Source organism: Festucalex cinctus, chromosome 11, assembly GCF_051991245.1.
Source record: "Festucalex cinctus isolate MCC-2025b chromosome 11, RoL_Fcin_1.0, whole genome shotgun sequence".
In the NCBI taxonomy this organism is placed as follows: Eukaryota; Metazoa; Chordata; class Actinopteri; order Syngnathiformes; family Syngnathidae; genus Festucalex; species Festucalex cinctus.
In genome coordinates, this window is record NC_135421.1 from 12,793,449 (window position 1) to 12,937,627 (window position 144,179).

General features: G+C 42.2%; 3 protein-coding genes across 9 annotated transcripts in view; all 3 read left to right on the forward strand.

The window, feature by feature from the left end:
- Positions 1-3,197: 3,197 nt before the first annotated feature.
- Positions 3,198-5,080, forward strand: mid1ip1a (MID1 interacting protein 1a). The gene is made up of 2 exons (XM_077537509.1): positions 3,198-3,351; positions 3,465-5,080. The coding sequence occupies exon 2, from the start codon at positions 3,784-3,786 to the stop codon at positions 4,309-4,311; it is 528 nt and encodes a 175-aa protein (XP_077393635.1). The 5' UTR covers positions 3,198-3,351; positions 3,465-3,783; the 3' UTR covers positions 4,312-5,080.
- A 4,375-nt stretch (positions 5,081-9,455) lies between these two features.
- LOC144030056 (cyclic AMP receptor 4) lies at positions 9,456-111,374 on the forward strand. 5 transcript variants are annotated; one of them, XM_077535968.1, is made up of 13 exons: positions 9,456-9,619; positions 14,227-14,279; positions 15,318-15,372; positions 18,937-18,993; positions 19,099-19,159; positions 26,558-26,645; positions 41,940-42,029; positions 42,451-42,489; positions 54,472-54,550; positions 62,629-62,676; positions 73,236-73,318; positions 98,272-98,419; positions 108,941-111,374. In XM_077535968.1, the coding sequence occupies exons 1-13, from the start codon at positions 9,539-9,541 to the stop codon at positions 109,094-109,096; spliced, it is 1,038 nt and encodes a 345-aa protein (XP_077392094.1). In that variant the 5' UTR covers positions 9,456-9,538; the 3' UTR covers positions 109,097-111,374. The 5 variants fall into 5 exon arrangements, with proteins under 5 accessions (XP_077392094.1, XP_077392099.1, XP_077392098.1 ...); XM_077535971.1 differs by lacking the exon at positions 9,456-9,619 and adding an exon at positions 10,164-10,229; XM_077535970.1 differs by lacking the exon at positions 9,456-9,619 and adding an exon at positions 11,355-11,406.
- Positions 111,375-134,001: 22,627 nt separating this feature from the next.
- The window catches only part of bcor (BCL6 corepressor), a 43,830-nt gene continuing 33,652 nt past the window's right edge, over positions 134,002-144,179 (forward strand). For 2 of the 3 annotated variants that reach the window (XM_077536873.1, XM_077536874.1), the window contains exon 1: positions 134,003-134,810. The gene's annotated coding sequence lies outside the window, so the exon portion shown is untranslated. Of the gene's footprint in view, positions 134,811-144,179 lie in introns of all 3 variants that reach the window. The other variant, XM_077536875.1, reaches the window with a different exon arrangement.

Below are 144,179 nucleotides of genomic sequence, written 5' to 3' on the forward strand. Positions count from 1 at the left end.
AGCGATTTTAATCTCTCTTTGAGCCATTAGAGCATCCTTCGGCCGCACACAAGTTCACCATAGCATTGGTCGCTCATTTATCAACCGTTTGACCTGTTTTCTAGGTCACACTGATTGTTTTCTAATTCACTCGCATTGACGCCCTGCCCTCCACCACAAGGGCTGCACTTAAACGTGACGTCACACTAGAAGGGTCTATGGCTAGCCAAAAAGTATCCAACCGATGCATCTTTAGTATACGCTAGCTGCCAAGAGCAACATCCGTGTATTCTGTGTATTCCTGGTTTATTCGTTCATTGTTCATTTGAAGCAGTACTTGGGTTGCGACTGATAACTTTTCAGGAGATCATAAGGGCATTAGAATGGGGAAAAATTGATTTGATTGGTTGGTCAGAGCAACACTTGTTACAGCTTATTTCGACTGTAAAACACACCTGTAGCGGTCTGCAATCATTAAGACATTTAATAATGAGCATCTCTGGTGAGTATGATGTATTTTGTCATGTTATTCAATAAATATTGATTCTAAACTGGCATGCTGTTACATTGTGTTTCTGTATCGTATTGATGGTTTCTATAATTACAATGTGGCAATGTCGGTATTAAGAGGTGGATTAAGTTGGATAAGTCACCACTGAAGGGCATCAAATGCACAACTTGAGCACACTCATACCGTTAATTAGATCTAGTGACTATCATGGTGTGGGGTCTATAAGAGTGTTTTTTTTTTTTTTTTATGGCCTAAACTTGCTCTGAAAACAGTTTTGGAAAACGTCACAAAGATCGTTAATGTTACACATGTTCTCTTTTCTGACCAAAAATCCATGTGTGGTCCAAAAAATTATTAAACTATTGTCAAAAAATGTTTTGCAACCGGATTTTTTTTAAATACAATGTCGGAATCTCATGATTTTTTTTTTCCTTCCAAATGTTGCTTTGCTTTCCCAGCTGACAAGAGGCCGCATCAGGGTAACAGCGGGGAATTTTTGGCAACAGGATAAATGATGTACATGTGAGATGTTTTCATTATAATTTTCTCTGATGTCTTTTTTTTTTTTTTTTTTTTTTTTTTTTTTTTTTTTTTTTTTTTAACAGAGCGCACGAGAGAGGTTGCCTACGCGTGGGTAAAAACCTAAATTTTGGTCATTTATTTTATACACCAACAACAAGTTCAAGCATGAAAACATTTGAAAATGAGGCTCAAAGTACATGTTTGTTTGTTTGTTTGTTTGTTTGTATTGTACCTACGTGTGTCTGGACATTTCCATTGCTCAACATAATGACTTGAAAAATGCACCTCCAGTAAAGTGGTTTGTACCATTAATATTACCAGCCTAAAGCACCTTATGTTAACTATATGACGATATGTATTTTACTTTTTTATTTATTTTATTTATTTTTTTAGGAATTTGTTTAAACGCTTACAACTTAGATTTGTTGTACAAAGTTAATACTGTCATTTGTTTCACTTTCACAAATACAGAAGCCCCCATTACAGTTTGCACAATACCAAAAAGTCAACAAGCAGATACAACTATTATTGGCTTGGCACGCACATTATAGTGGTTTCGCAGGCTTATATGAGCTGCGGAATTTTTTTTGCTTTGGGGTATATGCCACGGAAGAGGTGTTTTTGCACATCAGCTTTGGTTCCGGTTCAGTTTGCGACGTGTGGGCTGCGTCAAAATACTTGTGCTTCCGACTTTGTGCCCCTCGTTTGCGCGTTCGCAACCCAGACCGGAACCAAACTCGTGCAAAATCGCGGAAGTCCCGCGTCTTCCGTGGCATATACCCCATTGTCTGTATGCAAATAAAATATTTTTTTATGTGTTTTATTTGTATTTATTTATTTTTTAAAACAAGGCTGTTGCTGTGTAAACGTATGATTAGTCACAGTACACCGGTGCATAAATGCTGTTATCAACGTGGCTAAGGTATGCGACTCATTCATCACTCAAAATATGAGATGATGTTCCTGCCAATTAGTCGACAGTATTGGCAATATTCATTAGGAGTGCTAGGTAAGTGATTTGTACACGTGACAGTGTAAAGCATGGGAACCTTTTTCCCATTTGGGGTCGTTTCAAAAGCTCTCGAGGGTCTTGCACGGGGCCACTTCCAAGTGATCCACAACTTTCATGTGGTAAGATGGGCTGCTTGTTGCTAAAACCGCCCTACAGTAATTCCTACAGATGCATACAGTAGGCCTATTATAAATGACCTCAAATGGCTCTGAGTAGTGCACAAACCACCAAGCCTGGCAATAATGTTCGGGATCCAAGGTGGGACCATTTATTGAGACATCAGGTATTTGTTTATTCGTTGTTTCTCACAGTAGACCGTTGGAGATGACGTCGATTGATCCATTCTTTATTAACAACAGTCCATAACATGAACAGTTACATTTATCAGAATGTGAAACTTTTTGACCCACCCAGACACTTAGTCACTTCAAAATAAGGTTTCTCGAAAGAAGTCATTAGTCTGAGATATGGTAGTCCATAAGTGATTTAAAAACTAACAAACAAGCAAAAAAAACAAACAAACAAAACAGGACAATACATGGGGGTCATATTAACATTAAACTTTGATGTCAAGTAGGGGGCTGCAATATTTTGTCCTGCCTGCTGCAAATGCCTCCCAAGTTTGAGAAGTTTGCAAGTTTGAGACCCTTGAATTAGATACTATCCATCCATTCATACATGTCTATATTTCTGTTCGAGACGCATAAAATGGTGGATATCACAACTGACTTTGGGTAAGGCCTTCTCACTAAACTAGTCATGTTACCACTGTAGAATTCATAGTTGTTTACAAATAAGGTTTATTTGATCGGTTCTGTAAAGCACTTTGTGACCTGCGGCTGCTTAAAAGCGCTGAATAAGTATGACTTTATTTGACGTGAAATAATTTTGAAAATGCAAAAACCGGAAACTGCACCCTCATCAAAATGGTAGCTTTTTTTTTCTTTTTTTCTTTTTTTTTGCATCAGGCCGCACCCTTTGAGGTGAGTTTTAATGAAATCAACTGCAAATTACGCCATAAGCTCTTTGGGAAGTGATTACAGCACATGAATCAGCATCTTGTTTTAGAAACTTTTTTTTAGTTATTATTTTAGCATTACAAAAAGACGCTTATACACGCCTTCGCCGAACTTCCAACACGTGCTACTTGTTTTGCATACGTGCCGTCTGATTGGCCCAGAGGCGTCCCGGCGCAGGTGGCCTGATGGCTCATGAATATTCATATAGCTTGCTCGTTCTCCCACGCACGCGTGTGTCATGTTTGGAGAATGCAGGCTGAGTTGCCGCAATTAATGACTTACCGCAAACAGAGTCGGAACATTTCAAGGTAAGATAACTGAACATAAAAAGAAATAAGCGACGTGAGCGTATGTTGTTGCTTTTTGTCTTATTATTGGATATCCACAGACCTTTTTGTTTTTGTTTGTGATTTTTTTGCAGCTCGCTGTCACTTTGGAGCCCCTCCCCGCTTCGTTCTCCTCTGCCGGGTGCTATTCACGGTCACCCCAGCTCTTGTTACAGTTGACTGAAGTCGAAGAACCGGACAAACGGGTCGAGCAGTTTAACCCTTACTATATTTAAGCCGTTGAGCATTCTCTACTTAAAACGGGGACGGAAAGTTAAACGTCAAACAACGACAAGGCGTGAAACTAAGCAACCGAGTTCGGCCACCAGCTGTGCCTTCCCCGGAGTCACAACCCGGAAATTATCCGCCACTTCATCTCTTGTTGGAAATACAAGAGAAAACTCCGCAGGCAAAATGATGCGACTCCTTCCCGAGACTCCCGCTCAGAAAAACTCCCTCTTCAACGCCATGAACCGCTTCCTCGGGGCGGTGAACAACATGGACCAGACGGTGATGGTGCCCAGCCTGCTGCGGGACGTGCCTCTGGGCGACGACTCTGAGCTTTGCGGCCACAAGTCGGACGTGGACGAGGGCGACGTGGACATGTACAGCTACTACCAGCTGCTCAAGTCCATCCGGCGAGACATCGAGTGGGGCTTGAGGGTCTCCCCGGTCGTCAAGGAGACGCCGCCACGGCTCACCCGCATGAACTCCATCGCCTCCACGACCTCGTCGTCCTCCTTCGCCTCCACGACCTCGTCGTCCTCCTTCGCCTCCTCGCTGTCATCCGCTTCGTCAGAATACGACGAGGATGAGGAGGAGGAGGAGGACCTGCAGAAGCAGTTCCAGTACCACCTCGCCGGGCTCCAAGGGGTTCTGAGTAAGCTCACCACGCAGGCCGACTCCCTCACCAAGCGCTACAAGCAGTCGATTGGACTCTAAAAAGCAAGCAAGACTGTTTCTGTTATCAGAGGCCATTTCAAGTCCTTTGAGGGCCACTAAAGTTATGATGGAAATGGTTACTTTATATCATGAGCATTTGTGGGTTATATGTTTTGTGGGGGTTTCCTCTAAGGGTTTTAAACTTGCAACACCTAAAGGCCCATCCGTATTGTTACATTTTAACTTTGAAAATGGTTGAAGTGAAGTTGAAAATGACTAACCCACGAATGTATGATGAAGATGGCAGCCTCCCAACTTTTACAAGTACTAAGGGTGTTAGCCTACTGGATTGAGGATGTGTTGAAAGTGAATGCAACTCAAGGCTTTAACAATTCTTTTTGCACTCATGGGCGTTGAGTTTTTACTTTGATTCGCAGGTAAAATATATTTAAAACTGTTATTTAACGTGTAATTTATTACCTCAGGGCATGTGAATGTTGAGTTAAAGACAGGATACGTATGTGTGGTATGAATCGCCAATTTGAAAATGTTAATGTGTGCGTATGACCATGCAACTTCTACACTGATGTCTGAGAATGGGGAAAAATAAGGAAGGAGGTATCTGCTTAAAAAAAATGCCTGTGATTTCCTCATTTCCAACTTTGGTCAATGTAATGGAATCAACTGATAGTTCTGCTTTAAGAACAATGACGAATTCCATGAGATCACTTTGTATGTCAAACTGACTGGATATGTGCCTAAAAGATGCGTTCTTTGCACCGTTTTTCTACTGATTTGTCAAAATAAAGTTTTGTATTAACTAATTCAATTTTATATGATTCTGACTATTCATTTCATGCAGGATGTTACGATCCTAAATGCAAAGTATTCAGATTCAATATGAGTACTAGCAATCGGTTATTTCGCAAAAGTATGCAGAAAATTGGACATACTTTCATTCAGCTAATGGCACAAAGTATACGGAATATTGGATTTTAGAATGGTGACAGTTTGAACCAGGAACTGATTATTTCTTGGTGCCATTTATTTCCTGTGGGAGGGGAAAACACTCAGAATAAATGAGAGCAGATGAGAAGTCGTTTTGGGATGTCACATTCTAGTTACGCACGAGACTAAACAGAGAAAATAAAAACATGTTTTTGTTTTTGGGAGCGCTGCGTCAGTTACGTCCCAACTGCCTTAAATTATTAATCACTTGAAACGACAGCCATTCAGCGACGTCTTATCCGCATCGTTAGCCACTTTGTCGTTCCATTTCTGTCGTCTTTCTAGTGGCACAGTATGTTTTTATCGCGCTCATTGTTAACACGACAGCCTGAAACGACTCTGGATCATTACCTCACTCATTTTGATGTCATAATTATACCAATGAAAAGCGTGCCCGACCGGACAAGTACGTTCTAAAACGTCTGCACAATATGGAATGTTAACAGTCATGTTCCACCTCATACGACAACTCAAACCACCTGAAGTCCATTTTGCTGTGATCTATGTGTATAGTCTACTATATCCCAGAAATGTTGCTCTGTTAGCTCTGTTGCCTTTACCTAAAGAGTAAAAAATTTACAAATATGGTCTATGCGCCCCCATTAGTCTGAACATGGCATTCTGATTAATATTACGTTTGTGGAATATGAATTAAGCAGAAAAATCCACCCTTTTTTAACCATCTCAGGAGGCGGCCATTTTGCCAATTCACTGCGCCATAAAATGACATCACTGATGTTCACAAGCTGAGCCTTTATGCTGCATTTGAGGGAAGGTGGTGATTTATCCCACTTGAATTGTCTCAGTTCCTAACTCAAAGCGTTCCAGGTGAATGTAAACAACAAAGATGGCTGAATATCTTGTCTTCAAAGCATTTCATGCATTTCACCGAATAACTTGCAGGGAGAAGATGCAGGGAGATAACAAATCTTCGCAGTCAGTGCAAATTACGTTGTTATTTTGAATAACAAAAAAAAACAAAACAAAAAATTTAATAATAAAGGAAGAGTATGTTTTTATTTTTGTAAATTATGTTCTACCATTCACATTCTTTGTCTCCACAGGGGGCGCCACTGTCGAGTGACGTCAGATTGAAGCTGAATTTGAGTGAAGTTGAGGTTTCACCCCACCCCCACAGCTATTCAATTCAGACTTCCCACTTCAAAGGGGCGTTCCAGTGCACTTTTCCTGGTCGAAGGTTAGAAAAGTCTGACATACCAACTTCCTTGAATGCGGCATTAGGCTCTGTGATGTCATTTTCAGTCGACAGCAATTGGCAAAATGGCCGCCCCATGAAATAGATAAAAACGGGTGGATTTTGCTGCTTTGTACAAAGACAATTTGTTGTGGCTAAATTGGCCTTAATTTATATTATTATTATTTTTTTTTTAAGTAAGACATGTTTTAAAGTGCTATTGTTTGACAATATTTAAATTTGCACATTTCTATTATCAAACTAAATCAGAAGTTGCTCAGTACTTGAGTCCCCCCCCAGATGAATGCTTACTTTCTCAAGTCATTACTTGGAGGACTGCTTATTTTTATTTGAGTCGTACTATTTTAAAGTAACAGAAGTCTTACTTGAGTACAATTTTGGATACTTTCCCCAGCCCTGATCAATCCCCCCAGTGTACGTCCGCATTTTACCTCATTACTCATCAATTTAATCAGCCCTGTTGGCCTTCTTGTCTCCCTTCCAATCGACTCCCTGCCATCCCTTGTGTTCTCCCAACCTGCGTCTTTGTTGTGTGCCATTAGTCTTGTTGTACCTAGTTAATTGGTTTCTTTCAATATGTGTCAGATCCTTTTGTTCATCCTGTGAGTTTTGTTGTGCAGATCGCCATTGTCTAACGCTAATCTCTGGAAGCTTTTTATCTGAGGCAGCTTTATTATACATATCTTGTTTGTAGAGGTGTTTTTTTTTTTTCTCATTTAAATAAGATTTGTCAGCCCTTTAGCTTTGCTTGTAAATTGGAATGACCAAGGTCCCAGGTTGTACAATTTCTACTCCGACCCAAAATTCTCGAAAGAGTGCCATTTTCAGCTCAGCGAGCACCTCAACTATTAACGCCACAATGTGTTTGGACAACAGTAATGAAACCCCAAGAACAGGAAATGGAATTTATTGCACCCTGCACTCTCAAACAGTTGACTGATCAACTACTTTGGTCAATTCGGCCGAACTTTCTCGGTTGTTTTGCACAAAACAAAAATCGGGTCATTTTGTATAAAACAACCTCAAATATTGGATCGTTTTGTACCCAACAACCCAAAACATTGTCCCTTTTTTATCCAAATTGATTATTTTTGACCCCACAGTTTTCAGAGCGCAGGGGGAAAATGGTACACACATTTTGTCCTGTATACTCAGTACCATATGGCGGAGCACAAGTCAACATTAAGGTTAGAGAAAGCATGGCACACCACTAAGTCAGTTTAGCATTAATAATGAAGACTCAACTCCCAGGTACTTTACGCCATCATTTAACTAGGGCAGGGGTGTCAAACATACGGCCCGCGGGCCGGATCAGGCCCGCAAATGAGTTTAATCCGGCCCGCGAGATGATTTTGTAAAGTAAAAAAAAAAAAAAAAAAAAAAAAAAAATTGTGATGTCGGACTAATTAATCAGCTGGCCACAATCAAAACAAATAAATTTATAATTTCACAAGCAGTCCTAAAATGAGCAATGCAACTTTGTAGGGGAATCGTCGTCCTGGACGTCATTATTTTACACACAACTTAAACTACGGGTTGTTTAATTATTATTATTTTTTTGGACTCATACACCGACATAAACGTGTTAAATACGTCACAAATTCAATTACTGGTAACACAGATATGACAAGGATTAACATCCTTATAACATCATTAACTGCACCATGCAATGCATTCTGGGAACAGTATACAGTATATGCAAAACAGCTCGATTTAACACGTCCGGAAAGTGCTACATACCATTTGCATTTGTGTTATTTTTCGGAACAATATGATTACAGTTGAGCTCCGTAATTTAGGGCTGGTCCACGAAAATCTGCTTATAATTGACGGCAATCGTTTTTAAGTTATATACCGTTATTTTCCCGATGCGGCCCACTTGATAATATATTTTCCTCCATGTGGCCCCTGAGCTAACATGAGTTTGACACCCCTGAACTAGGGTGAGTCCACAATTTATAGTTTTGGTTTTGTTTTATCTACTCTGAATAACATAGACAAATGTTGAGTTATTTATTCAAAATTACTTTAGAGTTTTATCAGAGCACACAGGACCAGGACAGGACCACTTATATCATCATCATCAAAAAAATAAAATAAAATAAAAAATAGTATGGCATGTAGAGTCGAGTCAGTCGACTGCCTTTAAAGGGTGAATAATATTGGTTTTAGACACCGGGTATTTTTATTGTTATGTTTTTAATTGTATGATTGTAAATGTTACTTTAAAAGACTGCAGTTCATGAAAGTGTTAGGATGGGAACTATGTTATGCTGAAACACAATATTTTCATTACTTCCCATGGAAGAATATGTGTTCAACTGCATATGTTTTTTTTTGGTCTATTTCTTGAGATATAATCACCACATCCATTGTGTTGCTATTTCACCTGACTTTAGGGGGGGAAAGGTGCAGCTGAACCTGCAACACTCACATTGTCATTCTAGCGCAACACATCAAATTGCATAGCATGCATGCAAACACACAAAAAACATCAGTAGTTGTTTATTCCTCCCACCCAAAAGAGGGCAAATAGCCCTCAGACATTTTCAGCAGACACACCCTGTGTGTGACATTTCATTCTATTCTCTGATTCTCAATGTTTTGCACTCACAGATGCCAACGTTTTGGACAAAGGTCACGCGGTTTGCTACATTTGACTGTAAATGAGCTGGCTTGTTTTTGAATCATCGGCATGTGGGCATGTGGAGATAGCGCCATCGTGACTGGAAGGGGAATTGCCAGGGAGAGGTTGCTGGGGCAGGCCAACTTGTCACGACCTGGAACTTGAAAACATTATGCCATTAGTGGAATTACTTCTATTTATAGACAGGTTCTGCGTGTTTCTCATCTCCACTTGATACAATAAAGCTCAAACACGTGCTGGTTAAACGACAACACTGTAATATCGTGCAAAGTAATGTAAAGAACGGCAAAATTGTTTGCATTATTAGTGTTTTTGTCCTCCGCGCGTGCCGTAGACCAGGAAATGGTGTGCGTTGCACAGCCCAAAACCCCAAACAAATCGAAGCTGATTTTGTCAATAAACGTAAGCGAGGTGAAATGGACAATCCGAAAATAAAGTCAGCCATTAACGACTCACGCTGTGTAATATTTAACACGGATTCTGAGGACTATCGATGCGTAAGTACTAGCGCACGTTTGGTGCAGTTCTGACAATTGGCTCGTTAGCAACATGCCTCTACATCGGTGGTTTCTCTAACTATGGCAACACTAACACCGGTTTATTAACAGCGGAATGATTAATTTGGAGGTTGTTTTAGTAGGTTGACCATTACAGTTCACACATAAAAGAGCATTACTATGCGGTACGGCCATGAAAGTAACCTAGATGTTGCAAACACCTGCACAGTATCATTAGCTCCTGGTTGACAAATCAAACCAAAACACTTTGCCTTCGGATATTTACAGCAGATTTCTAGCGAATTATCTGCTCTGCTTTCACGGGGACAACACGTTTTCGCTCAATTGGCGTGAACTCCAGCCATGCCTGCTGGACGCACCTTATTTGTTTTGGCAAGATTGTGGAAAGAGCAAATAACTCATTATCTGCTCGAAAAGATAAAGTGAATTCAGTCAGGGAGGGGACTGGGAGGGCTACGTGAGTGCACGTTGACCGTAAATTACCAAGAAGTGCTCATTACAGTTGGTTTAAAGTGCAGATATTCACTAATGAACTCTTTGGTCTTCCAAAGTTATACAAATCATTTACTAGCAAGCCCTCTCGAAGACGGTAAGCAAATCATTCAATCACTATCGCCCCATGCTGTCAGTTAATTCCAGATGAATGCATTGGTAAAGCTGGTTTCTACTTCAAATCACCGAATGCATTTTTATTAATTTAAATGTTTTCGATAGACGATTGTTTTGCTATTCAAAAATATGCAAAACTGCAGTTACTTGGTTGACTCACGAGCTGAGTATCTTAGACATCTTTATAATGATAATTAACGTTCCATTGGCAGTAACAGTGTGGACTCCTTTGTTACAGTTTGGTACCTCTTGCCCAGTCAGTTGGGATTGGTTCTAGTTACCTGTAATGGAATATTCTAATGGCATCACGGTGCACTAGTGGTTAGCACATCCACCTCACAGTTCTGAGGTCAGGGGTTCAAATTTGTGTTCTGGCCTTCCTGTTTGGAGTTTGCATTTTCACCCTGTGCTTGTATGGGTTTTCTCCTGGTACCCCACTAATGTCCCACATTCCAAAAAATATGCCTGTTAGGTTAATTTAAGACTCATATTGTCTGTAAGTGTGAATGTAAGAATAGTAGGAGGTGCCCCTGTGATTGGCTGGTGACCATTTCAGGGTGTACTTCTCCACTTGCACAAATAAGCTGGGATTGGCTCCAGATACCAGCAATCGTATTGATTACAAAAGGTAGAGAAAATTGATATTTTGTAAACAGTGGCAAATGGGAGGAGGCTTTTATTTGTTACAGCTTGTGGAAATTATAAAATTTAAGACACAATGTTGTTTTGTTAGAATATATTTGAGGTGAAATTAGGGTTTACAACAAAATAAAAATGACTACTGTGAAAAAAAAGTAATTAAATGGCAACAACTATGGAAAATTGGGAAAAATAAATGATACCACAAAAATGAAACGCCACATAGACCTGTCAGTTTTCTTGAATCTGCATTAAAGACGCTTTGATCTCACAAGGTCTTTGATTGTGCACACTGCACGTTTGCAACATGCAGTTTAATCAATCGACGAGATTGTTTACATGGTTTAGTTGCTCCTGTTTTGGTTTTCAACAGAATTCAAATAGGCTCAGCAGTTAACTCTTGTTCGGTCATTTTAGGCCAATGGCTGTCTTATTTCCTCCTTTGCCAGCCATGGTGGTGTTAGATCGAATGATAGCGGCTGTGGGGAAAAGGCCAAAGCAGCAGCAACGTAGCACAGGTGATCATGCAGATATTTGCGCTTTTAAAATGCAAGACGGCCGCCGGCGCCTTTCATTTCCTGCCAGGCGAGCACGTTTTTCATTCTCGTCATTCCTGCTTTTGCATGTTGAACATGCTTGTCTGTCTCTGGCGGTAGTTATCAGATCAGTTTCAGGCTGCTTCTAATGACCTGTCAAAATAAGCTACATAAGCATGTAAAGGTTACACTCAGTTTGTGTTTAATGTCTGTTGTAACCACGTTTGCCTGAATGGAAGAAATTATTTTATCGTGCATTCTCAAGATGTCATGCCCTTCTTAATTGGTCAGATCAATTGCAGGCTGATAGCGTGTCACAGCCCTCTTCACTTTTATGACCTGTTGAAATAGGTCACGTAAGCATGTAAATGTGGTTCAAACATGCTCTGCTTGAATGTTATGACATTTATTATGGAATCTCTACTTGTTATGGACAAACAACCTTATCAGTTGACAATATCAGTTTCATGCGGGTATTGTTAGAGCCTTCTTGGGTTTTATGATGTAAAAAATTGGCAGCTGGGCTCATAGATACAATTTTTGTTAAGCGTTTGTTGTAAATGTGTGTGAACCCAATGATTCATTTTATTGTGCGCTTTTTAGTTCTTATGCACACTCTTCTTAATTGGTCCACTCAGTTGCAGGTTGCTAGCATGTCACGGCGGTCTTGAGTTTTATAACATTCTGAAATAAGTCACATAAGCCTGTAAATGATGATGTTAAATGCTCTGCTTGAATTGAATGACATTTATTTTATTGCGTATACTTTAGTTGTTATGAACAAGGAACCTTGTCAATCACTTTCGGTTGCAATATGGAAAAAAGTTCTATTACGAAATAGGCCATTTTATATCACAATAGCAATATGCCACAATGTGGATCTTTTCAGTTATTTATACAAAAAAAATAAAAAATACAATGCACAAGACTGCTTACTGAGATAAATTGATTGAAAAAGATCTACTCTAATTTTGAGAACATTTTTAGAATTTATTGTGTAGACCTCAAAATCAAAACTTTTGAGGTGTGAAAATAAATCACATTAGTGATATTGTATATATTCATTATGTACTGTAATGTACCTTTAATCTTCCAGGCCGCTTCTGCTGGTTGAAGCACAGTACGCTGTCACATAAAATTTCACATCCAGTTTAGCTACGTGTGTAGCATTATTTTATGTAATTTTCTCGACACACTTATTATAAATAGCCTGCTATATTGCTGTTCAAAGGTGAATACGCTCCACTTTAACATGGTTTTAGCCAGACTTCTCTGAAAAGTATACTCATTAACCCAAGTACTTAATTCCGGTGTTTCACGATAATATCAGATTAGCTTAGCAATTAGCATGGCTTCTTCATCATTCCCTCTGTTCATTACTCCTCATAATCCCTTCATGAGATGTGACCGTACTTGTCACAAGTGTAGCTTACTCGCCTCCATGGACGTTCTCGTTTCTGATTTAGGAGTGAAACCGCAACGTGTTTAGCCACTATAAAAACCCGCCAAAGCTCATTGCTTGCTACCTAGCTGCTAACTAAGTAGCACCGGTCTTAACTACCTCCGCGTTGGAGACGTAATTGCGTCTGTGCGTACACGTCCTGTCCAGCAAAGCTTTTTGGGAATGTCTCCGCCATTCTATGGGGAAAACGTACAAATCTGTGAGTGTCAGCTTTTCATTGTGTTTTGGTGAAGCGCAAAATGTAAATTTAGACTTGCAAACTGCTATGCTGCTTTTTTCAAGCCTTGTGTAGTTTGAAGAAGTTGGAATACTCCGAATCTTGAGGTCCTCCTTTTTTGTATAGATTCATTAATAATTAATGTTATGTGTTTGCTGTTGTTAATTATTTTCCAAAAAAGTAGTATTCGTTAATATTTCGTTCACTCACTTTGTTATTTATGTTAGATTTAGTTTTGCACCTTAACTTTGTCATGTATGATGACTATGTATCATGATTATCACGTTCCTAGTTTATTGTTCAGTCTGCCACCTGGTGGCAGCTGTGTGGAACATGCATGTTAAGTAAAAGATTTTATTGATCAAATAAGATGCTTAATCTGTCATTATTATTCACTATTTGCTGTAATCCACCATATAAAAATGTAATTATTCACCTAAACTATGTATCGTCAAATCGCTCTAGTGTTGTCGTAAACATGCTTATGGAAGGAAATTCACTGTTTGTATTTTGTAGTTATGGACAAAAAATCTTAATCGGTCAGGTCATTTGCAGGCTGGTTGCATGTCACAGTGTTGCGTGTTATGTAGAAATAGGTCACATAAGCATGTAAGTGTGGCACAAACAAGCATTGCTTGAACGGAATGACATTTGTCTATTGTGCATCTTCTTCTTTTCTACCTTATCAATTGATCCTAATCCTATCAGTTTCAGGTGATTAGTATCACCCTCTTGAGCTGTATGATATGCAAAAATCACAAGGTTAACAGAAAGACTTTGCCTGTAGCGTACTGTTTATTGTAAACATGCTGTGTTTGCTTGAAAAGCAATTTGATTGTGCAAGCTATTATGAACAACATTCTTAAAAGATTAGATTGGTTTCAACAGGGAGTGTCACAGCATTCTTGACATGATGTAGGACTATGACATAAAGAAATAAGCTCATGGACACAGTTTTTACTTGTAAACACATTTTGTTTGCTTAAAATCATTCTTTAGTTACGGCTATGGACAAACAACCTTCTCATTTGCAACCTCTGAGGTTACGATCACTTACAGCGCAAGCTTGCACACTTTATTTATAGTAAGAGCCTCATAATAACTAATTGCTTCTCATTTCCAGGCGGTGATATTAACAGTGAAAAGAGCCACGGGAACGTTCTCATTGGTGGGATGGTGAATATTACTTTAAATTACCTCTCAATGATTCCTCTCAGTGACCTTTATTTAGTTTGGTAGTTACAGCGGAACTCTTCATAACTGAGCATGGTTAACAGATAAAATCTTTGCTCATCATTAAAAAAAAAAAAAAAAAAAAAAAAAAAATCCACTTTCTTTTACAGTCTTGAATTCACAGGCCACAACATTAGGTACACCTCCACATTGCGATCCAATACATATTGACTTTACAAAAACTTCTAACGCTCGGTTTATTAGGTTGTCTTTTACTATTTTAACGATGTTTATTTTTGTGGTGTACGAACATCATATGGTTAACTATTTCTCCATTTGTCTACTGAGAAGTAACTTTGCTTGTGTTCCGTCACTATAATGCGGTTCACTATTCGCAGTCTCGCTGTTTCATGGATTTTTTTGTTGAAATTTTGTATGCATTTGTTTTTTTCACAGTAAATGTACCTATTCAAAAATTGAGAAATGTTTAAACGAGAGAAATTTGAGAAAATGTAAATGCCTCGATGAGAAAAGTGTATAAACTGTGTGGTGAGGGATTTTTTAGCCTTAAAACATTTATAATAAATGTAAAACATAAAGCTAACTACAATACATGCTTTATTTTATCCGAATTGTAAAAAAAAAATAAAAAAATAAAAAATAAAAAATTCAAAGATGAAGAAACACAGTGTGGATGTACTTTCCTGTTGGCTTTTTCTATACTCATTTTTCTTTGATTTATTATCCACATATTTTGCAATAATTATCAGAATAAAAAAAATCTGTTAAATTTGATGATAATGCACGATTTTCTTTGGCATCCCAAACTGTAGTAGCAGTTAATCCATAAAATTTGTTCTCCATCACCTTATATTGTGCAAGTGTACCTTATATTGTGCCCCTGGGGAGTGTCTCAGCTTACCAATGTGTTACATAAAGCATTCTTTTAACATGTTACCATAGTGCTTCTGTCTCACACATTTTGTTTACTACTGCGATGTATTAACTGTTCCTTTGCCCCCCCCTCCCCTTTCTCCACAGCATGTTCATGCTCTTTGTGATCTGGCTGCTCCGCCGCTACCACTCCTTGGCGCAGGTGAAGTGGCCTGTCTTCTTATTTACGTTTGTGTTTGGCGTCGTAGCCACAGCAGATGTGCTCAATTAGCCCTAACAAATCCTTGGGCGTGATTGAGCCCAGTTAAATGAGGAGATTAATCACACGCGTGGGGTTAATTGACTGGTGGTTGTTCTGCGATAACGACCTGTAGCCCTTCAGCCCCCCCCCACCCCTTCTACTCTCTCTTCGATGCAATGCTTTCCATTTGTTCCGTGTGCTTGAGTATTAAATTTTATTGATTTTTGCATCCTAATACAGCGCGCTGTTATCCCAGAACAACAAAAAAAAAAAAGCCAAAAAGCAATTATCAATAAGAAAGTAGTACTGTACGTTATTGTGCTTTCAAAATATATTTTATAACAACAATTAAATAGGTTTTAAGGAATTAAGCAGTTCATGCTTCAATGCTCATTGACCTGGTGTGTGCGTCTAGGCCACTGGAGGGCAGTATAACACAGTCATACATAATAATACATGAAGAAGAGTTTCACACGTCGTAACATTGGACTCTGTAAACAGCAGTAATATTACTAGTTTTTCGCAGAGGATAATAATATAAACCTGTTAGTGTTGTTAGATTGTCTTTCTACATTTGTTTTCAAACAGCCATTGTTTACTTTAGGGTACTGCTGCAACATAGATGCTAATTTCATTGGTCCATATTCTTCCACCCTTTGCATTCAGCTAGCATTTTGGTAAGATACACAACATGTAACTTTCTATGTATAACGTTTAAACTACAACTGGGAATGTCAATAAACAGCTTAGATCATTTGTTATTTTTGGATACCACTCTAAATATTTAGGGGGCAATTACTTGAAGAATGCTTTTGTCTGTTACAATGTAGCCGCATCACTTAAGCAGTTTCTGTTTGAGTTTTTTTTTTTCTTGGTTTCGATTATGCATTATTTGAGGTTAAGTGTTCCCTGCATATGTTTTCACATTCAATTGAAGTATGATTGCTGAAACAACAGCGCAGCTGAATTTATCCTTTTGAGTTTGCACTTGCTACTCGACTGTTAAGAACATACTGTTGTGCATTTTATTTTATTCTTTATCCAGCTGTGAAAACACAAATTAACTTAACATGGCTTACAGTCGCTCAATGCAGGAAATTGAATTTCTAATAGCTGCTGCCTCGTGTGGCCAAAAAATGAAACTGCACACTTCCTTCTTTATGTGCATGTTGCGCGCATGACGTTGAACCCGGAGAGGGTGGGAAATTCGAACCCGAATCTCGTCTGAAAACTATTGGCCAGAGGCATGCAGGAGGACCTGTTGTGAACAGATATGGCGTTAATCTGCTAATTAGAAAATGTTCAAATCGTGACTAGTCAAATAAAAAGGCAATTGTAAAGATATTTTTGGGCGAAATCCTACATAGAGCAGCTTTAACGTTACTTCTTCGACTTGTGAATCGTGCTGTTATGTTTTATTAACATGTCTGTCACATTTGTTCAAGCTATATTTAATTGAGTACATTGCAAAGATAAGACAGTCGTGTGCTAATGATATAACGTTTTGCTTGCGTTCGTTTTTTTTTTTTTTTTTTTTTTTTTTTTTTAAATTGCCAACAGTAGTAACCTAAAGCAACACTAAGGAACTTTCAGTTTGTTAACTATGGCACAGCCAATTGGACAAAAGTGGTAATGTTATGCCTGAAAGATGACCACATTTCCCATGAGGACAAGTGCATTGTGTCGTTTTTTAGCTCATGCCAGCAAGTGAAAGCCGGGCCAGTCTTGATCCTTGACTTTCCTTTTTATCTGAGTAGCTTCCCTTTTTCTTTTTTGTCTCCGACAAAACTTTTCAGTTGTTTTGCTGCGTCTGCCAGGAAAGCAGTTATCGCGCGTCAACTTTCAAATTGACTTCCGTCTTTGTAACGAATTAAGAAAGGGGGAAGTAATGTATGCCAAAAATCAGTCACATTTGTATTTTTTTGTGTGGCAGTGTTCCCACCATCCTTCTCAAAGTTGCTTAGTGCCAGTAAAAATGATAGACCCCCTCAGGCCTTGGCAAAGGTCCTAGTTTTAAGTTTAAATTAGTTTTAAGTCGATATTTTATCAGAAGAGTTGTGAAAATATTTTATTAAGGTTGAAAAGATCCTTAGTGCTACTTTAAATGAAAATTTAACTCAATGTGAATTTCATCACCTAATTACTGTATCCTAATTACTACTCATGTTAATTTATGTTAAACTAAATAGGATTGTGACGATGTATCAATATCGCGATAAATCGTGATACTTTGTCTCCTGATAGATTATCGATATGCCTACCCCAAGTATCAATATTTGTAGTTAATATACAACCGCTATAATGGCTCCATTTTTCATTACTTATTGAGCAATTGGCGGGCCGCTAGGGGGAGCACCACATAAGCGTGGTGGGGAAATGTACGGAAGTTTTCAGGCGAAGAAGACTCATGACCTTACTTTTACCTGTGTAAGACATTTATCTGTCCAGCAACTGACTCAGTTTTGCATACGTTCTAGGAAAACTGTGTATTATATCGTCAATTTTAAAGTTTGAAAAAACATTTTATGTTTTGACTTTTTGAAGCACACAATTTCTGAAGCATATTAGTATTGATTTAATTGGATTTAATATTTAAGTAATTTTATTTATTTACTTTTGCAATGTTACACAAAAAATTCTCACAGTTTATAAAATGAAATAATTGAGTACTACACATCCACAATTGAATTGACAGAAAACAGGAGGCTTCTGTCAAGGGAGGTGTTTATTTGTATCAAAGATTACATAAGACCTGTATTTATAGAAATCTGGTCAGTTTTATCCACCATAGGTGTGCTGTTGCCATGTTTTGATGTGCAGCAACTTTTGTCAGGTTGAGCCGCTCTCCAAAGTCATCCTGGTAATCTGAGGTAAAATGACAGCTTAACACGACGCTCAGGATGGATCCTCTTACCTCCGGACTAGGTCGCCACGTCGCCTCCTCCTCCTCCACTTCCTCCCCCACCTCCATCTCCTTGCAAAGGTTATCCGTCAGTCAATAGTCTTTAGTGCTCTCTGGCCCTGCTGAGCTTGTTTCCTCCCCCCGTCTCCATCCGGCAGCCTTGGCGAAGGTCGCCGTTGGACGCGTATTGATGAAAGATCGTGTTTATTTGCGTGCCTCACTCTCCGCTGGGCCCCTGCCAGCCGTGCGTGCGCAGCCTGCTTAAAGCTGTCGATTATTGTAATCACGCAACCAAATGAGTTCAGCGTGCGGCGGAGGGGGAAACGAGGAGACTCTCCTCCAACGTGGCTCGCTCGGAATGACCGCATATCCTGTTTTGCTTTTGTCTGCCATCATTTCCCGCGTCGCCGTTTTGTCCGTTGCCAAGTTCTCGGGGACTGAAGGCCCTTTCTACCTCTGCCAATTGGTGCATCTATTTCGAGGGCCAGATAACTCACGCGGCTCCCCGAGCATTGTGTTGTAATTAGCTTCACTCTGATTGGTCTTTGGAAAGCCGTGTTGACAGCGATTCTCACGACCGACGTGCACATGAGACTCATTTTGTCGTTTTTGTTTTCTCACAGAAGATGATTCTCAGCCTGACTGTCGCCGCCTTTTTTGACAGCCTAGCATATGTCATGGTCAGTCTCTCTTTGCTTTTTAAAATAAACACGCAATTGTTTACGAGTCCTCCCATCATCCACCCGCACTTTAATGTTTTTTCCCCCCCCCCACACTCTTTATAGGGTGAATCCCACCCCGAGGGATCCGTCTGTAACTTCCAGGCCTGGTGGCTAACATACTTTGGTAAGATAAAGCTCCAGGAAACTGGTAGACTTCCATTTTGTTTTTCCCACAGGAAGTAACCGAAATAGAGATATGTTCCAGAGTCAGATTGATGGCTTATTGGCCTTGATGGCAGACTACTGCATTATACTAACACAAATAAGAATCCAGGCTTGCCAGAAAATACTGAATTTTATATACCAGGAATTCCTTATGATTTGGAATAATCAAGCAGAAATTCTGTTCTTGAGTGGATACTTCTCAATTTAACAACATGTCAATGAGCAAAAGTATTATCGCAATGTTCATCTTTTGCAACCTGGCTGTTTCGTGTTTTTTTTTTAAAGCTTGCTATTTTTTTCACAGTGTGCTTATTGGTATGTTTATTTTTTTTTGTCTTTGCGCAGCCGTATTTCTCGAGCCCTACATCTGACTGGGGTGATACGCGCATCCGCGGATTCGTCTCAATGAGACCTTTCCAACGGTGTCTGTCCCGTCACTCGATAGAAAATATATACTGTTCTCTATAATAAGTAAATGTCAAAAGAAAGATACTTTTAATGGGAAAAAATTACTGTAAAGGAGGAAAAACATAAATGACGAATGAAAAAGTGTTCATAATAACATAATAAACCAAAAAAATAATACCAAAATGAAAAAATATATATAATAAATGAAAAAAAAAAATGCTGTGCTGTATAAAAAGTAAAACCTTTAATGGAAAAATTAATGTAAGTGAAAAAAGAAAAGTATAATTCATACCAAAATGAAAAAAAAACATAATAAACAAAAAAATAGATATAATTATTGGGATTTATTTTATTTTATTTTTTTTAATTAACATGGATTTCCATTATTGCGGGCAGTTTTTGGAACATAACACCCACGATAAACGAGGGAACACGGTAATGGGACACATGCACGACCTGAGACAGCTCTTAACTATTTTGAGGAAACTTTTGGCATGCGTGTGTGGGAATTCCTGTAGTGTTTATGCTACGCCACAGCCATGCTGGAACAGAAAAGGGCCTTCCCCAAACTGTTCCTGCACAAAGTTGGAAGCATTAATGTCAATGTAGTGTATTCCTCACACTAATCACACTTTAAGCGACGCGGAAAAAATTGCCATGAATGAGGGACTTGCCACCACATGTGTTGACATCATTCTGGCAAGTCCACAGGCTTTTGGGTTTTATAAATCTAATTGCCGGTGCACTTTTTGAGCGCAAACCTCAACTTGGCTCAGTTGAGCACAATCTGATGCTGGTTGAGTATTTGAATGGCAAAAAAAAGCACACATTGTCCCATCTGTATTTTTTTAACCATTGAAAATATGTCTGTGTTGTTTTGGATATGCTTTTGTCAAACTACACCTGCGATTAAGAATTATATAGATAGATAGCACATTTTCCACACCCAGTCAAGCATACGTGGGAAAAGCAAGCGCCTGTAAAGACACTTGTGGAGGCAGAAGTTCATACACTTCGCCTGCTTGGATGTGGCGCTTGGACACATCACCACACAACACAATTGCCGCCGCCAATAATGCATCAGCAATTTTACACCACTTATAAGATAACTGTAAAAAGGCACTAATCTGCGCATCTAACGAAACTCAATGCAGCTTTGCTTACCTTTTGGCAACCTGTGGGGGCTGTGGATAATCCTACATGATAATGCCTCTGTATGATGAATTCAGAATTGCTCGCTCAGACATTTTTATAGAAATAGTCAGATTACAAAAGATTTACTGGGTTGTGTAATTTGATGGGTGGGCAGGCACTCCAGAGACACTATTTTTATACAAGCAATTTAAAAGTTAGCTTTCCATAACATGGCCTTTATGGCCATTATTCGCTGTACAAGCAATGTTTTAACATTGCATACAAGTGTAAGGTTAACTATTCACATCACGTATTCAGTAGTCGCGTATTTAGGCAGATTTTTTTTCACAACAATGTGGATGAACTCTAAATTGCTCAATTTTGGAGGTTCCACTGTATAAAAAGGATATCTGCTCCTGCTTACTCCCATTTTGTTCCTTTCCCACACAAGTGGTGCATTATATCCCGACGTTCTCAAGCTAAAGGAGCACATATGTGCTCCACATTTGCATAGAAAGCCTATAAAGCAGCCATTAGGGTGGTGATGCGGCACTCGACTATTCAGCAGTTTTCACACACCCTCGCCAGGAATGCCACGCCCGTGGGGATGGTGTAACACATGGGAGTGAACGATGGGCACTTCTTTATGGAGAGATCATTTTCCTCCAATCACAAAAGAAGACACCCGGGGCTGTATCATACCATGCACAAAAATTTTAAATGCTACAACATGTAACAAGCCTATATCAAGTGACTTTTCACACCATTACAGAATAAGAGTGGGCCAAAAATATTGATATGATCACAGGGGTATTCCCTAAAGATCCAATGAGATGATTTAGCCCAACAAAGTCATTATTTGTTGGGATTAATATGTTCATCTCTGTGATTTAAGTGTGTCAAGGATTTATTACATTTATGTTTTTTTGTACGTTTCAGATTTCAGATGTCCACTAAATGTGACTTGTTAGCATTTCCCATTTACTTGTTGCTCCAGAATGCGTAATCAGAGTGTTTTACGTGATGTTAATTGGTAAAAGTTACTGCATATCGATTGCTAAATCGGCTACTTCTGGTACCGGAAGTTGTGCAATTTGTCTTAAAGCTAACACTAATTTAGCACTGTTAGTGATGGCTATCATTCAGAAGTGTGCTTATTTGATTATTATTGTGTTTGGGTTCAATTACCAGTCTGTATTTGGTTACTCTTTTTCTCGGAACAGAATTGACATTTGATTTTAATTTGTGTTGTTGTTTTGAATGAAGAATGTATTTTGTTGTGAATCTTCCAGTTTTATCACGCATGGCCTGGCTAACTTCAGTAAATGGACTCATTAAAACCATATTTGTGGTCCTTTAAGATTTGAGCAACTCTTGTATATCGTATTATATGTCAAGTTACTGTATTTATACATCAATATCAGATCTACTATCGCTCGTAGATTTGCTACTCGCTGCTCTGGTCATAGAGTTTAATGCTCCAGATTTTTCTGAGAGGACAAAATACAGCATAACTCATGATATGATGAACTAAAGCGGCATACACATACAGGTAACCGGGCTGAATTAGAACATTTAGCCTCCCTTTCAAAGTCGGCAAAAGCCTCATTGTGGGGTGTCTCAAAAAAACAATTCTTGAGTGTGTGGGAGTGAACGTACTTGATTGCCATAATTTTGTAAATATAGATTTAAAAATGGCACTCTACCCAAATAACAATATCTCCACTGACTATCTGGCATCTCCTTCTCCTAACTGGATTTGTTTCATTATTTCAGTAAATTCTGTAGAGTAAATTTTACTCCTTTAGAGAGAGTGGGACCAAATAGACTCAGTTTAGAGTAAAATTTACACTTGAGAGTAAAAAAAAAAAAAAAAAAAAAGTCACTTAAGGTTTGGGCAAATGAACTCACAACCTTCAGGTTGACAGACTGCCACTCTACCACCTGAGCTGTGCCACTCCTATTATTTACTTTTATCTTTTTGGTGTATTGGAGTTAGGAATATTCCAGCTGACGAGCGACATACTAATACACAGCAAGGAGCTGCTTGGTTCAGGGATAGATTGGCTGTCTCCCAACCTGAAGTTGTGGGCTTGTTCTTCAACTCTTGAGGGACATTTTATTTTATTTTATTTTATTTTATTTTATTTTATTTTATTTTATTTTATTTTATTTTATTTTATTTTATTTTATTTTATTTTATTTTATTTTATTCCAAGTGTCAATTTTACTCTATTTAGAGTGGGACTAAATTGACTCAATTTAGAGTAAAATTTATTCTACAAAATTTACTATGTAGTAACATACATGACCTGTGAGAGGCAGCAAGGTGCCACAGTGCATCCAGGCTGCTGGAATATGCAAAGAAGAACACTTTAGCCTGACTGTTACTTTATCTGGCAACTGTATATGCCACCTTGTCATTTTAATTGTGTTGAATGACTTGACAGACACGTTTATGTATATATATATATATATATATATATATATATATATACACATATATATACACATATATATATACACATATATATATATATATATATATTCAACATAACCACTTGCTCCTCTTTTTATGATCAAGGAGGACATTTGTTTTTAGGACAGACCCCACAACAGCATAATTAGTCAGGTTAATCTCTCACATTTAAATTTTGTAAAAAAAAATAAAAAAATAAAAAAAAATAATAAAAAAATAAAATAAACAAAAAGTAATAATACAGTTTTGATGCCATATTGCTGCAGTGGCATTCCAGTTGCATTATTCAGGCACCTATTGCAATTTAGATGTGTGAGCGCCTTGTTTTTACACTAAAGCCGGCCATTTTGATGGCAATTATACGGCCACTTTAGCCCTGCCGATTAGCATTCGGATTCTTAGTTAGGGCTCGGTGCTAATACGCCTCTTCGACGCTGCTCTTTTTTATTGCTCTCACAGGCAAACACACACACTGAGGCGGCCGCGGCGTAATGGGCAGTGAGTTAGTGCTGCAGGGTTGCCGCGTGTCAGCTCGCTTTATCACGAGCATCCTCACGCTGGGGACAAACGGCTGTACATAAACCTGAACAGGCACTTTGTTCTGTGTGGCGTCGGGCCTGGTGGGAGCTGCACGGCGTAGCGCTGCTTTTAAATTCACACCAATAAAATGTTATGAAATGTGTTGGGAGACGGGGCAGGTGTGCTTTAAAACGAGTGGGGGAACCTTTTTCCTATCAGGGGCTATTTCAGTTTTCATAAAGTCGTCTGAGGGCCATACGAAATGTATGGGGGGGGGGAGATTTATATATTATGAGTATTTGTGGGTTAAATGTTTGTTGGACTTTTTCATAACATTCCTCTGTGGTTTTACTACCACCAATCATGAGAATGGAAAGGCTTTGTTTTTTTTTCCTCTTTTCTTGAAGCAAATTGAAAAACTCACCCAATTTTGCATAATCATATCTTGGTGAAAACATTCTTTTTTTTACGCTTTTAACCCCCCAGAATTGACTAGCTAGTGAATTGGAAAAGGGAAATAAAATTGGTTCCAAAGACTAGTTTTACAGGATAAAAATGCAATCAATGTGTATTATTACTCTAAACATTGTTAATTATGGTGAGAAAAATTCAATTTTCCAAGTTTACAACTGTCGTATTAGAGAGAGGTTCTAATTTTATGATAACAAAATTACAGGTTATGAATGTTAGGTTCTGAGGTTGGATCGCAATAGCGCAGACACGAATAAGAGTTTGAACACTTTATTCGCATAACATCAAAAGGCTTGGAACTAACTTGACTTGACCAGAAACAAGAAGGCATCGAGGAAGAGAGAAGCAGGTAGCCAGCTGGACAGAGGAATAATCCAACAAACACACACTTTTCGGTTTGGCTTAAATAGACAGTGAATCGATCGGATTGGCTGTGGCTAGACATGTGGGTAACAAGGACTGACATGGAATTATCTGATTGGCTGTTGACCAGGTAAACAGATTAAAGATTCTTGACATCGCATAGCTCCTGACATCACATAGCTTAAAACCAGTTGAAACCAGATGCCAGTTACATCAGTTCAAAACAGACACTTGACCTCACGGTCATGAACCAAACATAACCCTTGCATGACCCAAACTTAACCTGTCATGACAATGAAAATTTTAAAAATATTCAAAAAAGGTTTTATTCCTATAAAATAATACTATTACCTTAAAGAAGCTCTAATTTTCCAAAATATTTAAATAGTATGATATAAAAAAAAAATTGAAAAGAACTATGTGAAGAAAAATGACAATTTAATGAGAAAAACGTCATTAAATTAGGAGAAAAAGGTTGTGTAATATTGAATTATTTTTTTTTAGTAATACATTTGTAATGTTACAAACATAACCGTGTACCTTCATCAAGACGACTACAGAATTTTGTTGATGTTTTGTTTTGAATCCCCACCAGTTTTGGGAGATTTTCTGTCATTTCCAAGGGATGTACTTGAACAAACGCCTCTGATCTTTACCAAATATGAACCAGGTATACTTTATGCTATGTATTATAGGGGGTCATCAGTTCACAATGGAGTTCTGTTCTGACGGTGGCGACATAACCCAAATTAATACGCAAGTTGGAAGCTGTGTTGTCCAGTGTTTTCTGGCCTTCATTGAGCCAAGGCACATATTTTACGGTACATTAGAGAAAATCTCAATGCTCAACCCCAGGACAAGAATATCACAAAAAGAGGATACACATGTTAATTATTGTACATTTTGCAATCTAATGGAAGAGCATTAAAACATAAGTGAAATAAGATAATTTTACGTGGCACACCTGATGGTCTTTCGCTCATGGGACAGTAATGTGCTGCGACACACTGGTTGAAAATTACTGCTGTAGTCTGTCCCCAAACAACACTGTGATTACAGAAAATATTTTTATGAAAAACAGTTCCTAGGCATAAATTTAAAAGAATAAATTGGAGTGAAGATAGGCTTGTACAGAAACTGGATGGGTTAAAAACAGTAAGTATGGCGCTAAATTTCATGTGCCGCATAATGATGTACTGTATTCGTACGCTAGTGCTCCAACTTGATGACTGCGCGCAGTTTGTCACCTTGAAATGTCGGCAGCATCATAAACTGACGGCCTCCAGTATATATCGAACAGTTGTTTACGGCCCACGGGCCGTAGGTTGCCCACCCCTGAATTAACGCACCGATCCGGTCGCGTTCCGGTTGCGTAAAATGCATTTGGCTTGTCCCGGAGACGGTGATTTATTGCGAAAGATGACAGAGACAGCCGGCCGGCCTACTTTCTGAGTCACCGCACGCTGCTCCCGCTTCGTTTTCGTGCGCGTGGTTGTGTTGTGTGAAAGCGAGTAAGCTGAGCACGCAGCTCCGGGAATTCATCATTGTGACGAGCGGCCTTGCCTGTCCTGTCAAGAAAAACACACGCACACACACAAGGACACGCACGCACACAAAAAAAAAAGCAAGGCTGAAAACCGAAGTACAACAAAAGACGCGAGCGCTTTGTTTCACGTTCTCCCTTTTGTGTCAGCCTCTTTACATCCACCATATTGGAATCCCACCATAGTCTCTGCACCCCAGGGCCCCCACCACCTTCCCGCGCACCCACGCCGCCGTTATCTCGCTCCGCTTTTTCATAGTTCATCATTATCTCTCTCCGAGCTCCCCCCTCTCATACATCACCATAAGCCACAGGTTTCCCTCATATTACTGCAGAATGGGCTTCCATTCATCAAAAAATGTCACATATACATATGAGTGTGTGCGCGTGGTCGGGAGCTGTGTTGCTTTCTGACCTTGTTGTTTTCCCCCCCTCTGCAGACTGGAGTGCTTTAGCCTGGGTTTGCCTCATCACACTGAACCTGTACTTCAACCTGGTCAGGGAGATGAGCACGAACACATACGAAACGTGAGTAAGAGTCAAATTGTCACGCGCATCTCCTGTACTCCCCCCAACTTGCTCTACTTTTTTGAAGAGTGATGTTTTGAGCATTTGTTAGCATGAATATGCCAAACTCAACCGCAATCGATTTCCACGAAGCCCTCAAAATGCATATTAAAGAAAATTTATTTCCTCTTTGAGTTGGGAATTATTTCCCCCGCTTTAGAATGCTAATGGTAGAGTCCCGTCCGCCTAATCCGAAAGCCTTACATCATTTTCTAAGCCGCTTTCACGCTGGCTTCCCCGTAAATTGGCATAACGGTAGAGCCGGGATTCATTTTCCGTCCCTTTCAGGCTGAACCGACCTGTTTCAATGTAGAATGCGGGAGGTACATATAAATTATGTTGAAACAGGTCTGTTATTAACATTTTTAGTGCATTCTGACTTTTGGAACTACCTTCATGTCTGAAGACAGCAAATTTGCAGGTCTACTTCAACCACTCATCTTCCATGCAGAAAAAAACTTGGCTTAGGGGCGCATAACCTTCAAACTAGTATGTGCATGGAAATACTAACAAAATATCGGTGTTAATTCTTTTCCTCCACTTTACTAAATGAGTTATTCTTTATTTAAACTCGGGTAGTCATTATGTTTAGATCCCATTTGACCAAGAGAACATTTTGTTAGCCTTCGTTGCTCTGAATCCCGCTCTGCCCCATGGTTGTATGGTGCTCCACAGGGTTCAATTTTAGGCACCCTGCTGTTTTCATTGGATTTGGTGCACTTGGGTTCAATCTTTAAAAAACAAAAGAAAAAACAAAAAAAAAACATGTTATTTCCTTCCGCTACTCTGCGATGACTGTCAGATCTGTTATTTATGACTATTTTTTACAGCACTGTATACAGAAATGGTTGCTCTAAATAAAGTTTAGTTGAGTAGGGATAGGCGAATTGGTATATCATGGCAGCACGGTTGACTGGACTAAAGTTTATCACATCTGTCTCACAGTCGAGACGTTCTGGGTTTGAACCTCGGCTGTGGGCGTCCTGTGTGATGTTTGCATGTTCTCCTTATGGGTGTGTGGGTTTTCTCTGGTTACTCGGGCTTCCTCACACATTCCACACACATGCACGTTAAACTCATCAAAGACTATATTGGCAATGGATGTGAAAATGAGTTTGTTTTTCTATATATGCCCTGTGGTTCACTGTCAAGGGATCAACCCCCCTCCCACCCAAAAGTTAGCTGCGATAGGCTCCAGCTTACTCGCGACCGCAATGAGGACTTTTTGTGTGGCTTCGACATAAAGGCCATTCATTGTTGTGGCTCAGAGCACATGCCGCTATGTGCAGAAACGGTACTTTGTCACAATGTGGTCGGCCAAACAAACACAAATATGGAGCTCCACCGCCTTTTCATTTTTGGTCAATGAATAAATAAATACATTAAATGTAATATTTTTTTCTGATGTTAAGTTTGTGTTTACTTGAGGCTTGTTGTTGGCCTCTTTTGCATTGCAATTCGAAGATTAGTTGATAGTCTGTTCTTTGCCATGTACTGCCAAGTTCTTTTTAGAGCGCACATCGCTGATTGCAGAAACAACCGTCATCATTTAACATAATCTGTACACCACAGGCTTGTTGGTCCTGTGTTGACTTGCAGTGTGTTGCATTTTAACTCATTCAAACCCAAAAACGTGTAAATGTGTTTTTTAATATTTTGTCCTCAACTCCCAAAAACGCATTTCGACATTTTTTTATGCTAGAGCATACAGAAGGCTTTGATACAGCTTCTGACATGAAGAGGTAGCTTAAAGCAATGGTAGTTATTACAAAAAATGTCCAGCAGGTGGCAGCAGAGTATAAGAGATCAGCTAGGGCCTTTTGCCAGTGTTTTCAACAGGTTTATGAATAATGATGAAACTTAGCCGTATTCTAATGCTTAATTGCTTAATTGCCAGTGTTTTCAACAGGTTTGTGAATAATGATGAAACTTAGCCGTATTCTAATGCTTAATTTCTGCTAAATGGAAACAGACAGAAATACACTTGATGAAAGAAGAGAGTCATCTTTCCTTTGGTAGGTTCCATGTTTTTATAGCAGTAAAACAGAATATTCTGTGGGCCTTGCAAGATAAGTCAAAATCCAGGGAGCGAAGGAGGTTGCTTCAATGAAAATGACTGGGAGTGAATTAAGGACTTTTTTTTTTTTTTTTTTTTTAACGTTGTTGCATTTTTTGTTATTTTTATTGTCGTGTACAGTACGACCTTGGAGGAGATCTGCTCTCCACCCGGTGCTTTTATATTTTTCCGATTGAGGCCAGAATCGCCGCGTTGCTTTTTTTCCGCCTCACAGCTCCGTACAGAGACGCGAAGTGGGGCTGCCGATGTAAGAACGGCGGCGGCACTGATGTCTGTGTAATTGGGACAGCCTTGAACGGCGTAGCAGCTCATTAAAAACGCTGATGCGAAGGCGCTATTCAAATTCACCCGCTGGGGCGCCATATTGCTGGCGTTGATAAGTTCCGCATAAACAAGCGAGGCGGAATCGCGGTTGGACTCGCTTTCCGCCGTAAAAGAAGAGACTTATGTGTCTTATTTTGTGATGGCCGCTTCCCCAGGAGTGCGCGCGTGTGCGTGCGTTCGGCCTGCCAGAGCATGTGTTTCCCTGCAGCGCCCTGACAGCCATCTCCCGTCCGCCCCCCCATCCCTCCCTCCTTTTCCGTTCCAGCCAGCCGCCACTCTAATTGAAAAGGGAGTGAGTGTCAGCCGCTAAGTGCGAGCTTGTGTGGCAGCGTGTGTGTGCGCGCCCATCTTCACGCTTTGTGGCTCGGCGTCCCTGTCGCTCAAATTCCCCTGAGCGCTTTCCGCGGAGCAAGTGTGAATTTATTTGCGCGTGTATGTGTGTGTAGGACGTTTTAAAAAATGAATGCGCACCGTGGGTGGAAGAACAAGCAGCTTTAACAAATTAGCAGCCACTCTCTTCGCCCAGCCAAGTCGATTGTTCCTGCTCCTATTCTGTAGATGTGCTTAGGTGTGCACACTTGTTCGACACTCCTGTGTTTGTGTGCGTGCAAGGGGCGGTGGGGGTGTTGGGTTGGACCCGCCAGCCCTCCCCTTGGGAGTTCCCCTGCATTGATTAGCAATAAGCCGGAGGATATAATGGCGGTATAACTCAGAAAGAGACGGGTTTATGAGCGCAGGGATGATGCCTGCTTGGGGGTCCAGAATGGGCTCACTACCGATGCTTATCAAGAGCCCCTTTCACACTGCCTGTAATTGCTGGCGTTTTCTTTCCCGCGTTGCTGTTCTGTATAAACGAGCACTCGCATAATTGCATCAATATTCTTCTTTGCTTGGTTCTGTCGAAAAAAACACGGGCAGAAAAATCTTCTATTAAGCCTGTGATGCGCTAATTTTGTTGGTGGTTTTTGTGAAAGTGGATTTTGCCTGTTAACGCACAACATTTGAGTCTTTTTTTTTTTTTTTTTTTTTTTTTTTTTTTTTTTTTTTTTTTTCTCGTGTCGCTTTTCTGTGAAAATGTCACCAACAAGGAATGTTTGGGGGGGTGGGGCAATGATGACTTGACAACTTCCCACCCTCTGAGGTAATGTCAAATGTGCTGTTCCGCAATGCCGTTAGGCCATGTGATGTTTCACAACCGAATTTCACTTCTCTCGTGTTGAAAGCAATTGTCACTCTAAGGAAGAGTTTGTCACACTGAACGTAGCTCAGAAAATGGCTCACCAGTGATGGGATATCGTGACTTTCTAGGAATGTGAGAAGTGATCATTTAAAAATGTAAACAATGGCAGTGATTTATAGGGATAAGTGTTGAATAGTATTCTCTCGTTTATTGCTTGGGTTACGTTCCAAAATACCCCTAATCGGCAAAATCCGCGAAGTAGTCAGCTAATTTGTTACACTTATTGTGTATGTTTTAAGGCTGTAAATCTGTAAATCATACACTTTTTCACTTTTCTGTCATTTAAGCACTCACTTATCAAACATTCTTAGATTTTAAAAGATAAGTACACCACTTAAAGGCCCAGTATGCCGGTTTCACTCAGGGAAATGCACTTTTTAAATACAGGATGTACACACTTTAACTTTCTCTCAGTCTACACATCTGGGTTTATGTTAATCTTTGGTGGTGATTTTGTCCTACCAACACCCCCCCACCCTCCAGCCTGTATTTTGTCATTTTGTGTTTGTTTTGTAAACAGCGGGACATTTCCATGGAAAGACAGTGTTTACACCCCTCAAGCCAATCGCAGAGCGGGGGGTGGCGTGTTGCAAACAGGGCCAGGCGAACGTGTCGGATGCGTGACGTCAGTCCCGCGGCAATTTGAAAGCATGCACGGGTTATTATTATTTTTTTCACTCACTCACGTCACGTAGCCGACACGCCAGCCCCCCCCCCCCCCCCCACCCCCCCAGCTCTGCGATTGGCTGGAGGGGTGTAAACACTGTCTTTCCACAGAAACGTCCCGCTGTTTACAAAACAAACACAAAATGGCAAAATACAGGCTGGGGGTGTGGGGGTTTAGGACAAAATCACCCCCACACGTTAAGAAAAGCCCAGATCTGTAAATTGAGAAGTAGTTTGATTAAATCCTGTATTTAAAAAGTGCATATTCCTGAGTGAAACCGGCAGACTGTGCCTTTAAGAAAGCATTAAAAATTGCACTAAAAAAAACGTGAAACAAGGCCACGAAAGATAAACCACATTATAGCGAGGGAATACTGTATATTTACATTATTCAGTTTCCTTGTTATTGTGAGAAACCATTAACATGATCAGTGTCTCATAAGCTACATTACAAACCCCAAAATGAAGTTGTGATGTGTAAACAGTAAATAAGAACAGAACACAAAAATCCTCGTTATAATATCATGACACAGCAAAAAGCCCAGTGATGAACTGACTCTCAGAGATGATTTCACCACTTTTTCAGAGTTTATATAGCGCCACACTTTGCAGTGTAAAACTACTATTAAATAGTAAAAATATTTCACACTGGGAGAGAGTACTTTTTTAACTAAATGTGCTTGCCTTGTCGGATCAGGGTTGACTGTTCCCCTCTTAGGTGGAGGTTCTCATGCATGCCAGATCCACCACACCAGCATCTCCTGATATTTAAATAGAATTTGTTTCTCCCACTGGTCGCTGAATTGGTGGAAACTGGTGTTTATGGATCTCACTCTCTTTCATCTATCCTTCCTTCATTTCTTTAGTTTTTCCTCTGGTCTCTTGAGATCTCCCTAATCTGTTTGAATTTAGAGGTTTCTGGAGTTGGTGAAAGATTCTGGTTTTGTAACCCTGTGGGTGGCAAGTGGTGTCTGGTTGGTGCTGGATTTCACTTTGCTTAATCTTTCTTTCCTTTGATCCTTCCTCTTGTCTTTTGACAACTTCACGACTCTGGTGGGACTCTGAAATATGCAGTTAAGGTGAATGGTATGGGATTCTTATTAGGTTTTAGTTGAATTAAAGAGCACAAACTCTCACACGCGCACACATACACATGATGATGACACGTTGAATTGGTAAGTCTGCCTAATGTACAATACTGAGCTCTAAAAAAAAAAAGCATAAAAATTAATTCATGGCCTCCAAACTCCTTTTGTCTGTCAAGACTGTCAGTATTTCCCAGTGATAAGCATAGAAGAAAGGGGGACAAGCAGGTGAAAGGCGGCTAAACTCTGTGAAATCACACCGTCTACACTCACCATTTAATTCTAAAAAGATTCAAATTACACTGCGCGAGATAAAATGCACTCTCACTCTCCAATTTATGCTGTGTAGTATGTGAGTTTTTAATATTATTAATTATTAATAACAAATAATAGCACATTTATTTCACTGTGGGGGGTGGTAGCGTGCACTTCACTTCCACAAATATGGCACTTTACTGTACGGTGTAATAACCTTATTTATTGATTATTATTATTATTATTATTATTATTATTATTAATTCAATCTCTGGTGTAATAACATTATTTATTGATTGATTGAATTTTTATTTTTTATTTTATTATTATTATTATTATTATTATTATTAATTCAATCTCTGGTGTGATAACTATTTATTGATTGATTGAATTTGTATTTTTTATTTTATTTTTGTTATTATTATTATTATTATTATTATTATTATTATTATTATTTCAATCTCTGGTGTAATAACCTTATTTATTGATTGATTGAATTATTTTTTTATTTTATTATCTGTTCTTATTGCTGCTGGACATGTAAATTTCACAGAGGGAGCCATCCCAAAGGGATCAATAAAGTCAAATCTAAGTCTAAGTGTTTGTCAAACTGGTAGGCGTACGCATTAATCAGTACCCAAGTAGTTTCATTTTCAAAAAGGTTGGTGAACTCGGTGCTGGCACAATTGTGACGGCATCCTGCTTCAGTTTAAAAGTTGTTCTGTTAAGGCTGTACTGCACTAATTTTGCTGGGCCCTCTTTGTGAAGGGGCTATTGTTGATAAATGCTGAATTTTTTCTACCATTGTCCGTGACGTTGATAGTTTAACAGTTGATACACACCCCTCCTGCTCTCTTGTGTCAAGTAGTTGTCAATGTCTGTCACACCAGAAGCTGGTAGTGACATCAACTACCGGTAATTACGTGATAGCACCTGATGTGAAAGTTCACACAGTCACTTGATTTTGTATAAAAGGCACAGGCGGATAAATGCCAGAGCGTCTATTAAGGCTGGGATGCGCTAATTGTGATGGGTCTGGCTGTGAAGGCGGCTTCTGCTTGTAAATGCCAAAACCCTAACTCATTGACATGGAATGGGGGGACAAAGTTGACCTGGCAATTTCCTTCTTCTGAGGCAGTGTCAGACCCTAAACAGAGGCACTCAGTAACATATTTGATGTGATTGTTGCCTCGTGCAGCAATATCCCACTTCACTATGTTCTGTATGAAAGGTACCAGCAGATACTGTAAACGCTCTGTAGTGCGATCGTTTTGCTGGATCTTTTAGTGAAAGGGACTGCAGCACAAAATTTTTTACCTTTTGACCTCGCATGTCCCGCTCTCTTTTGTTGTAAACAATTTTCAGTGTTTGTCACACCAGACAGTGGCACTAACGTCATCTAATTATCGATTGCAAGACGCCGTGTCGCTGTATGAAAGCCTGCACGCTTGCGGCAGTATCCCGCTTCACAGGGTATAAAAAGCACAGACAGATCAATGCTAGAGTTGATGCTGTGATGTGCTAATTTTTCTGTGCGAAAGAGACGACTGCCAGTAAAAGCAGACAACTTGCTGTTCCGTATAAACGGCACTGATGCAGAATGGGGGGGACAAAGTCAATAATGCAATTCTCTCTTTCTGCAAAACAGGCGGGACACTCCTGTGTCTCAGTTCTGGTACACGTTATTCAAATATGGAAAGATTTTATTTTTTTTTGTCTGTGAACGACCCCACACATAAAGATAGAAAATAGGTTTTGGTCATATTTGTGTGCAGTGTGCTCCAGTAGTCTAAGCACAGAGCACCACACACATTAACATTCTGTCCCACTATTAATCTCAAAGCGAAGTCCTCAGAGGCATAAATCTCGCATAATCACACGAGCTCGACAAAACGAAGAAGAACAGAAACTCCCGAATAGCTCCCAAATATGCGCCGATCAGCGTTTTAAGTGGAAAAAAAGAAGTGCCGGTACTTCCCTAATTTCATCCATCCATCCATCCATCCATCCATCCTTACTCCTCACAAGGGTCGCGGGGGTGTTGGAGCCTATCCCAGCTGGCTTCAGGAAGTAGGCAGGGTACATCCAGAACGGGTTGCCAGCCATTTACAGGGCACACAGAGACAAACAACCACTCATACTCACACTCACAAGTACACCTAGGGACAATTCAGAGCGCCCAATTAACCTGCCATGCATGTGTTTGGAATGTGGGATGAGACCGGAGTACTCGGAGAAGACCCACGCAGGCACGGGGAGAACATGCAAACTCCACGCAGGAAGGCCAAAGCCTGGACTCGATCTTGCGTTTCCCTAATTCCACTAATATGTATAAACAGAAGAGCTAGGAACTATGCCGCATGACTCATTTTGCGCTGCACGTGAGCGGAAATAACCGGTGTTGTTGAACGGCCGCGGTTATTTGAGCCTGATGTTTAAAAACCACGGTTACCGGTAATGGTAAAACTGTTATGCCGTTGGTACGACCGTCAAAGATGGTGAATTTGCAGGTTGACTCAACCCCCATTTTGTGTGTGTGACATAGGAAAAATAAATTCCCAGCTCTAATCAAGTGTTCGCGACTAATGTTAGGGTATGTCACACAAGTAGCATCCAAGATTATTGTTGTGAAAGACCAGAAGGCTTGACGTCAGTGTCATTTGCAGCGTATTAGCAGACATCCTGAATTGGTCGACGTGACAGTGAAAATGAAACCAATATGCTTTCTTTATGCTTTAGACATTCTACAGTTGGAGAGCCTCTGGTTACTGCCAACTGATAGCATGGAGGGGTATTACTTCTCACAAATGCGCACAACAATATATGGAGATAGTACGAATTCTTGGTATTATCTCCAAAGGCGCTAAATTTGTGGGTTGACAGTCGAAAAAGTCATGACATTTGTAGCTTTCATTGACAGTGCTGAAGTGGCTGTCAATGGTGTTAAATTACGTACCCCTTACGCACAGGCACCATACCGCCTCTGATGTGACCTCTGAAGGTGGGACGATGTTCAGGTTGCCCCAATTACCTGCATCCCCATTCCGTCTGAGCAACATGAAAAACTGTGGAGAATTCCAGGCTTTGATAGATATTGACTACGTTGACATGCAGACAATATTCGGGTTAAAGTCAATTCCGGTTTCTGAAACATTCGAGATAACCACCTGTTTACATGCGTCATTACGTAAATAGGCACCATTTCCGCTTATAACTTTCTAAGGCCAATAAAAGACATTATATTGATGTCAGTACGCTAAACAAAATAGTTGGTTTCGTCCTCGCTCCAAAAGTGTGGTTCTTTGCTGTGCCAGAAGCACGGACATATATATACGTACATGTGTGTAGAGATACAATCTGGCATTGTCGGAGTTGAGATAATGTGAAAACACCGCAGAGAAAACAATATATTCAATCGAGGCTCAGTGGGACTGCACTGCGCATAGAAGTCGTTTCTGTACTATAAAGACCAAGACTGCGAATAGAAATAAGCGCATAAGAAAAAAAGACGCAAAGAGAGAGCATGCGCACAATGCAAACCAATGCACCGTTCAAACCAGGTATTCCAATTGCCATTATATGAACAAGAATTTGGCTTGTGAAAAGGATAAGCTTGGAGCCTTATTCCGGTTTTTAAAAACCTGAATACGAGCATATTTGGGTCTTGGCATTATTACATGGCCTTTCAAAACACAAATATTGCCAATATTCGGGTTTTAAAAAGGTTATTCCCTGCATGTAAACAAATTCTTTGTGAAAGACGCTCGTGTCAGGGTGTTAAACTTCACATGTAAACTTACGGCTCTGACACTATCTCAGATTGCAACAAATTTGCAGCTTGAATTGTCTGGCTTGAATAGACACTTTGAAATAGGCTGTAGTCAGGGTGTTAAACCTCACACCCCTTACGCAAAGGCAGTGCCACATCTCAGATGCTACCACCAGAGGTGGCAAATATGTGAGTCATGTCAGCAACAGAGGAAAAGGGTTGACAATAACTAGTACTCCAAAATGGACTATAATCACTGGGTTAGACTTCACACCCATTCCATGCAGGCAGCATCCCATCTCGGTTATGACTCTTCAACTACCTGAGAAGGTGGCAAATTTGCAGGTCGGCTCCACCCTCCCAGGCTTTAATTTATAGTAGAATCAGAGTGTTAAACTTCACACCCGTTATACACGGGCAGTATCCCACTTCTGATACTACCTCTGAATGCAGAAAATTTGCAGGTCTACTCTAATTTCATTCCACATTAACGACACTAAGGAAAGGTAGACAATTGACTGTTTTAATAGGGTCCAGACCAGGGTAAAGGTGATTCTACCTCTGAAAACTGGCAAATTTGGACACCAAATCTGACCCTCCCATTCCGCTTCTGTTATTTATACACACCACCACACAGGAAAATGTTGGAAAATTCACGGCTTTTCCAGGCAGTGTAAAATGGGCTAAGGACAAAAGTGAGAGGCGGGGGAGGATGCGCCTTTGTTTTTGTGCGTGCTGTGAAGAAGAATGGAAAAAAAAAGAACGGCGCTCCGCTAATCGGTTCGTGTGTTAGCGGCAAGCGTCGAGGGGCTTTTTCGTGAATTGACTGCACATACGTAAGCTGTGTGTGTTTAGTCGGGCGGGGATGTGCCTTTGCACGCATGCACAATTACCCTTCAGCCCCCAAACCCAAAGCCACCCCCCCACTCCCCACCACACACACGCACACACTGATGGCTCATTGTGATGGTTTATGAATGAACAAATTGCCAGAGGAGAGGGGGAGCCGAGGCGGGATGAGCCAAGACTGATTGAAGTGCATGCAAGAGAGTGAGGGATGGAGAGAGAGAGGGAGAGAAAACACGTATGCTAATGTGCGTTTGAAGGGCGGATTCAGGCTGAGGGCAGAGAGATGTCAGCAGGAGGAGGTGGAGGGTGCCGGGTGGGTGGGGTTTGGGGGGTGTGGGGGACATGGGATGAAGCTGGGGGATATCCAGGCAAGCCATACATGTGTGTGCGCGCACATGCGGCAGTGCATGCGCGCGGGTGTGTGCGTAATACGGAACGCGTCGTGGCCCTGCTGTGCCTCATTAAGCCCATGTTGCGTCGCGCTCTGGACCTCGTCAGCTCCCTCTCGCTGTGCTGCGAGCGAGCGAGCGGCGTGTGTGTGCGCGCCGCAGCCGGTGTGTCTGCGAGCTCTCGACATTGATTTCCTGACAAGGCGCCCTCCCTCCCCTCTCCCTCCACTCACCTCCCCTTCCTCCGGCAGGCATCACACCAGGGAACGGCAGCGCTGATTTCACCATTTGTATCTCTCCTGCTGCTGGCGAGCGCCTTCTCACCGTACTTTCTCGTCCCTTTCCCGTTGGAATTAAAGTCTTTTGTTCGCCGCCAACATCCTTTGAGCGCAAAACATGGGTTTTACTTGGAATAGGTTGAAATTATTCAGTTACTTTCCAAATTTCCCACTAGGTAGAGCTACCACGCAATTGTGTGTCAGCCACTTGCTCTTTTTCCCTTTCCAGTGTTCCCAGCTGCATCGCACAGTTTTGGTGGAACGTATCTACAAGGTTACTTTGATTTACATCGGTGGTGTCCAAAATATGGCCCGGGGGCTATTTGCGGCCCACCGTCCATTTTTCATTTTTTCATTTTTTTTTGTATAAATTATTTGTACAATTTTTAGGACTAAACACAATTTCTCATCATAACATTATGTGGCCCTTGCGTCCTTCTGATTTTCTGTATGTGGCCCTCAAATGAAAAAGTTTGGACACCCCTGATTTACATGATTAATTCATATCATAACAAGCTCATTACATATTTTCATCATATCAAATCAATTTTCCCCATTGGAATGAATTGAAATGCCATTAATTCGATCCAGGCCCTAAAGAAAACACTGCTGTTTTTTTTTTTTTAAATGAATAAAATGGTAAATTGACTGCTTTTTGTATAGCGCTTTTACTACACCATATGGTGCCCAAAGTGCTTTACAATTGAAGCCTCACATTCACCCATTCACACACACACACTCAAACATCAGTGGTCGGCTCCTGTCAGGTGCACTGTGAGCAAATCGGGGTTCAGTGTCTTGCTCAAGGCCACTTCAACATGGTCACCAGGAGTGAGGATCGAACCCACAACCTCATGGATGGGAGACGACCACTCTACCACTGAGCCATGCCGCACCATGTGAATGTGAATTTATAAGCAATTTAAATAATGCTTATTTGATATAATGCATTTTGAATTAGTAAGTAACCAATGTTACTCTACCACTGAGCCATGCCGCCCCATAAATTAAAAATAGCACTGCATTGTAAAACATACATTTTGAAAACATAATTGAACCTAATAACTGATTTAAAGAAATAAACTGGTTTTATAAAGTGTAATTAAGTTGACTATCATACTCAGAGTTCCACGATGTACCAGTACTAAAAAAGTACCACAATGCCTAGCGTCAAAAACACATCTTTTTACTACCGGGGGGTATAAGATTGACCTCCTTGAAGATGTTCTGTGCAGTTGGACAATCCTTCAAATGAGAGGCAAAACCTGCTTGCTTCAAACTATTCGTCACTTTAGCTTGAAGTTTACTGTGCAACGAATGAAACAAAATACAAAGACAAAAAATAAACCACAAACGTCTGCTAGCTTAGCACTAACACAATATGGAACACCATAAGCAGGCTAACGGAAATTAACTTAAATGTCACGGTAATTATCCTATAAGACTTTATATAACACAAATTGAGTAGCCCTGATGCCATCTTCTTCATGCTCTTTGTGAGTCTTTTCATTTCCAGTATAACGTGTGCTTGACTGTTTGACCCATTCAGTACATAGCTTAAAAGTGCATCAGCAACTGTTGCTGTCCTTTATTTGATGTAATCCTCCCTCATAATTAATATTTTCACTTGCAACTTACACACACAGGGAAAATTTGGTCAGTTGTTCTGTTAATTAGTGGATCGCAGTGATTGAGTTTACTCCTCTTTTGTATTGGACCAAGTGGTTCAGTACACCTTTTTTACATTCAAAAGGGATTACAATTTAATTGGAACGTGCACATTTTCTATATTCATAAAAATATGTGATCTCAACATAGGTCAAAATCCCCTTCTTCATTTTTCATGAGTTTCAAGTTGAATGAGATTTTAAAAGACAAAAGTTGTCACATTCCCGATCCTCTGCCACAGCTCTGATGCCGCTTTGCAGGCTGTCTGTGTGATCGAGGCTATTGACAATTCAATCCTAGTTTCCGTAAACTTTCAACAAAGCAAGAACAAACAAAAACAAAGCGCTTGTTAGAAAACCGTCTTTGTTGTTTCCCCTCCCTTTTGTCTGATTTTTAGCTTTCTCTCATGCTCCTTTGCTGGATCCCAATCTGTGAGTCCCTCTCCCACACTCACCGCCCGATTCTATTTAAACCACCAACCGGCACTTTTTTTTTTTTTTTTTTTTAACGCCATCACCTCCCACATATTCACACTGGTGTCCATCAGACGACTGCAGAGGCGGGAATTGCAGCAAAATAGAAAAAGGGAGCTTCTCTGTGTGTGTGTGCGTGTGTGCGTGCATGTGCGTGCGCTCCTCCCAATCAACACACACACACACACACGCATGTGTGTTGATTGGGAGTAGCGGAAGCGCACACATACCAAATCGGATTGAGTGTGTGTCAGCCCTGTCACATCTGCTCGATTGACCACGCTCGGAAGATGTCAGGGTAAGACTTCCACTCTATTGACCGGCTGATGCTGTTCGCAGTATAAAGTATTGATGGACAACTCCAAAAGACACACAATCTTCACATCTAACACACGCACATATGGCGCTTGAGGTTTTTTTCTTTAATAGCAGTCAATGATTTTTTTTTCTACCCCTTAAGCAGTTTTAGCTCTTTCAGCTTTCTTCAAATGTTTCCATGAAGGTAAGCTGATTAATGCCGGGAAAAAAAAGAGAAAAATAGAGTAGATTCTTTCCTTGCCTTGCCTACATTCTTCACTCATCATTTACCCAGCTGAGCCCTTAGATTTAATTAAGGCAACACCTGCTCAGGGAGATCGGAATTCCTGTTTGTGGTTTTGGTGAAGCCCTCCCATCTTAGAAATCAGCCTTTGCACTGCAATGGAGGTTATTGTGGGAATGCTGAAGCATTCCCACATATGTTAGTGATTTTTATTCTCCACACTTTTTTTTTTGCCGCGTAACAACTCTGACATAATACTTCCAATTTATTCTGTTCAAGTTTCAACGTGCTTATAAAATTTACGCCTCCCGGAGTATTTATCATCTGATTCCACATTACTGACAGTATTTGCAAAATTTAACATTTAATATAAACTTTTCCCCATTCATTTTCAATGGGACAGACATTGAACTTTTTCTATCACTTTCCACGCCCACTTCCATACATATAACTTATCATCATTACCAGGTGTCTGATACTGCTCGGTGGCACAGTTGGTGAAGCGTATTGTCAAGTAACCAGGAGGTTATAATTTCATAATTTATCTCTCAATTTACTTCGTAAGCATTCCACATGCATTCAAATCTTAGCATTCAGCTTTCAGCATTCCCACGCAATTTCTCCAAGAAATTGCACTTAGTCTAGTTACAGATGATATTTCCTTGTTCTGGCCTTTCACATCCATGCACAAGAAAGAAGGAACAATCACTATTTGGATTGAATTTTCTCCCATTTTATATTCTCATCTCCTACATTTTTTTTATGATAGTAGTATTGTTAGAAATAATGATGCCCCAGCACCCTTTCCACATGAAAACGCATTTCATTGTTTCCATAAAGTTTATTTATTTATTTTTTATATACAGAAACGGAGTTTTGAGGTGCCAAAAGTGATCATTTTTTAAATAGTCTCGCAAAGTCAATAGAACTCACAATGCAAACACTTGAAGTTATGAACTTGTGATGCCAAGTTTCCTTGGAATTGTTTACAAAAATTTAACATAACCCTTCTTTAAAAACAAAAAAAAACAAAAACATAACCCTTCTTTAAAAACAAAAACAAAAAACAAAAAAACTTTAATCTGCAAAGACAACATTAAAACTATTTGACCTGATCTTGCTGACAAGCGAACACCAGTGAAAACATAACTCTTGTAAGTGGATTTGATGAGCTGAGTGTCATAGATGTTGGTTCATGTTTTCTTGTGTACAACTTTTAAAAACCCAACAGCAATGAAAATATAATGTAATAAGCGGGATATAATGGTAGTCAGTTTCTTGGAGGCAGGTTCAAAAATTTGTGCCAATCCTGCTTTGAAGCAGGCAATAAAAAGATAAGGAGCAGAAATAATTTCATTTTAGTAGAAATTGTTTACAAAATAGTTCCAAAATAAAAATAACCAAACCACAATGAAAACATTTCCTCTTAATTGGAAGTAAATATGCCCAGTTCTTGTTTTTATTATTATTATTTTTAATATTATGTAATCTTCCTCACAAGAAAATATCAATGAAAAGAAAACGTAATTGAAGGAAGAGATAATGCTCAGCCGTGTGGAAATTGGTTTGCAAAATGTTGTTAATAAAGTTCCTTGACGTCAGAAACTAAGTTTTTTTTTTTTTTTTTTTTTTTTTTATCAGGTTCTACCATCTGATAGCGTGGGGGGTGCCGCTGGTCATGTCATCCTTGCCGTTGTTCAAAGGTTACTACGGCCCAGCGGGAGCCTGGTGGTGAGTCCCAAACCGTCGTCGCACCGGTGCCGTTGTTTTTGTGGCGGCTTTGGCCTCCTTCCAGCTCCCGGCGGGCTCCTTTTTCCCTCATAAGACCCAGCGTTGTAAAAACGGGCAATTATCAGCTCATCTTTAAACATTTGGAAACGCCTGCTCCGTCGGCGAGCAGGAGAGGCATCATTGTTTGTTTGGAGAGTCGTTAAGGGGCTGGGGGAAAAGACGACGTGGGGCCCGAGGAGAGCCGGACGTGGAATGAAAATTGGGACGGAGCCTTAATCTCCAGGCTCGGCGCTCTCTTTTTCCACTCTTGGCTTATTAATAGCTACAGCTGTGCAGCGTTTTCCTCCCCATTCGCTGTCACAAGCCTCCCTTCCCCTCTCCCTCTCCTCTAACCCCGCTCTCTCCTTCTCTCTTCCTCCAGCTGGATCACAGACGATCACGTAGCCTGGAGATTTGGGATGTAAGTAGACCCTTTCAGCCCCGCCATCAAAGCCTGCTGTAGGGGTGGATGGTCTCTGTGGGGAAATGTGAAGGGTTGCGTATCGAGGGGAGCCTGCGGGTTATTTTTCCCTCCCCTCAGCATGAGGCTAAAAAGCGTTTTTTTTGTTTTTTTTTGTGGTTGCACTTTTTGTTTTTCTTTTTCATCCTGCTCCACTCCTACATTCCATTTTAGCACGGAAGTGGAAATTTACAGTTTAGCGTATCCAACTTCACCCAACACAAGTCAAATGGTTTGAATATTTAAGGACCTTTTTACAATGTAAACATTGCCATACTAAAATGAAACATTCCTGTTATCCGTTCAGTAATAAGAGGGTGTTAAAATGTGGGGTAGTTTAGGAGTTTGGGACCTTTTAGAGTTGAAATGCTCAATTGATCTGAACTGTATAGTAGGGCTTGGCAATATGGCCCAAAATTCATATCACGGTATAAACTGCATCCCTTCACGGTAACGGTATATCAAGCTGCCCGCCTGCGAGCCGTGCGCCATGCCGGACGCAGATACTATGATGTCATCAACTGTCATGCGCTACCGTGGTAAGACGGTAGAGTCAAAATCTCTACCTTCGGCAAATTTTATACCTTATATTGAACATACCGTTTATACCGCCCAACCCTACCGTATAGCTTGGTGGAAACGGGGCTGAACAAATAATTCAAATGATGCAATTTTCTTTCGATCTTTGGACAACTGCGTATGTGGCTTCACCTTACACCAGCAACCAATACAATACTACAACTGAAAATCTGAATGTTTCAGCTGGAAACACTCTAAAATGTGCATTGTACCAAATTGAACTGCTTCATGCAAGAGGGGCGGAACAAATAATTCAAATAATGCAGTTTTCTGTCGACCAGGCATTGGACAGTAGCGAATTTCGCTTCACCCTACACTAGCAACCAGACCATAGTCAGGGTTTCCCCCAGGATTTTAAAGGCCTTTCTTGCCGGCCACCATGCGCACACCATTTCCCCGTCAACAAACGGCGAATACTAATACTAAGCGCTGGAAATCAACTGAGTGGATGGAATATTTTGGGACCCTTTTTTTTTTCTTCTTCTTTTTTAAGAGATAAGATTAGCACACATTAATGTACATTACAGTTCTACATTTCATTGTTATTTTGCCTCATCCAGAAATTCCTTTCGTCAGGCTTCTGATTGGGTGAAATGGATTACATGGCTTGGTCATGAGTTTGGCAGCCTATAACTGCGAGAAGATGTGTGGTTCCTGTTTAGTCTGTCGAGTTATTGACTGTATCCTACTGACTACCAGCAATTCAAATTTGTCCTCTGTAGTGGACCTTTTTAAACCTGAATATCTCCCACCCAGTGCATACGATTGAATTAACTCCGTTTGTGCTCTATAGAGGACATTCAGAGCTTTCCAATGATACCAAATGTGTAGGGGTGGGGCTTTGCTACTTTTGATTGCATCATAAAAGAAAATGGCTTCCCTCAGTGCAAGCGCTTTTTAGGGAAGAAGAAAAGTAAATGTATAACACTTTTTATTGAACAAATTTAGATTTTAAATGTTGTTAGCGTGTTTTCTATAAGACTCTTGAGAACACATTAAAGTATTGTTTGAATTATTTTAATTGTATTTGAGCCTAGCATTTAAGTTTAAAAAAATGTCCTCTGTAGTGGACACATCATAGCTTATAAATAAAAACTTGTTTTTCCCAAACATTTCTTTTGCAGTATTCCAGTTACTTCACAAAGATTGGTGAATATCAAAATAAACATGATTGGGCAATATTTTTTTTCTGGTAGTCAGGTGAATAATTAGACCTACTGTTATAGAAAAACTAGAAAATGTTTAGAAAGCGAATGGTAGTTCTCGGGAGACGGGTGCTAAACAAATTATTTTAGTAAATACATTCCATTGTCTACAGTAGGGGTGGGCAAACTCGGTTCTTGAGGGACGAAGTCCTGCAGGTTTTGGAGGGTTCCCTCTTCCAACACAAGCCGATTCCAATCAACAGGACCCTTTTCAGGCTTATACAGCGCTTGCTGATGAGCTGATCATATACCAGCTGTGTTGGAGACGGGAAACACCCAAAACCTGCAGGAGTCTGACCCTCGAGGACCGAGTTTTCCCACCCCTGGTCTGCAATGTTCCCAAACTATATCGCGGTTCATAGGTTTTTATCAGCGATTGTTTTTTATTGGGTTTTCCAGTATACTGCATTGCCCTGGCATGTGGGAAAGGAGAGCAGTCGCTGCATGAGGTTCTTTGGATCTGGAGCATCTCACCCATGATAAACGGTGGTTCACGGTGCCATTCTATTTTATGTTTCTTATCGTTTCTGATTGACTGAATTAGTATGAGAACATCGGGGAGCCTGCGGGTTATTCCAGGATTGGCTAAAAAGTGTTCCCCCCCCTCACCACCAATCCCCGTCAGACCAGAAGAGTCGTTGCTTGTGTATTTACCGCTCAGGGCGACTATGAAGGATTATTCCTGCTTGACGCTTTCCGCAGCCGGTCCTAGTCTGCGAGCGCGCCGCCAATCAACCCCCGACACTTAAGCACACACACACACACACAAACGACAACGCTTCGCTACGAGGCAAGGTAATTGCGTTGCTGCTCGCGGCATCAGCAGGGAATCAATCTTTCTAAACAAATAAGCACACACGAGGCAGGCGCATACACACGGCACACACATACACACAACATGCTATCAGCTGTGCTAAACGAGCCTGTGTCTCTTTTATCAGCCCTCCTCTGCTCCCCGGCTCTTTCTAGTTTTCCTCGCTGTTGTGGCCCAGGGGGACGAGCCGCTCAGAGGATCAGGGAATCATCATTAGCTCTAATTACATCAAACCAGATGAGAGATTAGAGGCCAAGGCAGCGCCCGTCAAGGAGGAAGCGCACACGTTAAAGCAGGCGCGCCGCTCTTGGCAGCCGGGCGAAAGGTTGCCGCATTAAAGGTGAAAATTAGAAAGATGGAAGGCGTGAGAGGGAGAGAGCGGGCATAACTCAGCGGGAGAGGGAGGGAAAAGGGAGGGAGGGAAGCTGGCGGCACCGCCGCAGCGGGAATGGAGATGAGCCTAAGAGAAATGGATGGCCCCTCGTCTCTGGCCACGCCGCGCCGTGTGTCTTCATCAGCGCTCATCCGAGCACGCCGACGCGACAGGCTGCGCTCGGCGGGAGCGAGGCGCAGAGGACGGGGCCTCGTGAGACGGAGGTGCTGAATTTCGAGGGGTTGACTCAGCGCGTCGGAGTTGTGCTTAGTCAGCGCTCCGGTGTCCCCGTCGACGGCGTTTCGTTGACCCCGTGCGATACAAATGAATGATAATGACCACGTTGGGGGATTTTAGCCACGTTAGTTATTGGACCAATTGACATGAAGCATTCATGGGTCCTGGAATTTTAAGTATGATGACACCAATGATAAATGGATTCTCACAGAATCAGACCTTGAATTCCTCCATCGACTGTCATTGTGACTGGCATGGTTGTCAACTGAGCTCCGTTTTCCACACAAGTTTGGTATTGTAGGCTATTTGTGCTTATCCAATAACTCTTTTGTTGTGGAAAGCTGGTTGGGTGCAGCTTGACAAATTCCAGGGGTGTCCAAACTTTTTCCTCTGAGGGCCACATCCAGAAAAATGGAAGGACACAAGGGCCGCTTTAAAAATTTTCAACTTTAGTTCATTAAATTGCGCCATAATCAGTCAAGCAATTGTCTATTATTTATGTATTAGTTAGTTTGAAAACATATTGTAAAATGAGATGAGATAAATATTTTAAACATTTTTAAAGCAGTTAATTAATCTAATAGATTCACAATTCGGAGAACCAATTTTTGCGTCTAAAAATGAATTACCAACTATTCCCCTCAGTGTTAGGAAGATAAATATTCCCATTTTTCTTGTAACTCGTTGAATTGTATCTTTTCATAGAAAATCTAAAATGAATTGAATACTATTAGTGGTAGTCTCCACCAACTGTACAAATGTACAAGTTTTTTATCATATGCTGCGGGCCACTGATAAATTTTTGGTGGGCCACAAATGGCCCCCGGGCCATAGTTTGGACACCTGAACGATTATGGCCCACTCCATTCTGACCAATTTGGCATTTAAATTTTCAAAATTTTCATTAATTTTGCCATTGTATTCCTCAAATTGGTTGATTAATATGTATTTCTTCATTTTGTTTATTTCTCATGTGTCTGATTTAAAAAAATATTGAATTTCATATTTCATATATGCCTATGATTTAAAAAAAAAAAAAAAAAAAAAACTGTTGGAGAAGTGGAGTTTTAGGAACACACCTTAGACAAGTTTGTCATCTTGTTGGGAAGTCCCTGGTTTACCCAAATGTTGTATCTAAGTCTGAACACTAGGGGCATCATGTAAAGTGTGTATGCATGTTGATCCATGAGAAAGAAATGAGAGATGAAAAAGTAGTGTCAAGTGGCGACTTGCTATACAAATAGATATATGGATGTTGGCTCTGTGCGCTGAGGTGTAAATAAAAGGAATAAAAAAGAAATAGAAGACAGCTTCTTGACAATACCACACAGACCGAACACGAACAAGTGGCCCAGCCAAACGACAGCTGCCCTCACCCAAGCAAAACTGACAACCCTAGGCGGTATATTATAAGTATATTAATATAATATTTTTAATGTAAGATAAAACAAATTTTATTCGTTTCACAATGGGGAACATTTGTCCAAGAAGTGCATTGCACTTGTAGTCCAAACTATCAGTGTTGTTTCATTAAAAATAGAGTACTGCGTTTTAATTTTGAGTTGGAGGTCTGATTAATCTGACCTGAATTCTTTACTATGGTTGAAAACAGAATTGGTAAAGGCTAATTAATCAATAGAGACAGTTTATTTTGTCTGACACGTTGAAATGTTTAATTCGGGCTGAGACGACTTTCGCCATTACGAGTTTGATGCAATAAATATGGTGCAATAACTAATACTGAATAGCCATAATTAATAAATGATTATGGTTATAGACTAATGATTAGGCAGTTGAACAGTATGCATAATTCTTTTTATCCTGTGACATATTATACTGCAATAACTATGCCACCGTAATTTATTGACAAAATGTAGAAAATAGGCAAACAGACAAATTGTTATGCAAATGAATTTCTATTGGTTAGCAGGTCTGGTTAAATTATACGGTAGACATTTTATATTATACTACGATATATATTGTTCTACTATATTGCCCATATTTCATCACTCATTTATGCCATAGGACGAATCAATAAGCGATTCTATTTTAAGTTGAATTGCTGGGAATCAGTTCACATCAATAGTTATGATTTTGCGTTTCCATTGTGGGGTTTATAGGATTTCACTGACCAATGATTCATAATCCAGGGCATTTTTATGTGTTGTTTTAAGGCGAAAATATTAGTAAGTATCACTGGACAGGAGTGTGTTCTAGCCAGAGAGCGGCATTTTACAAAATGTTGCTGGTCTGTCATCGTCAGCACCCTCCCGTCATTTTTTTGAAACTGAACCAGACTGTAATTGTCAGTCGGTCATTTTATTTTAACCATGCTTCAGTGAACTTTGCCTGCATATGTAACGACTTCCTCCTTAGACGGTGGAGGGATATCACTAGTTTTCACGTGGTCAATGGTGAACAGTTACAACAACAAAGGCTATGTTCACTGCAGACAAATGCAACCGAAACAGATTTTATTTTTTGCCCATATGTGACCTGTATCTGTTTTGTTTATGACAATCTGAAAGTGTATATTACGATTTTGTTCAAATCTGATCTGAGTCACTTTCATATGTGGTCGTGGCTCGGATTGGATCGGAATTTTTTGCAATGCGTGTCCACCCGTAGATCTTTTGAAGAATAGTGGTGATTTTATATTCTACTTTTAATTTAATCCCACTTTAAACATGAAGCATAAAGTGGACTTTTGTGGTGATAGTAGGAATGCAGCCCATACAACGGGGTCATTTATTACGCGTGAATAACGTTCCGTCAGAGTAGATATCGCCATGAAATGAGGAGCTCAAAAAGCATTGCATTATTTCCCAAAAATGTTTGTATGTCCTCCCACATCACTCCTCTGTAGATATGAGATGATTAAAAAGATGCTTCCTATATTACTTCCGTAAACCCTACGTTGTGATACCAGCTCTTCTTCTGCACACTTGGATCACTTTGGGGATGCATTTGGTTCACACACCAGACAGACTGAGGTCGCAATTAAAATGTAAAGTGAACGATAGCACAAAAAAATAAATTTTGAGCATAAAGACCTGCAGTATGAACATAGCCTTAGATTCATCCACTCGTCCATGCCAAGACCGTTCGTATATCAAAAATAGTATGTAAATAGGTAATTTTTCTGCAAAAATATTGTGCGTAACTCGAATTGTATGTTAAAAAAAAAAGAAAAAAAAAAAGGGCCCTTTGACTCGAGGTTACACTGTAAAATGGTCAGTTAAGATGGAAAGGGGATTTAACAATTCAACACTGTACGGCTCTACGGGGATCAGATTAGCCAAAATAGCTTTACGGTTAGAGATTGGCATGCATTTAGCAGTCTTCGTGTGCTGAAATATTATATGGTTTGGGACGGGTTCAGCATTTAGGAATAACAACACTAGCACCAAAACGTGTTGTGGAAGAAGTGTTAAACACATACTTCTTAAAGGCAGGGTCTGTCATTTTCACTCAGAAAAATGCACTTTTTCAATACAGGATGTACACACTTTAACTCTTTCTCAGTCTACACATCTGGGCTTATGTTAATGTTTGGTGGTGATTTTTTTCTCTCTCTCTCTCTCTCTCTCTCTCTCTCTCTATCTCTATCTCTATCTCTCTCTATCTCTCTATCTATCTATCTATCTATCTATCTATCTATCGATCTCTCTTGATCTCTCTCTTGATCTCCCCCCCCCCCCCTCCAGCCAGAAAGGGACGTGCACCCTGCCACATGCACTGCTGTCATGATCCCAGGATCGAGGTTGCGGCAGGTTAATACTTGCTTTCCATAAACGTTATTTGCGTCATGCAAACTCCGTGTGGCTATTTGCGCTGCATATCAATGAGTCTCATTTGCATTGGGGTAGGCATATTTTGCGTCAAATGTATTCAAATGACCTCATTTACATAGACGCAAATAACAACGGCACATCGTGGCGCAATCTGGTTGGCAGCGCACATAGTGACGGATTTCGCCATCTGCGCGTGTTTTGTGAATTAGGCGCTCCCGGATTGCTCCATTTTTACCGGTTAGCACCGTGCAAAGGGCGACGCAAACCTCTAGTGAAAAGGCCCCTTTGTGTAAAGAAAACATGTATTTTACAAAGGTATACTTGTACATGTGATTCTGGTGAGACGCAACCTTTGGACTATACTTTTTTTTTTTTTTTTTTTTTTTTTGTCTCTCAGTTTGTCCCAGCCCTTGTGAAAGTGGTTGAACAGGTAGATTGTGATCTCTGGCGGTGCAGTGGGTCAAAGTTGAGTCGCCGCAGTCGAGCGCTAACCAGGAACGACGGGTCCCTGCTGCACTCTCATCTTCCGCTGAGCGCTTCCATTAAGGCTCCTTTCATCCGCGCTGCGTCCTTCACTTCACAGGGAGGATGGAGGGATGGGGGGGGAGAAACGGTAGGCTGAGGCGGAGGGATTCAATCTACGCGCGTGGCTCTGAAGATCTTTCTCCAAGTTTCAAGCTCCCTCACTCATTCTAGCTCTCTCTCTCTCAACCGCTTGCTCGCCGCAGTCCTTCCCGCCAACTCTCCGCCGCTGTTATCCGTCTTTTTTTAGACATTCATCTCCCGTCAGCCCCTTTGCTCTATTTTTAATCACCCCGTGCCTCTTTCTAATTTCTCTTCTTTCTGCTGGCGACCTACTATCCTCTTGTCGCCCCAATCCCCCCCACCATCTTCACCTTTATTCCTGTCCTCATCTTTGTCATCCCCGACCCACTCGGAATCTCCTTTCTCCCTGCCTCTATTTGCCTCTCTGCTTCTTTTCCTTCCCGTCTCGCTCCGGCTCCGGGTAGCGCACAGCTGTAGAGCAGGGCTCTAATGGCAGATCATTATCATGCTAATTAGAGCACTTTGTAGCTGCCGCCCGTCATTCTCTCACCCCCTCGCCGCCAAGCCCCCCGCCACCCCTCGCTCGCTATCGTTAAAAATGCCAGCCCCTCCCATTCCGCTCCCCGCCATCCGCCCACCCCGTCCCTCAGTCATTAATGGGACGCGCGCCGCCGTAATTGGACGCTGTTTATTCCGGAGAGCGGGTTATTAAATCACACGAGGTGACGCTCGCATCGGTCCCCTAACACCCCCCTCCCTTGAAATGCTTTCATCATTGTCCCATGCCATTATTGAACCCGCGTGCGCACACACGAGCGCGTGTTCAAAGAGGCTCTTCTTTGTTTATTGATGTTTCCTACCAGACTTGAGGGAACGCATATAAAACAGCGTGGCTTCTCCGCGGCGCGTTTCCCGCTGCGAAAATAGCGCCGCCGACCATCCCGGATTCCCGCCACCAATGAAAAGTTTTGTTTGAATTTTATTTTTCCGTTTTAATGCCAAGGGAGTGATATTTACCTTTTGTAGATGTTGCTTTAAAAGCTGGTTTTAGTTTTATTCGGACAGTGAAATCTCTGAGTTGAATTCCCCTAAAATTGACCAGTTTACAATTCAAGTAAATTTACAGGAAAATGCTGCCATTGATATTGTACAAAATCAGATCTTTGTTTTAAATGACATTAGTGTTTCACACCAAACTTCAGATCTGTCTCACATTTCTGAGCTTGGGGGTTCAAATCCAGGTTCCGCCCTTCTGGATTTTCTCCAGATCCTCGATGTCCTAGTTGACAGGCGACCAGACGATGACGTAGTTCACCTTTCGCCTGAAGTCAGCAGGCATAGGCTGTAAGCTTACCGTGACTCTGAACAGGATAAGTAGTAGGGTATGAAAAATGGATGAATGATGGATCAGGTTTGATGCATGCGACAGAGATGTTTGGCATAGCAAGCGCAGTCTTGCCAAGTCGGCAACCTGCGACTAACTGACTAACAATGCACGTCTGTGCCTGAAAGTCACACGAGTATGATTTGTTTTATTTGAAAAATGTCTCTCTATTAGTTACTTTGTGTAATTGTGACATGTTGTTAGCCAGCGAGCTGTGGACCAGGCCTTTGTGCTAGCATGGCTGCTTTAGCGCACCATGTCATTGCTGTGTAGAAAAGCCCCGCGACAAACTGGTATGATATGTTCCAGACAACTGAGGTTTTATTTCAGTGGATATGTTTTTTTTTGCGGCTCAAACATTCAGTTTTATGTAGGCAAAGTAGCAGTGGTATTTGATTGACAGTTGAACGGGGCGTGGTTTCTATGCATCCAGTAGACACTCCCCAGTGTTTGAGAGCGAAGAGAATTGCTTGAGTTTCCACAATTTTGAAGCCTCATTCATTTTACATACTCCCAGATTTTATTTTATTTTTTTAATCAGTCAAATTTGACAAGGTTGTGAACAATCTTTTCTGTGGTGTGTCAAATGTAGATGATATATTTATTATAACATGATAGGGAGTTAACACGGTATTTCTTGTTTTTTTTTTCCGTTTTTTTTCTTTTTTCTTTTTTTTTTTTTCTAGTGGTTAATATTTTATACTCAGGTACCAATTAAGAATGCTGAAATGAGAAATACCTCAGGCAACTTTTGCACTTATGACAATTTTTTATTTTTTTTTTTTACGTTTTAATATTGTGGTGAACTTCTTTTTACACCTGCACAATATTTAAGAATGTGAAAATGTTACAGTAAACCTTGGCCATGCAGTTAATACATGTTTTTTGATGGCAACTGATTTGTTTTCAATTGGAAAAATTCTTTTGAAACTGGAAGTTAGCGAGCGTCCTTCAACAAATTGCTTTCTGAGGTTCCACTGTATTGAACTTCATCTACAAATTTACCCTAAGATTTTATATTTATGGTGTAATTCATTACCTACTAAAAATGTTTGCCCCTTTAGCTTCGTTTAGCTCGTGCTGGATGTTCACACTGGTTCGGGCAAGCCTGTATTTTTTGGCACGGCACTTGTGCACAACAGACGAGCGGCGTCCGCGAACCTGCCTATCAAAGCGAGACAAAGGCCCCGTTTTGTGATTACAGGGAGAGGTTGAAACACCTCCGAGCTTACATCACCTCCCGAGAGGTTGCATAACACAAAGTTGCCATTCCAACAAAGCCATCACCACCCCACCTCCTTTCCCTCGCCTCGCTTCTCTCGCCTGCCTCGCTTTCTTTCATCCGGTCAGAAATACCTGACATGTTTTTCTCTACGCAGCGCCGCCCCTTGATTGTCAGCGCTTCATCCCCCAGGAACGCTGTGTATTTCCGGTGACTTTGCTGCCTTTGTCTCTCGGCGCCTCGCGGGTCGCCTCACTGAAGCGGCGTCACACAGCGTAGCTTCTGCGACCCTAATTAACCAGCTGGATAAGTACGACGCAAGTGGTCAGTTAGAAGAAGAGGTTTACAGGGTTCCCAGGGTGCTTGAAATTTTTCAAAACGCTTCAATTGTAATAATACGTTTTTTGGTTTGAGAAGTGCTTCAAAATGTTTGTCAAAAACTTTAGTTTATAACATATTGTCAGAAATAGCTGAGTGAATAGTTCACTAGAGATTTCAAAATGAAATCAAACAGGGAGTAGGATATAAAATGCACTATAATCTTTAAAGGTAACCTGCTCTAAACTTTAGAATGCACATCCAACTGTTGGAACTTTCAGCACTTTTTTCTTGCTCTAACAATGGACTAAATGTAAAAATTCACAGCAGGTGCTTGATCAATGACCGGACCAAAAACAAAAACAAAATTCCAACCACCTCCACTTGCTATTCTCTGTCCTTCATAGTCTGCCTGTTGCAATCTGTTGATGACACTAAGACCAGTGGCCATTTCCCTCTGAGAAGTGTTGATCAATTGTAAGGTCATTGGGGTCATTGTTATATTGGTCTCAAGATGTTAAATTATAAACAGTGTAATGAATACTGTTTTAATGATTCACTCCGACTGAACAAGGAAACGGGTCCATTTTTGGCTCAAAAACCTGTGGTGAATTTTGCCTTTCAGTTACTTGTTAGAACAGAATAAGTGCAAAACGAAATACTGAAACATTGAACAAAATTTTGAGAGCTCAAATTGTGTTATACTACATTTTAGGTTAAATCTAAAGTTTTTTGTGGGTATAGTGAGGAAAAGCGGTTCGAGCTGGCGGGGGGCAGGCTGCCAGGCTTAAAAAGCACTGGGGGAAACACTGGCAACTTTTCGGAGTTTTTTGCCATTTCCACAAGATGGCTGATTTTAACCTGAACTTAAGCCAAGTTTCTGATTACCTTTATGCTTAAGAATTTAGGATTCATCTCTTTGTCCAAGCATGTGATTTACTTCCGATTTATGGAGCTAAGAACATTCTTGAAAAGTGTTTGATTTGACCTTGTGTGAGGCACTGGGACACGGTGAACCGCAGTGAACGATTAGAGGATGGAAAGCACGGACCAGGAAAGCATTTTGCACCGATACAGCTGAGAAGACACAGTTCAGGGTGCTGGAAAAGCCAGGAAAACAGACAGAAAACGCATGCATTCATGAGCTTAAAGGGTCATGTGATGGTGCATGTGCTTCGAACTTTGGTCATTTATATATTAGTTTACCACTAGATGTCAAAACATTCTATACACTGTCCCTTACATTTAAGTGTGGCTCAATGGCTCAGAGGCACAGTTGATGAAATAAAAAAATTATCCAAAAATCCAACAAATTTTAAATGAAGTTTTATTTGTGTTAAGAATTGCAATGCGAGTTATCAAGTGCTCTCACGGGTTGCCCACCTCTTGTTTACTGGATATGTTTAACAATTCAAAGCCTTGCATTGGCCCTTCCTGGTTCATGTTTTTCCTCTCTGCTGTCACATCGCAGATGGTACGTGCCTCTGTTCACTCTCATCCTGTTGATGGTCTGCTGCTACGCCAGGATCATCTGTGTGGCCAATAACCGGGTGAGTGTGCGCGGTCATTAGGCCGCATACGTGTGCTTTGTGACCTTTTGAAGATGCCTCAAATCAACGGTGAAGATGAGACCACGTGGCTGGAAGTATGTCTGACTGAATGGAGGCAAACGCGAGTGCTCGGCCGCGTCGGCGTCCGGAAGTGCGCCTATAAATAACTGACATTTTGGATAATTTGCCTTTGTTGCCTCCTCCGCCAGGTTTGTCTGACCTGCCCGGAGGCTTTCAACACCCGAGTCTGTCCAGGCTTGCAGCCTTCGTAGAACTTGGCAATGAACCTTTCCCCACAGTCTTATTTTTAAATTCCACTTTTTTTTCCCGTGACCTTGGTTTTTGCGCTTCTATGCAAGCTCGAATGGAAATGAGCCAATTTTCTTTGCATTTCATTTTAGTCTAAGAGGTCTATTTACTCCAAGATACCTCCAAAACCTGGTTTGGACAGGAAAAGCAATTACAATCCTATTTTTCCCATAGGAAATAATCTAAATAGTAAATTTGTTCCAGGGCATCATACAACCTGTAATAGCTATATGAGCTGTTTTTAAATAATATTTTAATATTATTAACTGCTAGTCTAAAAGAAGTTAACTAATAGAATCAGCGCTATTAATATTACAGATAATCCATACTTTGTTCCAGAAATCACTGAATGCCTAACTTGTTACATCTGTAACACTGATTATTCTGGATATTTAAAAAAAAAAAACATTCATCACATTGCTCAAACAGGTTGAAAACGATCAAAAATAGTAGATAAGTGCGATTTGGGGCGTTGTTCCCCGGCTTTGCACTGTCAACCATCAGCAATGGTGACTTGAAACGGGGTGTGGCGATATGAATATTTCCCACGTTTGCCCTGCTGGCGAAGTGCCAATTTGACTGATCAAAATCACCAGCATCAAAAGCCCTGCCCGCTCATTGTGGCATGTGGGTACACCGTTCGATTTTGATCATAGGAGTTTAGTTTTCTCTGCGCTTCATAAAATGTTTCAATTCGGCACCGAGCTGGGGACTCGGGAGGAGACACAGCCCAGCCGCTCCTGGCGGAGCAGACAGGCTCACGAGCTTTCCCAGATGTGGGTCCCTCAAAACTGATCGTGAAAATAAGAACCCAGATCCTGAGTGAGCCTGTATCTGCACTATATCACCCCCCGCTTTGTGCCGATTTAAGGCATGGTACTGCAACGTATGTATGTCGTACGTATTGTCGGTGCACAACGTGTCCTACCATTCACACTAGTTCTCACAGCTACACTCTGCCTTGGCATCAGTGCAGTGAATACATACTTTGGCTGTGTGATGTTGCAGGCTCAGCCCAGGCCCGTAGTTAGTCACTTGTGCCCAAGGCAAACACAGTCACTTCCCCACCCTCCCCTATTTTCAATTTTGATGGGACCTTCCACCATTTTGAATATTCATGTTTACCATCAGCTAAAAAGTGTGACTTTGATTTTTACAATGTTTTGAGCTAGGTTAGGCCTTAAAATGTTTCTTGAGGATTATTATTAAACAAGTGAATCCTCCATAACTTTTTTTTTAACTGTAATTGATAATAACATTAATTAGTATTTACTGTGGTTTATTTGAACTGCTTTTATAATCACATTGCCCCTCATCTCACGCTCCACTTTATCATTTTTTGTTTTTTAATATATTCAAATCATCATTTATTAATTACGATTATAAGGTAATGATTGTGCAATTGTGTATGTAGAATTGTTCTTATATTATTACAAAGTATACTACCTTAATGTTGTTGACATAATTTATATAATTAATTTAATAAGGACATCCAGACAAATTGTTCCAAAACTGAGAATATCTTTGAAACTCCTGACAAAAATATTGTTCGTAGAGTGACGCTGGCCCCAAGTGGTGTTTTATAGGTATTGCTGGATGAATTATTAAGTGTATATTTTTATTAAGTATTGTATTGCTCATATTTTACTGAGCAGCCAATCCCTTTTGCAGTATTGGTTCAAGGTTTTAGTTGGCGACATCAATCTGCAGTTTGTGATTTTTGTACAGTAAGCGACTAGGTGACGTTGGCTCACCATGTTATTTTGGAGTGGTTTACAACTTCGTGTCTGCAATATTAAATACATTGTTTCAAGACATTAGTAGACGGCATTAGTTAATCCTTTAATGTTGAGTCAAAATCTCAAGTTTTGCAGAAATGTCATCTGGCAGTGGTTTGACCTTCAAATTTGTTTGACTTTTGAGGTATATTTTCACACAGCAAATTGTACAGCTTCTGGCATTTGACTGAACTTTAATCTGTGAAACACACGTGTGAACACATATACAACTGCAGATGTAGATGATTGGCAGCATGAATGCACACTGAAAGTCTTTCAGATTGCTTTTGATTTTCCTTATTCCTTGATGCACAGTAGACAGTGAATAATCCAAATCCCCTTTATTCCAGCCTATTGTTCACTCACGCACTCCTCTAATGTGACATCTTGCCAATTGTCTTTACTCGATAAATAGTATTGCTCTTTGGGCGAAGTAGGCTGTTTGATTGGATCGATCTCCCCTCTGGCTCACATAGAGGCTGTGTTCTTTTCCATTGTGAGGGCGCAGTCGAAAAGCCCGGAGGCGGCATTCCACAAGGTCCGCATAGTTGACATTCTCGCAATATGACAGCACTGTGCACAAAGCCCAGTGGCGCACTTGAGTTTCGAATATGTTTTGGATTTCTTTTATGGAAAATTGAAAGCGCCGTTCAAGCGACAACAGAAAGCCGGCTTTAATGTTGCGCATTCAGTTAGCACTTGCCACTCACTGTGAGTGTGAATCATGTTTTTTTTGCCCATTTAGATATTTTTTAACCTGTATTGATTTCAATTCTCTAATGTCGCTAGTTGTGTAGTCAAGTTGTGTCTTACAAATGTATACTGAGATGCAGGGTATGCTCTGTACAATAAAGCCCCATACTAACATTATCTATTTACATTGTATACTTATATTGCGTTCTACTCATCGCAGAGGTTGCAACTCCAGGTCCAGAAAGTAAAAACCCTGCCACAGTTTGGCTTTAGTGCCAGGTGCTAGCTAGCTCCCCGGGTACTCGATTACCTGCTAGGGAGCTAGCTAGCTAGCACAAGGGGCTAAAGCCAAACTGTGGCAGAGTTTTTACTTTCTGGACCCACATATGCCAAACTATTGCTTTACTAATCCTGAGCGAACACTGTGAGCTAACCTTGTGAGCTAACATCGTATGCTAATGTCGTCGACTAAGTGATCTCTATATGCATGTTTTGTAGGACGCTAGCGCCCTCTTTGTGAAAGAGAATTCCTCAATAACTCCATAAAAAAAATGCCACCATTTCACACTTTTCACCTGTCTTGCCCTCCCATTTCTCTACCCCGTCTTCCCCCTCTCCCCCCGCGCTTTCCCGTCTCGCTCCACCTGTCTCGCCCTTCACTCTGCCGTTTTGCATCCTCTATCACATTTATGAAGAGCTGCGCCTTTATCTCCCCCTCCGCTGCAGGCTGTCTCACTTGAAAGAATCTCAAAAAGCTTTGAAAGCGGGGAGGTAGGTGGCGCCTCGCTCGACGGAGAGACAAGGAGCGAGCGGAGGAAGGAAGGAGGGAGGGAGGAGAGGCGGCGACGGCGCAGGCTGGACGAGACGTTTTCGCATAGCGAGGGAGCGAGATTGCGGGAGATAATTACCGCGTAGCTCATTAGTCTTCCAAGCCTGTGTCGACGGCGTGGCTTTCAAGAAATAAACACTGAAGGGATGTGTGCAGCTTGAGAACTAAATTGAATGGAATTTATGATTCCTCCGTATGTGTGTTCCTCGGCCATGTCCAACTAAAAGCCTTTGAGATTTGTTTTTTGGGTGTTAATTTATCTCGTTTGACCTCCATTTTGCGTAACCATTCGTCTGAGTCACACAGCCATTCAACCAATCATTCTTCTAGACGGCTTATCCCACTCAGGCGCATGGTTGGTATATCCAATCTCATGTAAGATAAGCACACACTGTTCTAATGATCCGTGCTAACACCGAGCAACATCAAGCAATTGAACCAATGGCGTGAACCAATCTCGTAAACTGACTTCAACGGACGCACTGTCGTGGGTGCAATGCGGTCTCCAATTGCCCACGCCAGATGCAGACTACATCATCCGCAAAGAGAGATTTTGTAGTCAATCATAGACCTGATGTATGTACAGTATACAGTCAGGCCCTTAACATCTTATTGAAACACAAATAAAGCATTGTAACGTCTTAGCTTTACTTTTTTGAACACGTCTCTCCTCAGTTTGTGCCACAGACCTTTCTGACTCACACTCCGTGGAAGAGTTTGTCCGGTTACATTTGAAATTAAGTTTTTATCAGGCCGTTACGGTGGCTGAGCCTCTGTCACTATTAAGAGTGGCCCGACTCCAGTCGCTCATCCCCTTCCTTCCTATTTTCTTCTGTATTTTTACAATCAAAATAAAGCCAACATGGCAAAAAAAAAAAAAAAAGTAAAATGTCTCTGTACATTGTGCCGATTAGGTTATTTTGGTCTTTTTTTTTTTTTATTGGTTAGAGAGTTTTAAGATTAAGCATTTTTTTAAATTAGTCTTTGGTACTGATGTTTGAGGCACTGTGGCTTGAATATTTTTTTTGTAACTGATGAAAAAACTAAAAAAAAAAATTTTTTTGCCATTTACATGACAATGTTTTTGGCTGAAAAACAACATTTGAAAAGAGTGATAAGGTTATTCAACCTTTTCTTTTTAAGTATTTAGAATCTTTCACATGAAGTAACTTGTGAAATTCTGCACCTTTTTAAAAATGTAAAATACAACTTGACCCCAGTTTCCACAAATATATGCATTCTTATTAAATTTATTACTGCTAAACTTTGACTTGGATGTGTCTGCTGCGTTGCAACTAGAATTCCCTCTGTCCAGGCTAGTAAGTAAGAGGCGGTCATTAATCGTGTGTGGAAAAAAAATTAGTGGCGTTAAGGTAACTTTAACTAAAAATTAACGCACTAATTTTAACACCCCTAATATTAACTTTGTGTACTACACTGCAGTGAAGTCCTGTTTTAACATTTTGTGTACTTTTGATGGATTTCAATCAAGCTAACTTTATTAAGTGCGTCTCATACAAAAAAGCATAACCCAAAGTTTACATAGCAAAAAATCAGCTTATGTGCCATACTAACACTATGTAAATGTTGTTTACTAACGTGTTAATGCTGAGACGCTTACTGCAGCAACTCCTGGCCAGGTATACATACATTATTGCAAAATGTTCAAACCTTTTTTATAGCTTCTTGTGCAGGCATTCTACTATGTGCAATCTAAAAAATAAAAAAAAAGAATGTCTTGTAAAAGTAGCACCTTAGTTTGCCTTGCATTTTCAAAGCTGCAAAAAAAACGTGGAGGGAAATCAGCAAGGGAGCCATTATCAGGCCCGACAGGGTGGTCCTATAGCGCGCTTGAAGTGTTTACGGATGTGATTTGTCCGTGCCCGTTCCTTCCCTCCATCACATCTCGACACTTAATCTGCTGATGTGCTCGCCTCGCCGTGGCGTGGCTTAAGAGAAATTGCGGCAAAGGTCAGGCAGGCGCGTTGGAGACTTGGCGGCGGCGTTTGTTGATTCTGATGGATAGCGGCGGCCGGCGGAGGGGGCCGGCGCGCAAACACCGCCGTGGTCGCACTCGCATCTGCAATGACGGTCAGGGCGCCCTGAAACCATGGCAACGTGAAGTTAATAAATAGCTGAACGGAGGAGCCGCGCGCATCGTTCCTGCTTTCTTTTGTGCGGGTGTGTGCGTTTGTGCACGTGTCACACTGCCCCCCCACCCTCAAAGATTTGCCTCTGATGTCTTGCGTTACATAAAACTTCTGACTTCCTCCCCCACCACCGCCTCCATCCTACCAGTGCAAATCCCACTCATGTGTTTGGGCGTGCACGAGCGTGTGTTGACATTTCCTTGCATTCCCCCAAGAGAGGAGACAAAAGGAAAAGTATTCCCATATTCTCTCCGGAGGAAGCCGTCTGCCGTGTTTGCTCCAATTTTTTCCCCCCTCCTCTCTCCCTTTAATACGTCTTCAAAGATTCCCTTTTTCCTGGTGTCACGTCGTGAGCGCGGATGCTGATCATTTCCCACTTCATGTCTGGATGCTAACAGGGTGGGAAGTGCTCCCATCCGTCCTTTTCATCACTGGCTTCACGAGTAAAGGATTTTGCATTGATACCAATTTCAGGCCCAGTTTTATTGCTGGTCTGTGCGAAATAACGCAACACAAAGTCGACCTGAGAATTTTTTTTTCCATCATGGAAGCCCCTTCCACACTGTGCGGACACATAATTGCAGGGCAGCCTTTTTGAAATGTCCAAATCAAACCTCCATTTTGTGTCCTCCCTGCTCGGATGCAGTTTTCACACTGCCATCATTTTTCGGGCACCGGCAGGGAATTGGTTTGGTAAAGGTGACCTGCAAATGCTCTGCCTTAATATCAGAGCCATAATAGATGCCCCTTTCATACGGCCTGTAAAAGCAATGATCTTCGGTTCTGTATAAAAACAGCAGCACATGGAATCGGGGGACTGCATTTGGAATGTCCAAGTCAAACCTCCATTTTGTGTGGAACTTTCCGCCTTTCGAAATAGTGGCTAACGGAAGCCCTTTTCAGACTGGCTGTCGACCGTGTTTAGTGTCACTTCTTTGTCGAAACGGCACCAAGGGAAAATATTTTTGGAATGTCCAAATCAAACTGCTAATTTGTGTCCTTGATGTACAGATGCAGTCACACTTTCAGTAAAAGTCACCACTTTGCACATTTATTTTTTCAACGTTGCTGTTCTGCATTGATGGGGGGGTTGTGAATGTGTCCTGCGAAATTATTTGTTTTGTGTTGCTGCTGCTATGTAAATGGCACCAGTACTGTAAAAGCAACGATTTTCTGATGCCTTCTTCACCACTAACACAGAATAACAAAGTGTTTTTTGGAAGGTCCAATTGAAATCTGTCCTCAATTATGTGTCCTTCCCTGTGTGGATGCAGGAAGGACACACTTGCCAATACCAGTAAAAGCCACCATTTTCTGCCTTTTTCCAATGTTGCTTTTTTCAATATTGCACCAACACAGAATGGAGGGACAAAATCAACCCTTCAATTTTTGGAGTTTTTGGAGAGCCCCTTTACACACTATTTTCCACTGTCAAATTTGTGTATCAATGGCACATCATGGATCTGTGGGACTGTTTTGGAATGTCCAAAAAGAGCCATAATGGAGGTCCCTTTCACACTACTTTTAAAAGCAATCATTTGTTGCTGTTGTGTAGAAATGGCACCGACATGGAATTGGGGTGGGAGGTGTTTTTAGAGTGGCCAAATGAAATCTCTCCTCCATTTTGTGTGGATTTTTTCCATCTTGTGAGCTCGTGTCAGAGCCGTAACATAAAGTTGAGCTGTGATTTATTTATTTATTTATTTATTTATTTATTTATTTATTTTTGGGCATCTAAATCGGGGGTGTCCAAACTTTCTTCAAAGGGCCACATACAGAAAAATAGAAAGATGCAAGGGCCGCGTTGAATGTATTTTATTTTTTTCATTATTTATTAAACAAAGTAAAATCATTGAACCAGTTATACATTGTTGATATAATGTAGTAAGGATATAATGTAAAAACTGCAAATAGTCATGTAGCAAAGAGTTCAGGATTTTTTTTTTTATGTTTTGGGGTGATCCCTGTGTGCCAACTCAGCATTCTGAACCACAACTAGAACATTTCATTAAGAACCGTTAAGGTGATGTTTTCACAAATCGGACCTTGACACTAAACAGCAAGTGAATGAAACCATTTTTGTTTCTGAAACTGAATTATCTTGATCTTTATAGTGTTGCAAACAGGAATATAGTTACTATTTTAGTTGTAAATGTATATGTCTTTTAATAGCTCGAGAAGTTTAAAAGTTTTTTTTTAAATTGCGTTGTGAAAGACTGCCAAAAAATGTATGTCATGCTGCAAATGGCCCCCGGGCCATAGTTTGGACACCACTGGTCTAAATGAAACCATCCTCCATTTTGTGTCCTCCCTACACAGATGCAGTCGTGGCTGGGAACGTTCAACCCGGAGCGAGAGAGACGAAAGGTAATGAATGACCCGTCTGACCGCCACTTCCCCCCGACACACACACGCTCGCTGACATTGCGCACACACCACACGCACACAGTGAACGTGAGGATCAGAGCGTGTGCGGAATTAGTTCCTGCAGTCACGCTGAGCTGGTTTCAAAAAACAGCAGGGAGTGATTTGACCTCTTGACTCGCCTACTGCGCGAGTGCTTTTGCATGTATTTGAATGTGGATGTGCACATAAACGTGCGTTTAAATCGGAGGTTGCCCGGGCCTCGTTTTGACCTCATTGAAATAGCGAGGGGGCGCTAGGGAGCATGGCATGCAACATGTAAAGGATTCATTCAGTACAGCATTTTACTCTGCCTGTAAAAGCCAGCATTTGCCTGTCAATTTTCCGTACCGCTATTATGTATAATCGGTACCGATACGGAATGAGGGGACAAAGTCAACCCTGCAGTTTTTCAGCTGCTTAGGTAGTGTAAGAGCGGTAACGGAGCCACATTTCACGAAATTCACACTGCATGTGGAAGACGACATTTTACCTCATTTCTTTTCATTTCAGTTTCATTATTCTGTATAAAATGCACTAATACAGAAAAACGGGGACCAATTGACCCCACATTTTTTTTATTCCGGCTGAGATGTCAGTCATTCTATACATTCAGGCCTGTTCCCCAATGGTACCAACACAAAAGGGGGGATGAGCTCAAACGGGCAGATTTCCACTTCAGCGTTTGTAACAGAAGCTTCTTTATCACGTTTTTGCACGTGGCTTTTCCGTATGATTCAAACCGAAACGGAACGGGAGGACGACATCAGCCTGGCCATTTTCCAGCATGGCAGGTGGTTGTCTGCGGCATCTCTTTGACCTGATGGAAATAGCAACGGGGCTGAGAAGCATGATGAGTTACATGCAAAGGATTCATTCTGGACTACCTTTTATGGTGCCTCGAAAAGTCACACCAGCATTTTCAGCTTCTGAGGTAATATAAGTTGTAACCAAAACACGTTACACTGCCAAGTCGGCATTTTCCTTATTCCTGTTTTGGCTGATCTCATTAACTGCACCAACACGTAATGGGGGAACGAAATCGACCCTTTTTTTGCTGTGCAGCCAGCATTTTTCAGTTTTTTTTTTGTGTGTCTGTACTGCCATTGTGTCTAAACTACACGTACACGGAATAGATGGGAGGAAGTCTTGTTAAAATGTATAAAAGAAGTAGGGATCACCTGATCGGAAATCGGGCCCGATCGGAATCACACGCTGTCTGCCGATCAGGACTCGGATAAATATATGAGGTTATTTTTATAACTTTTTATTAAATCTAGAGCTGCGCGGTGGCACAGAGTGAGACTTCATTTTTTTCACAGTGTGCGGCATGGCGTCACTTTGCTACAGTGACACTATTGACACAAAAATTAAAAGTTGGAAAGTTTTAATCCTTTTTTTTTTTTTTTTAAGATACTGCAACTTCATTTGTTGTGATCCTCCGAAACGTAAGCAGTTTTTGCCATTAAAATTAATACAAATAATTTTTAATCTATCCATCTTAGAGGCAAGGGCCCTCCGTCACAGTGGCTACATTCCAAAAATACATTTCACCACACTGCAATGCTTGTCCGTGCACCAGCAGTGACTGATTAGCGCCACTGCATTTCTGCTGTCATAGGAATAGAATAGAATCCCCCCACCCCCCACCCCCACCCCTGCACTACAAAGCAGAGCGTTTCCAGCCCTTCTGAAGAAACAACTCGGTAAAAACAATATGCGGCACCACGCATCCAGCCCTATCAGCGGGAGCTCACCGGATGCCGACAGAACCGTGACAACCTTCCAGGGCTGCTTAACAGCACAATCAATTGCACTTTTCGCGTTCTTGGGAATACATGAAGGCTAATTTAGAGCAAAAAAAAAACAAAAAGATACAAATATTGCTTTTGATATTGAGGCATTGATTGGCTTTTTTTTTTTTTTTGCATTGTCTTGGTGACCCTAAAATGGAGACAGCAACACTGTATGATGTCAATATTTAAAACCGCATAGACTCAGCTTTCTGAATGCTAACATACAATGGGAAACTGCATTTGCTAACAATTAGCATGTGGCAGTGTTGTTGCCCTATAAGCAATGGTTATCTGAACACAAATGGTGCAGCAACACAACAGACAGGCAATATCACAGGCAGATGTTCTTTATCCTCTACAAAGAATGACTGACTGCTGTGCCAAGGTTCCGCATAAGGAGCTGAGACTCAAGTACGCTATATCCATATGAATGAGTGAATGTGCAGCACATTGAGGGAGAAAGTGTGACAAAATGTTTTCATTATTGTTTCATTCAAACCCAAAAACGTATAAATATGTTTTTTAATACTTTTGTCCTTCACTCCCATAAACGTATTTATACGCTTTTTTGTTGTTGTTTTTAATGCAAAAGCATACAGAAAGCTTTGATGCAGCTTCTTATAAGAGGTGGCTTAAAGCAATGTTAGTTATGACAAAAAACGGCCAGCAGGTGGCAGCAGAGTATGAGATCAGCTCGGCCCATGTTGCAATCAACTCTTTTTGTGAATGTGAATGAATATTGATGAAACTTAACTGTGTTCTAATGCCAATTGCTGCAAAATCGAAACATATATATATTTCCCTAAATCCTTCATCTTTAATTTGATAGGTTCAATGTTTTTATAGTAGTAAAACACAATATTCTGTGCGCCTTGCAAAATCAGTCCAAATCCAGTAAAACAGCCGAGACCGAACGGGGTTGCTTCAGTGAAAATGGCTGGGAGTGAATAAGTTAATATAATTTATGTTTTTTTAAAAGAAAGAGTGCTGTGTTTAATCAGTGAAAAAAAATGTTTTCAGGACAATGCTGGAACGAATTAATGGTGTTTCCATATATTTCAAGTCATAAGAGAGAGAGCGTGGTCAAGCAACAAATTAAATTTATCGCAAGGCATCACTGTATGTCAGATATGAGCAAACGACGTTCCCACTGTGAACGTGAACAGATCGTGTTTACGAACTGAATCAATATTTCCCTTTTGTTCCTCAACCAATGTTCTTCAACAGGGGAGTTTGTGAACTAATGTTCCACTGTATTTCCATTATTTCCTTTGGGGAAAAAAAATCTTGTTTGGAAAAGTCAACAAATGATCCTGCAGTGGATTGTGTTGTGACCGTAGAGCCTCCACTGTTTGCTAATTATGGTGGCATCACCTCTAGCCTCTCATCGTAATCAGGCAGGCCCCATTGTTAAGATGTTAACTCCAAAGCGGCCTCGCTTGGTTGGCGCAACACAAAAGCGTATCGCACACGCTGGCTGGCTCAGCCTCCTCCCTCATTTCTCTTCAATGGCTTCAGCCTGCCTGCGTGTGGGGTTAAGGTGTGGAGGGCAGGTTAGGGTTAAGGTTATGTAAATGCTGCCCCTAAGTGGCAGTTGTAATTACTGCATGCTGCACTGGGGTAACCCTGCTGTGTGTGTGTGTCAACAACAACACACGCCTGGGCAGAGTGCAAATAAGTCGGTGGTGGTTTTTGTCTCTTAAGCCGCCGCCCCCTCCTCTTCACGCACACACATAACCGAACCGAACCCCCCCCATCCGCTCTCTCCCTCCGCCTCTGTCACTCTTGTACGCGCAACCCGGCATGAATAAACCAGCGCGCCAGGTTCATGCGCATGAATATTGATGAGAATTTATGCACGCGCTGCGACGCTTTAAAACAACAACAACAGCCTCGCCGGTTGCGCTTGCCAAGACGGCAGGCCTCTCGTGTGCGTGGGGGTGTGCGCGCGCGCGCGCGCGCGTGTGTGTGTGTGTATACCAGCAAGTGTAAACGACAGAAAGCGATTCCGGCTGGGCGCACCTCTCTGTCTCTGGCGATTTCCGTTCACGTCAACACATCTTCCTCCGTCTTTCTGTTTTTCTGAGTCAGCCTGGCTGCCGTCTCCCTCCCTCTCTTTGTGTGTGCGTGCGTGTCGGGAGAGCGATGACGTACATAACAAGTGTCGGCAGTTATCTGGGCCGTCAGTCACGCGTCCGCGACACATCTGTGTGTGTCTTGACTGATTTGTTGGAGGTCACGCTTGAACGCACTGGAACTCATACACGCACGCGCGCACGCAGCAGAACAGGTCAGCGACGGGGTATCCGGAATTGAGTATTTAAGTCACACACACACCAGCGTAGTCCCGTCGGGTTGCGGAAAAGGCTGGCTGAGCAAACAGACGTCCTTGCTGGTGTTTGTTGTGCTCGTTATTGTCCCCAAGAGTTTGCTCCGTGATCCGCGCCGACTTTGCCTGGAGCGCCAACGCAAATGTAACCATGTCACTGCGCCCGTGCGCGGTGCTCTTCAGACCTCCAAATGCCTTCTTTTAAAGAAAGACAAACCATTAAGACTCATATTTTGAAAACGTATGTTTTTCTGTGCCATGCGGCCTCTTGTCCAGAAATTTCGGCTCACTGGAAATTCACCCCAATATGAATATTTTTTTTTTTAATGTTTACGTACAACTGACAAAATCAAACTAAAAATGCTTTATTTTTTATTCATTGCTTAGCAATGTTTCTTTGCATTGGGGATAGACCGATTATCAGCCACTCCCCAGGCCGATTATCTGCGCCAATTTTCAGCATTTTGACGAATAAAATCAGACGGCCAATGCAAACTCTCTGCACCTTTTGTTTTTGTTTAAAATAAAAAAATTAAAAAAGTACAAGTCTAATACTTCAATTTTTTTTAATTTCGGAAAACTTTTTTTTTTTACTGTAGAAAGTAGTCAGAAACCATTTACATATTTTCATTTAACTTTTTAAGAGGCCAATGACCCCAGGAGCTTCCTGAACTTTTTGTTAGAATTCTAAAACAAAGATGCCTATTTTATAACATTAAAAACATGAACTCAAGCCATTTTAGAACCTTTTAAAATTGTCGATACCCACATGATATTATGTTCAATGATTGTGTAGATATACCAAAACTACCAAATGACAGAATAGACTCTCTACTTTGGGTTAAAGCGTTTTTCTGTCGATATGGGCACTCTGTGTTTGGCAGAGTTCAGCACAATTCACTCTGTGATTGCCTCCCTTTCAGTTCTCATACGTTATGCAGACAAGAATGTGGAATTGCATCTTATTGTCTGTTACTTAACAGATATTAAACTTGGTATTCACTTTTTTTTTTTTTTTTTAAGTAATCGCTAGAGGGGTCGGAAAATTTGTTATGGCAACTAATCGCTAAGTTTGTAAAACTGATTTTGTTTTGTAATCTAGCTCCTTTCATCCTATTTTCACAGCCCTGTTGTTAGTGTAAACTGTCTAAAAGGGGAAAAAAATATCCTGACAAAAATCCTGACTGAAATTATTCTATACAATTAATTAATTACCCATCCTTAGTTCAATGATTTTTAGTATCGCAAAGAGCTCAACGCCAATGTCAATATTTCAGCGTTGCCGTGCTTGTGAAGAGCTCCTCGGTGAAGCGCGTTCGCGTTCAGACTGAACAGGTCCGTTTAAAAATCTGACCCGCTTTGTCTCTGCGGGCCGCTTGCACAGGATGAGTGCTTTTGACAACACACATCTTTTATGGGCATCAGCCCTGCAGCTAGTATATAATCAGCATTAGTGCTCGCTCAGCTGTGTCGTTTTATTGTTTCCGCGCTTGCGCTTGGCCAATTTCCATTTTCTCGCCGTTGTTGTTGTTTTCCCCGCCAGAGTCCCTTTTGTCCCTGTTGTCGGACATGTTTGACATTGAAAGTCGACCTTGGAGAGTGCAGCTGCGAAAACAGTCTGAGAGTAGAAAAATTAGAGCGTCTGCAAAAGATTCGGCCAGATTGCAAGGAGGTGGAATATATTTTTGAACTAAATAAGAACATAGGCAGATTATTAGAATTACTAATAAGGAGAAATAAGAGCTACAAAAAAAAAAGTTCCTTACTGTATGTGTCCAGATGTATGTGGGGAGCAATTTACTATTATTAACCTTTGGCCATGATTTTCACGAAAATCAGATTTCGGATTTTATACCATTTGTATCATCTACGCTTAAAGAAAACACAAATAGCAATGACATTGTTCAAAAAAAGTTTTGTTTTCCCTCCCTTTCTCAACATTAACTTGCCTCTCATGGCTGTGTATGTGTGTCTAATAATAAAATTGTAATCAAATGTGCACAATATTAGTAGTGCAACTAATGCAAGGCTGACACTTGCATGATTTTGTGGCACGAATTGTCACGACTCGAGTCGTGCCAGTGCGCGAACTAGTCGTAAAGTGGTGTGAAGTGTGCGTAAACCCGTCGTGACTGCGTGCCATGTTCAAAATTTTTGTCACGACAAAATTTCGCAACCAGGTCGTGAACGATGCGCAAACTGTTCGTGAACTCGTCGGGACAATCGGGGAAGGATGTGCGCCAGTGCGTGGTAGTGTGCGCCATGCCACGACTGTCACGAAGTGCCACGAATAGTTCACGAACTGCTCACGTCGAGTTATATCCCAGTTCGTGCCCCAAATGGCACGACTTGCCACGACAATATCGTGGCCAAAAGTCGTGCATTTGTCAGCCTTGCATAATTGCATGAATGATCAATTACAAACACAATTTAACTGCACAGATGCTAACGTAAATAGCATGTAGCTGATAGAACAGTGGCTAATGAAACGTGAGGCTTATCTCTGTCATGTATCCATCAAGCTTCTTTAAATGTTAAGTCTTGTTATTTTAGTTTTATCAATTGCAAAAAAAAAAAAAAAAAAAAAAAAAAAAAGAGTATAATGTACTTCAGTTCAAAACATAAATTACCCACATATTAGTAAGTGTACCGACCTCATACTGTAGCTACACGTTAACTCTGTAAACAAATACAGTGCAGCTCTGCCTCTGGCGAGTGGACGTCTTGGCTAGCGTTATGCTTCTGGCAGTATTTCAGATGTGTTGACTTTTAAAAAAAAAAAAAAAAAAAAAAGACATCACAAATACCAGTGGTGTTTTTTTAAGCGTAATAATTCTCACTGTTCTGTTACAGTTGCACTTCATTGTTCACATTCTAAAACGGAGACAAACGTATTGTTGTGCTTTCCCTAAAACATAAATATTTCAGTTGTATATTATTTCTATTTGTGAATCTTCCTAGAAAATACTTTCTCCAGCTTTTTGATTGGCTTACAGCTTTGATTGGTTATAGCGCCCCCTATTGTCTTGGTATGTAGTTGATGGCCGGCAACTGCATTATAATATATTTCAAAAAGAATCCGACAGTTCGTATTTGAGTGTGTACATTTAGTTTAAAAATGTTTTTCAAAATGTCCGACCTAGCCTGATGTGGCGTCCCTGACACGGGAGGTTGGCGAAACAGATGGGCCGGCCCTGTTTCCCGTCTGCAGTCTAGCATGTGTCATTAATGTCGGGACCGCTGCGCCCGCCTCGCATAATTGCTCTTCCGTTCCCCTCCGCTTCTTCAGACGTGCGGGGGTCCACGCTACGCAGGGACTTTGATTAAAAACACGCGGCTCTTTAGCCGCACTCCCTCTTACCCCTCCTGCCCCCTCCCCCATTTCGCTGTTCCACATCCTGTCTGTAAGCGCAACGGAATTCCTCAAATGCTTGTAACTACATCTCACCTAAAATTTTATAACACCCTTCTGGCTGCGCTGTGTCTTTTTAAGAGCCGTTTCTGGAACACTACCCCCTCCCTCCCCCCTCCCCGTCCTGTGGAGGCTCACTGGTGCTGACATTCCCGCAATGTCCTCTATCACGTCGGATCCGTCAGCCTCGTGGTTTGCCCTTTCAGTCGGACGATGAGACATTCCTGCCGGAGCGAGCGCGCGCCAGCGTGCACGCATGCCTGGCTATGATGTCAAATCTCAACGCTAATAGGCCTAAGCTTCGCGTTGGCCCCCAGTGGGGGGTGGGGGGGGCCTGGCTTGCAGTCACCGTTGAAAACACGCATACGTTGCTCCGTGGAAACTTAGCTTTAAAGACTTGCCGCCAAGCAAAGATAAAACGCCACTGTGGGGATCTTGTGATTTTCATTTGGATTGTTTGGAAGGCCTGCGTCGGCGCTCGTACGCCCCCCAGGGTCTTTCTGGTGACTAATTAATTTCCAGCATGCAGGGGTAGAGGCCAGAGCTCATGGGCCTGCCTCCTGCCACTGGCTGCGTGTTTGCGTGGAGAAGGAAGACGAAGAAGGAAGGGAGGGAGGGAAGGGAGGCTTTGCTCCAGCTTGACTGCTGCGCCTCAGCCTGCGGGGAAGAGGAGGAGGGAAGGGAGGCAGCGCGGTTTGGGGGGGGTGGGGGTGAGGTTTTGACGAGCAGAGCGCAGAAAATCGATCCGGGGGCCTCGCTTCTCAGCCTCTTTCCGGACGCACGAGTCCTCGTCTCCCGGGAATTAGATAACAGCTTGTAAAAGCCCTCCACCGCCAGGCGCTGCGCTCGCCTCCTCGATTCCGCCGCCGTCGCACCTCCCCCACCCCTGCCCGCCTTTCCCAGCCCGCCTGCCCGCTTGTCCACCAGATATTGAATTCATCCCTTTCCAATTGCCTTTAATTGGACGCGCCGCTTCTGCCCATAACTGTGTGGATATTGCATATTATCAGCACGTTAATATTTTATTAGATTTTAATTGGCCTTTGTTGTTTGCCTCAGCGCACCACTGCGCCCGTGAACGCGCCGCCGCCGCTGACGCTTGTGTGCCTTTGTGTGTTTGTGTGTGGAAAATACCAAACAATGGCTTTCCTTCTCTGCCTCTGTTGGTCAGTATCCTCTTTCACAGAGGTTCTGCAAAACTGGCATATCGGGGACGTAATAGAAGCCCAGAGAACATTTCTCATCTTGTGCCTTTCCAACAGCATCCACCAAAGCGGGGCCTTACTTCTGTGTGTGCATTCACTCATCAATGTGGCATCCCATATCAGATAATTAGATGGCGTACACATCAGCGTTGGAAATACTTTGTACTGCTACAGACAGAAAGCTGGGAAGTGACTTCAATCCCCCATTCTTTGTCAGTACCTTACACACAGAACAGAAAAAAGAAAAACGAGCAACAGAACAGGTGGTAGACGTAAGCTTTGGATGTTGAACTTCATACATCAATCCCAGTTTTCTGCAAAGACCCCAATTCCACTGACACGTGCTCCAATGTGGACTCTGAGGTAGGCTGTCCTTAGCGCCTCGGCGGCAGGGTTTTGGAGTAGATGAGATCTGCCAGGATTTCCTAACGGCTCTAGATGATGTGGGGGTGTCTTGGTATCTTTGCAGAATCGCATAAACATAAGGGACAGTGCCTCTGGTTTGATGGTTTGGGGGAGTATGTTCCAATTTAAGGGGTTCACACGCATGACATTTTGGGGAATGAGATCCTGCCCCTTCATGAGGGAGGGAAGAAATGAGTGGGAGATTGACATGATTGGTGCAGCATTTCCAGTGGTGCAGACTCTGCATTGGTTTTTTCGTGGTGAAGAAGTTGAACAGAAAGGAAAAGCTCTTGATTTCGATCTACTCTACCATCCTCACCTGGAGATACTGAGTGAAAGAACAAGATCACAGTCACAAGCATCCAAAATGCTTTTCCTCCGCATGGCGTCCATTGCGCAGTTATCCAACTGGAGTTCCTCTGCATCGAGAGGAACCCAATGAGGTAGGTCGAGCATCTGGTTAAAATGCCTCTCTGACACCTCCCTGGTGAGCTGTTCCGGGCGCATGGTCTTGGGAACACCATGCGAAGAGCTGGACGAAGTGACCCACGGAGGGCGAAGTTTCAGGTTTTCTGCTCAGGCTGCGGCCCCTGCAATCCAAACCCAGATAATCGGATGGCTGGATGGATGGATGGATGGATGGATGGACTTCAGTCCCCTATTTCATGTTGATACCTTTCACACACAATTGCAACACTGGAAAGAGTTGTGAAAGTGATGCCACAGGTGTTTAATTTTGCACCCCACTCCAAGATTTCCGTTACCATTCACATAGCTGTTGTCCCACCTTTGACCTCTGAAGCCGGCACATTTGCAGGTTACCTTCAGGTCTCCGTTCCACATTGGTACCTTTCACACAGAACAGTGTCAAAGAAAAATATGCTCAACAACAAGGGGCGAGAGAAGACCTTCACACGCCTGTGACATTACCTCAGAAGCAGGCAATTTTACGAGTCGACTTGAACTCCCCATTCCGGTTCAGTACCTTTCACACAGAGCATAAAAAAGCACCAAAAGCTAAGTGAATCTCAGTCCTGACTTTTCGCTAGTGCCTTTCATACAGCCATTGTCTCAACTTTTATTCTATTTCTAAAGCCAGAAAAATTGACTTCACAATTCACACACAAGAGACAAACTGTAGGGTAAACACTAGATAAAAGTTGCAAAAGCTAAGTGTGAGGTGTTAAACTCAACACCCCAATTCTGGCTTCCCACTTTTGACTTTCACTCAGCCATCGTCCCACTTTTGATACTATCTCTGAAGCCGTCAAATTTGCTGGTCGACTGCAGTCGCCCATTCCGCGTCGGCACCTTTTACACAGAACAAGCCGGGAAAAAAATGTTTCAGGGGAGCTAAATATGATTCTCTTCTGCAGGTTTCCCTGGCCGAGGAGATCAAGCCGCTAAAGTGGTATCCGTCTGTTTACCTGCTGGTGTCTATCTTCCCACTCATCAACAGGTAAGGCACGCACGCACGCACACTCACGCACACGCCAACAAGCACGCATGTGTAGACCTTCACTCGCAAGTCTTGTTGTATTTGCATATTGGCGTCACTCGTATCTTTTCGCCGCCTCCTCTCTCGCTCTCGCTTATCAGCAGCTCTTAGAAGCCCCGCTCTCCGTGTAGCAGCCAAGCAAGATTGTGTGCGTGCATATTTGTGTGTGTGTGTGTCTGTGCGAGTGTGTGTTGGCCGTATGGAGCGTTTTATTGGCTTTTTTAAAGTCGGGGCTTTGTCAGGCGAGGGTTGGTGTGAGGGGGCGGGTGGTCCAGTAAATGATAACCCCGGCCCTGTTATTACTTCTTTGCCCACCCCCCCTCACGTCCGCCATGTCTTCCGTCAGCAACCCACCCCCCACCCTCTTCCCACCCACCCTCTTTCCACGTAGAGCCGCTGGCGTGATTGACAGGTCAGGGTTACTAAGTGATTAGCTGCGGCGGCTCTGCTTGTCGCCACGGCGATGTCGGCAGAGACGCAGGTCAATTACAGGGTCAACGTCTCTCAAAGGCTTTCTTCCGACGCCGCTCGCCCCCCCAAAAAAGCCCCACCCCGTCCATCCCCCTCCCCCTGCTTAACCTCTCTGTCCATTCCTCCGTCCTCACCCCTCCTCCCGCTGTCATGCCCCGGCTGTCAACTGACGGAGACGATCCCGCCCCTCCTTTCCCTCGGTAAATGTCACTTTCCCTTCCGCTCTCCCTCGTTTCCAAGCGTCTTTTGTCGCCGCTCCTTCCCCTAATTTGCGATTTTCCATCTCCTCTTTTCCCTCTCCTCCATCACACAAAGCCGCTCACCCCCCTCCCCTCCCACTCTCCCTCCCTCCCCCCTCGTTCTCTTTCCGCCTGTCTTGAGCAAACACGCGCCGCTCTCTGCCTTTCTCCCGAGAGCGCACGGGGGGATAAAACGGGAATGAATTGCTCTCTCGTTGTCGTCTTCCGCCTCCTCCCGCCGCTCGGCTGCGCCGGCTGTATATATCCCCAGCTCCTATTAATTTGTTAGCCTCCCCTCCTGCTCCCCCCCCTCCTCCCCCTCCTATTTACTCGCCTCCCCTTGGCTCATATCCTCCCTCCATCCTCCTTCCTGCCTTCAGCTGAGGGGCTGGAGTGTGTAAAGTGTTTGTCACGGTGCCGTGCCGATGCTGCCGCGTGGAAGCGAACGCACGGGAGACAGCCTCGGTGCGTGCGTGCGTGCGTGTGTGTTTTTTGTTCCTCCCCGCTGGCGTGCGTAGGCGGCCGCTTGGTTTCGTGTCAAGGCAAATGTGCTGTCGCCGCTTGTTGCCATGTGTGCGCACTTGTTTGTCTGGCTTGACGCGAGTGCGTGCGTGCGTGCGTGCTCGCCAACGCGCGCGGCTTTTCTATCCCGTGTGCGTGTGTGTGCGTGTGTGTCTGAGTGGGGGATTATTTCTATCTGAGCTCCAAAGCCTCCTAAACAGGGCTTAGAGAGACGGCCCAGGGCAGCAGCTAAAGCTGTCGGCTAGAGCGCTCCCTCTCTCCCCCCTCTCTCTGCCATTTCTCCCGGCCTGATCCGTCCTGTTAATACGCAGGCACTCCCACACACAAACACACTCTTGTTTTGGCCCTCATCTGCTGCCACACACACATAAAAATGCGCAGACAGTCACACGCCACACAAGCAATTTTAATCTGTTCCAAATGCACACTGGTAAATGTGTTAATTCGACACCAGCTGTTGCGAATTGAAATGGGAAAGCGCTCCTAGTTTTCCTGCTCGCCGTGCTCTGCCTTCCTCTCTCGCCCTCTCTCTCTCTCTCTCTCGCCGTGTTTGTGTGTGCGCTGCCCGGGCACGCCGACTCCAGTTTTCACAGTCTGCTTCTCACATCGCCTCCCCTGTGTGCTTTTTAGTGTGGGTGTGTGTTTGTTTACAAGGCTTGTCTAGATTCCTACTGTGCGCGCCTGTACGCCTGTTTGCATAAATAAGCCCTCTCCTCGGAAACCTCGCCGCCGATTCCGGTGGCACGTCGCCGCTTGACGAGTGAGTGCTCCTCCCGGACGAGCGGGCGCGTGTTATTTCACCGCATTTCACAAAAGCCCCTTTTTCCACCAAGCTTCACACTTTGGTTTAGTTTGACAGGGTACACTTTTTATATTTGGTTTCCATTGTCAAACGTTGTGAAAGGTACACAAACAACAAGAGCCGCTTTCACCAACTATCGAAGGCGGCTTTTTCCAGGCTCGCTGTCCTGTGCGAGGGTTTGTAGACGACTAGTGAATTTGCCGATCTGTTGTGGTAACGTAGGCAGAACATCGCCAGCCACATTGTGAAGTTCAGGACCTGAGAGTCACTATGTGTTGAAAGCAACTGACTGCGTTTATTTGTGGTCAATATTTGGACTAGGGTAGAAATTCAGATTCCCGATGTAAACTGTGATGCGCAGATGTCATTGCACACATAGACATCATTTCCATTTTCTACGGTTAATAAGACATTGTATTCATGTCACTCACCACACTAATTGGTTTCCGCCTCGCTCCAAAAGTGTAGTTCTGCCTTGCTTTGCCATGTTTGGCCATTTTTGTTTACCTCTGTTTGTACACTTCAAGTGACGTGCGCACTAGATGTACACCCATTTTTCAGTATGTGTGTATATCCTCCTGACTACCAGGAAAAAAATATTGTCCAATCATGTTTATTTTGATATTCCCCAGTCGTTGTGAAGTAACTGGAATACTGCAAAAGACATTTTTGAAAAAAAAAGAAGTTATTTTTAAGCTATTATGTGTCCACTACAGAGGACACTTTTTAAAACTTAAATGCGAGGCTCAAATACAGTTAAAATAATCCAAACAATACTTTAATGTGTTCTTCAGAGTCTTATAGAAAACATGCTACCAACATTTAAAGCCTAAATTTGTTCAATAAAAAGTGTTATACACTTCCCTAAAAAGTGCTTGCACTGAGGGAAGCCATTTTCTTTTATCAAAGGTAGCAAAGCCCCACCCCTACACATTTGGTATCACTGGAAATCTCTGAATGTCCTCTATAGAGCACAAAAGGAGTTAATTCAGTCGTACACTGGGTGGGAGATATTCAGGTTTAAAAAGGTCCACAACAGAGGACAAATTTGAATTGCTGGTAGTCAGGAGGATACAGACACTGTGGCATTTTCGCTATAGAGACAGAAAATAATGTGAAAACGCCACAGAGAAAAATGTGTTCACGTTAGGCTCGTTTAGCCGCCGCGTACACAAGTAGTTCAGACCAACATTCCTTGCAAATAGCGCATGCTCAGAACTGAAGTTTCATTCACAAGAGGTACCCCTATCATGTTTACGTGACCAAATATTCAGGTTAGAAAAGGGGTACCCCAAAGGTCATATTCAGTTTGTTTTTTTTGTATTTTCAAAACCTGAATATTATCAATATTTGGGGTTTGAAATACTGTAAGCAAACATGTTCACTGTCATTGTCTGAGGCACAGGCGTCATCACATGCCTAATTATTGTAATGTGTGAAACCACAACCACTTTGTCAATGCACAGCAATGTCCTGTTACATTACACATCTGATGCACTAATTTAACCAGGAGAAAATTTAAGAAAAGTCTGGGGCTCAGGTGATCGAGCACCTTGTCAGTAGGTGAATATGAAGACAGCGCTTTCAGTATCGTGTAGGTAGAAAAGTGCGATACAAAAATACAACAAAAATGTGCAGCGCAAAATGGACCCTGAGTGACAGTGAATGTCCTCGACCACTTTCCAAGCAGATCGGGGAGAAAGAATCACACTTGTGCATTTCAGTGAGGGACACAGCTTTGTTCAGACTCAGGGGGTGGGCAAGTTTGTCAAGTGAGTGAATTTTTTACAGAACACACCTTCCTGTGTATTTCTAAGCAGGTGAGCTTGCATAGTCACGCACCTGAGTTCGTTTGCCCGAAGGTCCACAGAATATTGTGTTCTATTGCTATAAAAACATGGAACCTACCAATAGAAAGATGAACGTCTCCTCTTTCATCAGGAAAACGTATATTTCTATCTGTTTCCGTTTTGCAGCAATTAGCATGAGAATATAAGTTACATCCTTATTCACAAATCTATTTAGAATTTTGAGTATTTGAGCTTTTTTCAACATGGTCCTCGTTGATCTCCTTTACTCTACTGCCACCTGCTAGCCGTTTGTGTAATAACTACCATTTATATTCAGCCGTTGTTTGTAGTTGAGAGGCTTCAACAAAGCCTTCTGTATGTTCTAGCATTAAAAAAAAAAAAAAGCTTAAACTTATAAATACATCTCTGGGAAACGTAAAACATTTACAATAGAACGTATTTATACGTTTTTGTGAGCAAATGAGTTAACTTACTTTTCAACTGTGTGAAAACAGTGTTTTCCGGATGGACTGGTTTGGGATTGTTGAGCCGTGGCGGCAGTCTGCTATGCGCCATTGTAGTTGTTATCTGTTCACGGTTCCTTTTTTGACGAGTTCAGCGTCGGGTTACGCTCCTTTAATGTCAGGCTATCCGCATACCTTATCAACATCCCCGCAATCGAAACTCGCGCTGATCAGGGTTTATTGTTCAAAATCATACTGCGGTGAGCTAGGACAAGCGCTTCTGGCAGAAAGGCAGCTAAAAAGCATGCGCTCAGAAAGCAAAAGCTTCACCAATTTTGTTGATTTTTTTTTCTCCCCTTCCCCCTCCGTTTACTTTTCTGCAAAAGGCGAGGCACGAGGCAGGCGCTCTAGTTGCCTGTGAGCGATTGAGGTTACGCTCCTTTCCGCGGGGCGCCTCCGAGCCGACGGATTGGTCCTGGCGGCGGGGGCTTGAACTGCCGATGTGTCTGCATAACCTTGAGTTCACCCTGTCGCCGCGGGACGCAGCCGCCGTCCTCCTCGTTGTCCCTCGATGTTATGTGTTTTTCCCTTTGTGTGTCAGCACACGTGCGAGCAGGGGAGTTTTGTATGGGCTCCCTGCAAGGCCTGAACCCCCCTTTCATCCCCTCACCACCCCGCCGCTCTTTGGAGGAGATCTGATTTCCCTGCTCCAGGCGAGCAGAGAGAACAAGACAGCGCGTACGTGCGTCTGTGCTTTGCGGCGTGTGTGTGTGTGTGTGCGTGTGCTTGCCTTGTGTGTGTGTGTGCGCACGCCAGGGCCAGGCAGACCTTCCCCATCTCCGCTCGGCGCTTTGAAAAACGAGGAAGGAAATCTCAGAGCAGCAGTTATTATTCATCCCTCAAAGAGAACGCGGCGGCGGCGGAGGAGGAGGAGGAGGAGGAGGGGAAGGATGGAGGGAGGAAGAAAAGGAAGAGAGAGCCGAACAGGAGGGAAGGTGGAGGACGAGTGGTGGTGGTGGTCGGGATACATTAACGCTTATCGCGCTGTATTTTGCATCCCAGGATGTGTTCTTCCTCTCTTTCCTCCCCGCTGCTCCCTCTTTCCGACGCTCCCTTCCTTCCGCCTCTCAGAATAACTTGTGCGGCTTGGCGTGCGTTTCATATTTTACACCCTGTAACGTCGGCAGTGAAACGAGCGAGTGTCTCAGATGCAAAAATGTCCCCACTTATCTTTCTCTCTTTGTTTACTTTCATTTAACTGTGTATGATATGATGACAAAAACATATTTAACCGTTAAATATTTTACAGATTTTCTCCGGACACGTAACGTTTTTTTTTTCCCTTCTTATTTTTTCTTTCTTATTTTTTCTTTTAGTGTGAGAGATCCCACATGACTAGGGGTGAATCACTATTTTTATAGCTATTTGCACGCACACACAAAAATTGCAGGACTTTTGAAGTTTTCAAGACTAATGTGAAGGGGATTGTTGTCACATGTTGGACATAACCAGCAGGGATGTAACGATATTCAAACATCACGATACGACATTATCACGATATGAAGGTCACGATACGATAATTATCACGATACTGTGGGGAGGTTGGCGATACAAAAGTTCACAATATTGTAAAAAAAATAAAAAATAAAAGAAAATAAAAAATAAATAAATAAATAAATAAAAGACCTCAGACTAAAAACAGAAAGGCACATTATTGTGCTTTTGTACATTACTGCAATGAAAAAAATTATAAAAATATTACAAATATATATATATATATATATATATATATATATATATATATATATATATATATATATATATATATATATATATATTAGTGCTGTCAAACGATTAAAATGTTTAATCTGATTAATCACACTTTTTAGTTTTCATTAATCGCGATTAATCAGCTAAATTACTTGCATATTCGCGTAATATAAAATAAATACAAAATACCGTAATATTTGGACATTAACGCATTTGATTATCTGAATGTCATTTGCAAACATTGATTAAATGCATGTACGCAATTGCATGCATGCGTGTATTGCTCAAAACGTAACAGCATCATATCAATTGGATGCAATTCAGCAATTATTAATTCATTAAACGCAAATTACTTTTGTTTTATCTAAAGTCCCGTCGGTCTGTTTTTTAAAGCGAAATTTACCACCGAGCACACCAACTGGAGTCACCCCGCTCATTTTGGAACGACAGGCGTAGGAAATGCCGTGCATTGACCTCATCACTGACCTGCGCAGCCTTCAATGTAACCATCCATGGTTGCGTTCAAGGCTCAAGTGCGGTAAAAAAAAAATAGTGCGATTAATATGCATTAATACGTGATTAATGCGACATTTTTCTGTGATTAATTACTCTATTAACGCTTTAACTTTGACAGCCCTAATATATATAAATATATATATATATATATATATATATATATATATATATATTTATATTGAGGCACTTACTTGCTAATGCACACACACATTGAGTTCCTCCACATCTTGACTCGGTCACGAGCAAATTACGTTCCCCTTCATCTGACCGTTAGTGTGGATTTAAACACAAAAGGGCCAAAACATGACTTGTGAAAATAAAACTGCACAAAAAAAACTAGCCACCAGAGAGTGCTAGAACGGCACAGAAAATGAAACTGCACAAAAAAAAAACTAGCCACCAGAGAGTGCTAGAACGGCACAAATGGAAATTAATCTGACTTTTTTTTTTATTTTTTTTTTTTTAACAGATGTGCTGCTCGATAATGACGACGACATATTGTGGCAGTTTTAATATCGCGATATCACGATATTGCTGATATCGTTACATCCCTAATAACCAGTACTTGCCAGAAATTCCTGCAGCTTCCCTTAGGCTGGAGGCTTCTTTGCTGCCTTGCTCACAAAATATCTTATCTTTTGGCACTGTCATACTTGTTTTTGTGTTTTGTCTTTATGGCCTGCAATGGCCTGTCTTTATGACTTGAGTGCTGCGTTAGCGATTTTAGTTAGCTGTTAGCGAGGCTACAGTATGTTCTGACCATTGGATCAGAACTCCTCAGAAACCTATTAGTGTGTATGAGTGAATCAAAAAGTACATTTCAAACTGTCAGAGGGATACTTGACTCATTGAACAATTTTCAGCAGTGAAAAGTTTGTATTTTATCCAGAATTTGACATTATTTTTTATGTGCAATTAATACCTTTAAATCTATTTTTCCCTCTTGCTGTCAACTGATTATATCACCTGTGCTAAGGAACTAGGTAACAACCAATCATGGTTCACCTGTTTCCTGGGATTGGTCAGCAAACGGAGCTATGATTGGTTGTTACCTACTTCCTCAGCACAGGTGATGTCATCATCAGTCGACAGTAAGTAGAAAAAAAAACACTTTTTAAAGGTATTAATTGTAGATAAAAAAATAATAATTAAGTTACCGCATTAGTGGGCTCTGGGTGGAGGTGTGGAACCGTCACTTTCCTTCGGTGCCGGTTGGCGTGGGTTCGCTTCCCCACCTGGGAGACCATGTTGGTTTGTGTGCGTGTTTGTGTGAGTGAGTGAAGAAATGTTACCACACTAATTATTAGAGATAGACCGATAATCGGTCGGGCCGATAATCGGGGCCGATATTTGACATATTGGTACAAATCGGTATCGGTCTGTTTTATTAATCTGACGGCCGATATGAGCGATCCATTTAAAACTCCGTCTTTTCGCTTCGAATGCAGCCCAGAGCGTCTCTGTCTGTTATGGAGTCCAACTCCAGCAATGTAACGCCCATAGCAGCATTTGATTGGTTAGCCGTGCAAGAGCCAGAACCAATCAGTAGTGTATGCCATATATCACAGTAGCCGGTCACACACGCACCCACGGACACAACGCGACAGACACATGCTTCGAAGGTAAGTTAAAAGAGAAGAGACTCCGCCGATCGTTTCACCATGATAAGCTAAACACATTGAATTATGTTGTGTATTAAATGCACTATATGAATGGAGCTGCATTGCCTTGCATTGAATCCCCACTAGCTAACAGTGGTGTGTTCAGCTTAGCATGTAGGCTAACACCCAGTAGCTAATTCGCTACTTGAACTACTCGGGGAGGGAATCACACAAATCAAATAATGTTTGTTAGAAAGGTTCCAAATATTAACAGTTGTCATTATTATATTGTCTAGTTCCATGTTAAGAGTAGAGTAATGTCATTATATTTACCTCTCGTGACGCACACATTGCATTCTGGGTCACGTCCACTACTTGTTGCATAGCGGTTATTATGCAGTGAGATGCCACAGTGACACTAAATAGCGTTTAGTTACTTTATATTGTGTTTATTTGTCGCACTGGTTTGCCATTGTGTGCCTTAAGCTTCGACGTCGATTTGATTGACAGCTCGTTGTGCACCTCGTTAAAGTCCGCTCCGTAACAAATTAAGTGTCTCAAACACCGTTTAACTACACGAACGCGTTCTCTTCCGTATGTTTGGCATTAGTAGAGAAGTGCACTAAAGTATAGTGTGCTTATTTGCTCGTTTTGTCTCTCTTTTCACGTCATGTCTGCCGTCATTTGGGACATTATCCTCTCAATGGATGCCACTAATATGTAACATCTACGGCCGTACACGGCTGCAATTAATGTTCAGTGATGTAATTTCGTTACGTGCATCATACTTTGAATAATGAGCTCATGTTTGGTGTGTTGTATAACTTTCTCGTGTGTTAGTAACTATTCATATGGACAGCTAAGATAGTGCTTGTTAATGTGAATTAGCAATGTTGCAGCCCAGTTATTATTTAGACAAGTACATCTGTGCCATTAAGTGATACAGTACAGTAGTGAGAGAATAGTGTGCCCATATACACACACGTGTCTATAAGTTTAAAACACATTAAACAGCAGAAAGTGGCAGCGGTCCACCGCAACAATGTCTGTTTAACCAAGTTATTCTTACTATTATTATAACCAAGTTATTTTACTCGACCTTTTTCTGCGTTGATTGGGGCATCCTAAGTGGCACTAAACTACATGATGAAGTGTCTTTTGACAGTTCTCTTGTAGAGAGGAGTAGCATGATATTGCTGTTCTCGATTTAAGATCCTCAGCTTATCAAAACTGTCTATATGGTAACAATAACAATAATCATAATAAGGTCTACAAGAACTGTATGGTGTTCAGGGATGAATAGTTTTTCTCATTTGAATTTTTTTATTTTTTTTTGCTGTAGTAATAAGTAATGCCACAGCTGATGCACATTTTGAATGACAGGGTTCCTCCTATTACTTCAAAATATAAAAATATAACATTTATAGAATAAAACTACAAGTATCCCAAATGCTATAAAAGGTAATGTCACATTGGCCCCCACATTTAACTCCCCCCGCCACAAACGTCTTATTGCAGATAGAAGGATGTAAAATGAAAAGTGCAGTGTGAGAATCCATTGTAAAGAACGGTTAGGGTTTGCATTATTCAAAAATTTGGTGCCAACATTTTAACTTTTACTGCAAATGAATATCGGCTTCAAATATCGGTTATCTGCCTCCTTGACTACCGATAATCGGAATCGGTATCGGCCCTGAAAAAAGCATATCGGTCTATCTCTACTAATTATAGACAAAATATTAACTTTTTACTGCTGAAAATGGCTCAATGAGTCAAGTATCTCTTTAACTATTATGAGTCATTATCATTGTTTTGTAAAATCTGTCATCATATGTCACTTTCTTGTGCCACTTTGATCATATGCTGCATTCGAGGATGGTCGGAAGTCGAATATTTCCGAGTTGGTTTTTTCCCAGTTCATACCTGAAAGCATTCGAGGTGAAAGTAAACAACCAAAATGGCGGATAGCGGTAAATTTGTTTTTTATTTTGGTTCTAAAAACTCATTTTGACCTCCAGCAAACGTTACCTTCATTTATTGTTATTTATCTTATTTCATAAACATTCCATACAGTTCAGTAGAATAATTTCAGGGAGATAGCGGCATACTATCACGTACGTTGTGTTACATGAAGTTATGTCAAATATTTATGAATGAAAAATGCTATCTAGTTTTATATTCAAGTAAATTGTGTTTTACCATTCACGGTCTGTGTTTCCAAAGGGTTCGCCATTGTAGAGTGACGTCACTTGTAGTCCGTTGGTGAATTCGGGGTCCTATTTTTCCGACTTTGCAGGCAGAATTTCCGAGTTCAAGGGGGTGTTCCCGTACACACTTCCTGGTTTGAACTCGGAAAAGTTCGACTTCCGACCATCCTCGAATGCAGCAATAATTCCCAAGTTGTAGTTTTAAATGATGTGGCTGTGGAGGGCGCCAGTAAAGTCCAAATGTTCTTCATGTTTTGCAACAATTAGTCGGGCTTTGTTGTTTGCCTTACTAAGAAAACGCTTCCTTTTGGCCACCATGTTTCGACAATACGTGGGATTGTTGTCACATGCCAAATACGTGCCAGGAATTCTGTTGCTTCAGGCTCTCTTTTCAGTCCCACTGAATGACTTTTCTTGTTTTTCTGTGTCTGTTTTTAATAGTTTTACTGTGTCTGAATGAACTAAAAATACTGTGCATTAAAAACTATAAAGAAAAGACAAAAAATGCTGTCTTCTCTCGTTTGGTCCTTTGATCCACAATCAGTATTCCCAAATTGTAATTATAAATGATTTACTGTGTGTCAATTGAGCGGCTGACAGTTGTTTACTAAAAACTGTATTGTTTGGGCTGTTCATTTATACCTCAAAGATGTTTTGTCGGGAATGTTTAAAAATGGGTCAACAATCTACTTCGACTTTACAATTTGACCAAATGGTATCCTATACAGATGGTCTAAATTGCGACCCCCCCCCCCCCCCAAACTATCAAATGAAATGGGAGTAGAACATGTAACAATATAAATATAACAATGTAAATAAAGGTGATTTGGCTTGACTTGACTAAACACGTCATTAATTAAAGGCCCGATCTTCCGTTTCCACACAGGAAAAGGCACTTTTTAAATACAGGATTTAAACAAACAAACTTCTTCTCAATTTACAGCTCTGGGCTTCTCTTAATGTGTGGTGGTGATTTTTTTCCTAAACCAACAAAGCTTGTATTTTGCCATTTTGTGTTTGTTTTGTAAACAGCGGGATGTTGCTGTGGAAAGACAGTGTTTATAAACCTCCAGCCAATCGCAGAGCGGGAGGTGGCGTGTGCCAAACGGGCCGGGTGAATTTGTCGGCTGCATGACGTCACTTGACAGCACGCACGGATTTTTTTTTTTTTTCAGTCACTCATTCACACATGTAAGTTTCTGTGAGCGAGTGATTGAAAAAAAATAATAATCTGTGCTTGCTGTCAAGTTGCCGCGGGAGTGACGTCACGCAGCCGACAAATTCGCCCGGCCCCATTTGCGACACGCCACCCCCTGCTCTACGATTGGCTGGAGGGAGATCAACATTGCTGAAGCATTCCCACAATAATAGTATAAACAAAATACTAATGCATTTCTATCAAACTTCCTGACAAAGCTAAGAATATACAAAAAAAAAAAGTTCAGAAATTGACACCATATTTCCTAGATAATGACAGTAATTTCCTTTTATTGGCAGCCTGCGTGGAGTGCGTGCGTTTGTTGTATGTCGCGTGTCGGATAGTGGTCGGTGTGTTGCCAGAGACGAGAGCCCTGTAGCCATTCGTCTCCCGTCGCGCGGCGGCAACGCTCCGCTATTCATCCCCATTTAGCGAGACCGAGCTTGGCCTGCAGGGCTGAGCGAAGAACACGCAAGGGACCGGGGGGCTGAGAGGTGGGGTGGCGGGGGGGTTGTTTGCGCCCAGTCTGAACGCACTAACACACGCTTTGCAAAAAAAGCGGAAATTAATAAGAATTTGGCGACACGTGGTGATAATTAATACGTCGCAAATCCAGCATATATTGTGAGGTTGTAAAGATTCTATACGTACGCTCTATACATGGTGTATGCATGCAGAAGCGGAGACGAGATAGCCTCTGTCACATGCTCATGGCCACTTTATTTTTGTGTGAGATGCAAGCACACACGCGCACACACCGTCCGCTATATACCCCCCGCCACCACCACCTCCCCACCGCGCTTTCAGGCACGTCTTTAAATATTCATCACTCTGGCTGCTCTGAGAGTGCCGTAAACGCTGCCTCACACTCCGGGGAATCGCTAAAGCCTACTCTATCATCTGCTCTACCTCCCTCCCTCCCTCTCTCTCTTTTTTCGCCCTTTCTCTCTCGCTCGCACACAAATTGAGGCACGACGCGCACAAGGCGACGCTCACTCAAATGCCCGGCCCGTGCTGTCCACTGGACACACGTCGGAGTCGTTACGTGAACTCGCTTGGCCGGACGATTGGCGTTGTGTTCAAGCAACCGGGATGTCTCTTTGTTGAGTGCTCGCTATCTGACGTTGGCATTCCTTAACCCGGACTTAATCCCACCATTTAAAGTGTCCCACTTCTGAAGGTGGCCACACGTTTTTAACATTCCAATCATTTTCGTGTCTCACCCATTTCAGAGGTCATTTATGCTTTTGAAGTGTTTTCAGTGCAAATATTGACTGAAGTTAATGACATTACGTCTTCATGCTTTCGGTACATTCGGACTTACGTGCAAATTCTTACATAGGAAATGTTCTCCATCGTGGACCAAGGAGCCAAAAAATAAACGACAAAAATGACGCTGAACTGATGATGTTTTTCTAAATATTTTTGAAAAATCCGTCTGTCGTCTTTTGTTGTTACGCTTTCATGATTGCGAAACGAAAAGAATCTAGTGTGCTCGACTCAAGTCTAAATTTCATATTTTTGCAACAGTTCAGCAGGCTTTGATGTTTATCTCGGTAAGAAAAGTCTTCCGTCATTTCCGCCATACCCAGACAATCCAGAGAATTGTTGTTACATGTATAACACAACCGGTATTAGCTTGCTTGAGGCCTCTTTCCGGCTGTCTGGCCAGTTTTCTTATCTTTATTTGTTTTTTGTTTGTGTCTGTTAATTCCGCTGCGCATGATTGAACAGAAAAGATAATGCATCATTCAAAATCTTTTTTTAAAAATTGTTATGAAAGGACCTGAATCCCACACTGTCGTTACTAACGATTAAGTCAAGAATTCAGAGTACACAATTGTAGTCACGGCATGGTCCACTCTCATTCAGACCACACCCAGTTTTTCCAGTCATCGGTTGCCCCATTTTGGTGTGCCTGTGCTAATTGTAACATACATTTCCTGGTCAAGTCAAGCAATGGCACATTGCGTGATCTTCTTTAAAGCTGCTTTTTTTTTTTTTTTTTTTTTTTACCGGAAAATATCTTTACAATAGCCTTTTTATTTGACCATTTATGATTGAAACATGTTCTAATTAGTAGATTAAAAGCAGCTGTTCATAATGGGGATACCCCTACAAGCCTGGATTCGGGTTTGAATTGACCTTACCAATGGCATGCCCCTCCCCACCCACATTGTGCGCCAGGTACCTAACTCCGACTTTGTTAAGACAAGATTAGTAAAATGAACGGCGCTCTAATGGAAAAGTTGTCAGATCCTCCTTGTGATTTCTCGGTCAGGTATTTTCAGGACGCCGATATTTCTTTTCGAAGCAAGCAAAGTGGGCTTTACATTTTTTAGTGAAGGGTATGTTCACTCCCTCACCGTGCAATTTTGCCCAAAAACAAAAGGAAATACGCATCGTTGTCTGCTGCTGCAGTTGTAAGGAAAAGTCCGACTCGCCTCACTCACTTCGACCTATTGTCGGCAAAACCGAAGTTTTTGGACATTATTCCCGTCAAGCAAGGTAAGGATGAATTGATATGACCTCATAGTTTCAATGTTCTGTTGGCATTTATATGAATAGTAAGTCAACAAACGTGTGGACGGTTAGCTACCCGGAGCTATCGTTAGACTTTGCCTAAAAACAACAAGTGAGAACAATACCTTTGTGCAGCTGCAGACGTCGTAGTTTCTGGTCATTTTGGAGGGAATCGACTGGTCGCATGTGTGGTCCTCGACAAAGTTAGTTCTAGCGCAGACGTTTTTCGTAGTTGTTTGAGGGTTTAGTTAGGGATGGGAATAATCCGGACAGTGTCTCTCTTGTGTCTCCCTTACACAAGCCAAGACTACAGCAGCACGGCAGGACGCCCGTTCGTCGATCGGGATAACTGATATCACTCTTACACAAACCGTGACTACAGCGTTTAACTATTTTATTGATTTTTTTATTTATTGGTTTTGAGCCAACAAGCAATGCGCTACCGGGGTCCTGATTGCTTTTGTTTGTCCCCAGCAAAACACACGTGTCGCCGCAGACATGACGTCTTGCGTCTTGATTGGTTTACTAGGTCATGCGGGCGTGGTTTACGGTAAGGTCAATTTCCCGCCCTCTGTCTGTGGATGTGACGTCATATGTGCATTGTGTATGTGAAGAATGATGTGTGCAGTTTCATTTTTTGGCCACAGGTGGCAGTAGCAATGCGAAATTGAATTTTCTGCATTCAGCAGCAATGAGGTTCCATTTGTTGGACATTTTGACCCTATATCCTTTTACGCTTTGTTTAGGAAAACCAGCAAGTCAATCCAAAGACAGTTTTATCCCCGGAAACATTCCAACATTTTGGTGCAGTTCAGTAAATGGCCCTAAATGCGGTCATGTTTCGAGGGAGCTACGGAAGTCTGGAAAGCACACACACTCACTTCACCCAGGAGTCAAGAGTTGTCATGTGTTACAGCAGAAAAGTCCCTTTCATTTAATGGCTTTGGATGGTCTCGTAAAAGCAGCATTGTGGCCAGCACAAGGACCTTGTTTTGGCATTTTGGACCATATGATTCGTCTGGATTGAAAGAGGGGTGGAAAAAAGAGAAGCGAGTCAGCCGAGGAGAAGAGGAAGTGCAATCAGGGTCAGGATGACTGTTTTGGCCGCCTTCAACTCTCCGGAAGGAGGCTCTCAGGCGAGCGGGCTCTCATTGGCGGCTCAGCGGATGTTTGACGCCACAAGCACGTTCGGCTCGCTACGGTACGATTTGTAACACTAAACCCTCATCTTGACTGATCTGTATCTAGCAAGCCGACCAAGAACCACTCAAATGTTTTGAATTCTCCTTTTTCCGAATGGTGCATCGCTGCTGACTGCAAATGTGTCTTTTTCAATCTTTGATAACCATATACCTCATGGAAAGGTGTCCAAAAGTGCTACAGAGTGGTTATGCTATAGGATTCATTGTTCTTTTTTTTGTACACAGCACAGGTGCAGGTCTTATTTGAAATGCACGAGATTTCATTTTGGTCAGAAAATGAGTGAAGAAACACTTTTAATCACTCTGCATTGAATCCACTGGCATGGTTTTTTGCCATTTCTGCGCAGAAGTGACAATTCTCTGTCAAAAACTGCTGAAAAGTGCTAGGTATCGGTTTTAGTGGTTATCTTACAAAACTCAATGGGCCCAGCTTCAAATTTTGTTTGAGGGGCCCACTCCTTCCAAACGGTGTCAGAAATGGCATGTGTTAGAGATGCGTGTTTCCGGGAATGCAGAATAATCTAAAGCAAATTGCACTGCTTGGTGGAAATGATGCATTAGATGCAGCCACAACACGATAACAGAAAAAAATGCTCTGCCTGGAAAGGGATTGCGGAGAGGGGTGTGATTTTGCTAGGATGAAATGATTAAAGCGCTTGAATAAGTGAGCGTAGCCCTCAAAATGTTGTGGCGATCTCATCGGCTTGACTTCCTATGACCTAGTGTGCAATTAAAAGCCAGCGACCGCTCTCAAGTCTCAAATGACCTCTAGAATGTGCGGCAGCGTCCTCCTTGTCTGACACCTACCAGCCAAGTGTGAGGCTCGCAATTGACGCCTGACTTGATTTTGTGTCGCATTCTTCCCATTTTGTTTCCAAACAACAGTGACAATTCTGTCTTAACGAATAGAGTGCTACCAGATGCATTTGTTTGCTTTATAACCGCATAGACCAGGTTTCAAATTCTGCTTAAATTCACACTCAGGCACTCAGAGCCTCCTCAGAAAGTCAAATCTCAAAACCTTTATACCACCTTCCTTTAACTTTTGTGGAAAACATCTTCAGGTCAGAATACAGGATGCTTCCTTACACTCTAAAAACAACCCTATTATGGGTTAAAAAAAAAAAAAAAAAAAAAAAAGCAGCAGACTCATTACTTTGGTCATTTTGACACAACTTTGGGTAAAAAATGGGTCATATTTTGGAAGAACAACCCAGAAAGTTGGGTCAGATCCTCTACTTGGGTCAATTTGACCCAACCTTGGGTCAAATATTGGGTCTTTTTTTTTTTTTTTTTTTTTTAATAAAACAACCAATAAAGTTGGGTCATATCTTCTACTTGGATCAATTTGATCCAAGAAAATTGAGTCATTTTGTATATAATGACCCATAAAGTTGAATCAGATGCTCTACTTGGGTTAATTTGACGCAACTTTGAGTCTAAAATTGGGTCATTATGTATAAAACAACCCGGAGAGTGGGTTTAAATTGAACCATAAAGTGGATCAGTTCATTTTTGGTCCATGATTGGGTTACTTTAGACCCAACTGTTTTTAGAGTGTACGAACATAGGACAAGACACCACTGTTTAAAATGAATTTGACTACATTTTTCTTAACAGACGTTTGAAAGTCGAGCATCTTTGCATGAAGTCAGGAAACTTTGTTGGCGGCTTGTTGCTTTGAATATTGTTGCAGTAAAGGATTATGGGTAACATATCTCTGTTCGGAATGTTTCGTCAAAGTAACCTGTCCAAAAGGTGAATCATGGCAAAGTGTACTTTGAAAAAAATGGTATCAGAAGTGCAGTTGTTCAAATGCAGAATAAAATGAAGCAGATAGCTCACAAAGAAATTTGTTTTGGAATGTCCTATCGATCGTCAATTACTCAGAGAAGCGCACGCCGGACCACTAGCTCAAGGTCACGCATTTATGTGCCTGCGTTCCTGTTCCCAAGCGACCGCAGCAACAAACGTCCGTGCAGAAACATGGGAACATTGGTTCCAGACTGGAAAGACTTGGTCTGTCAGGGTGGGATTTTGGAAGAGATAAACGACCTGGAGGGATTTTGTACGCAATCTAATGGGAAGGCAAGACAAGATGTCTGACACCTTTTGGCTAAGTGTGAGATTTGCTGTTGGCACTGTACTCAATTTTGGGGGAAATTACATGTTTTTGTGTTCTTTCTATTCCATTGTCGAACAGAAGTGGTATAGATTCCATTTTTTGAGGAGCTTGTACAACTTTTGCACCCAATAGTGGGATGGTTTAGTAATAAGGGTTACACTTTAGACAATTGTATGTTAACGTTTGTTGTATGGATATTTTTTTTTGTATGCTTTACAAGTTTTGAAAACCCAATGGACCAGGGTTGAAATTCATTTTACTACTCCGACACAAATGGCGTCAGAAGTGAATTGTCTTAGTTGTGATGCATTTTGCAGCTTTCATTTGAGGAAAACTGCTCTGCTTGGCAAAAATAGGGCATTAGAAGCCGCAAAGTGATGACTGAAACGCTGTTCGGACTGGCAGAGCAAGATGGGAAAAGCCAACGGGAGGTTGGGATTTTGTAAGGAATCTGACATGCAGGTGAGATGCTGACATGATTGATGAACCGCTTCTTGAATCAGTAACTTTGTGTGAGCATGTTTCTACCCCATGAAAACTGGTGTCACAAATTGGGATGCTTTAGTCAAAGGCATAACTTTGCCATTCTGTTGTAGTGTTGACCAATGATTAAAAGTGGTAAAGACATATATTAGGGCTGCACGATATTGGAAAAACATGCAATATGCGATAGTTGCTGTATATAGCAATAGATATTATTGCGATATTTAACATGTACCTAAAAAAAATGACATTTCTATTATGTAATGAAAATTATATTTTTTTTTCATGCGGCAAAATAATCAAACTCAATATATTCTTAATTAATAGTAATTACCTCTCTATAATGTTCAACTATTGGATGGTAGTGCACATTTTCGTTAAGTACACTGTTCCAACTATGTTTTGCATTTGCGTTAATAGGGTTGGAACACATCATGGAACTAGGGGCGTGGAAACCAAATAAAAAGAGAGAGTGAGGAGGGGATTTTTTTCAGAGTGCGGTAGTGACTTGTATCAGTCAGTTCCTCTCCTCTCTCCTCACGAGCTTTGAACCGAGTGTCTTCGCTCCTTTTTTGTCATGTTGAATAAATGTCAAACAGGTAAACCTGACAGTCTGACTGGTCAAATTCAGATTGAAAAACACAAAATTCCATATCAAACGTATTGTATGTCTTTGCGATATGCATATTGCATAGGCCAATATCACAATAACGATATTTTTTCGATACACTGTGAAGCCTTAATATATACATATATATATATATATATATATATATATATATATATATATATATATATATATATTTATATACATATATTTATATATCATATTGTACGAGAAGCGGCCCTGTGAGTGGGATTTTGTGGGTGGCTGACATGATCGATGAAGCGCTTCTTCAATAAGCGAGCGGGAGTGGCCTCCGACACGCCGTCCATTTGACTTCCCGCAAGCCGTCGTGCGGTTAAAAGGCGGCGAACGCTTTCAGACCAGTGACCTAAAATTAGTCAATTGTGTATGTTGGAAATGTGCAGTCGGCACATAAGCATAGCTGAGTGTGCAAATGATGGCAGAGTGACTGGAAAGATTGTCAGATTGGCATATTGGGCTGGAAGCGGAGATGCCAACGGGAGGGCGGGATTTCGCACGAAATTTGACGGGCAGGCGACAGACTGACATGATCGATGAGGCGTTTCTTGAGCGGCCTTCGAGGCACCGTAGCTTCTTTTGACTTCCGACACCGACGCTTGCCACGCCATCCTCGTTGTCCGGCACCCGTCAGTCAAGTGTGAGGCACACTTGATGACACGCACACTCAAACACACACGCTTCTTTTTTTAACCTCCCTCTTAGCCTGTACAAAGCTTGAAAACCCAAAGACGGGTTCAAATTTGCTTTGAGGGGATTACAAAATGAAAATAGTATCAGGAGTGGGTTGTCGCAAGCCTTAGGTTAGTTTGCTGTCGACCAATGCTTAAAAGTCATAGAAATCAATTCTTTTTGGTTCTTTTGACTAATTTTGAAACTCCAAAAGCTCCAAGTTCAAATTTGGTCTGATGGTACTCAAGCATGGAAAATTGTATCAGATAATTGATGTCTTAGTTGCAAGGTCACATTCAAAGGTTATTATACTTAACGAATGCTCGTGCTTTGTAGAATTTGTCACTTTTTTACTCGTGACTGCCACCTCTGTCCTAAAGCGTAACTGCAACCTCTGTCAAGCTCGTGCATGGTGCACATGCCAGTTCGTACGCTTGAATGAACTTTGGTTTTTCCATTTTCCTGAAATCTGAGTTGAAGTTTGGGCTGTGCTCAAAGCGGCCCCTTGTTTTGTTTTTTTCAATTTCCATCCCAATCGTGTCATACGCTAGCAATAAATATCCGCAGTAATTAGCATGTAACCACCCCCCAGTAACTGTGGAGTGATTGCCCCGAACTCCACTGAAGAGGAGATACAAGCTGATTGCTTCAGTCGCATTTAAACCGTCAGCGCTCTTTGTACTCATCTGAGCATTTGATGTAGCATGTCGTTGAAAAACGAAAAACGCCACAATGCACCTTTAACTAAATATTTTTTTTAAAGCGATTAAAAAAAAAAAAAAAAAAAAAACTAAATGTGTACATTTTACATTTATAAAAACAAAAACTACCTAAAATAATAATGAAAATGTTTTTGCGAATTTCATATTTCAATTTCATTTATTTTAGTATTACTGTTCAATACTGTATTGTTGACCTTTCTTGTTAAAATAATAAATACAAGAAAATCCAAAAACTAAAAATGAAGCATTTTCTTGAAAGTACAAACTAAAAAAACTATTGATTTAAACTAATTGAATTGAAAAGAACAAAAGCCCAAACAGATACTACAATAAAAAACACAAAATGATAACCAATTTCCAATCTGTAGTTATAGTTTTCCCGTATTTTGCCCGGAATCTGGCTGGCGTGCTGTCGAGCGACATAATCGATGAAGCGCTTCTCAAGCGGCCTTGGAGACGCCGTTAATGTGAGACTTCCTGTACGCCGGCATGCGATTAAAACGCGGCGATGGCGTCTCGTCAGACGGAGCGACCTCGGGCGCGCGTGCGTGCGACGCCGTCCTCGTCGTCCGACACCTGCCAGCCGAGTGTGAGGCACGCCTGACTGCGCGCGCGCGCACACTTTTGACACACATTTCCGCGCACATCAGCCTGGGCTGGCATCGCCTGCAGACACGCTTTCCCACCACTGCCTCCCTCATTCATCTTTCATTAGCGCGGCGCTCGCGGGAGAAAGCGGCGCTCGCGCTCTCACACATACACGCGCCTCCCTCCCTTCCCTCTATCGCCCGTAATCTCCCGGTTTGTCTCGCTCGTGTCTCGCAATCTGTCTTTTTTTTTTTTTTTTTATCGCTCCTCCCTTGCTGCCTCCTTCTTCTTCTTGTCGCCTCGGCCTCGCTCCGTGCGTTCACCTCCCCCAGGGGCCGCTCAGCGCTGTCTCTCTCTCTCTCTCGAGGGCCCTCGTTCCCCTTTCGCAGCCTTGCTCTTGCACATTCTCACCTCTCGTGTGTTCTTCCTCTTACACCTCCCCCCAAGCCCACCTCACCTCCCCTTCTTCCTGTGCAGCGCCGTTTCTCTGACACTCGTCTCTACAAACCCGCCGCCCCCCGCCCCCGTCTCTCTCTCTCTCTCTCTCTCTCGCCCGCTCTTTCTTCCTTTCATTTCGCTCTCCCTCGATGGAGGGGAAAGGCTCTTTGCCTCTAATTGCGGCTGTTCCGTTGCCATGGTGCATGTTGCTCGGCGCTGCGCTCGTTTTTGTGTGTGCGCGTGTTTGTGTGTGCGCGTGTGGCAGGCAGATGATTGCTTGCTGCCAGCTCTCGTTTCCCGGACGCCGATCGCGTTTCTTTGCGGCAGCAGGAGGGGGCGGGGGGGGGGATGCCAGAAATAGCCGCCTCACACACACACACACACACACTTGCTCTCACCGCTGAGCTGTTCAGAGAAGCGCACACACAAATGCACATTCGCCGCCTTTTCCTCTCCATCTGACATCCTTGACGCATGTGACCCTCTCACACGCACAGACCTTTCTGTGTGTGTGTGTGTGTGTGTGTTGGTCCTGCGGAGGTTGTGTGGGGACTGCTGATTTATTTCACCTTTAATGGGAAGTGAAATGAATGTGAGCAGCAGCTGCGCCGCTCCTCCCGAGATACGGCGGTTAAGGCTAACCCAGAAAACGGCGCCGCCGCCGCTCGCAGCCAGGCCGCCGCTTTCATTAGCCGGTGCGTTAAGACCCTTAAGACTTGACACAGCCGACCTCGGGTTGGAAGGTCGGATGCGTCTCGCTAGGCCGATTTCCAACCTGTTGCCAACCCTTGCGGTGGACGCGAGGTGTTCTCGCTTCTCTCGCCGTCACAACTTTTTTTCCAAAGGTATTTTGGAAGGTAAGTGGCGACAGATTAATAGAAAATAAACCTTCCAACCTTCTGCCGCAAAAGAGGATAAGAGGGGATTATAAGCAGATTTGCAAAGAAATCTACATAATCATCTTCTGCGCTTGTTCACCTGCAGTTCTGTCTTGAGTTTTTTTTTTGTGTGTTTCCAGTCAAAAATGAGAACTGAACAAAGACCAAATACCGTTAACTGGGATAAAAGATGTGACTCATGTTGACATTTATTCTCGATTGGCCTGTGTTGAGGTTCGTTGTTTACCTGTTTATTGCGCACCATTCGTCGTAAACCAGGATTGACATATTCCAAATGTCAAAGGCATGTAGGACCAGGTAATCTTTCTAGTTACTATTTTTTGACCGGGTACGATGATTTATAGTTTGTAACATTTGAGTATCCATCCCAACAAACAAAACAAGCAAAAATGCACACTCATGTTAGCATACCTCATCTTTGGATGTTCTCTTGGATAAATTACAGGAAATTTTCCTCCGTTGTTCGTTTGATACATCTTCTTAGGACAAATCTTTCAATGCAGCATTATTTTTGCAGTTTCACCCCGAGTGACGCAAATGACTGCTGATGGCTCAATAGTCAAGCAGACTCGTCAGTGTAATAAGTGAGGATGCACGGCTGGAAATGAGAAAAATAAACGCAGGAGGAGGCTGCACAGTTTCCACTTTCTTGGATGAATGACAGGAAACAATCGTTTGTCTCATTATGACTTTTTGCAGTTTTTCCCGACTGCTGAAAGTTCGTTTTTAATCTGAATGCTAAACTTTGTCCCGCTCTGTTTAACGAGGCTTCATAATGTCCTCGACTTGATTGATTCATCCTGTTCCCTTGGAGTGTTATATTACGCACATTTTTTGACATTTTCTGACTGATATGTCCAATGTTCAAAAGTAGGTACTCCCAGACACTATTTCTAGAACATAATACGGGTTCCAAGTACACTCTAAAAACAGTTGGGTCAAAAGTAACCCAATTATGGCTCAAAAATGTACCGATCCACTTTATGGATCAATTTGACCCTACTTTTTGGGTTGTTTTTTGCAAAATGACATAATTTTAAACCTAAGTAAAGGATCTGACCAATATGTGAGTTGTTTTTAAACACAAATGCTACCATTAGCTTAGCGTGTATGACGGATTTTTTGGAAAAAGAGTAACCCATTCGAGTTGATTTGGTCTTTGGAAAGAGGTTTTTGTGCTCTCTACATTGAGGATTTCCACCTACAACGAGTGGGTACGCATTCTGTTCTCTAAATGGGAGTTCACTGAATTTTGGTCACCGCTTGAGAGTGTAATGCAAATAAATACGGAGAAAAAGTGTCAGTGATAAAGAGTCGCAGCATCGTCTCATCATGGAACTTTTGTTGTTTTTCCATGAACGAGCAAGCTGGTGTATTCCTCCCAGGCGGCACACAAGTTAGCCTGGGGATGACTTTCCGATCGCCGAGGTCAACCGCGGCGGCCACTTATTTTCACTCCTCTCGCGCCGAAATCACCGCAAGAGCCGTACACATCGATTCCCCGGCTAATAGATCGATAAAAAAAAAACATTAGGGACACGCTAACCCTGCGAGGAGGACTAATGCGAGGTTAATCCCGGGTCAATCGCCGGCCGGCATCCTTCGAATTTGTTCCGACGGGGCAAAGCAACCTTGAGCAGGGCGGGATGTCGAATCGAGACTGAATGAGGAAGCAGCCAAATTGGCGATAGAAGCGGGCGTTGTTGGGGATTTGGACGGGACGAGCGGGAAGCGGCAGCTGGGAGAAGGAACGGAGCGCTCCGCCACTTTTCCGCCTCTCTGCTTCTCGCCGCCCTTGTAAAGTGCTGCGTGCTGTCGAAGCGGCAGCCAAGAATGTGTCAGCCCAGACGTCTCGCGCTGCCTAATGGGCTCTTAAACGCTGATATAAAGCTCGCCTCGCTCCTTTTCGCCCTCCCCGGTTTTCCTCGCGCTCGCCACCCCCGCCCTCCCCCTTGTGCCGCCCGCGACGCTCGCTCTCATTACCTCTCGTTTTCACCCTTCCTTCTCGCTCTGTCACTCACTTGTCCTCTTCCTCGCGCTTCCTTCCGGTTGATCTGTCAACCTCACGCTCGCTGCCTTTTCACATCCTCCCCCCCCCCGCTCTGTCTTCTTGAGCTCTGTCCTTATCTTAACATTTCAGGGTGGACGGCTAGAAAAGGCAAAAATAAACACATGCTAATGTTAGTCCACCCTGTTGCTGGGCCTTAGCTCTGGACGCTAGTGTTACACTTCAGTAGCTTGTATTTGTTTTCGGTAGGAGTGTCAAAAATAGTGCGTTAATTTAAAGTTCCTGTAACGCTACTAATTTTTTCAAGGCGCGATTAATGACCACCCTTACTTCCGGTGACGCCGACTTATTAGTTGGCATATTTTATTGGTGTACTCTAAAAACAGTTGGGTCAAAAGTAACCCAATTAAGGCTAAAAAATTGACCGATCTGCTTTATGGGTCAATTTGACCCAATTTTTTGGCGTTGTTTTATACAAAACGTCCTTCTTTTTTTGACCCAAATAAAGGATATTACCAATATTTATGAGTTGTTTTACACTGAAAGACCCATTTCTTGACTCAAAGTTGGGTCAAATACAGTAGACCCAAGTAGATGATCGGTCCATTTTTGACCCATAGTCGGGTTATTTTTGACCCAACTGTTTTTAGAGTGTGTTGCTGGCTAAATGCTATCATGAGTTACTCCGCGGTTCTCATTTACGTATACACAGGTGATCACTTAATGAGGATGCATGGCAAGAAATGACAATAACCAACACATAGTTTGCTGATGCTAGCTTACGCAGTTACAGCCTTAGTCTCCATTTTGCTGCAGCACTCCATTTTCTTACCGCCCTCAGTCTCACCTTGAATTAAATACGAGGCAATCAATCTCTTCTGTTGTTTTTCACCATGTCTTGTCCATGTTTTTTTTCCCATCAATCAAGGCATGTCAACATGTTTGTGAACCTACAGTATGTTGCCATGGTAACTATCATCCTACAACTTGATTTTAAAACGAAACATTGTCCCGCTTTGTTCCACCAGGCTGCATAACGCCCTCTACCCACTGGATCCGTCATTTTCCCTCACCCTGTTGCACGTGCTGTCTGCTCCACTGCATGGCTTGGCCAACGCCTTCGTCTTTGGTCTGGATCGGGATTGGTGGAGCCTACTGAGCCCCACCGGCATGCAGGTACGTGTCAGCCTCATCTTGTAAATCATGACGTTTGTCTTTTGTTGCTTGTTTTGACTTGGTTTAACAATCATGGAAGGATGGATGGATGGATGGATGGATGGATGGAAAGAAGGATAGATGATGGAGGGCTGGATGGAAGGATGGATGGATGGATGGATGGATAGATGGATGGATGGATGGATGAATGGATGATGGATAGAAGGATGGATGGATGATGGAGGGATGGATGATGGAAGGAAGGATGGATGGATGGATGATGGAAGGAAGGATGGATGGATGGATGGATGGATGGATGGATGGATGGATGGATGATGAGGAAGGATGGATGATGGAGGGAAGGATGGATGATGGATGGAAGGATGAATGACGGAAAGGTGGATGATGGAAAGGATGGATGATGTATGGATGGATGGAAGAATGGATGGAAGATGGATGGAAGGCGTATTAGCTTGATTTCAAACAATAATTTCCGTGTCATGCAATAGCTGTGTTGCAATATTATCAGTATTGCTGTGCAAAATATTTGTCCAATTCCCACCCCAAGAGACGTAAACAGCTGCTGTCCTGCTATTGGTCGGGCAGATTTGTCGGTTGCGCGGCTGGAAAAGACCAAAATAAACACACATGCCAGGTCAGTGATGAGTCACTGTTACCCACCAGACATCAGTGCAGTCAGCGTGGGTTCAAGTCCTACTCAGAGACGGTGCGGTGCGAATGTGAGCGTAAATCCTTTCCTATCGCTCTGTGCTGTGTGATTGACTGGCGACAGGTCCAGCCCAGCAGTGTAGAAAATGGATGGATGGAAACGCGTCTACATTAGCTTAGCCTGTTGCTGTTGACTCTGGACGCTCGCGGCTGTCTTAGACTTTGCACTTTCCAATTTACTAGGTTTTTTAGATTGTTTTTTGGTTTCACAAGAAAAAGTTTTTCCTGAAAAGGGTTTTTTTTTTTGTTATTTATTTTTTAACTAAAAAATATTAATAGTCTTCGGAATTTTCAGGGGTTTTTTTGTTTTGTTTTTGTTTTGTCTTGCTCCACCTTTTTTGTACAACAACTTTTTCATGAAGCAATATAAAAGACTGCACGATAACAGCCTTCATTATCCGTCCTTGTTGTTTGCGAGCATTTGGCTCATTCTGTTTTACATGTTGAATGTGGCGTTGTTTTCAAATTTTCGCGCGACTACCAAAGTGGCACCATTTTAGTACCAAGATACGAGGACCATGTTAGGTAATCCCTAAAAATAAAATAAAATAAACCCCGAAATTTTTGAAGACTATTAAAGGGATACTTCACTTATTTATTAGCCCATTATAGCTCTAAAAAGATATTTTGTCTATAATTAATTTGATACTCTCATTATTTTTCACGTACAATTAATAATTAAAAAAATATATATATTAAATTACCACTTGTCGACTGAAAATGACATCACGTGCTCAGTGCGCAGGTAACGACCAATCACAGCTCACCTGTTTTCTAGGTTTGGTCATGTGACATTCACAAGCTGAGCTGTGATTGGTTCCCTGAGCCCTGAGCACATTGTGATGTCATTTTAAGGTGACTACAAGTTGCAAATTGTTGCATTTAATTGCACATGAAAAATAATGAAAATATCACATTTATTATAGACATAATATTAACGTTTAACGTTTTTTTTTTTTTTTTTTTTTTTAAAGGGATAGCTGATTACCTCGTCTTTGTACTGGTCTTTTTACTAAAGATATATATATATATATATAATATATATATATATATATATATATATATATATATATATATATATATATATATATATATATACAGTGATACCTCGGCTGACGAACGCTTTAGCTCACGAACTTTTCGCCTCACGAACATTAAATTCGCGAGAATTTAATGCTGACAAACTACTTTTCGGCGGACGAACCAAACCACGCGGTCGAACAGCACCACGGTGGCGGCCACGAGAAGCTGACGCACGCTCACAGCGTCCCAGTTCGTCACCCCCTTTCTTTTAGTGCGGACGCGGTTTGTGTTTGATAGACATTTTGAGTGTACTTTTGCTATTATGGGACCGAAAAAGACCCCACCACAGGCTAGTGTTAAGCCTAATGCTACGTTCTCACCAAAAGCGAGGGACGACGATTCGGCGGCGCGTTTGCATTGTAGTCAATGGAGTTTGCGCCACTAAAAAAAGCAAAAGTGCCATCACGTACCTCAAAAAAGGAGAAAATCGTGCCACGGCTGTTTAGTCCCAGGAAAGAAGTGAAAGTAGTTGGCGGTGCTCACTTTTTGTTGACTCGCTAAAGTGCTCCACTTCCTTGTTCACCAAGGGACACGCCTCCTCCACTCCGGTGAGCACGAAAGTGCGAATGAGCCGCAACCGTTCCATAAACACTCTACGCGGTGAAACGCTCGCGAATGAAGTAAGTCCACCATTGCTACCATACTTAAGAACTACCATCACAAAGTAAAATAAAACGACTTTATTATACAGTACAATTTATTTCTTTAATTACAGTACAATAGCACATTTATTATACATAAAATAAGGTATATTTTTGTGTAGTTTTAAGGCTTATTTAGTAGAAAATTATGTTTTATAGGGACCTGGGAACGGATTATTCTCATTTTAATGGTTTCTTATGGGAAATAAATGTTCGGAAGAAGAACTTTTCGGCTTACAAACACTTTCTGGGAACCAATTATGTTCGTGAGCTGAGGTATCACTGTGTATATATATATATATATATATATATATATATATATATATATATATATATTTACTTTTTTCTTTGTTTATAAAGTTGTATTTTGGGGGGGAATCAGATTTTTTTTTCTAAAAAAAATGTTTTATTTTTTTTAGCTAAAAAAATATTAATATGAATAGTCTTCGGGAATTTCTTAATTTTTTATGAAAAAAAATCCACTTTTTTTGCACGTTTTTCATGAAACAATATAAAACACTGCACAATAACGGCCTTCATTGTCCTTCCTTGTTTGCTAGCTTGTGTCTCGTTCTGATGAACACGTTGAATGTTGTTTTCGAAATTTCACGCAATGAACAAATCAGCACCATTTTAGTACCAGTTCGTCATGTCAACTACATAAAGCTCCACCATCAACTTGGTTGTTGATTGTCACTCTAATTTTGTGCTACTGAATTAAAAAAAATCAAATCCCCAGCCTCACTTTTCTCTCTTTTCGGCGACCATGTTCAGATGTTTGCGCAGTTGAACCGTCGTCGACTGCACTTCAATAAACACCGCGATCAATATTGCTCCCCGCTGATTTGTCTCAATCTAGCACCATTGACAGTATTTGCCGCTAATATCGAACCACGAGAGGCGGGGGATAAAGTAGTCTCTTGTCTTCTTTTTGAGCGTGCACGCACACGCGCGCATTGTCACCCAGTCTGTATCGCCAGCCAGGCTGATAAGCGGCCATGAGCACAGACTGGAAGAGAGGAATGTGCGGAATGACCTTCAAGGCAAATGTCAATGTTTCGGCGTGGCGAGCGGGGGCGCGAGGGAAAAGAAGACAACACAAGTGAAATGGAATCGCGGCGCCTTCGTAAATCACGGGGAAAATGATGTTTGTGTCAGGGAACGAGGGTACGGAAATCGGCGGCGGCGCCCGCCCGCACGCACACACACGCACCGATGCCAGTCAGACAGGCTCCGTGTGCGTTCGTGACTAACAGCCGGTTGTTATTCATCTTGGCATGCGACTCCCAGCAGACCCCCCCCCCCCACATCAGGTGCGAGATTGGCGGTGGCGAGGGGGAGGGAGGGAGGGTGGGGGGGCGACAGGGAGGGTGGTGACGGCGGGGGTGGGCGCTTGTGAGAGCGTCAAAACATTCCTTCCTCGGCGCAACGAATCTACGCTTTCATCAGACGCCTCATCGCCAGCTCAACACCCCCCCTCCCCCTCCCAACTCCCCGCCCCCCACTCTCAGCCCTCGTAGCAGCTGCTGGCTCCCGCGCTCGCTCGCTCGCCGCCTTCCTCGTTCGTGCTCTGCCGCCTATATTCAGCCTTCGCGCGCCTTTCCAGGCGGCTTCACATTCTTTCAAATTCAAAGACGACACCTTGACTTGACCTCCCGAGTCATTTCAGGAAGCCACTTTTTATTTCTTTTGCGGACCTCAAACAACGTGCGCCGAATCATTTCCATTGTGAGCCTTACCATGGCGGACTGTCAGACTGTTGTAGAGCTGAAATCTAGAGCAAAATTCATCGATTAATCGACAAGTAATCGATTATCAAAATAATCGAAAACTAGTTTAATAATTGAGTAATCGTTTGGAGTCATTTTTTTAATTTAAAATTGTCCAAATCCTCTGATTTCAACATATCAACAGTAATTGTTCACTGTTTTCTGTAGCCCTTCATGAAAGAAGACTTATATCTTCTGTGTTTAATCAAAATAAGACATTTGCAAACATCTGTTTTTACTTTGGAAAACACTGACCGAAATGGTAACATAGTTCATCAATCCCCGCTTTTTTTAAATCACTATACAAATATGAAGTACAAAATAACCGCCAATCACTGGTTAATAAACAGTAACAAGTGAAAAAAATGCACTTGTTGTGCACTTTAATACAAAATTAAAATGAATCTGATTGATTGAATAATGTTTTGTGCTGAACGGTTGGATCCCAAAGCGCAGACACAAATAAGGTTTTAACTATTTATTCACATAACTTGACTAAACGAAAAACAATGAGAATGCATCGAGAATCACGAGACGCCAAGCCCCCTTGGGCTGAGGAGAAGCACAGAGGAACACAGAGCAATAATCCGGCAACCACACACATTTCTCAGGCAGCTTATATAGACAGCAAATCGATCCCATTCTTTGTGGCTAGACATGTGGGTCCCAGTACTGACATGGAATTCTCTGATTGGCTGTTGACCCAGTAACGCAATTAAAGATTCTTGACACTACATAACATCACATAGCATTAAACCAGCCGAAACCTGATGCTGGTTACATGAGTACAAAACAGACACTTGACCTCAACTTCACAGGTCATGGACTCAAACTTGACCCAGGCGTGACCCCAGACGTGAGACAAGCCCAAACATTACTCCTGCATGACCCGAGTCATGACAAATAATCGATAGGTTAATCGATTCTAAAAATATTCGATAGTGACGGCACTACTAAAATCTACAACCAAGTTGATTGTGTAGCGAACTACTACGATAATGTTACTGATTTGGTGATCGTGTGAAACTGAAAAGCACATCACATTGAACATGCTAATCAGAATTAGCCACATGCTAACAACATGGAAGGACAATGAGGGCTATTATCATGCAATATTTTTTTAATTTTATGAAAAAGTTGCTCTGCAAAAAAGGTAGTTTTTTTTTTTTTGCTTAAAAAAAACAACTTTCCCGTACACTAATATCTTGTAGCTAAAAACATCAGACTTTTTTTTTCCAGTGGTGCGGGGGTAATTTTATTTTTCCAAACTACACGACTTTATCTAAAATTAACTTTTCTTGAAAAAAAGATGACTTTTATTAAGAAGAAAAATCACATTTTTTTTCTTAGGGCTGAATCTAGTAGGCAGTCCGCCAGGCTTATAAAGGATTGGGGGAAACCCTGATTTATTCTTCGAAGTTTCACATGTTTACCAAAGCAGTACCAAATAAAAATGGGATTTTGTTCCCCTTATTCCCCGTAAGAAATTTCCAGGTGAACTGAAAGGCAGCGACCAAATTTTGTCCTGCTTGACGATTTGGTAGTGAATCAGCTGCGCTTCTTGGCCTTATGATCACGTCTTTTTGAACGCGACCTATTCTTGGTGTCGGCAAAAGTCATCTACAACCCCACAGCTTTTCTCCCTCCGGTTCTAATCAATGCAGATTTGAAATGTAGCGCGCGCGAAGCAATTGGTATAATTACGACGCGGCAAACTATGCAAATGAAGAATATTTCTCTGGGGCTGTTGTTCTAACAGCAGATTGTACAACCGTCACCTCCGCTTCTAACGACATTTGGCTGCCGGCGCTTCTTCTTTTGTTTTGGTCCGCACCAAACAACGACTCGCGTCTTTCATTTTTGAGCAGCGTGGGAGCAAACGCCAGCCCCGATTGCAGCAACCTTTTGTGGGTCATTTCGCCGTTGCGAAACACTGGCGTGTTTGTCGTCATCCGCGAGCCGTCTTCTTGGCCCTGTCGCTGCCTCGCAAATGTAGGCCACGTGTTTGCGGTCGTTTGGACCGTGACTATTCTCGGAAGGGAATCAAATGCCTCCTTTGTTGTCTGGTCGTCAAGCGTCAATATTCAAAATAGTTGCTGATGTGCGCAAGATCAGAAGGTTATTTCTAATTAGGCCTTTATCTGACCGTCTAAATGTCAGCCAACCAACGCACGGCTGTAATGTGATGTATTCAACATAAAAACACGGACTGGAAACACTTTCTTCAGTGCGCTTGAAGAACACTTGTATTAATACTTGAGGTATTGGTAGTTTTTTTTTTCCCAGACGCAGAACAAACTCACTAAGGTACAAGCTATTAGACGATATGCTTTTGGTACTAACTTGTTAACTCATTCAAAATTGCATCATGTGAATGTGGATATCGTGATACAGAACAAAAAGAAAGACAAAAAACTAGCACAGTGCATACGCAACTTGCAGTGGCATTTAAAAATCGTCTCCCCGGCTCTTCAGATGGAGCCACAGCAATAACAAATGCCATTGGTGTTTTTGGTGTGTAATAATTCAAACTCTTACTGTTGCATTTCCTAACAAGAAGCCCTGATTCTGATGTTGCACTTTGTTAACTCATTGAATGTCAGCCATTTTACAAGATTTTAACCCATTTTTGACGGCCTACAGAACATTGTGTTCTATGGCTATATAAACATGGGACCCACCAAAAGAAAGCTTAACCCCTCACCTTTCATCAGAAATAAACCGTTTCTCTCTAGCATTTGTCATTCCTGAGTAATCAGAAGTAGAGTAGAGGCAAGTTTCACTGAAAATCCTGTTTTGACAAAAATAACGGGAAAATCGAGGGTTTTTTGAAAAGATGCATTTCAAGTAAAAATTCAACTTTGAACTGACCGAACTAACCCCACCAGTACTTATCGTGCACTGCTATACAGTATAACACACGAGGCAATAGATAGCATAGGCATCATATTACGTGTGCTGATAGATGCACAGTGAAAAAGTCCTCTTGAAGTTATGAAATTTAGCATGCTACCAAGTTCGTGCTTACCTTCATGGCGATTGGCGCTTGCCCGTCTTTGATCGCTAGCGTGAATACGTTTGCCCACGGTGATTGATCCGGGATCGCGGAAGTTCGGAGAAGCCGGTGGCGTTTCACGTAAAAAGCCATATGGTGATTGTTGAGCGGCTTCTTTGGATCAATGTGGCGTCATACCTCGATGCAGTTTGCCCAGGAAGCGTCATCCGGTGAACGGGAAAGTCAAACAGACGCGTGATCGCCCGGTGGCTTTCCACGTCTTAACAAATTGCTAAGCTAATGCTCCACCTACTTCCTTGTCCACTGTGGGCTTCTTCTACTCCCCCTACATGTTGGCTCTCCTCTGATCAAAACTACTTGTGGCCATCTGCTGGCAACTACACCTCATTACAATTGTTTTGTCATCTCAATACTTGCTGGGGACTAGCATGAGGTTCTCCTACGTCCAGTGCATTAAAAAAAACAACAACCTCAAAACCCGAGTTAATTCGTGGATGGGGTGAGCCGCATATATTAAATACATGAGATAATTCGTGGAGAAGAATGAATGAGTTAAAAAGAAAATATATCAGCTGTTGTATTTGTTTAATATTTTGTTTATTTGATAATAGGGCTAGACTCTGCCAATTATCTGCGCCGATATTGGGCATTTTGATGAATATCGGTATCGGCGTCTGTAAAAATCTAACGGGCGATAAAAGGTAAATCTCACACCATTTTAATGCAATTTAAAATTTCAGTTAACTTTTATAAGAGATGCTGCTGACCCTGGGAACCTTCTGAATCATTTGTTTTTGTTTGACATTAAAACAAAAGAAATGTGAATGTTTAAGATTTCAAGTATTTTAAAATTTTGGCAAAAAATATTGACAGTAGAAAACTATAAGGAGCTACAGTATTTACTTGTTTACGTTTACATTTAACTTTTTAAGACATAGTGATAACCTTGGAAGCTCCCTGAACTATTTGTTAGAAATTTAAAATGATGTCTACTGTCTAAGATTAAAAAAAAGAAAAGAAAAATTGTTCAATAAACATGCTTTACAACAAAGTCAGGCTTGACATTGTATTTTTCTTTTTTGTTTTTTTTTAATTGACGGCAATAATTCAATCCCTTTTTACTGAAAATGAATATCGGTTATCGGCCTGCTTGACTACTAATATCTGTATCGGCCCTGAAAAAAAAACCAACATATCAATCTATCTCTAATTGAGAATTATTTATAATATAAATAAAAAATCTCAGTATATAAATTTTATATACTGAGATTTTTTTGCAAGCATTGACCATAAATAAGCCCGTTGATGTTTTTCATAGTTTTTCCTGACTGCGCCAAATGTGAACCAAACGGTGACCTCAAAAGGTACGAGATGTTCATGTTGCTTCTTTTGATTGTCATGTTTATGTCTACTTTTCCATCTAAGTAGTCCTAACAGTGCCTTTTTTTTTTCCAGCAACTTTTTGTTTAGTTTGAGTGAGGGCAGAGAAATGATTTCAACTTTACCACATGGCCCATTGGTGTCATATTTGGTTCATGTACCAGTCGTCTAAACAGGAACTGGTGCTGTGATAAAACAACTGGGGAAAGTCCTTCAGAGTTGTTAAGTGCGTGTCTAATTAGATATTGACTTTGTGTCAACTATTAGATATCTTTATATATAATAACATAACATTTAAGTTTTCGACCAAACAAGCCGTATGTAGTGAACGCTCCCCTTCAACTCCAAATGTGCATTTCACAGCATTGAGGCTTTTTTTTTTTTTATGGGTTCTGTTTTACAATTTTGTGGGGGAGGCTACTCAGTGACTTTTCGGGTGGGGGCTGCGGTATATGAAATATGTCCGTTTCCACCACTTTTGAGAATCGATACAACCTCAAAAAGGCATTTTCTTTGGCGGAATAACAGCAAGCAGTCATTTCAAGAGGGCTTGGCATCGCTTGCTCAAGTTCTAATAATAGGACAGCATTCCAGGAGTCCCCTAAATAAAGATGAAAGAACAAAACAGAACAACGTCATGTCTCATACAGAAGTCCCACAGTGACTAACGAGAATAGCACAGAGCAAAAAACGAAATGTGAGCTGAGAAAAAAAAATTTTTGGGGAGACCCCATTGTTTGTGAACATCCTTTGTTGGCATGGACGGACGTACGGTACAATTAAGGCGTGGAATGTTTTGTCTGTTTTGTCATAAGGGCTCGAAAAAAAAATGGTATGAGACTACGATCTGTAACTTTATCTAGATCTGCACCAAAAGTGAATGTGCAATATATTTTATTCACAAAACTAACCACTAAACAACCAACAAATGGTGGACGAATCATAAACTATAACACAATATAAAAATAAATAAATAAATAAAATAAAATAAGACCTGCTGTCATTGTTAATTTCAAAGAGCCTGCCACTGAGTTCAAAGCACATTTTCCATTTAGTCAGACAAATCAACGCTGATTGAAATGTAGACTCCCATTAGCGGACTTCACAAATTGGGGCCATTAAGGAAACGTCTGACTCAAATTGTCGGGAAGGCTTTACAATGATGTCCTGTTGTTTCATTCGTGGCAATCATTTATATATATATATATATATATATATATATATATATATATATATATATATATATATATGTGTGTGTGTGTGTGTGTTTGCGTTTTGCAGTAATTCGCATTAGAATATAGCTACGTTTCATCATTCACAAATCTGCTTCAAATTGTGGGGAAATCAGCTTGTTTTCATCATGACCCTGGTTGCTCTCTTATACACTGCTGCTACCTGCTGGCCGTTTTTGTAATAACTACAATTGCTTCAGCCGTTCTCTGCAGTTCAGAGGCTGCATCAAAGCCTTCTGTATGCTGTAGCATTTAAAAAACAAACAAAAAAAACGTATAAATATGTCTGTGGGACACTTAAAACATGTAAAATAGAACGTATTTATATATTTTGAGAGTAAATGAGTTAACAAGCTGATGAAAATTTGTGAAAATTCTGACTTTTGGCCTTATTTCATAAAATCCCAAACAGCGAAAATTGAGTCTGTCGAAACACGATAGCTGAGTTCGCATCTTGACTGTCAAAAAGTTGCACGTACTGGCGGGCTAACTTTTCTGCTTATGGAAAAACATCTTGAAATGCCAGAAACAAAAAAACAAAAAAAAAGCAGCATGACATATTGATCAATGCCGGTTCGGAGATTCTGAATGATGTAACTTGGAGACAGTCACAGCCATTTTGTTGCTTTGTCTTTAAATCTGGATTTTAAACTGAACCCTTGTCCTGCAACTTTTGTTTTTCTTCGTCTCAGCTGGCCCTGCAGTCGCGGCTGTGTGACAGGACGCGGATCGGCGAGTACCACGCCGGGACCGTGCGCTACACCCAAGCCGACTTGAGCGACGACGAGGACACCAACACGCTTTTCTACGCGCCTGACATGACCCTGAAAGACCGAGGGGGGCCCTGAGGGAGACAAAGGCGGCGAGGATCGGCGGCGGGGAGGAGGAGGAGGAGGAGGAGGAGGCGGCGGCTTCCTGACAAAGAGAAATGCGGTGGATTAGAAAGCGAGAGGGAGGCAAAGAAGGTAGGCAGAGAATGGAAGGCAAGATTGGGGGGAAAGTCAGGCAGATAGAAGCCGGAGATGAGCTGTCAGGTTCCATTATTAATCCCCATCCTTTACTATTTAATATCCTAAAGACGCGCGCGCACACACATACTGAGCAGGGCCGCCTGCAATACCACAACCACGGGACACGAGAAAAAAAAAGCTCCTTGCGGTGTTAAAAAGGCTTCCGCCGCATCCCCGAGCTCTTAAAACATTCCTCATCACTGCCCCCAGGACTCCCTCAATCCGCACTTTTGGCACAAGATGGAGGGGGGAGGGGGAAAAAAAGAAGCTGAAAAGCAATCTTAACAAGGCGCAATTACCTTTTCACCTCGCTGCAGGAAAGCAGGCCTTTTTAAAACGCCGGCGCGTGCCGTTCGCCGGCACACGCACGCACGCACGCACGCATAATTCACGCGACTTCCTCGTTTATTTATACATGAGCCTGCCTGCTGCACAGCCCACGGCAAATCAGCTTCCACGTCTCCTGCCTCGGACAGGATTGCTTTCTGACTTTTGCCTAAAAAAACAAAACAAAAAAAACACGCGTGTCCATTTAACCTTGCGTTTTCACCAAATAAGAGGAAAATTAACAAACAAAATTAGTCAGTTTGCGGAAGCGGGGTGGTTGCCGTCAAGTAGTGCCTTCCATTTTCTCAAACGGGGTACACACATACTCATTTTTAACATTCTTCTTTTCTGCTGTTTTCTATGAGCTTTCTACAAATGTTCTTCATCCACATATTTGTCTTTCAAATCTGATTTAATAGTTTTGACAAATGGTTCATCATACGGATTTGTTAACATCTGAACGTGCATCTCTCCACAAAAAAAACTGATTCGATACGTTTTTGGATTCATGGGGCACGAAACAATTCGAGGATGGTTCGATTTGAAAATAGAATGACCCGATTTAGTCTGGTTTAGTGGGAGATTGCTATTATATTTGATATGGCGATTATATTTGATATGGTACAGCTCATTTTGAGAGGGTATGACGCCCTTGTCATTTTACATAATTTTGAATGAACTTCCTTCTAAGATATCTCTCCAATAAAAGACAATTCAATATAGCTCCATTTTTAACCCCAATAAAAAAAAAGGTTTTCCGGTTCAAACCATTTTTTTGTTGCACCGTTTATGTTAACCAATTTTTTAAATGCACGTCGAAAAGAAATTGGCAAAATTGCTGCAAAACCAAGACTGACCTGTAGAGGCAGCATGGATATTCACACCGAGGAAAAAAATACAAAGAAGAAAAAAAAAGACTAGTAGTGGAAGATGGCTAATCGTTTACCTATGTTGACATTTTAATGTGGTACAATGACTTCACATTTATGGAATCCATGCAAATATTGAACAAGTTTACATTTGCAACTGTTTTCCAAGCAGATCGTAGAGGTGGGGAAAAAATCCTCAATAATTGACAAACCTCGATCTGACCCAACCTTTTGCTAAATTTGATTGGAAGCGGGATCGGAATGCTCAAATGTATCTCCGTTATCGGTATGCCCGATCCGATCGACAAGATCACAAATCGGGGCTGATCACATGATTTTTTCAGTGGATCATATCAGCTGAAAAAGATCTGATTTGAAATTTTCTTCATTTATAAATTCAAATATAGCATATTTTATTAATTTACTTAAATCACTACTAAGTTAATGCGATATAAAAGATATCATCTTGGCATACCGTATAATAAAAATAAATAAAACCGACAAAGACAAATTACAAATAAAAAATAATAATTAAAGATAAATGTTACAATTTGGATATGGTCTGCATCGGTGTTGGCTGAGACTGTATCGGCAAATACTCAAAATCAAGTGACTTGGACTCAAAAAAAAAAAAAAAAAATACAATGGGATGTCCCTAGTATGTGTCCCCCCCCCCCCCACCCCCACTTTATCAACAACGTAACAATGACAAATGCTTGTATGAAGCTTATGATGTCATATAAGCCTCACATGAACACGTTAACATCAGCTCACGTCAAAGGTTAATGACTAATTTAGTCTCAGTGAAATTTGACCATTATTGACTATGATTGGTTGAAAATATCCATTGCTCATTATACGACGCGTCAGCATATACAAATGAACATCCTGTTATTAATATACAGACGGAGTTAAGTGGACATGCTTGTTTGACCTTTGTTTACTTGTACACATTGAACGGTTCGATGTCCAGGAAAAAACGCGTATCTGCAAATTTTGTATTTTTTCCTTTCCGCAAATGTACGAAAATCCTTTTTGTATTCCTTGTGTGTCTGTCCTGTAAATGGTCAGAGCACAGGTCACATTTGAATTCAGATATTTGCTATCTGTGTAACTATAATTCCACATTTTTTTCACAAATCTATGCGATTAGTTATTTTTTACACATTTTTGATCAATCAAAAGTGTTGAAAACGGTTGTGCACTTTAACAACGTAATGAAGTCGTTTTGGGGGTCCCCTGAAAAGTGAAGATTTTGGAGGTTCCGAGTGTTCCACCTGACGTCAACAATATTCAGTGCAAAGACACAGGAAGTGTTTTGTTTGGGTTTGAGGCAGCTATTTAATTAAGCACTGTTTTGGCCACAAACTCAAAACTAATTTTATTCAGCAAAATGAAATTAACTAGTCATGTTGAGTAGAAGCACAAAAAAAAGACTCGAGGCATCATGGCTGAAAACACACAGGAGGTCTGCCATTTTGATTTCAAGTAGCCATTTTAGTTTCATTTTCCAAGGGTCCTTTAGAAATAGCTTGACGTTTTCTCCCATTGCTTGGAAATTTGAACCACAGAAACTAAACAGATGAGTGATGGTAAATTTCAAGGAAGTTGAGCTTTCGTCATTGCTTGTGGGCGCATCATGACAGAAAAATGACGACACGCCATTAAACGAGCAACTCGAATGACTCATCTCCCCAAGGTGAGAGTTCAAATAAAATATCTTGCTTTTTTCAGCATAAATTCCAAAAGTCAACACAAAATTTGAAGAAGCAATTTAAACTTTGGACAATGATGGATTTCTTGAAAATGTTTTGTATTTTTTTTTGTATGAAAATGTTACATGTCTTTGTTATACTGTTATGGTTATAAATATACATTCTATTTTTGTATTTGCCTGTGAAGATGACTGCCAACGTGCTGCTCAGCCTTATGAACAATTTTTAAAAACTACACAAATATCATGTTGTTTTTTTTTTCTTTTCTCTCGACGGTGTCCGAGTCCAAACAAAAAGGTAAATGATGGCACGTGGCGATCGCTGCCTAGCAACAGCCTCTGCTACTCCATCATCTCTCGGCCTGTGTCAGTGGTGGCGAGCTGTGATTGGCAGCATAATCATTTAAATTCAGCCTCCATTTTGTTGTTGTTGTTGTTTTTTTTAAAGGCAGCTGCCGGCGCGAAGTGACCACTGTCACTCGCCTTTTCCTGACGACTTGAACTCACGACCCGACACTTGACCCCTTTTCACCCCCTTGAGCTGTTGAACTTTCCCGCCGGGTGTCAGTGACACCTCCGCGCGACTGAGTTTGCACTTTAACGCAGCTTGGCCACCATCTTACTCCGACACACGCACGGACTCGCATCCTTTTTTCTTTTTTTTTTGGCACCGTCGCTGGCTTGACTTGACTTGCACTCCATCAAATAAATGAGCAGCAGAGCCGTTTCATAACAAAGCTGCGCCTCAGTGTGTTTATTTCATTCGCACGGCGCCATCCCTCAACGCCGCTGGCTTTGCAAAGTGTGCCGAAGCGTGCGTATTTGTGAGCAGAAATGTTCTAGCAGTGATTCTCCGAAGTGCGGTACGAGTACTGCTTGTCGTACGCGGGCTCCCTCTACTGGTAAACTAAAGGATTGCTAAATTAAATGTACAACATTGAGACATGAATTAAAATCAATCATTACAATTAAGCTTTTAGCATTAGCATTTACTGTTTTTATGTACAGTACATTTTTCATTTACATTTTTTCTGTATTTTACACTTACAGTACTTTTAATTCTACTTAGGAATAAAATGTGTACTCGCTTTTCATGAACACTACAGCTACAACTGTGGAATATTTGTACAGCTGACTATTCTTTCAATTATCCTATTGATTAATGAAATAATCGTATAAAGATTTCAAACTTGTTTCTCCACAGGACACCCCTTGTTCCAAACTCTAAATTATCAGAACGATTTTCCCCATTGAAATGAATTGAAATGCTATGAATGTGATCTAGCGCCCCCTAGAAATGTCGTTACATTAAGTAAAATACTAGGGCTGTGTATCAATTCGATTTTGATTGACACGATTAGTTTCATTCAATTTCGATTTTTTTTTTCTCCCCCAGTTCGATTGAATTCACTTCAATTCCACCCACTATTGATTAATTGTGGAACATCAATTCTTCTTAAATATCAAGTACATTATGAAAACTTATGGAGGGGAACAGCGAGAGCGGGCAACGACAACAAAACATTTGAACTCATGGAGGCAGCAGTTCGCGCTATTCTGTGTCTGTGGCGCGGCAGCAACACGTCACTGTTTGCAAAAGTGCAGAAGGCCTCGCTCACAGACACATTTTTAGAGATCGGCAGTCAACAAAAACATTTACATGGTTGTTTAATTTCTGACTTGATGGGTGGGCCGGCACTCCAGACACACAATTTGTATGCGAGCCATTAAAAAGTCAATTTTCCATAATATGTTCTCTTTAATATATGCCGGGTGTGTCATCCACTTAGGACAAATAAATGCCTTCCTGTCTGGAACACTAAATGGCTAGTAATTGTAATTATCTCACTTCATAAGCACTATTGTTCACACGCTGACTTCATTTCAACGCCACTGCTTACCAAAACAGCAGCACCTACTCAAACACCCTCTCCAATGATTTGACCTGTGATATCTTCCCAAATAACACGCAATAATTGTCATTACGAGAACAATGTTGTCATGTCATGACAAAAAAATAAATAAATAAATCCCTGCTTGGTTAATAATAAGAATAAAATCTTATCTTACAACTCAACTTTATTTATGCAGCACTTTGAAACAACAGGCTGTACATAATACAAAGACAATCACAAAAAAAATAATGGGGGATGGGACCTGTGTGGCCTTAGACATGTTTCTTTTTTGCCGTACTAGAATAAAGTGTAATTGCACATCCAGTACAGTAGGTGGCAGTGGCGCTCTCATTGTCAGATACTGTGTAAGGAGTATTAGCTCCTATATAGAGATATACTAAAAACAACTGAACAGACAAATAACTATTTATTAGCCTAGAAACTAGACTCATTGCTTTACCACCGACTGAGTCTGGACACAAAAATAACTAAATAAATGAAACAATTGCAACAAAAATAAATAATTGAGAAGCACTGCTTTAGATCAGACTTTCACAGTCCTTATGTTGGCCACTTGCTGTTCCACTAGCGGCCTGTTGGTGGCGTCAAGCTGTATGAAGTTGTATTACACAGTGGAATGAGAGAAGAAGAGCTGTACATATTGGTAGACAGGAAAAAGAACATCCATCTATCAATTATCCTACATCACAATATTATGAGAGACAATAACGCATCAGACTCATTAGCAAAATCGTATTATAACAAGAAAGGTCATAATATGTGAATAACATAGTGCCATGAGAAGAAATTCGTAAGGCGAGGAGATTGAAAGTGAATTGTTACACAGGAAATTCTGTAGCGTAAATTTGACTTTTTAGAGTGGGACCAAATAGACTCAGTTTTAGAGTATTATTTACTAGGGGTGTGAATTGCCTAGTACCTGACGATTCGATTCGTATCACGATTCACAGGTCACGATTCGATTCGATACCGATTAATCCCGATACGAATGGTCACGATTCGATACCGATTAATCCCGATACGAATTTATAAGTCGATTGTTGCGATTTTTTTTCATTCATATTTAGAAAATACTAATCAGTAAGCTTGTAGAGTGTAAGATTTATATGAAAATGTATTATTTATTGATCTGAAATTTCAGTCTTATAGAGGTTGTAATCTGTTTCATGTTTGAACAGCATTAAAATAAAAATATTAAGGCTTAATGTGCCTTTCATATAACATTCTTCCATGCTCAAGGTGTGAATCCTAAAAAAAAAAAAAAAAAAATCGATTCTGCCGATTATTGAATCGATTCGAGAATCGTGCGATGTAGTATCGCGATATATCGCCGAATCGATTTTTTTTTTAACACCCCTATTATTTACACTTCGAAGAGAGTAAAATAAAGAATTGGAAAAAAATAAAAATGACTCAAGGGTGGAGGAACAAAGTCACGACCTCCTGCTTTCTGTTAGTATATCGCTCGTGTCAGCTGCAGCTGATTCCGTGATTGCATGGAATCGTCCCAACTCCAAGAGAAAAGCAAACAGTAGGAGGGGCATAGCTCAGGTGGTAGTGCGACAGTCTCCCAAGCTGACAGTCATGAGTTCGTTCCTCAACCCTTGAGTGACTTTTATATATTTATTTTTTCAATTTTTTATTTAGCCTATTCTAAAATGGAGTCTATTTGGTTCCTATCTGAATAGTGAGATTTACGCTAAATAGAGTAAAATTTACACTACAGAATTTACTGTGTATGAGAAAGAAAATCATCAATATTGTGAAAATTCTAAAGTTAGAACAAAAGTTGTAGTTCCAGAAAAAAATCGTAGTGGTGAATAAAGTCATATCGCAAAGATAAAGTTGTATCACGGTTGTATTAGTATAATAAAGGTCGGGTTGTTGTAATATTATAAGAAAATGCTATGAAAATAAAGTCATATGAAAAGTCGTAAAATTGTAATGTTCCAAGATGAATTTAGGAGCTGCAACGGAAATAAAATATGATGATCGGGATCAATGTCAACAGAAACCCAAGCCACGGCATTGAGGAACAACTCATGCTGACTGACGATGTATCCTTGTTCCCTGATCATGCCAGTTACTGAGATTTTCATGCTTCTAATATTGCCAAAACTTTTTATTCATAGAAAAAAAAATCCAGCGGCATAATGGTCTTAAATCATGGCTATTAATTACGGGTCGCACCCTGCTGGCCCGGTCTTGTCTGCACATCTGCTTAACTGGATTTTGATGAAAGAAAATTGAGCGTCATGTCCTCCAGAAATCCCGACTTTTCTTTGCTCGCAGCAGCCGTCCGAAAAAGGAAAGACGGCGTCCACACGCTGCAACATTTCACGGCTCGCTCGCTGAAGCCGAGGAAATAAGCGAATCTCCCCGTCATGCGGGAAGAATTATTATTCGCCCCCCCTCGAATCGTGGCATGCTTCGTAATTGGATACAATTTAACAGCCGCGGCCCACGGGCATGTCGGCAGGCGCGCGGCCTGCTATTAGCTCGCCTTGCCTCGCCGCCCTATCATTTGTCACATCTGTGTTTGTGTGCTTCTGTGTGTGCGTGCGTGTCCGCGCGCGTGACACCAGAAACCCGAGCCATTGTTGGAGTCCGGCCATGACGCACAGAGGAGGGAGGGGGGGTGTTAGGCAGAACGGTGGCAACAGCAGACTCCAAAACAAGGCGGAGCTTTGTCACCTCAGCACGGGCCGGGCGGCTGCTCCGCCCGCCGGGAGCGCCGCCCGTTGTTTATTACAGTACAGCCATCAAACAGCCTCCTCGCTCCCCGGACGCTTTCACTTAATAGCGAGATCACAGCCCGCACGCGAGCGCCGCTTCAAAGCCGAGCGCCTCACATCAAATCGTTCAATTAGCCGCTTTGACTGGGGGCTGTTTGCCCTTTGCCTCGTCCAATCATCGGCGAGCTCGTTAGACGCAAGCAGCGAGAAGAGGAGGAGAAGAATGACAGCGTGCCCGCCAAACGACACAACTCATTTGACCGGAATTGAGACGTAAGGGTACAAGAATGTCAGCAGAGGGGGGGAAAAAAAAAAAAAAAAAAGTCACATGATGAGGAAGAATAATAGAAGACTAAAAAAGCGGTTGTCGAAATGTCACAAGAAAAATCTGTAATGTTATGACAAAGTCAGAATGAACCAGCAAAGTTACAAGTTACAAAAAAAATTCGCAAAAAAGTTGGAATGTCGGAAGAAAAAAAACTCAAAAAAAGAAAACTTTCTAACAGAATATTCGTAAGGTTACAAGAAAACTGATAATGTTTTGAGAAATAATTGTGTTCTTACACATAATGAAGCCACACCGATTCCATCTTTCTTTTATAGAAACATGCAATTCGTGTTGTTTGCGGCTGCGGATGCAGAGACCACACTAATCCATTATTGATACAACTAAAAACTTGAAAATTGAATGAATTGATGGAGTTTAACCGTCTCAAAATTATGTTTAAAGCCCATCATGAAGTTTACCAGTTAATATACAAATTAAATAAAAATAATAATAAAATCTGGATTATAAAAATCATCTCCGTCTATCTGTGTCTTTAAAAACTTGACAAATCGCAATTACTGGAAAAATACATATAGCACAAGGACATGCTGCTGAATTATTTTATAGAATTGTTCAATTGAAAATGTCTTGACTGCTCGCTGTCATTTACTCTGTGTTGATTCTTTTTTGTTGTTGTTGATTAGGGGCAGATAAGTTTTACTTCTTTCTCTCCTTTTTCATTTCTCTTTTTTTGAAAGGAATGAAATCAATTGAATTGAAAGCTACAAGAATATTACGAGTTTGGAGAATAAAAACAATATTTTGTTTGAAGTCTGAATGTACAAGAAATAAGCTGTAGCGTTACGAGGAAAATCATAATCATATAAAAAAGAATAATTATGTTATGAGGAAAAGTCGGAATGTTAGCATGAATGCCATAATCTTATGAGGAACAAAATATGGCAATAAAAATGTAATACCTTTATCAGAACATTTGTAATATTCAAAAAAATAATAGAGTAGTAGATAGCAGACAAAAAGTGGTAATGTTACAAGAAAAAAGTTGTAAAATTGTAAGAAAAAAACTATACAGGAAACCTCGCAATATTTTAAGGGGAAAAGAGAAAATGGTTGTAAAGTCTGAGAAGGAAAATCTTACAGTAACGAGGATGTCATCATGTTATGAGGTGGAAAGTTGTAATGTTCCAAAAGAAATGACGATTTTCTCAAAGCAAAAAGTCGTCATTTTACAAGGAGTTCAAACATATGGCAAAACATCCATGGACTGACTCGGGGTTTGGGCGTTGGTCGACATCCACCACTTACTAGTCGTCGCTCGGCAACGGGGAAGGTAGTTCACATGGTGACCAGACCGAAAATGGGCCGGACCATTGGGACATTCCCGATGGCTGTCCCGCCCCTTGTAACATTACATTACATAAAAGTACAAGGAAAAAGATAAACAAGAGAAGCTTGAATTTTACAAGAAAAAAAATTATAATGTTACAAGACATGCCATATATTATTAGGGCGGGAAACATATTTGGAGGAGGGAGTTGGAATTTTATGGAAAAAAAAGTTGTAGTAAAGTAAATATTGATTGACTCAGGTTTGTCTTGTAGCCATGTTTTTTTTTAAATCTAGAAAATGTTAAAAATACTTATTTTAATGGCACAAAACAAACGATACAAATATGCTGATGGTATCAAATGTCCATCTCAATTCTTATAATTATAGTTTAATATGATAATGAAGGTCATGGACCCATTTAAAAAAAAAAAAAAAAAAAAAAACAGTATAGTGGCTGTGGTCCCAAAACAAAATGGCATCGGGAAAGCAACAGGTTTTTAAAACATGACGTCATTTAAAAAAAAACCCAAAAACAATCGGGATAAGCACCGACTGCGTCCTAATGACGTTAAAGGGCCACGTGCACGCGCCTCGCCACGTTCTCTCGCTCGCGCGCGGAGTGACGTGACGTCAGCCCCCGCGTCCTGCTTCCTGTGCGATAACGGCGGCAAAAGCAGCCTCGCATCCGTCCTGGAAAGAGTTAAATTCGTCGCGCGCGCGCACAGCCTGCCACCGCCCCAGATAACGGAGGGGCGCCTCTCCCCAGCCAGCCTGCCTCCGCTAATCGCAGTGGCGGGGGGGCGGAGGAGGAGAGGCGGGTGGGGAGGGGAGCGAAGCGAAGCGCCGGCGGCCTCCTCACATCGCTGGGCTTTTTATTGACGCCGCCTGCCTGCCTGCCTGCCTGTTTGTGTGTGTATGCCTGTGTGTGCGCTCGCGGCTCAGCGCCAAAGAGGTGCGCGTGCGTGTGTGTGAATGTGTGCGTGAGCGGAGCGCTAAAGAGACGTGCGCGATTGTGTGTGCGCCGCAACAGAGGCGAGCCGGGGTGTGTGCGTGTCTGTGTGTGCGCAGCGGAGCGCTAAAGAGAGGCGTGTGTGTGCGCTGTGCGTGTATGTGTGTTCCCCGCCAGCAGCGGAAAGCAGGGAGAGGCGGGGAGCTGCGAGGGTGGGTGGCGAGGTTATGAGCGGAACTCGACAGAGGCCGACAGCCGCGCGGGAGGGAGGGAGGGGGGGGGGGGGGGGGGGGGGGGGGTGACGTGACGGGGGGGGGGGGGGGGGGAGAGAGTTTCTTGTGCTGCGCTGCTGAGAGCCACCACCGCCGAACCTCAGCGTAGTGTAGGTGGCGTTTGAAGGTTTTTCGTTTTTGGTTTCTTTCTCGGAAAAAGATGCTTGGCAATCGCAACGTTAAGGTTTCTAAAAGGGATTAACAGAAAGGAAACTAATGGGGAATTTGTAGGTGTGGAAAGATGGCATTTGTGTGGTTATGATGGCAAAAAAGTACATCGGAAAGTTATGAGAAAATGTCATCATGTTACGAAGCAAAAAGTCTAAAGGTAGCAGAAAACAGTAAGGTTTCGAGAATCGTCATGTGACAAAAAAGAAGTAGACATTTCTGAGACTAATGTTGTACATTTATATGACAAAGTATTAATGTTCCACGAAAAACGTCGTGTTAGTTGCAATGTTACAAAAAATGTTCGGTCACTAGAATCGAGTCGTTACAGAAAAGAATAGTCATAATTGTTACGTAAAAACATGCAGTGTGAGAAAGAAGTTGTTTCTTCTGTTGTTCATAAGACAAGGTTCCAAGGGTAAAAATATCTAAATGTTACAAGACTAAAGTCGTATTTTGCATGAAAAAAGTCGTAAGTTAACAAAAACGTACGATTATACAAATAGTTGTAAATTTTACAAGGAATACAAAGTACGATCACAAGAAAAAAGTCACAAAGGTTGCAAGGAATAAGTCATAACATTTTGAGAGATTAAAAAAAAAAAGTCGGAATGTTACAAAAAAAAGTATAAAATTTATGAGAAAAAGTTTAAATAAAATCTCAAGCTTATGAGAATAAAGTTGAATAACGTCGTTAGGAAAAGGAATGAAAAAGTTACCACATTATATAAATAAAGTAAAATTATGAGAATAAAATCACTGGATAGCACGTCACTGGATAAAGTCGGAACATTAAAGGAAACTCATATTGTTACGTGGAAACAAAATCATCATTTTATGAGAAAGTCGTAATATTTGGAGACAAAAAACTTGTACAAAAAAAAGCTCGTTATGAGAATAAAGTTGTAAGGCCTCAAGATGGAGTCATAATTAACTCATTAGCTCCCAAAAACGTATAAATACGTCATAGTTTAAATGTTGTAAGTGTCCCAAAGGCGTATTTATACGTTTTTTTTATTTTTTATTTTTATTTATTTATTTTTTTTTATGCTAGAGCATAGAGAAGGCTTTGATGCAGTCTTTCTACTGCAGAAAATGGTTGAGTGGCAGCAGAGTATAAGAGATCAACCAGGCCATGTTAAAACAAGCTGATTTCCCCACAGTTCTAAACAGAATTGTGAAAAACGATGAAACTTAGCTAATTTTAGTGCTAATTGCTGCACAGCGGAAACAGATAGGAATATCATTTTTTTTCTCTGATAAAAGAAGAGACTCTAATCTCTCTTTTGGTATGTTTCATGTTTTTATAGCAATAGAACATAATATTTCGCGGGCCTTGAAAAATCAGTCAAAATCCAGGAAAGCACTTCAGTGAAAATGGTTGGGAGTGAATGAGTTAAGGAAGAAAAAATTGTAAATTTATGCGAATAAAGTCATAGTGTTGAGAATTTTTTTTTTTTTCTATTTTTCACTTTTAAAAAATGGCACCATTTTCGAGAATAACACTGTATTTGAACGAGTTCTCAATACATAAAATGCGGCCGTGTTGGAAGCACCAGCCTGTGTTACGAATGATCCTCGCACATGGAGGTGCACCACCTCTGATTGATCGCGCGTTGCCCCCCCTTTGATAGATCGCATCGATGAACCTATAGCAGTGTATCGATTAGATCCTAATCTATAGGCCCATCGCTCTCCCTCGCTCTCTTTCCTCTCGTTTGGCTTGGAGCCTCGCTCGCCCCGCCGAGCCTGCCTGTAATTATCCCCGGCGAGGCCGCGCTAACTCAGCGTGGTGCGCCTGTGGGGAACAACCGGTTAGCTCCACAACACCGGAGGAGGAAAGGGGGGAGGGGCGCGTGTGCTAATGCTTGCACGTGCTGCGCTGGGGAAAAGAAAAAAAAAAAAAAAAAAAAGGGAGGAAGCGGTCGCTGTTGTTGTTTTTCTTCAGCATGTCCTTTCACGAACCCACAAGCTGAGTCCTCGCAAGGCAAATTAGACGCCGTTAATGACTTCAAAACAAAGACAATGAGAACCTTTTTACTGCTCTCGTCGTTCTGACCGATATTTAAGCATTTAGGGATTCCTGGTTTTCTTTGTCTTGGCAGGAACAAGATTCATTTGGATTCATAATTACCACTCAAAGGTTCACGCTATATCACGCGTGGTTCATTGTTCATGCCTGCACTATTATAGCAATCTTTTTTTATGCATTATACAGGCAGTCGGAATTAAAACACGTTATGTATGTAAAAAATATATATTGTCATTTAATGTCAGAAAACTGCAATCAATCATCACCAAAATTTACGTGGACATCTCTACTTATATCCACTTCAACCGCTGAAAATTTCAGAACGGTTGCCCCGATATTTCAGATTTTCTGGACTTTCCTGTGATTGGGTGACCTTGAAAGAGCAAAGCTGAAAGGAACACACTATTTATTAAAAACTAACCAGATATCCTGTGAAATGGTTCATTTCTACTCTTCGTTATATGTTTTGGATCAAATCAACAACTCTATTCATTTGTAATCTTGCGCCAAATTAGCATCATAGGTGGATTCTTAGGTCAACTCAACTAGTCGCCGTGCGGGGGAATTGTGCAAGAAATAAAAAACTGGTCGCTACAGCAGGGAGACAGCTGTGATGAATTAAAACCAATGAGCCTCGTGATGGTGCAACGTCGACGAGGCTCTGCGCTCGTCCGGCCGGCATCAGTGCGTGCGTGCGCGCGGCGGGGCTTTCGTGCGCTGGCTTGCGCCCGTGTGACTTGCACTAAGCGATCCATAACAATCTGCAGGTGGATCGTGCTGATTAGTCCCGGCTGCTGCGGCCTGACCTGCGTGCAAAGAGCTTCCTGCAATCTGAGCCTGCGTGTGTGTGTGCGTGTGCTTCGTGTTGGCAGGCAGCCCTTCCTGAATGTGTGTCAGCCCGCTCTCTCAGTGTGTGTGTGTGTTTTTGAGGACAGCATGCGTATATTTACCAAAGGGGTGTTTTTGTGCAAATGTGCAGCCAGTCCAGTGCTCCAGTCTGATTGCGGCAGCAGATGGCGGGATCACTGCGACCTCCCAGGGCGTCGCGCCTTCGCCGGGGTGCGCCCGTCTAGATCCCCCCCGCATGTGTACACGCCGATTTGCTCTTTTTTTTTTTTTACGAGGCGCGCACCTGAATCCGCGCACGGAGGACACATGTGGCGGGAGATGGAAGGACGGCGGACTTTGAAGCGCATTCCTGCTCGCCGCGCTCCGACTCAAAGAGACACGTGCGGGCTTTTTCAAAACCGCCGACGTCGCTCAGGGTCGTAAAAAGCGCAGCTGTTGATGCGTCTCTGTCCAGCTCTCGGCAAAGGTGTTTTTGTTTTTTTGTTTTTCCTGTTTCGCGGAGGAAGAAAGCCACAGTCATTCTTCATTCCAGTTTTCCAGTGTGTATTCCCTGAGTGCTGGAACCAGCACCAGGAGGTTAAAACATAAAAGATCTCTTGAAAACATTGGCATCTGCTTGGATTTTTCTCTTTTATTGAACCTTTTTTGCAGCTATTTTCTCCGCCAAAGTCGCTACAACCCTGTCTTGGTTTAGAACCATGTAAACCGACCACATTTGCGAAGAGGCAAGCCAACTGACTTGGTCGCCAGATTCCGCGGCGATTCCCAGCCTCTCCCCCCCTCCAAGAAGGGTGATAACGACCCCACACAGGGTGCCCCCATTCACCTTTCCCTGGAGGCTCTTGTACGCGGGGTTGATCTTTCCAAGGGTCATTTTTCAAAAGGTCATTCCAACTGCAGATTGACTGGCCTCCAAACTACAAACGTTTGACACCACCTGGCTGCTGCCTCAACCTGGAAAAGATCATGGCTTGGTGGCCAAGTAGTCCAAAGACATTGGCTTGGCTTGTCTCTTTCCCTGGCATAGAGAAAAAAAACTATCCAAGGTATCCTCACAACTGAAGGTCAACTGGCCTCCCAACTTGCAGCATTTGACACTACCTGCAACAGAAGAAGAGGCTCCGGAGTTCAACATAAATGAAGCTGACCACGATGTGAATATGGTCAGGATCACTGGCTTGGTGGCCAAGAACTCCAATGGGACAGAATCATTGGCTCTTCACTGGGACCCCTCATACAGGGGCCACCTCTCCAACTTGACCCCTTTTGACTGAAGGTCAACCGGTCTTCCAACTTTCAACATTTGACACCACCTGCGACAGAAGGAAATGCTGGTGAAGGGGAGGAGCATGGCTCTGTGACAACGAACTCCAAAGAGACAGACTTGCTGGCATGTGCCTGAAGCCCACAATCAAGCGTCACCTTCCTGATGTTGCCCTTGTAACTGGACTTCTTCCAACTGAAGGTTACTTGCAACGTTTGCCACGTCTCCTCAGAAAGAACGGCTAGTGAGTTGAACCTGTAATTGCATTGGGATTTAACTGTCAGAAATGGCAAAGCACAAGAATCACTGGATTGGTAGCCAAGATCTCCAAAGGGACTTATTGGCAGATGTCGTTATACCCTCGCACAGGGGTTCATCCAACTGGATCCCTTCCAACTGAAGGTCACCAGATTTAGAACTGATGCCACCGTCTGCAACCAAAAGATTCCTCAACATGGAATTCAAACACAGATTCTCAAGTTGAATAGCATTAAAATTGTCCACGATGCTAAAGGGAGCTTGGTAGTAAAAACCTCCAAAGAGCCAGGCTTGTTGGCCCATCTCTGTAGTCCCTCACATGGGCATTGCCTACAGTAACCCTCATCTACCAACTAGTAACTGACAATGTGAAGGAGAAGCTACCCTAGAATTCAAACCGTTTCTTGCCGGAATGCTCGTGACTTTAGTGAGTGAATGCTAGTCACTTAAGGCCTGCTGTACACCGAGAAATGTGGCCAAACGTGACTGCAGCGTTCGCACAGTTTGAGGGTTCCTGCAGATCGTTTTCATGGTTTCATAGTGCTCAACTATCAGCCATTAATTTCCATCCATTCTTTCTCTGCACCACTTATCCTCACAAGGGGGCCTTGAAGTAGCACTTAGGAACTTTTCAACCTGAATAAAATATTTTTATAACTCTTCTGATGAAACATCGACTTAAAACTAGTTGAATGGTAGCTTTGCCATGGCCTGAGGGGGTCTGTATTATTTTTACTGACACGAAACAACTTGGAGGAGGATGAAAAAAAAAAAAACTATAAATATGACTGATTTATGGCATATGTCACTTCCCCCTCTCTCCATTCGTAACAAAGATACGGAAATCACTTTGAATGTCGACTCACGATTACTGCTTTCCTGGCAGAAGTTGCAAAACAACTGAAAAGTTTTGAGGAGACAAAAAAAGAAGGGAAGCTACCCAGATAAAAGGAGTCAAGTATCAACACTGGCCAGGCTTCCACTCGCTGGCATGAGCTCAAAAACCTCACAATGCGCTTGTCCTCATGGGAAATGTGGTCTTCCTTCAGGCATCACACCGCTTTTGTCCATATGGCGCCGCCATAATTAACATCAACTGAAAGTTCCTTAGTGTTACTTTAAACCCAAAGGGGTCCTTAATCCTGAGCCTACCTCCTGGCACGACATATCACAAGGTGAGAGAGTTTGTACCCTCAACCAACCTGTAACCTCACTGTGACATCACCAATGGTGAGCTTCATGGACTCCGGAGACCAGCTCGTTCGTACAACCCTAAAGGTTCCAGGCTTCCTGGCGCAGTTCCAACCGTAATGATAGTACGCTCATCGAAAGAGACAGCAGAAACCCGTGACATATTAACACGGAGGGCTGGCATGTGTAAAAAAAAAGTCAGTGCGAGGGAAACAGGGATGAGGTCCAACATGGCTGAGTGCGACGACACCTTGCCAAGGGGTGACGATGGTGCCAAACTTGAAAATGTTGGCAGAATCACGTGAAGTGCTGCTTTGCCTTCAGTTAAAAAGAAAAAAAAACATTCCAGGACAATACCAATGTCTTATTTTTCTTGCAGCCTTGAACTTTTATGGCATTTTTGAGGATGGAGCCATTTGCGAAAACTCACAGTCACCATCAGTAAACCTGAACAAAAAGGAATGACCCCGTTAAACAACACTTGGTCTTCACTAAGTCAGGATTTTACAACCCAAAATGGAGCCCTTTTTTTAAATGGCCTCCAGGGTTTATAAATTTAAAAATTCCGACCTTGTGTTTTTCGGCGGACTAGCAACAACAGCCTTGTTGACTGCGTGGCTACACTGTAGATGACTTGTTTGTGCAGACGCTGCTCACCAGCCATGACTGTAAATGTCACACTGCGTGACTATTCTTCCCGCCTGTGACGACGATTAATGAGCAAACGTGAGGAAAAAGAAAAAGAACAGGCTAAGTGTTTGGAGTGGCTTTTTTTCTGTGGAAATAAGAAATGCCATTTTACACGTGATTTGTCTCTTGAGTGCAGAAAAAAAGCAGAAAAGCAAATGTCTGTCTCCAAATTTGGTTAGTCTTATATGGTTTCACTATATTACGTATTTTTTGTTTTTCGTGGATGTGTCTAGAACGTATCAGAGATATATGAAGGGTCACTGAGACGGGGCCGTCCTGCTAACTATTTACCAACCATGCTGCTCATGTAGTTTTTGTTAAATGACGGCTCATTTATGCACATTTAAGCATGCAGCCTCCAAATTTATATACAGCTGAACTATTGACTTGAAAAGCACATTACACCCTTTTCACACACTTTTGCAGATCTCAATAGCTGTTTTTCCACCAACAAGCCCAGGATCTTTGAGTTCTGGGTAAAGGGAGTTCTTGGTTGTAAAAGTTCAGCAGGGAATTTAGAATTGTGTTTCCACAGCGTCTTCGAGTTCTCGCTAATTAATTCAAATGAGTTTCATTGAGTCCAGCCGATGTAAAACCAACGCCCCCAAATTTGACCAATCAGCCATGGTCATTGCAGCCCGGCCCTCAAAGTTCCTGCCTGGCTCAGCAAGACCCTGCTGCCGAGATAGTACCCTGGTAATTGTTGTTGGTGGAAAAACGCCCAAACTGAATTTTACTAAGGTAAACTAAAACGTTCTCCAAACGTTCCTGTGGTGGAAAAACACCTATAGTTATCTATATGTGAAATTTACAAACATAAAGTATAAACCTTTGCTATACATTTCATCTGAGGTTTATTTATGCTCGTTTAAAGCAGGCGCCCTTGAATGAGCTAACAGCTAAAGTGATATCACCAACTGGTGGCATGGCATTCACACTGCAGCCTTTTCAGACTCTTTAGCAGGTCCGCGTCAGTAACGATTGATGCTGTCTGTCTGTCTGTCTGTGAAAACTCAGTTGGACATAACCACATCGTTGCTCATTTAAAGCAGGCGCCCTTGAAAGAGCTAACAGCTAAAGTGGTATCGCCACCTGGTGGCATGGCATGCACACTGCAGCCTTTTCAGACTCCTAACAGGTCTGCGTCAGTGAGGATTGATGCTGTCTGTCTGTCTGTCTGTCTGTCTGTCTGTGAAAACTCAGTTGGACATAACCACGTCGTTGCTCATTTAAAGCAGGCGCCCTTGAATGAGCTAACAGCTAAAGTGATATCGCCAACTAGTGGCATGGCATGCACACTGCAGCCTTTTCAGACTCTTTAGCAGGTCCGCGTCAGTGAGGATTGATGCTGTCTGTCTGTCTGTCTGTCTGTCTGTGAAAACTCAGTTGGACATAACCACGTCGTTGCTCAGGCGTTTCATAGAAGTTGCACCATTGTGTGCACGCTAAACCACCCCCCTCCTCTCCCGTCTCCTCTCAAAGACCTTCCTCCTGTCCTCCCGCTATGCTCACATAAAAAGAAGAAGAAAAAAACTCCCGACGGCAAAACAGTTTGCCGTCAGAGTTGAGCTTTGCTGTTTTTTTCCCCCTCCTCTTTCCCTTTTTTGTTCTCGCACACGTGAGAGCCGCGCTTACTGCCTGCCGCAACTCCTACTTTCAACAGCTGTGGTCGAAAAGCAGCCAGAGCCTCCGTTTGCCAAGTCTTCTTCTTTTCCGACTCCTACTCTGCTCCCGACTGCCTGTCTTTGTGACTGTCTTCCTGCCTGCCTGCCTGCCTGTCTGTCTGTCCGCTCCACCAACACGCAGGCACATCATGCGCACACACCTCAGGCTTCAGCCTCCTCCTCCTCCTCCTTCACTTGACATGGGAGCCTTAACAGATGTGCCCCAGCCTTGAGCGGACACCCCACGCTCCCCCCTCTTCTCCCCACAACACACACATACGCACACCTCACCCTCTCTCCACCCCCACTTCCATCTCCGCCGCCTCATGCCTCACAGATTTGCCGACTTGAGAAAAAAGTGGCACATTGTTTCTATATGTGAAAATGTAAATTTCCTAATAAAATGCACATTTTGCCGTAAAATCAACAATGAACACAACAGATGTGAAATTTACCCATCTTAGTCCCTTGAAGGTCAGTTTGGGGAACTATGATTCAGTTTCAATGTTAACCATTATGAACACACAACATTAGGGCCCCACCACAGCCTTGCTCAAGGGCACTTCAGTTGAAATGCCTTTATTGTCATTGTTAAAAATCTAACAAAATGCTGTCCTTGTGGTGCAATGAAATAACGTCTGTAAGCAATAAATAACACGAGTACAGTTGCAAGTGTCTGTCAGTTCAGGTAATCAAACCCGTGGCCTTTTAGGTCATAGGCCATATTCTAAACCACTAGGTCACCACGACTCCAATTAGTCTGATGAGCACCACAAAAAAAAAAAAAAAAAAAAAAAGCCCACTTTTGTAATCTATACATGCTTCTATACATGTCAACCTTGAGTGCCTTCAATGCCAGTCAAGGGGAATCGAACCTGGGGTCTCTCATGTTTCAGACAGCCCTAATTATGCCCTATTCGGCTGTGCAGTAGCTACAGCTCAGTTCACAAATGACGTGTTAAGGGTTATTATTTCTTCCCCGATCTGCTCGGAAAACATTTGAAGCAACGATCGTTAATGTTAAACCGGTTCAATATTTACGATGGCAAATCCTTTTCATTATATGGTCAACACAAACGTCGGCTACGCTACTGACGCTGTGATTGTGACGCAAAGCGGAGCGATAGCTAATCAGGAAGCAACCTGAAACTTGCCCCCACGTTGCTTCATGCTGCCTCTCTTAGGTCAGTCTCGGTACTACAACAGGTTGCTCACATTTTACAAATCACTTATGTTAAAAATTCATATGCATGCACCCGTCTAATCTATTACTTTTTACAGTGGCAAAATGAACCATGTATCATTATTTTTTTGTCATAACCAGAATATAAAATGAGACACCCATTAGTGTGACCTCCCTTTGCACTTGAGCAATAGCAGGAGGCTCCCTCGTTTTAAAGCCCAAATGAAACGAAACCCTAGTTAACGTCACACGTCTGTATCTGTCTTACTTTTAAAAACGAAGAATGATGAAAGCACAGTACTATAGACACGATTAAGTTTGCATCGTGCTGGTGTCGAGCTGAAACCTCGTAAGTCATAATTTGGTAAGATTCTCATAAAAAAAATAAAAAATGGTTGAACATACATGCAGGGTATCTTGAGGTTTCGGCCTGACAGCAGCAAGTTGCAAAACAAATAGATTGTTCACTTATTGTTTAAGTTATTGTAAAAAGAGTAACAAAGAAATCTTGCAAAATCTCAATGTTATTATTTATTACGCACATGATAATTTTAAGTTTTGGTACAGCTTTAAGCAGCGATCATAGAAGTTGACACATGATTTGCTTTCGTGGGCCACATAAAATGCATGGGGAGGGCCGGATCTGGCCCCCGGGCCTTAAGTTTGACACCTGTGTTTTAAACAATTTTTAAATCACAAGACACTGAGCAAGCTTTGTGGCCATCGTGGACAATCTACAGTATCCACTGCACAGCAAGCATCTCCAGGAAGACGAGCAGCTTCAGTGGCAGACTTCTGTCACTGCCCTGCTCCAACTGACAGACTGACAAAATCTTCCATCCCCGAGCTTGTGCGGCTTTTTAATTTCACCCTGGGAGGAAAACGCTAATATCACATGACCTCAACATCCTGCATCCTAATTACCATCCTTCAGACCACACTGACATTATGAGTTTTATTTTATTTCTGTATTTATTTATTTTTTATTTTTTTGAAAGGCTTATATAGGTTTCATATTTTTAAGATCCATTAGATCCTCTGAGGGCCACATACCGGAAAAAGAAAGGATTTCAACATTTTTGTTACTTTAATTTATCAAGCACACCAAAATCAGTCAATCAAGTAATTGTCTATTTTTACAGTATTTGTTGAAAAGCTGCTTCCTGGACAGCTTTCTATAAGACACATTTTTGGATTCTACAAGATTTTGGGGTGATCGAGACCGCCACCAGAAAATATAAGCCCTTGCAGAGAACAGCAGCTGAATCCCATCTGTTGTAGGATAACATTTTAAACCAGATCAGTCATGTAATATTTTCACAATTTGGACCTTGACACAGAGCAGAAAGTGGAGGAACCAATTTGTCCTTATAAAAAAATAATTCCCATTTTTTGCTAAGCTCTACAGTCTATAAAATAAATATATTAGTGGCAAATGTCATTTTTAGTATATGTTGTGGACCGCTTAAATGTAAATGGCAGGCTACAAGTGGCTCCTGGGCCATAGTTTAGACACACCTGCCTTAGATACTGTTTAATTTTATTGGTAATTCAGCATACCTGCTTTGTATGTGTTGTTTTCATTATGGAGGCTTGAACAGTGATTTTCCCCTCTGTAGTTAACATTACTACTTACAATCACGTGTTTTCTTTTCACCCTCTTTTATTTTCCCTCTTTGCAATGCCCTGAATGTTTTAAATCCATGTGTTTGACAAGCCTGCTCGAAGGTGACCCCAAGGTAAGTTCTCCAATCCCAATGTGTCATTGCAGTGGTTATGGGGGTTTTCAGTTGTGTCGGACGACTCGGACCCTTACCAGCCACCAACAGCTAGTAAGAAGCCCAAAGCGGGGGATTCCCGACACCCTGTCATTGCAGCAGGCCATTGTTTTGTCATTGCTATGGGCCAATGCCAGCCATCTCTCAGGGGGGCCGAGGAAACTGTTGATGTGTCGCTGTAAAGCAAGGTACTCACGTTAACTAGCCACAATCTGACCAAATCTGAGCATTTTCCCTCCCCTGCGAGCAAAGTCAGCAAAGACTTGACTGTCGGATAAAAGATTATCCTGTGGTGTGATGTGTGTGACATTGTGAATCCGTAAAATTTTAAACCTGTTTAATAGTGGAACAGTACCTTGACTTAAGCCTGGTACACATTTAAGGATTTTTCAAATCTTAACAGATTTTTTTTATCTTTGTCAGATGCCACACATAAAGATAAAAAAAAAAATCGGCCATTTAACAGCTTTGGTCGTATTGTGTGTAAAGTGCGCAGATAATCTCATCACAGCTCCCTCACAAACATAAAGATTATCATCTCAATACTGGTCAAGATTCCAGTCCTCCGTGAGAGACCTCTTGCGTGATTATATGTGATCTATCAAAACCGGAAGGGGGGGGAGAAAAAACAAACAAACAACTGAAACAACTTGAAAACGACGAGACACACCACGGAAGACAACAAACGCGACAAACTGGAAGTAATGATGGTAGTTTGCGGACTACTTCCTTCACGAGCTGGTCCTCCATGGTAGAAGTCCACCGGATTTTGTGCTTCTGGTCGGACATGCTTTCTGATATGCTTGTTGTTTTTGTATACGCGCACTTCCATCTTTTTCAGTTAGGGCGCCTCCTGATTGGCTACATTCCGTTAGACGTCACAGTTGGTGGCGCAGGCGCACCTCGGCGTCCCCACTGACGTTAAGATTTTTGTCATAAATATTGAACATTTTCATTATTCAAGATTGTCGGCCCCGACTGGTTTTGGACCCAATTATCGGGACAAATCCACTCTTAACACATCTCACATATAAAGATAATCTTATAAGACAAAACATTGTCGGGCGTTTGACGTCCTTGATCGGGAAGGGACAATATTGGGAGAAAAACAGCCCGATTCTCTTTATGTGTGAACCAGGCTTTATGTGCCTTGAAACTCAAATTACTTGTTTCAACTCTATCTCAATTCAAATGAACAGAAATGCCAGAAATGTGTTAAATAGTTTGTAAAATAGTTTTTAAGCCAAATATGTATTGTATTTAATAAATATATATATATATATATATATATATATATATATATATATATACATATACAGTGTTTTAAGTGGGCCGGAACGCACCGGCACTTCTAGAAATCTCCCTTGAGCGTTCCGGTACTTCTCATTGTGCAAAGAACGTACTGTCACAGTCTGTCAGCGTTCCGGTATGCTTGACAATACATATTTTGATCCCAAAATGCTGTTCCGCTGAGGGCCGTTCGTCCACTGACTTACATATAATATAGAAGTCCGTGCGCTGATCACCAAGCGCATGATTACTCCAGTTGTGATATATATATCAGCGCTGCACGAGAGAAGCGTGCTTGCATCATTCAACGTGATGCTAGCCTAGCGGCTAGCCCGATGTCCCCCCCCCCCCCTTCTTTCTAGCTCAATACTCACCGACCCCAAAGCGTGTGTACCACCATAATTCTCGAGTTAAGAAAATGTTAAGAAAATCGCTACTGTGCTGTCCTGGCTCAAAGCTTAAAAAAAGATCGTCAGACTCTGAGGTGGATTCGCAGGCTGACAGCACGGACGTAAAAAATAAATAAATAAATAAATAAATAAATAACATGGATCACTCATGCCAAACAAGAAGTGAAGCCGGCGGTACGAAAATATCAGTGTGTGGGGTACGGTTGTACCAATAAGTATAAAATAAGTGTGGAAGAAACTCTAAATGCAGATTTCCTCAGTAATAATGTGAATATAATTTTTCTTTCATAAGATAGTTTTCCAACTGCTACTCCAAGCAAGTCGCCATCATCTTGTTGTCAGAACGATCAACAATAAAATGAAAGCAACAATGTGAAATATAAACCTAACTTCTGCAAGTCACCATTTACGATACTGAGATGATATACTCTGAATGGTTGATGCAAACAATGAAGTTGCTCGGCTCTCATTATCCCATACAGGGTTCCTGGCATAAAACACTCACTGATAAGTGTTTTCAAAAAATAACAGAATTTGTTAGTAGCAACCTAATTACTGAGCATGAGTGGCCAGAATATTACACGTGACTGATACTGATGAAAACACAGGACAATATAATATTGCGCTGTAAATTCCAACTTATTGGCAATTTTGTGGGCATGTGAGTGTGTCATTTCACTCACCACTGTGCTGGTTATATTAATTAATGTTAGTCCTGAATATTTCCCTTTTAATTTTATACCTATACAGTGGTATTAAATAATATTTAATATTAAAATTTACAATAAAAATACCGCATTAAAAATGTCGCATTAATCACGTTTTAATCGCATATCTTTTTGACGGCACTTGAGCCTTCAACGTAACCGCGCATGGTTACATTGAAGGCTGCGCAGGTCAGTGATGAGGTCAATGCACGGCATTTCCTACCTCGTGTTGTTCCAAAATGAGCGGGGTGACTCCAGTTGGTGTGCTCGGTGGTAAATTTCGCTTTAAAAAATACCCCGACGGGACGTTAGATAAAACAAAAGTCATTTGCGTTTAATTAATTAATAATTGCTGAATTGCACCCAATTCATATGATGCTGTTTTGAGAAATACACGCATGACAAATGACATTCAGATAATAATATGGTATTATACTGTATTTTGTATTTATTTTACATTACGAGAATGCGCAAGTAATTTAGCTGATTAATCGTGATTAATCAGATTAAAAATTGTAATCGTTTGACAGCACTAATATATATATATATATATATATATATATATATATATATATATATATATATATATATATATATATATATATATATATATATATATATATATATATATATATATATATATATATATATATATATATATAAAACTAGTGGGGTTAAACCGAGTCACAACAACAGTCGCGTTGTTAGTGTGCCATTCTGCGACTTTTCCATTAGATTCTATTTGTCTTCTCGTCGTAATGACACCAACTTTCATGTTGCGCCGCTAAATGCCTCGCCTATTGCTGTTTTCCAGTTTCCGCGGAGCTCGCGTGTGTGCGACTGTTGGTGTGTCGGGGTGTGTGCGTCAGCGTCTCTCTGATGTGTGTGCGCGCAAGTGTGTGCGTGTGCGCGCTCGGAGGCTTATGCTAATTGCGGTCTCCCGACTGGCCTTCTGGGTAGAGTCTGCGCGAGTGGGAGTGGAGCGAGTCGCTCGGTCTCGACAGCATTCACCCACCACTCCCCGTACGTACGTACGGCTCCGTCCGAACGGGCTGCTCGTGTTTCACTCCACCAACGCTCCTTTTCCCCCCCTCTTCGCCGTCTTTTGTCGGCTTATTCTCCTTCGTTGGCGTGCTGAGGAGGGGAACCGCGTGAGGCGGAACTACCTCCGGACCTGAGCCACCCCCTCCCCCGGCTAGCTTCAGCCCAGCCGGCCCATTAGGCAGACGACACGACGGAGGGACGAACGGACGGGCTCCGCGCGGCTCCCGCCCGCCCGCCATGGAGTGACGGAGACAAGAGCCGAGTAGGACGGCGTGCTCCGCTCGAAGCTAACATGGCGCTACCGCTGCCGCCGCCGCGGCGAATTTCGGCCGAGCTGAGGTAATTTCTCCTTCGGACGTCGCCACCTGTATCCTCTCAGTGGACCGACCGGCGCTTTCGCGGACACTTCAAGCAAGCTCGACGGGATTTTAAAAAGAACAAAATCGCTTCTGAGCGCGAACTAGAAACTACTTTTTCTCAAAGGATGACTTTCCTCTAGTTTTCTTTTTTTTTTCAAACGGATAACCGGATCGACAATTAGTTTTTCTTCCCTTTTAACTTAAAGAGGACGACAAAAAAAACAAAACGGCACAAGTTGGCTGGAAGTGACGCCGAATTACCCAGGTGAGACGAACCATCTCTTTTTTTTAAATTGTTTTGGAATAAAGAGAGAGACGGAAAGTAAAAAAAAAAAGTCTCTCTAAAGGGACCTCGTGATGGCTCCGAAAATCACAAGAAGTCTGCCTTGGTGATGATGGTTGCTTGGTGGTGTGCGCACACAGAGCGGAACGGGCCACTTCTAAGAATAGCGCATAGGGTGGTCTTTGTGTGTTTTCGGCGGGGCAATGGCATGTGCTTGGTAAATAACACGCGCACGCACACACACACACACACACGTACACACAAGCGAGTTGCTTGGGTCCGGTCCGGCCGTGAGCTTGGCCTCCCCCACCACTCCCACCTCACCACCCCGCGGCTGTCCTGTCAAGCGGACCCCGGGCGCGAAGTGCCAGGCGGTCGTCCACGGTGAATAAATTCAGCGTTTTCACACTCTGTGTCGTGTGACCGAGTGTCTTGAACGCGTGGGTGGCGGTGAAAAGAAGGGGGTGGGGGGTGTTGTGGGTGGGCGCGTGTACGTGCGCGCACACGGAACCCGTGCCGCTAAAAAAAAAAAAAAAAAAAAAAAAACAAGGTTACGGAAGCCAGCCTCGCCCTGCCAAAAAGGTTCAGTTGGAGGGCATCCCCGCAGTGTATGCGCGCGCGTGCGTGAGTGTGGCTGCGTCACTAGAGCGCGCGCGTGTCTGTTTTGTTTGGACAGGAGTGGACGTTGATCAGCGGCTTTCGTCAGCCTGGAAGCTGTTGGGGGAAATGTGCGCGGCCGCGTGCGTGTGGCATTGTGTACACAACACACACAGACACTCGTGCATGCATGGATCAAGGTCTATAGCAGGTGTGTTCTTTGTGACTTTGAGCCCCCCCATTCTCGTGCCCAATCCCAAAGCACCCCCCTGTGGATTTTAATAACCCCCCCCCCCCCCCCAAAAAAAAAAACAAAAAAAAAACACCATCTCTATTTTTGTCACTTAATCTCCGCCTGAGCTCTCAGCCACTTTCATCCCCTTCCATTGTTGTATTATTAATCGCAGGTTTTATTTTGGCTTTGCACGCGAGGCAGGCGCCAACGATCACCGCCGCGATCAGGACGAACTAGTTCTTCCGAGTTGAACTCCAATCATCCAATCAACACAAGAACCCCCCACACCCCCCGCCCCCCGCTTCCACGATATGTCATGGTCCCGCGTCGCCCCGCGCCTTCTGTCCTGCAGCCACCCTGGCACTAATTAGGGGGACGCTCTCTTAGGACGATCGATGCGCCTCGTATTGGTTGGCTCCAGCTCATTAACGAGCTTAGTGAGGGAGGCGGCAGTAAGAGCTCAAGCTTCAGCAAGCCGCCCCCCCACCATATCACCCCCACCCTCACGTAAGCAGCCAATCCACGTCGGACTGGCGAGGGCTGTAAATGCACGCGTCTGCTGCAGCAGGGCAGGTTTGGGAGCGCCAGGGGCCTCGTGTTGGGACCTCTGCTTTTTATGAGGGGGAGGATTAAGTGATAGAGGCACGGAGGGGGTAGGAGGTGGAGGAGGCGTCAGGGGGCTTTGACACATGAATAAAAGGTTAAATGTGCTTAAAGCAAACCTTGACATCGGGGGGGAAGATCGTAAAGAGCGAGGCGAGCCTACTTTTCAACGCAAGAGTTTGACAAAGGTTTGGAAACTGGAAAGAAAGTGGTCACGATTTATGTGAAAAGTGCTTCTTTTAAGCAGGTAAACGAAACGTGTAACATGGTAGGCACTCTAGGGATGACATGGTAAATGGTTTATCGGTTTACCACGGTATTGCTTCAGACAATTAGTTTTGTTGTATTTAGTGTCTGCAAGTCCGGTGTACAGTTGAAAGTTGTTAGCGAACTACATAAATAAATGGGAGGGAGAAAGAGAAGATTCGAGAATGCGAGGCTTGCAGAGAAATAGTCAGTCACGAGTGATACGTTACTGTGCCATTTGTTGTACAGGACAAACTGACTTTGACCGCCGAACCAACCAAACCATTTGAGACAAATTTGACTTCATGCAAGTGATGTGGTGCGATGTGAGCTCATTTCTTTGCTTTCTCTGAAATTTTCACCATTTCACAAGTCCAGATGAGAAAGGGATATCAGCCGTTTGGAAACGGGACACTTTTGCGTTTTCTTATTGTCGCAACAGGATCATTCGATTGATGACATGGTAGACATGCACTGTCACGAAACAAACACAGGATCACTTGACATTTGCACTGCCAAACTTTTTTTTTTTATGTAACAATTCCATAAAAGAAATTAAAAGATTGGTAAACTTGTATCCGATATTTCTTGAACGGAATAGTTATTTTTATATAGAGACTTGTGATTTGGTTTTTCACTTGAGTCTTCACGCTAATCCACCCAGGAAACAAATGAAGGAAACTGGCCTCAGAAAGGGGGACTTTTGTAATTTATTACAAAAGCACTTTGCTTATCATGACTGGACAATCATAAAAATTGAAGGTCCTCCTCGGAGTTTTTTTTACGCTGGCTTGATTTACAGTAGTCATCATCATGCCAATCAAAATCTCGTACATTATGGCCAAATTCGATGTAGCTGGAACTATACCATAACCCCAGATGAGAGCCTTCATCCCTGTGGTTAATGTGGGTTAGCCTCATATTTCCTAACTCTGCTTGACCAAAATTTACCATGCATTATTTTTCTTTGGTTCGTTTTGTCTAAACGAGGCAGTCAGGAAACATACTTAAGTTAACAAGAATGTTTCCACCCTCCTATAAAGGGTTAACTGCTCTTTAACCGTGGGTGTAGTTTGGCAAGGTTAACGTGGGCTACTACCCCGGTGAATTCTGGTGGCGGTAAATCGATATTGTGAAATAGCATCCGCGCTAATCTCTTAAGGGTTGGGGAGAAGCACGGCATTGTTTAAGATTGCAGTCACTTCCCGCTTCGGACACAAATAAACCGCGCACGTAGCGCTAAGAGAGATTACACACCTGTCTGCCCTAGAATCCAGCCGCTTGGCCAGATTCTACGTGTTTATTTACGTGTGCGGCGGCATGATCCCTCAAACTTTTGGTACCAGTTGGCCTGTCGCTGCTGATGACTCAAACGCAGGTTGCCATCTTGCTCAGCGCTCTTGGTTTGGCCTCGCGGTGCTGCTAGCCAAAATACATACAAGTATAGGTCATCTGCAGCTACCAAAATAATCTGCTGTCAAATGTCATCCCGCGTCTGTTCCTTCCAATAACCCGACAAACTCTCAAGCCGAGCCTGCTTGGCCGGAATGTTTTTTTTCGGTCGTTGGACCGAACGCAGACGCGCAAACCCAAATACTTGGCATTTTGCACGCTGCTTATTTATAGTGCGACTGTCATTTTCCACTGAGCGGCCAGCGCGGGGGCTGATGTGTTTTCCAGGTGTTGGAGCAAGGGGGTCTGAGGCGCAGTGTTTTTGGTGGTGGGGATGTGTGTTTGTGTGTGTGTGTGTGTGTGTGGGGGGGGGGGGGGGGGGGCACTGATTTGCCGTCGCGTCACATGACCTCACACTTCCTCAGAAACATTCCCTCACGTTTTTTTTTTTTTTTTGTCAAAGAAAGTGTGCACGTTCCAGGTGATTCATGCACCCCCCACCCCCAAAAGTAGCTTCATTATGCACTAATTCAATTAGCACAACTGACTTCTATTAATTATAAAAATGCAATCACTCGTCTGAGCCTTATCTTTCCACATTAATTCAAATGAGCATATTTTCGCTCGGCTGAGGGGGCCACACACTGGGAATGTTTTTATTTTTATGTAAATCAGACAATAGTTTGTGTTTTTCAAAAGAGAGTCGTCAAGTGAATGCGCAGAATCGCCGCGCCGCTGTTTAGCGACAACCGTGCTCACCCCCCATTTTAAAGCAATTAACCTTCTGTTTGTCCGCTTTTCTAATCTGGAATCAATAAGGACCACGCACGGAATAGCTCCCCCTGATTGAGCACATCAATAAAAGCACGTGGGCTCTTTGGCAGCGCTCCGCACGTAAGGCGAGGCGGGGGGGAGAGGGGGCGAAATTAATAAAATCCGAAAAGGACGGTGTTGTGTTTCATGTCTCTAGTCAGAGACGCGGGCTCTTTTTTTTTCCGTTGTCACGCCTGGATGGAAGACAACAGGCTCGCCGCTGCTGAGGCAGCCTGCGTGTGAACAAAAGCCGAGGAGAGATCGGTTTTCCAGGCGCCGCCGCGCAGCTCCCGGAGGAGACGTCACGGTTTGATTGAAGCTATGCTCCGTGCCGGCCTCCCGGGACCTCGCCATGAAACGGGAGAGCGGACGCCCTCCCCCTCCCCCTCCTCCTCCCACTCCCTCCCTCCCTCTCTCCCTCGCCCGCTCTTTTCTCGCCTCGCTCCACAAAGCTTTTTGTTTCGACGCGGTCTGGAGCGCTCGGAGCGCTTCCCCGCAGAGATGTGACGGCCGCCGCTCCTCCCCCTCCTCCGGGGGGCCGAGAGACCAGTGCGCCCCCCCCCCCGAGATCCAGACGGGCCTCTCACGTGATGGCACGTGTTCTTGTGGCGTTGGCTTGCACGCGATTGGCCCTGAGACGTTTTCTCTCGGGTCCATGGATGGCTTTACGAGATCACATAGCGTAATTACGCACTCTTAAGTCTTACAGTCTTAAGTGTCCTCGCTCCGGATGGTCGGACCATTGATTGGACGTGCCGCCGAGCTTCTTGGTCCCTCTGCAGGCTCGTCTTGGTTGGGCCTAGTTTTAATTTTAGCAGCAGGAGCCTCGGGCATCCATATTCCTGACGTAATCCTGCCTGTGCACAACGGAGCGTTGGCCACTAGCCCGCAGTCTGCGCGCAGCAGGAATGTGTATCGCCTCGTTGAATATTTCCACCTGACTTGGCCGGCGTGCAAAGCTCCCACCAACTTAACAGTATGAGCCTTCTTTCCACCACGCAGTATGGTTCGGTTCAGTTCGACACTTTCTTTTGTTTTCAAAATACGGAAACAACTTTGATCTGTGCTGTACAAATTCCAACTCTCCACCACATGAGAGTATGGCTGCAATTAGAAAGAAAACAATTTCCTGTTGCGTTCCTAGCCATATTTTCCGTACATTAGACATTTTACAAAGTAGCAAAAAAAAAATGGTATTGTCGCTTTTGGGAACCTCAGTTCAAGACCTTCCACCCCCAACATCCTCCATAGCTCTAGTGTCCTTGAGCAAGACTGCGAACTGCTGATACCCAGGGCCCTTAACACCTAATGACTTGTTTTGCTAAGCATTTAAAATCCAAACATCATGGACAACACACATTAACATTTCAGATCAAAATCATGATCTCGAATAAAACGATGTTGTGAACGTCCATGCTGCGTTTATTTTATTATTATTATTATTTTTTTAATAAACAGCCCCTGCGCCATTCTCAAGGTCGCAGAATGCTAGGGGTCATGATATGAGCTGCAGAAAAACAAATGTTGCATCCACTTCAAACAGTCCCCCAACCTCCATAAGTCTGTGTTTGCGGCCACTCATGAAAGCTAGGTGCGAAGCTAACTTACTCTGCGCAATGCGGTTCCTCCCCTCGAAGGAGCTAATCCTCGCCCCTAACTAAGCATGCCAAAACATCAAGCAATAAGAATGAACATGAAAAGATGGAGTAGCTAATGCTAATTGCTAAACTAATGTGAAATGCAGAGTCTCAAAAGACCAGTATAAGTGCTTTTGTTTATACACTTCTGACTGGAATCGGTAATGAACAGCAAATTAGTATTGCAATTAATAAGCATCTAGAGATAAAATAAGAGCTGCACATGCATGAAAACCGGAAATGAGTCTGTTGTGTCCTGTGAGAGATCATCAAGGGTGCCAGAGGTAATGATCCAATTTCAGTTAATTTTGCCTGAAAATTCTGTATTCTGTATTAATTGCAAATATTTATCTATGTCAGTGATGTATAGTGATCGACAGACAGGACAATGTAATGTTATGTTTGTGGTTAAGGGTTGTCACCCAATGTGGTGACCTGGGTCCAAGACCATCCCGGGGGACACAGATTTCACACTAATTGGTCAACACAACTCTTACCCCACATATTGTAGAATGTAGATGCTACCTAACTATGCGTTATGTTTCAGAAACCTGTCACTCTGAGCACATGCCAGTCCCACCGCTCACTCCCTTGGCGGGGTGACGTCATAGGCATGAATGCATCACTGACATACATAGAGCCCAATTTACCGTTTATAGGCTACCAATAATTAAGGCTCCTATTTAAACAAAACCATTCATCCTAAAGGGGGGCGGGGTGATCTCTTGATGGGGGCGGTGGGCTGGTCCTTTTACCACTGCGCGCTTTAATTAAGACCATACAGCATGAAAGCAGCGGCAGCGTATTCAAAGCAAAGTCAAGAAAGCTCCGGTAAAATGCTGCCCGACTCTTGCCTAGCGCATCCCCATTACAATCGGACCCTTTGGTGACATAAAGAGCCATTTAGTTCCCATTTGGCCCGCGATGAATAGAGCCAGTTCAGCGGCCGCCGCCCAGGCCCCAGTGTCAGCATGGGAGGGAAGGGGAGCGAAGGGAGGGGGCGGCAGAATCACAATGTCGCCGTTGTTGATGGCAGAGAAGAGGCGAGGGAGGGGGAGAGGGGGGCGGCGGTGCTGAACCGTGCAGCGACTTGCATGCGTCTGTGCAGCGGGCCTGGAGGACGCGGGGGCCCCTTGTTTACAGCATGCTCGCTAATAATGTGACAGCTGAGGAGGCGCCGCCGGCTCCCTTTCGGCTCTGCGCGGATCTGTCTCGCTTCCAGCCTCGTGTTTTTTTGTTTTGTTTTGTTTTTTTCCCCCCAATGTACAGCGGAAGCTCCAAAGTCAAGTGGCCCAAAAGTGGTACAGATTCTGAAAACATATTCCTCAAAAGTCAAACCAAAGGTGCAGTTCAGACTAGTGTCACACCAGAAAATATGGTGGCCTTCAACTCAGTGAGTACGTGAGACGGGGCTTAGCTTTTCTTTGACTTTGATTTGTCTAACTTTATGCCACAACAGAATGGTGCCAATGATGTCAAAGTGTGATGATGATAATTAGGGATTTTCAATACCACTGTTTTCCATGAGTACTCAACTGTTGAGGGTTATCTTCACCATCCATATGAAAGGCAAATGGCAATTATCCTTAAAATTGGTTGAAATTCAGAGCATTTTTTCTATTCTTCCAAATAGTTCTAGAGTTCCTGATTGTAAAACCACCATCCACCAGAGGTATCAGCCGCTATTGGAGTACCGATACCTTAATAAGGCCATGTATCGGCCCAATACAGATACCTAGTAATAGTATCAATGCTCACCCATCCCTCGTAAAAACTCATTTAAAAAAAAAAAAAAAAAAAAAAAAAAAGATCACTTTGAAATATGCGCTATAGCGTGAATGATGTACCAGGCGCGACAGCGCGGAGGAACTCAATATAAATAGCAAGGTGGATGGTGCACCCTTTTTTTTTTTTTTTTCCGTCGCCCTTGCAGCAGGATAGACATGTGGGAGGAGGAGGAGTTAGAGGCGGAGGGGGTGATCAATCGGACCATTTGGCACACGTCAGCCTGATGATCAATAACAATTAAAGGCGGCCACGCGTCCTTTTATGGCGCCAAGGTGTTAATGTTGTCGACAGGAGCGTGCACGCTAAAGTGTGCCTTTCTCCTCCGTGCGCTCATTTGAGCGTTTTAGTGTAATGTGTGTGTGCAGAAAATCCTGTCACACACACACACACCCCCACACACTCCCACACACACACGCACACACATGGCGGCGGCGAGACGAAGCCTCTGATTTGTGTGTGTGCGTGCACACCGTTTAATCCCTGTTTATCCCCCCCCCGCACACCCTCCTCCCCACCGAGCCTCCCACCCCCGTCGCTGTGGAGATTATCCTGCGTCACACTGCGCGCCCCCCCTTCATCCCCCAGAGCTGATCGCGGCTCTGCGCTCCAGCGCGCTTGGCAGGGCTCCAGGGACAAAAAGAAAAAAAAAAAAAAAAAAAAAAAGCGGGAGTGCGCCGTCACCATCTCGGCGCACCAGGCCGACGTTCCCCCTTCCACACACCTGCAGACTAGCAGATACATCAAATCTGTCATTGACTTTTTGTGCATAATTTCCCCCGAGTGACCATAAAAAGCACTTTCCGGCCAAGTTGTTTGTGCGCCACACGCACAACGGTTGCTGCCCTCCAACCCCCCTGTGCCCCCTCGACCACAACGCGGGGAATTAGGAGGCCTCCGCCCAGGAGGAAATGATGAGCGGCGCCGTTGTTTGTTCCGGTGATGGAGGTCACGGCGAGTTCAAGTCGCTGCTGTCACAGGCAGGAAATCAGCGGGATGAGGCAGGCACAAGCATCCGTCCGCTCTGTTCCTCTTAACAACCGCCCCCCCCCCCCCTTTTTTTTTGTTTTTTTTTTTGTTTTAATATATGACCTGCTCTTTTCAAAAAGCGGTCAATACTGAACTCCAGAGCGTCTCGGCTAAAAAACACCCGGTGGTTTTTCTGTTTAATGGCGCGCGTCGGGGCTCCGCTGCTGCGGTCTGCTTTATAAACGCAGCACGACCGCTGCACCCCCCACCCCCTGCCTCCCTCTTCCAGCCTGCCTGCCTGTCTGCCTGCCTGCTGCCGGCCGGCCTGCGTGATGGATTGGACGGCCGTCGGGAGTTGTTTGTTGCCAGGGACGTGCGTCGACACACTGCTCGCATAAACCCCCAAACACCCCCCACCCCACCACCACATCCTGAATCATTTCACGTGCAGTATGTCAACATGGCGTTGGGGGGAAAAACAAATGATTGGTTTAGTGAGGTCAGATTGTGAAAATGGTGTAATGTGCATGCCAGGTCACTAGTTGGCGATGTCATTTTGTAAACATGGCATCATTCGTGTGCAAGTGCTTGTTTTCCCCAAACGAGTCTGACTAGCCTTTGTCGATTTTACATTTGAACATCAACTGTGGTTAACCTGTGGTCCTCAGTTTACACAATTCTGAAATTTGTGGTTTTACGGTTAGTTCAGCAGCTTAAAAACACATCGTCATGCTACACAAGAAGGTACGCTCATTTACTGATATGCTTGCTGATTATTGTTTTGTAATTATTGTGAATATTTACTGTAATTATGACTTCTGTGTTAGTGTAGGTTAGCAATAGATGACCTAGCATTTCGACTTTTTCAGTAAAGTTCTCAATTCAAAAATGAATGAATGAATTTGAAATTCAAAAATTTATGTTGCCATGTGCGAGTGGAACACCGTTGTTAATCAAGGACCTGCTGTCACGTGAGAGCTCGTCGTAAACATGAATGCTACTTCAACATTATACTCTGCAAATACTGTTTCACCGACTTCAATTTTAGGTGTTTATATAAAACAATGATGCTCT

What these genes read in the sequence shown, in the direction of transcription:
- LOC144030056 (XM_077535968.1), top strand. Translation starts at nt 9,539, where the DNA reads ATGGACAATCCGAAAATAAAGTCAGCCATTAACGACTCACGCTGTGTA. An exon ending in CTGGTGGCTAACATACTTTG is followed by an intron (nt 19,160 to 26,557) that starts GTAAGATAAAGC and finishes CCCCCTCTGCAG; the next exon opens with ACTGGAGTGCTTTAGCCTGG. An exon ending in CGGAGCGAGAGAGACGAAAG is followed by an intron (nt 62,677 to 73,235) that starts GTAATGAATGAC and finishes TCTCTTCTGCAG; the next exon opens with GTTTCCCTGGCCGAGGAGAT.
- mid1ip1a (XM_077537509.1), top strand. Translation starts at nt 3,784, where the DNA reads ATGATGCGACTCCTTCCCGAGACTCCCGCTCAGAAAAACTCCCTCTTC.